We start from the raw sequence: 131,996 nt of genomic DNA, 5'->3' as shown, positions 1-131,996 counted from the left end.
CTTTTGAATTTCTCTCAACTGAGTTGTCATGATTAAAGTAGGGTTGCAACCTCTCATATTTATTTTGAAAATGGGAGAAATTTCCAAGATTTCAGTTCGATCGAGATTTCTGGTAAGGATTTGAGGGCCCCCTGAGCTTGAGGGCCCCGGGGCACTGCCCCGCCTAGCCCCTAGGTAGCTACGCCACTGGTCAGGATATTAACTGCGTCGTGATTAGTCGATAATTTATTGAACTATATCGATGAATGAAACGCTTTTAGATTTATGATTAAGAGAAGCGCACTCTGTATTTTGTTGGTACAGTAGAAAATAAGCTTGTTTTGAGGTCCAGCCACATCATTGATAATAAGGATGGACCCATACTATTACCAAAAGGAAAACGTCTCCGTGAAGAACAAGACAACAATACTCAGAAAGCCCATTAAATAATAATGTATATGCTATTGAATTATTTTAAAAATAATCCAAATTTCGTGCTCTTCGGAGCCATAGTTTTCGTAAAACAAGAAAAAACATCTCAATCGTTAATTCTAGCTAAAATTCACATCTCCGTGTCCTTTTTCATTATTGGTTTGAGTCAAAATGTATAAAAATTACCTATAAGTTTTTCCATTATGTAGCTAGGTTTATAATATTATATGAGATTCATATTCGGAATTAATAAAAAAAGTTAAGACAATATATAACTTCGTCTGTATCATACTAAGGCAGAGGTAGGGTAAAGTCCCACTAAAACAATTACATTGTATTACTATCACTTTATATCCATACTAGTGGACCCCATTGACGTTGTCCTGCATGATATTTCAAGCTATTAGGATATTAAAGTATGAAAGTACCGACTGCAGCGCCACCTGCCGGGCTGATTTGTGAATCTAAACCATTCCCAGATCCCCTTGAACACACACAAAAAAATTAATCAAAATCGGTCCAGTCGTTTGAGAGAAGTTCAGTGACATACACACTCACAGAAGAATTATATATATAAAGATAAATAAGCCTTCTTCATTTTAATTTGATTGGGTTTATAGGTGTACCTAATACAAATTTTAAACTCAAACTGTTTAATGATAGGTAGGTACACTCAAATCAATCAAATTCAAATGGACGTTTATTTACTAGGGCCATGCTAATGCGTACAGAGGATATAAAACAATGTTTTTGTCTGTTAGTTTGGCGAATATAGATTTAGATTAGATGGGTTAAACCTCTGGTATGTTTTAATTTATTTGGTAATTGTTTTGTGCTGCTGTTTTTACTAAGTTCAGCAGATACTTGTTTCACAGCATTCACCCCATTACAATTTCCTGGTATAGTTTACTACAAGTCCAGCATTGTTTAAATAGCACTATGTTGTGGTTAGATAGACGAATATTATACGACGAATCTCAGCAATAAGATGTTATTTTTTTTGTTTCAATATTAATATTAACACCAAAATCGTAACTAAACATATTTTATGCAAACAAAACATAGTTTTATGAATGACAAGTTCTTAATGTGATAAAATAACGTTGCCACTTTAATAACTCTGTTGTAAAATCGAACGGAAAACCACCTGATGTTAAGTGATACCGCCGCCCATGGACACTCTCAATGCCATAGGGCTCGCGAGTGCGTTGCCGGCTTTTTAAGAATTGGTACGCTCTTTTCTTGATGGACCCTAATTCGAATTGGTTAGGTTTTTTAGTGCAGGTTAATAGGTAAATGTGTAAAATGCACTCGCATAACTGCAACAGCTATTTCATATGAATATATTTTAAATTTATATTTGATATTACCTCTAAAATCGAAGTACCTACCACAAAAATTTTGGGGGATTTTAGGTATAGTTACGCGGCAAAATGTGCTAATGGTCCGAGAGCTGGGACCAATTTTTGGGTAGGTATTTGAGGCAAGCTGAAAGCTTGTCACATACCTCTCCTATTATATTCCAACACGGAATTGCAGACCTGGCTGGTGAGTAGCGGGGCTAAATTAACCCCTACATTTTTAAAAATATTAACTTTTTGCCCCAAAAATATATTTGAGGCAATACGCAATTTATATATGTTGCAGTGTAATACTTAATAAATACGAAAAACAATAAGCCAGACAATTTAATCGGGGCTGTAACATTACCAGACGCGTGCAAAAATTTTTTGCAAAAAATTATAATAAATGTTTTTGAGGCAGCTTGAAATTTTAATGGAGTGTTATAACTATAAAATAAAATTCCCAAAAAGACAGATCATTTCGGTAGGGCTTTCTACCTGCCAGGTGATCAAAAAAATAATGGATGGGTACGGGCCTGTACTACTATAGACAAGCTGTAGTGTGAGAGAGAGAGAGCGCATATTGACAGCTGTCTTCGTTCTTGCTTGCCGCGTTACTATTGGCTCTAGCGAGGCCACGCGACGCGACAATAACCCATGAGGTTTCTAGTTCGAATTTCGGAGTAAAAAAAATAATTAAAAAATAATACATTTTAAAATTTTCTTACATTAAATAAAATGTAAGAAAATATGAAACTTTTTAAATTTTAATCTAAATTTTCCTTGACCTCTGATTAATTTTTTATGCATATTTCACATGTTTTACAAATATTTATGATATTCTTAGTTAGGTTTATAATTTGTTCTTAAGTAATCAACGGCACACACATCAAATGATAATATTCCCTTCACTTTAAGAGCATTTATTTAACAATAATTATTTAACAATGCAAAATGAAGTGGGCTCAATCAATATAAGATTTCATTCAATTAAAATATTTTTTAAAACTTTATGACAAATCTTACTCTAGACCCAAAATACAGCCTTCTTCTTCTTCAAAATTATGTAATTCTAATAGGGTGATTTCATCATGATCATTATTATTGGGCAAATCTATTACATCATCTGCTAATTTATTGCCTTTACCTCTACGCTTAGCATTTTGATTCTTATCTTGAGTAAACTTATAATCGTCTTCTTTAAAAACAACAGGTGGAAAAGCTTCTTGTTCATGCGGTTTATTAGATTCCTTTCTGAAGAATTTCTCTGGTGGCTTATGAGTTGATAGTATCATTGGCCAAAGGAATAAAGTATAGAATCTTTTATTTAAAAGCTGCATAGATTCTTTAAATATACTATTTTGGCTAATATATTCCTTTAGATTTTGTACTGCATTACTTAGTTGGCTTTCCTTAACAGAATTCATTAGTTTTCTACAGCCTGTGATTGTTGCATAATTGGGTGGAAGAATAAAATGATTTGTACCTAATGTGTTACTACCCCAAATATCAGGACATTTATTAGTACTGGTGGGGTTGCTTACTTTCCTAGAATAAGATTTTTTCATTGTTCCATATATATTAAAATGATCATCTTCTAGTAGTTCAGGATATTCTTCACATATTGAGCTTTGTAAAAATTTTGTTTTATTTAACTTGGCTCGAAGCAAAATCAGTATTTGCTTTACAAGTTTAATGTTTGTACCACCTTGCTCTTCTGGTATTGTTTCACTTTCTTGATCACTATTATCAGTTGTTTCTTGATCATTGGCCTTTGGAATAGCCTTGTATTTTTCCTGTTCATCAAGTTTTATCTGCTCTTTAACGAGAAGACTAATAATTTCATCTTCAATCTTATCTTCTGGGGAATCCTCATTCACTACTTTATTTTTTTTATCATGTAATTCTAGTTCTAGTCGTTTTTTTAAATTATCAATTGCTTTATTTAAACTATCTGAACTACTTCCACGCTTTATTTCTCTTGATGCTCTCCTAGGGGCATTTACAATATTGACATTAGGATGTCGTGCCATCCACTTTTCTAGCACTAGATACCTAGACCGTACTATTTTTCTATTTTTATGTGGAAAATATTCAGCTATTTTACAGAAGTTTCGGGGAGAATCTTGATTTGCTGCTAATTGCATTAACTTTATGTCTTCTTCTACAGTCCATACTACTGAACTTCTTTTCTGGGATAACACTTCATAACGCACTCGGCACTGGACCACAGTTCGTCCTGGCAAGTACCATATCATCTTTTTAAAATCAGGACCATATTTTTCTATAAAAGTTAGAATTATAGCATCTTCTTCAGGAAGAAATCTTCCTTTTCTTTCTTGAGTAAGTCTTAAATACTTGTTGTATACTTGTACTTTTGTTCGGTTTTCCATTGATGCTGCTACTTTTGCCCATGGAATGCAATTTCCAATTTTAAAATAATCAGCTAACCTTTTTAAATATTCTTCTTCTTCTCGAGTCCACTTTCTTGTTACTTGAGATTTCAGTGTATTGCTCCGAAAAGAAATAAAACACTGAAATTGTGTACGACCACTATTTAATTCTTTTGCAATTGTGTCCCAACCCTGATAGTTGAATTTATGTGCTATACCTAGTAATCTTTTTGCTTCAGCTTCTGACCATACATTTTTATTTATATTTGGATGTAGAAACAGTTTCCACATTGCTCTATACTCATGAGGTTTGTGTCTTAAGTGAAGTAGACTAGCAACATAATTCCAATCATATTCCTCATCAATTGGTAGAGCTAAGTCTTTCAAGGACTTGTTCTTTAGTTCACCCATTTCAATTTTCAGTTTTGTTATTTGGCCTTTGAGAGATTTATTTGTTTTAGCTTTACGGCATAGGTCATTTAGCTTGGCCTTGATTTCTTCCTTTTTTACTTTTTCTGAAACTGAATGCATTATTTTCATAAAGAAATCTTTGTTGCTAAGTGTCCAGCCAATCCCAAGTTGTACAGTTGAATAATCCAAAATATGAGCCTGTTTTCTGAGGAAACTTTCTTTGTTTTCTGGAGGCGAAAAGCCATTCCTATCTTTGAAATAAGGTTTACCACAAGTTATATGGCGGAAAGATCTAACAGGAAGTTTTTCCTTTGTAACCATATTTTGTACTGCTTGTAACCGCTGACGGCATTCACGTAGACGGTTGTGAAGTTTTATTTCCAGGATTTGGAGTTTTTGATCATATAATTTATTTAAAGCAATTGTAGTGTCGATTTCAGACGTTTCGTCAAGTAGACTGTCGGATATGGACACCTTAGTATTAAAAGAGTACTGCGATGTGTCTCTACTGGGACCGGCATCGTCATCCGCTAAGGCCTCATTCAATTTCCGTAAATCTTCAAGCTCTGCCTCTTCATCGGATTCAATGTCTAAGTCCGTATCACTCATTCTTGCCAACAAAATTGAATATATATAATCTAGGTAAAATTAATTAGGAGCTAAAGTTATTAATATATTTATAAATTACATTACGCATTAATTAATGTATTATGTTGATGTATTATTTATATTTTACAAGGTAGTAATTAAAAATATGTACGTCTACGGTCTTAGGTCTATGACATAAACTTAAAAGACATATGTTTGAAGTTTGATTTTTTTTTTTTAAATATTGGCCCGCACGGTTTGTGCATTGTGGCCCAGGGTCAAAAACAGGGAAACGGGTAAAAACATAAAATTATCGTCTGGGAAAGGAATTTAGGAATAGAAAATAATGAATCTATAAAATAAAAGATCAATTCTTATAAATCTACATAAAAAAGGAGTGTAAGAAAACATATTTACATATATTTACGTTCATATTGTCTAAATTTTTATATTATTACTTAAGATAAAAGCTGCTAAAAGTTTATATACATGTGGGTCCAATGTTGAAAGTAAACATGATATGGATGAAGGGAAAGGAATTGGAAGGGAAATGAGACCTTCGAGAAGAGCCGACTGGTCGCGTCGAGGACAAACAAATATGATGTGATTTAAATCACCTACATCATATCCGCAATCGCACGTAGGGCTCTCATTAATATTTAACTTAGTAAGATGATCTGGGGTGCAGACGTGTCCCAGTCGCATACAAGACAGTACTGTTGTAACTTTTTTACCGAATCTCAGTCTCCAAAACCAGGGCTTACTGGGTATAGAAGGTTGAATAGTACGATAATGGCGACCTTTTGAACTATCTTGAGCCCAGGATTCAGTCCAGGAATTCCTGAGATAAATCCCTGAAAGAGACATCAAGTCATGCGCATAGTTTCTAAAAATGTCTACATCTCCACTCTGCACCGCCTCATTGGCTAAACGATCGGCTTTCTCGTTTCCAGATATTCCACAGTGACCAAGAACCCATGCAAACGATACGGAATAGTTTTCTTTTATACATTTTAATAGCAGGCTTCTAATTCGGAAATGACAGGGAATTGATAATGTGATCCAAATGGGAACCGGGCTAAGGCATTCAAAGAACTCAGTGAATCTGTAAAAATTACAGTTTTTTGAAGTTTTAGTAGAAGGATGTATTCTATGGCTTTAACAAGGCCAATACATTCGCCAGTGAACACGGAGGATTCAGGAGGGAGTTTAGTTTTTTGAACAATATTGTAATTAGAGTGCAGTACACCAACACCTACACAGCTATCTTTGGAATGCTTAGATGCATCTGTAAATATTCGATGCCACTGTGGCCACTTGGTGTTAACAATATAGTTAAATGTTAACTTTTGGTTTTGCTCAATTTTCACAAGACCTGTGCTAGTATGTATATCAGGAGAGATTACAAGGGAATCATAACTATATTTGAACAATGGATTAGAAGTCGCTTGGTGAGTAGGAGCCTCAAAATAAGTAAATCTTCTGTAACTTTCAACCAAACATGGTGGGCGTTTGTTTTTCCAATAACTACAATTGGGGATTAAAGATGCCAGGCAAGTCAGTTTAGGTGTTAGGATATGGTTACTGAATTGGATACAACGGAATAGGAATTTATCAGACAGAAATTGCCGTCGTAAGCTTAATGGAGGCTCTACACACTCGACTCTCATACAGTTGATTGGACTTGACTTCATAGCTCCTAGGACGATTCTCATTGCTTTAGCCTGAATACTATCCATTTTTTTTAAACCAGAAATATTTCCTGGTTCCAACAGAAAAGTACCGTAATCCATTACACTTCTGATTATGGCGTTGTAAATCAGTTTTAAGGAGTGTGAATGCGCTCGCCACCAGATACCCGATAAGCATCTAAGAATATTCAAATTACGTTCACATCTTGCAGTTACATATACACAATGGGGTACACCGGTAAGCTTGGAATCTAGAACTACTCCTAAGAATTTGACGTCATTAGTCGAGGGAATCAAAACACTATTGAACTTTACATGGACCGGGGGAGGCCTACGCATTCTGGAAAACAACACAACCCTACTCTTGGATACAGATAAGTCTAAACCATTCAAATTAAGCCATGATTTTAAAAATGAAAGGGAAGATGTTAGAGCTTGGCAATTATTTTCAATCGATTTTCCCGATCTGTTTATAAGAAGATCGTCTGCATATTGTAATACGTTTGCTGATGCCTGCAATGATGTTTCTAAATCATATGTGTAGATGTTGTAGAGCAAAGGACTGAGCACAGAACCCTGTGGTAATCCTTTCCACACAGTCCGGGATAGTTTGACATCTTCGATATATAAATCTTTCTCTGACCATATTGATAATAAAGTTTGACAGAATCGGTGGACATCTAAGCAAAGCCATTTTCCCCTAAGAACCGATATAAGAACATTGTCATGAGCTGAGCTTATATCTAAGAAAGTAGCTACTATCGACTCGTTGTTAGAAAAACCTAATCTTATGTCCGTAGTGAATATACCTAAGCTATCCATTGTGCTTCTACTTTTCCTAAAACCGAATTGTGACGTTGCTAATAAATTTTTACTCTCTAAAAACCATTCTAAACGGATTTTAACTAGGTGTTCTGCTGTTTTCATTAAAACAGAAGAAAGGACAATAGGTCTGTAAGAAGAAGGATCATCGGCTGGTTTATTGTCTTTTAAAATAGGGATAATAGATTGAGTGATCCAAGACTTGGGAATGCACCCAGAAATCATAATAGAATTTATAATATTTAAGTACAGCATCAGCACACGGTCCGAAAGGTGTTTCAAAAAAGAATATGGAATCCAATCTTCTCCTGGAGTAGAATCTTTTACGTTATTGAGTACACCTTTAAGTTCGATCAAAGAGAATGGAGCGTTTAATCCAGTTTGGTCATCGGTAATGTAAGCAGGAATAGATAATGGAGGAAATGCCTTTTCCGGTACAGAAGGGGGTGCAAGATGGTCCATGAACTGATCAGCTAGGGTTAGCGGTAATTTAGAAGAGGGAGAATTATTATATGCAGATCTAAATCTACGAATATTACGCCAGACCGCTGACGTCTAGGCTAATGGAGGCACAAAATGATTGCCAACCATCATATCTCTTTTTCTTAAACAATTTTTTAGCACTACGGGCAGATTCTAAATATAACTCGAAATTTTCTTCTGACATCTCCTCACAGTAATTTTTTTCAGCCTGTTTTCTTGTTTTTATTGCAGCTGTACATTCATGATCCCACCAGGGAGGCGAAGGAATTTGCGATCGGAACTTAGTTTTAGTGCAAAAAGATTCATCGGCAGCTTCAATCAAAACCTGAGAAAGAATTTCGGCAGAGATCTGATCACCTTCTTGAGAATAAATACTAGTTTTCCGCTCTACTCGTTGGTTGAATAATTCCCAATCAGCGTTGTTTAATCTGTATTTAAAACGAGGAGAGCGAGTGGTTTTGGTAGGTTTGTGTAAAGGAAAAGTAATTACAAGTGGAAAGTGGTCACTACCATACGAAGATGCAAGAGGGTGCCAGTCCAAAGTTGAAGCTAAATCAGGTGAACATAAAGATAGATCAGGCGCACTTGCACCTTCACTTGACAGATACAATGAAATCTATAATATCTAATAATTGATCTCCATAATAGTTGGAAGAAGTGCTTCCCCAGGATTGATGTTGGCAATTAAAATCACCTAGGACTAAGAATGGCCTTGGAAGGATGGAAAACAGTTGATTAAGATGAGAAAAAATATTTACATTAGGACGAGAAAAATAAATAGACACTATACAAATTTTATTTACAATAGCAGCAATGACTGATAAGTCATCTCCGAATGAGGGAAGTGAAAATAAGGAATAGGGGAGATTATTTTTAATGACTATGGCAACACCGCCATAGCCGTCAGGTCTGTCCTGTCGGAGAATAACATAACCTGGAATTCGAAAAGTCAATTCCGGGCGAAGCCATGTTTCCGACAGAGTTGAGACAAATGGTTCAAATTTATTATGCAAATGGATTAAATCATTTTTATTGCAGATAGCGCTTCTGCAATTCCACTGGATTATTTGTTCGCGTTCGTGACGCATAAGAGGATTTTAATTGAGTTAAGGAAGCAATCATTTGGCGGCGTTGTTCGGTTACGTTGTTGTCAGAGTTAGAATTGGATTTAATTTCACACTTGTAACAGCGGGGCCGAGAGTTACAATTAGACTTAGTATGACCAAATCGGCAACAAGAATAGCACTGAATAGTGGGGTATGCGTAAAGTTCCACGGGCAGGGCATTGTAGCAGACAAATACATGTTTAGGAAGGGTTTGCCGTTTGACCATCGAAAGTTATTACAATAGTCTGTGATAGCTTCCACTCAGGGGGGCTGCTGTTACGTACTTTATAATTAAGTCGTCTAATTTTTATAATTCCTCCGCTGCCTACAGGCAGAGAGATGTTGTCTAATATCTCTTCGGGAGACCATTCCGCGGGAACGCCTCGCACCAGGCCCATTCGGGTCACATTAAATGAGGGAATAAAAGCTTTGTAATTATTTCTTGCCAGGCAAGGGTTATTAATAAATTCGTTTGCACATTTTTGGTCAGAGAATGATAGGGAAATTCTGTTTCTGCCTATCCTTTTGATGCTACCATTAATTATGTTTTTAAAAGAATTTTTCTTGAGGAAATAACCAAATTGGACGGGGTGAAGGGAGGGGATGTCCGTATCTGTAGAAACTTTTTGCGCATGAACTACGAATGGCCCTATGTCATAGGCCTCATAAGACGTTCGGCCTGTAGGATTTTTTATGGACTGAGAAACGTCTGATGGAGGTGATGGGTGCTGTTGGGTATTAACAGTTGCAGTATCTACACGGTCTACTTTGTTCTGAAAACTATCTAGAGCATTAGCGTTCTTAAGCCCAGTACATATTGAGGGAATTTCAATTTCCGGTATTTGGCACGAGCAATCAGTGTCCTTTTGTTTGTTCCGACGCGTCGGATAGAATCTTTTTTTCCTTTTGTTGCAGTGTTTGCAAATTTTACCTACTCGCATTCTTTTTCGGTCATTCCGTTGATCCACATCTGTATCTACACTGGACTCGTCCAGTTTAGAAAATCTATTTTCTATTACAATATTACAAGCTACCTCGGGGGGCGAGCCCCCGGATACCGGATGACAACTGATCTTTTATACAAGTTAAATTAAATTTAAAAATTTCACAAGAAAAAACACTCCCGCCACGACCAACGTTTCCCGCGCTTTTTTTCAGTTTGATTATTTGATAATAATTATAGTTTCGTTTTTTTAATAGCTCTGGCACGATTTGTGCATTAGCCAGCGTCAAGTATAGGATTTTTTATAATTCGTGCTTGTCTTTAGAAATTCGACCATGTCCTCCATGTACGGTTTAGGCACTCGCCCGGTACCGCACAACCCTCCCAAAGGCCGAGAACAAATATTTTTAATTAATAAATAATTTTTAAAAATATTAAATTAAATTAAAACTTGCCCTCGAACCGGGAATCGAACCCAGTACCCCTCACCTAGCTGCCACTTAATAAGTCCGCTTGGCTATGAGGCCCCCATAGTTTCACTTTCATATTATATCATCTTATATAAACAAAAGTACTGTGTGGTTACCATTTGATCTGCAGTCTGCACCCACAGACTAGGAAGATTGTGAGCCGAAAAACCACACGAACCGCGCTGAAGGTAACGATGGGATATTATGTTGGTTTGTTATTTTCTCCTGATGCGGAAAATTAAGATCAAACAAGTAGTTTTTGATGTGAAACATCTAAAGCCGCACGTAAAACCGATTTCTGTCACGCTGCTGATGGTATCTATACAGTCTATATGCAGTAGTGTGTACGGTGTGTGTATTTCGAAGTCACGATTTGAAATAAATTCGTAAATTTTTGTATTTAATGAATATAAATGTTTATTCAATAAATAGTCATCGTTATCTGGAAAAAAAATCTTAAGATTTTATTTTATCAGTATGACATATTTAGTTCCTATCACAATCTATTCTTTTCTGCATATTACTTTTACAAAATAATGTCGATGTTTCACATCTGCCAGGCGTCCTGTGACGGCTCAATTTTTTTTAATCTGCGGTAGTATAGATAGATATTAGCTCCATCCACAGAGCACTTGTGTATATCATCAAAGTTTTATTGATATAAACAAATTCGAATATTTAAATTGTGTTAAAAACTTAAAAGTAAAAGCACAATTTACCCTAAAATATAGTAAGAAATATGAGAATTATACTACTATATAATTAAACTTTCTGATGAAATGGGAGAACCTGGTGTAATACGAAAATTAGATGAAGATGTAGTAAATCGCATAGCAGCGGGAGAAATAGTACAAAGGCCAGCCAATGCTTTAAAAGAATTAATAGAAAATAGGTAAGAATAGTTTTTTCAACAGCTCAGAGAATGTTGACAATTATAACCACTATATTATTTCAGCTTAGATGCAAAAGCTACCAACATTGTTATAACAGTTAAAGCAGGAGGGCTAAAATACTTACAGGTAACTAAATTATAGTAGTACTAAGAAAGATTTACTTGTTTCTATAAAATCCTGCCTGTCTGGCTGTGGAATGAGAATAACTATACCTGTTAAAAATATTAATGAATATTTTTACTATTAAGCTCTAGTTATGTCCATTGTTAAGTTTTACTTTTTATCTAAAGCTATGTGCTTAACCTGATATTAAAAAAAATATAATCACATTGTTTATTATTATAGATACAAGATAATGGCACTGGTATAAGATTTGAGGATCTAAATATTGTTTGTGAAAGATTCACAACATCAAAACTACGGGAATATGAAGATCTGCAAGTTATTGAAACATATGGGTTCCGAGGTGAGGCGTTGGCTAGTATAAGTCATATAGCGCATCTCACTATTCTTACTAAAACTGATGGCAGTAAATGTGCTTATAAGTAAGTTTAAAAAAACTAAATGACATATTTTATATAAAATAGGTTTTTAAAATAAAATAAAAATATTTTCTTCATACTTAAAGTAAATACAGTACATATTATTCTACCTTAAATATTAAATTATATTACATATATATATAAATAGCCTAAAAGAGCAGCTATTCATTTCTATAATCTGCACTTTCTAGTGTTAAATAATTGGGCATGACATAAGTTAATTTAAAGAATGAAAACTGCCATGTAATAGTTTTTTTTTAATATAGCAAAATATACAATATACATTAAAAATATGTTACAAAAATTTAAATAATAAGGTTATATTTTGCGCCATTTAAGACTGTATAAGAGACAGTGGATTGTAATATATTACCGTACCTGTTGCTGACTTTGGTGTGTATGATGCATTTCTCATTAAAAACTAATAACACTAATAACTGAGATTAATGACACCCTTTATAGCTAACCCTATAATAGATTTTTATCGAAAATACCAATGAAGTTTTTAAATTTTAGGGCATCATATGAAGATGGAAAACTCAAAGGACTTCCAAAACCATGTGCAGGCAATAATGGTACACAAATAACTGTTGAAGATCTGTTCTACAATGTGTTAGCGAGAAAGCGTGCTTTGCGAAGCCCTAATGAAGAATACACACATATAATGGAGGTTGTGGGAGGCTATGCTATTCATAACAGCCATGTTGGGTTCACCTTGAAGAAATTTGGTGAAAATATAGATATAAAGACACCAATCAATTCTTCTGCTGTTGAGAATGTTAGAATTGTAAGTACTCCCGGCATGAATTGTTAGTTATACAAAAGTCGTTCCTTCATATTTTTATTGCTGTTTTACTTTTATGTAAATTTATACATACGGACTTCACCGCGGAAACATTCGGGGAGGCTTCCTAGAACCTCAAAACGTCAACAGATATCTGTTAAAAACTCGATTTCCGAAAATTTTCAATTTTCTTAGCGAGAAGTTAAAAAGAAGAATAATAAAAATATGAAAAAATAATAATAATAAAACATAAAATTTTATTTATTTCCTTTTTTAATTCGCCCAGGCCTGCGATTCTGTAACTCACTTTTCGAACTCACACAGCGGTTTTCGCATCGGCGATCGCTCTCAAATCAGTCCTGAAGCAGTCATTTTATGATTTGGTATTCTGATAAACAATAAACTACAAGCTCTCACCTTTTCAGAATGCCAAATCATAAAATGACTGCTTCAGGACTGATTTGAGAGCGACCGCCGATGCGAAAACCGCTGTGTGAGTTCGAAAAGTGAGTTATAGAATCGCAGGGCAGCAAAGCGGGCGAAAACGGCTAGTGTACTATCTATATAAGGAATATAGGGAAATGTTAGGCATGCAAAGGTCTGGGTACAAACTCTGGCACTTTTTCATTGGTTGTAATGGTTAAGAAAAGGGTGAATAATATTGTGGCCTACTTACTTGTAAAACTAATAATTAAAAAAACACGCAGAAATCTCTCAGTGTCATACCAATCGGTCATGTATCAGTGTTTTAAAGAAGAACATATAATAGTTCTTCTTTTATTAAAGTGAATGTTATATTATACTAGTAGACCGGCCAAGCGTTGCTGTGGCTAAGGTTTTTGTTATATTACATAGTAGTAAACTATTCAAGGGAAACGGTAGGAGAACTTATGTGAAAGGTTGATGACAGCTTATGTGAAACGTTGATAATTTTAACACAGCGCCATCTGTTAGAATTGTATCAAATAATAAACAAATATTTTGCAATAAATTAAAATTGCGACTATAATTTGAGATTTAAACTACCCTATCTTTTAAGTTGGATCAAACTACACACGGTGTGCAAATTTGATTGATATCGGTTCGGTAGTTTAGGAGTCCATTGAGGACAAACATTGTGACACGAGATTTATATATTAAGATAATACTGACTGTTATGGTGCAAATTGTTGCAAAAACACAGACAATATTGCATTTTTATAGCATTTATTACTATACACACCCTATTTTCCAGATACATGGCAATTCAATAGCCCGGGAGCTTTTAGAAATAGAATTAAAAGATGAAACCCTAAAGATGTCCGTTCATGGATTCATCACAAACGTCAATTATTCAAATAAAAAAGGCAGCTTACTTCTATTCATCAATCATCGACTGGTGGACTGTGTATGTATGTACATGTATTTGGAAGATTTTATACCTTGGTGATTTAACACATTCCAATTAAGTTTAATTTAGCATATACAAATGAAAATGGTATTTATTTGGTTGTTCTTTGAAAATTAATAACACCATCACAGAGTCTAATCAAAAGTTTCTTACTCAATCTTATGCAAAAAATTTATAAACAATGTCACACACATATATATGACAGCTCACCAGACTTTATATATTTTAGTAGATATTATATAATATTCATATGTAATACCACAAGAGCTTCAAAATTATCGGGTATTTCCCGATAGGTTCGTTGCAAACAATTAATATAGTTGTCATGACGACTAAGTCGTCATGACGACTATATTTGTTTGCAACGAACCTTGAGAGAAATACCAGATAATTTTGAAGCTCGAGTGGTATTCGGGGGATTATTTTTCCGACCCAAATGTCGGCCGATAGAATTGCACCATGAGACGAAATGTACAGTTAACAAATAAGAATTTCATAATGAATAAAACAACTACTTAATACTTTTCTTGAAGCAACGACCAGAGAAAATTTTCACAAAAAATTGTCAGTATAATACCATGTAGGTTGTACCACGTGACGTCGAATGGTGCAATTCTATTGGCCGACATTTGGGTCGGAAAAATAATCTAATTTAATATGCTAATGCGTATTGTTCCCACGAGAATGTAAGTGCGTGCTCCTATTTCACCATGCCTTCTGCTGATCGAGGACAAGTATTTGCTTTTTTTTAATTTATGTTATTATTATTAATTACTTAATATGTCATGTGGAACATGGTGTAATGGTTGCAGCTCAAACGTTGTGTAAAAAAAATGGCGATTAAAAAGACTGGCGGAGAGTTTATTGCCAGTTCTTCCGTTCTACGCCCTTGATTTGAGAACTGGCACTAAATGTAAAATTAGAAGCATTAATATGTATTTCTTTACTGACGAGTCATAAGTGTACATTATGTTACCTATATAATCAAATGATATTTTTAATAATATAACTTAAATGCTTTATACAGTATTTTTATTATGGTATTTTTATTTCAGCAATACGAAAAGCATTAGATGCCGTATACTCAACATATTTACCGAAAAATGCACATTCCTTCGTCTACCTCAGTATTGAATTAGGTAAGAGCAACATTTTTATAAGAAGGGAGGGGCTCTTTGACTTCCCTATAATATATATTCGGTTCAAAGATACTTTATTTCTCAAAGAATTACATTCACTTGGCGAGAAAATTTAGAGTAAGTTAGTTATATACATCGTGTTATGAAATGATTTGAAAATATACTATATAAAATAAAAATATTAGTTTCTAACATATGTACAATATTTGTTACAAAAGTGCAGGTAGGTCGCATCGATGTCACAACAGGCATTATGTGACAATGAATAGTAATAATTTCTAAGACGCTCTTTCGCAGACATAAGTAAATGCTAGAGCCTTTTTGATGTTTTGTAAATAAATAAATTATTCCATTAATTCATATTAAACTTTTACGATTGTTACAGACACAGATATAGAATATGATTATTTTTGTTATTTTATAGGTATGTTGTTAATTATATGTACTTTTAAAAGTTTTTTAAATTTGTAAAAAGGTTTTATTTCTTTTAATCTGGGTGGCAATGTATTAAATATTTGTGCGCCTTGATACATAATATTAAGTTTTCCGTAATTAGTCCTTGGTTGTATTAAACATAATGTATCAATATTTCTTAATGAATATTTTGTATATGATTTTTGTGTAAAGGATAGATTTATATGAATTAATTTGTTAATAATTTTGTATATTAAAATTGAGGTATTATATATTATTCCTGCTTTTTTTTAATTTTGATAGTCTGTGCATAATTACGTCGTTTTGTACGTTTGACGTTCATTTGTTTGAATATGAAAAAGAAGATTAGATAAACTAGTGTAATATAGGGCAAATTCAAGTTAGCTTAAACGATTTTCTACCTCTTGTATATTTCATTTTTAATGCAGTCCATAAAATCTTTGAAAAATTCTTATCTGTCACTTCGTCCATTTTATTTTTTCTTTTTTTTTTTTCTTTTTTTTATGGCTTTTATTTGTGCCAACTGGGCACAAGGTACTTCGCCAGTGTCGTGTAGATGGAGAAGGCACGATGGAGATTGATCGGTGAAAATAATAATTAAGTTAATTTTGAATATGCACCTAAACAAAAACAAAATAGTTGCAATTCGATTGTTAGTTTTAAGACGGCACAGACAACACAAATATGAGTGAGTAATAATAACATTATTAAATACTGTTTCCTCTTTATAATAATTTTTATATATATATATTACACTTTAATTTTATTGATTTCTATATATTTACATAAAAATCTACAATATGGACTAAACACAAACATTAACAAACATTTAACACTTAAAGGACGGGGGACTTTACGGGGAAGAACGTCATAGAGAGGATAGGTTAGTTTGGGACAATTAAATAGAATGTGAGATACAGTGCCTTCATCCAAGCCACACTCACAGATAGAGTGATCCCTTATCCGGAGCTTGGCTAGATGAACAGGAGTGCAAGCATGACCAAGACGAAGACGTGAGATTGTGGATGTAATCCAGCGATTTACATTCCGATAATGACAAAACCAGGGTTGTCTTGGTATGTTTGGTTGGATGGAAGCATAAAACTTACCCCTAACCGATTTGGAGTCATTCCAAAATGTCTTCCAGGTTCTGTCCAGATATGTCTTTGCAAGAGTACAAAGATCCTGTGCTGAATTTTCAAAATGATCTAGAGAACCTGACTCAACAGCTGATTTGGCACATGAATCAGCAGTCTCGTTTCCAGGGATACCTGAGTGGCTAGGAATCCAAACTAGTATGATAGACAATCCTTTTTGATTACAAGAGAGCAGAGTCTCCCTGATTTTTAGAATAATGGGAAAACGTGATTTGCTGCGAAATAGGTTTTCTTTAATGGACTTTAAACAACTAAAAGAGTCTGTCAAAATAGCTGTCTGTTGTATGTTATGGGAGTGTGCAAACAGGATTGCTTCCAATAGAGCAGTGGCCTCTCCTGTGAACACTGAAGATTCGGGAGGACATTTAAATTTCAGGATAATTCTATACCGAGGAACCCAACAGGCAGCACCAACACAGCCGTCTGGAGACAGCTTTGATGCGTCAGTGTAAATAAGATGATTTGGCCAATTTTGATTAATATAGCTTTGTAATTTGATGTTGGTATCTGGGGCTCCTTTGATCAGACCAAGGTCTGTGATGATGGGAGGTTTGTATACCAGGGCTTTATAAGAAGTAGAATACAGGGGATTTATTGGAAAAGATATCAGGGGGTTAGGGAGGCTGGTGAACTTTAGATAACTATCTAGCAGATAGGAAGAGGAGTTGCGGGTACAAGGAGAATGTGATAGTTGGGATAATCGATGCCAAAGAGGGTGGGATGATAGCTGTAACATCTTGCTAACAAAGCGGTCACATAAATACTGCCGGCGGATGTGTAGAGGAGGATCAACACACTCAACCTGCAAAGCATTAGTGGGGGAGGATTTCATTGCACCTAGAATGATTCTAAGGCACCTATATTGAATTTTGTTTAGTTTCTCAGCAGCTGATTTGTTAAAGGGATCCAGAACAAACATACAGTAATCCATATGACTACGTACTAAGGCATTAAACAATAACTTTAAATAATAGGGATGAGCGCCCCACCAAACTCCCGCTACTGCTCTTAGTACGTTAATACCTTTTTCGCATTTTTTGATAATGTGTTCAGAATGGGCAATTCCGTTCAGCCGGTTGTCTAAATAAATACCTAAAAATTATAATAAATACCTAAACACCACTGCCTGAGATTTGCCCACTGACAGGGACAAGCCGTGGTCAGACAACCACTGGCCTAGATAATACAAAGCAGAATTGATACGACAGGATACTTCCCCTATACTGCCTGAGCTGTGATAGAGGACAATATCATCAGCATATTGTAAAATATTGCAAAAACTGGTAACAGACAGTTCGAGGTCATGGGTATAAATGCTATAGAGCAGAGGGCTGAGAACTGAGCCTTGAGGGAGACCTTTCCAGACTAGTCTAGGGGGAAGAGAGGTATTCTGATGCTTTATCAAAATAGATCTGCTAAATAGCAGATTACATATGAGATGTACCATCCTCGAAGAAACACTCAGCTTAAGCAGTTTCTGCCTGAGCGCTGGAAGTAGGACACTGTCATATGCAGAAGCAATATCAAGAAACACACCCACAAGGTACTCTCCTTTTGTAAAGGCTAGGCGAATGTCTGTTGTCAGTATACTGAGGCTGTCTGTGGTACTCATACCCTTCCGGAACCCAAATTGGGATGAGGGGAGAATATTTCTACTTTCCATTAACCATTCCAGTCGGTTTTTAAGAAGGTGTTCCGTTACTTTAGCTAAAGTAGATGACAAAGCTATGGGACGATAAGAATTTGAATCTGAAGGGTTTTTTCCAGGTTTGAGAATGGGAATGACTATTTGAGATGTCCAAGATGTCGGTATAATACCAGTTTCAAAACTTTTGTTGATTATTTTTAGATAGTAAAGTTTAGCTTTGTCATTTAGTCTAGTCAGGAAGGAATATGGAACGCCATCTTCCCCTGGAGTTGAATCTTTGAGACCATTAAGAGCGATTTGAAGCTCAGAGAAAGAAAAGGGAGCATCCATTTCATTGTTAGCCAGAGCTGGCGTAGAACTTAAAAATGAGTCCACATAGGGAGCGAAAGGTGGAGCCAGTTTATCTGCAAAGTTGTTAAGCCAGTCAGAAGGGTTATTTGAAGAAGGATTAACATGGTTCAGGGAACGACGGAATCTCCTCACATTAGACCACACAATAGAGGATGGAGAACGAGGGCTAAGGGATTCGCAAAATTGTATCCAACTACATCTTTTCTTCCTGGATACCAACCTTTTAATTTTAGCATCAAGCTTCTGGTAATTAATAAAGTTCTCCTGTGTCATACTGGCTGAGTAGGATTTCTCTGCAGCCATTCTCTTATCAAACAAATCGCTGCATTCATCATCCCACCAGGGAGAGGAAAGCAGCTGATTTTTAGGAGAGTGCTTTTTGGGGATCTGGGAATCGGCCGAAGATAAGAGAGAATTTAAAAAAAGATCATAGCAAGACAAGACATTTTCTTCGCATTCCAAATCAGGCAGAGTGTCTACCATGCAATCAACGGATTGGGCATAATCTTTCCAGTTTGCTTTTTTGAGTTTATATTTTAAAAGGGGGTTGTGGTAAGAGGGGGGTAAGGATTTGTTATTTAATGAAATAATTACAGGAAAATGATCACTGCCATAGGTGAACTCAAGGGCGTTCCAAGTTAGTTGCGAGGCTAGGTTAGGGGAACAGAGGGTGAGATCCACTGCAGATTTGGGATTCTGATTAGGGTATACCCTGCGAGTTGGAGAGCCATCATTGAGGATGCAGAGATTGACATCGTCGAGTAAGTCAATCAGCAGTGGAGCAAACCTATCACTAGCATGGCACCCCCACATAGTGTGATGGGTGTTAAAGTCACCCATGGCTATGATAGGGCTGGGAAGGGATGATAAAATTGATTGTATCTCAGGAAGAAGAGAAGGAGAAGGGTGAGGAATATACAAAGATACAAAAGAAATGTCTAAGGTACGAACAGCAACAGCATTAATCTGATCGCTGTGGGTAGGAAGAGGAATTTGGGAGAATGGGAGGGAATGCCGTACAAAGACAGCACTGCCCGCATACCCATCATTCCTGTCATCCCGCAGACAGGAAAAGCCAGGCACCCGAAATCGGGAACCAGGTCTCAGCCATGTCTCCGAGATGGCAACAATCGTGGGTTTATGGAGGTTTATGAGGGAAATTAATTCATGTTTTTTTGAACGTAAGCTTTTACTATTCCATTGAATTAGGGTTATTGGGTCCGTTTTGTAGTAATTTAAAAAGTTGGGATAAGTTTTTGGCAACGTTGGGCGGTAGGGGGATTTCACTACATGGAGCGACAATACTTAGAAGAAATTCAGAAATAAATTCTAACATTTGGCCCTGAGAAGGAAGGGTGTCAACATTATTGTTGAGAGCACAACCATTTGGGAGGGATGAGGAGCACTCACCAACAATAGTCTGGTGAGCTGTTCTATCGTACCCCTTTGCTAGAGGAGCTTGGGGACGAGGGGAGCGATAAATTGTTTGGCGATAGGAAGCATTGGTAGGAGTTTGGGCTTTTTGAGTAGATTTTAGAGAATAGGCAGGAGGGGTAAACATTTCTTTTGTTATCTCAGCATATGAACGTCGGACAGGAGGAAACTTAATTGCTGCTTCAACGTATGAGATGTTGTCCTGGGACATCACCATTTTTATGGATTGCTGTCGAGTAAATTCTGGACAGCCCTTGTCAGAAGCAAAATGTTTGCCTGAGCAATGTAAACATGTGGATGTTTCTAAGGTGACTTCACACGTATCACCTGTATGGGGCTGAGCACACCTGTAACATCTGGGCTTAGATCGGCAGATAGATTTGATATGTCCAAAACGGCAGCAGTTCAGGCACTGTATGGTTGGGAGTTGGTAGGTTTCGACAGGGAGGGAAGTGTGGTAGGAGTAAACCTTGGCAGGGAGCATTTGCCCCCTGAAGGTAAGGACGACAGATTGGGTAGGCACCCAGGTGGTGACACCCTCATTTACTGTTTTTCGGTTCAGTCGCCTTGATTTTAATACTTCACCACATCCAGGAGGAAGCTCTAATGAAATTACGAGTTCGTCCATTGACCAGTCCACCGGTACACCTCTGACCAACCCCATTCTGGTAATGTTATAAGTGGGGATAATAGCTTTAAACTTGCACATACTAAGAACCGGGTTGACCAGAAAGTTGTTGGCAGCTTCAGCAGAAGAGAACTCAACGGTGATTTTATTACGGCCTACATTTTTTACACCATCGTGTATGATAGAACTAATTTTGTGCTTATGCATAAACTGGCCGAAAGTAATAGCACGTAAAGAGGCTCCGGAAGATGGGTCTTCTACTTCACGGGAGACTTGGACAATGAACGGACCTTTATCTTCATTAGAGTAAGACCTAGGTCCATCGGAGAAGGAGGGGTGGACATAAAGGTGTTGTATAGACGGGTTCGCCTGAGCGGGATCCGTAATAGTTTTTTTAAAGGATGGTTCATTTCTCTCCTCTCCTTGTCGTTTGCGAGACGTAGAAGAGGTTCCCGGGTCAGGAGGCTCGGGGTCAGGATCTAGATCCATTTTACTAAAACTGCAGCAACTATATTAATTTAAATTTTATACTTTACCAGCACCAATAGGGTTAGTTTTATCTAAATAGCACAATAACAACTATTTCAGCTTAGGAAAATCACAGAAACACCGAGAAAAACACGGAAATCTCACTAACACGTGCGTCAACCAAAGCTAACGCGAGCGACCATCCTCGTCCATTTTAATGTCATGGGTAATGTGTTGGCGCCAATGCAATTTTATTTTATTTATATATATATGTATATCTAACGTCGAAAATATATGCTTAAAGTTATCAGAGGTCACCACTAACATAGAAAGACATTAAATTAATTGTTTATTGTAAAATACACAATTAATTTAATGTCTTTTACCCCTTATGTTTCATATATGCCAAATAAGACAATGTGATCTTTCAGACCCTCGTACTGTAGATGTGAACGTGCATCCAACAAAGCATGAAGTTCAGTTCCTGTATGAGGAACAAGTTGTTGAAAGGATTAAATGTTGTGTGGAGAGTAAACTTATCAGCTGCAACTCTTCACGGGTGATGTATACGCAGGTATACGTTTTCTCTCTTTTACTTCAGAAACGTAATCTTAATATATATAAATTACGTGTCACGTTATTTGTCTGCTATGGACTCCTAAACTACCGAACCGATATCAATCAAATTTGCACACCGTGTGTAGTTTGATCCAACTTAAAAGATAGGATAGCTTACATCTCAATTTATACCCGTAATATTATTTTATTGCAAATATTTGTTTATTATTTAAATACAATTCTAACAGATGGCGCTGTGTTGAAAGTACCAACGTTTCACATAAGCTACAATTTAATGGCATAACCACCAAAAAAGCATGGTGGTCCCCATGACTGGTGTTCTCCTACCGTTTCCCTTGAATAGTTTGCTACTATGTAATATAACAAAAACCTTAGCCACAGCAACGCTTGGCCGGTCTGCTAGTCTCTTATGTATATACACAAATACGATATAATATTATAAGTTCTTTAAACTTTCGTTAGTCCACAATAAATCTTCCCTTAGAAGAAATAGGGTCAAATCAAAGCTAAAACGCTGGTTCTACCTTTAGGCATACCATGTGCCCAAACTAAATTGAACAATAATTTAAAATTCCAGGCACGACTTCCAGGCGCAACTGCTGTTGAAGAAATCGTTAAGAAAACAACGGATGGCGCTAAAGTGTATGCGAAAGATTTGGTTCGGGTTAATTCAGACACTCAAAAAATCGATAAGTTTTTTCAGATCGCCGTCAAAAATGATGATTGTCAAAATGAAATTAAAAATATTCACAAAGAAATGGAATCTGACGTAGAAACACGTGAAAACGACAAAGAGAGAACAGATATACGAAATGAAACAGAAGTTATTATTCCGGAAGAGAACTCAGAATTGGACATTGAAAATTCACCAAAGGTCGAAAGAAGTAGATGGAAAGATATAAATATAAATCAGGCAAATCTAAGTTACATAGATCCAAAGGAATCGTTCAAAACGAGACAGTTCAAGTATGAGAGGGTAGAAACGAAATTGACGAGTGTAAAACAATTGAGGGTAGTCGTAGAAGATAGAGTTAGTAGGAATTTGAGAGAAATTTTGGCAAATTTAATCTTTATAGCCTGCATTGATTGTCACAAGTCGCTGATTCAACATTCCACGAAGTTGTATTTGTGTGACACAACTAGGATTTCGTAAGTTGAATAATTTTAATTTTTAAAGAAAGTCGGTTTTGTTCGAACAATTATATATCGATAAAGGCTGAAACGATTTTCATGGTTTTTGATTTGTTGTATTTGTCTCGGTCTCCGTCTGGAATAGCAGAATTAATAGTTAAATATATAACAACTTTTTTTTTTTGTTATTATCTTAATAATGAATACTTTATGTATTTTTTATCTTTTCTTTAAATTGAAAACTACTAACGTCTCACATTTTATATTTGTTTATAATTAAATTTTTAGTAATAGTTTTATTATTATTTTTGTTTAATATGTACAATAATAATGGGTGTAGCTGTGACTCCAAGGTTATAGGCCCACTGAAAATCAGTGTTGATGTTATCCTAAAAATGAGTTTAGCCTATTTTTGTGTTGCCAAATAATAATTGCGTTTTAGCCTTTCTAAAATTATGAAACAAATTTTTTTTCAGTGAAGAGCTATTTTACGAAACGATATTGTACGATTTTCAAAACTTTGGACTTATCAAGATGTCGAACCCACTGCCCTTAGAAGAATTATTTGTTTTGGGACTCAACACCAACGAGAAAGAATGCAAAGATGAAGGTATTTTTAACCACCATTATGATTTAGTTTGACTTCGATTCCTGGAAAAACAATACTTGTTTCCACACAGAATTACTTATGAATTAAATAATGAATAATAGTTAAGTGCAGTACTTTACTGTTAAAATTATATTCAAACCGTTGAAACAATTAGATCTCTTAAGATACGAGTTCCAACGTTTAGTGTCTATTTTAAGAAGACAATAAACAAAAATTCATCAAAATTGCTCAAGCCGTCTTGGCGTAAAACCGTGATTAGTATTTAGAGTTATTCTAGACTCCCTGAGAGATGTTTAAATACGATTTTTAATATGTTCATATATGTTTGAGGTGATATCAGGGCAATGGCGAAAGAAATGACAAAGCATCTACTGAGCAAAAAAGCGATGCTGTTAGAGTATTTCTCATTCGAATTAAATGATGAAGGAGAATTGTTGGCTTTACCTTTACTTCTTGGTAAGTTGTAAGCCTTTGTAGCAAGAATATAAAAAATCTGTCCAAAAACAGTAGTTTTTACGATCGCTCTTTTATACAAAACAAAAATTAATTGCGAGAATATAAAACCACTGAATATACATGTACAGACTAATATTATAGATAAGTACTTAATAAAATACTATTTATTTCTTATTCTAATCCGGTAACATATAAATAAATATAAAATACACAATATATTTCGATCGAAATCAAACTCCCAAGTACATATTATTTCGCAGCTTGCAACGTCATTGTCGATTCGACTGATCTGTAACTTCTTTGTGCCATGTGACCAACGTACGAAAATCAATATTTTTAATTGTAGTTGTTTTAATAAATTAGTGATTATATTATTTTACTTAATAAAGCCATGTTTTATTTGTCTCTTAATACTCTATTCGAAATAGTTAAATAGCCCATTATTTAATGTCATTAAATATATCAAAATAAGTTTGTGTCGTCGTTGTTGACCTGGATAGTGATAAATTCATCAATTTAGTTTTTTTTTAATCTTTTTATAATGTTTATTGCACAAAAAACCATAATAACATTTCATCAATTGACGGGTTAGCATGAAATAAGGAAATTGTGCGTTTAACTTACTCGTGTATGTAATCACAATAATACATTATTTACTTTTACTTAACCCGTTTGTCATTAAAAAATTCATACGAAATTTAAGTGAAATAATTTTGGTCTATTGCAGATGGCCACACACCTTTCATGGGCGCACTACCAATATACCTCGTACGACTAGTCACCGAAGTCAACTGGGATTCTGAAAAAGAATGTTTCGACACACTTAGCAGACAAACAGCAATATTTTATTCCCAGCCGAACCCCGACGATAATGAAAACGTGTTGAAAACGGAGTTTTGGAAACAGGAACATATAATTTTCCCAGCGATAAGGAGGTATTTCCTCCCACCGACTAGCTTTGTTGATTCCGGTGCGATATTACAAATAGCCAGTTTAAGTGATTTGTATAAAGTGTTTGAGAGATGTTGAGCTGAGAAAATAAATGTTTTAAATTTATCTTTTGTTTTTTATTTCATAAACTATAATGAGAGAGTTAATTAATCAAGTTGCATTATTAAGATGAAAAAACACAAGATTATTATTATTAATACGACTTTAACAATATTTGATGTACATACTTCTTTATGTTATACACTGGGATTGAATTCATTAGATAAAATCTCCTTGTAAATGTCGCTGAAGCGTTTCAATTTAAAAAAAAAAGTTCACAGACCAGGCTGTAGGGGACCATTTATATTAACTATGATTCAACACTAAGTATAGTCATACACAGTCAAATAGGCTAATGGGGCATTTCACGTAAAGCAGATAGCGGAAAAATGGTGAGGTCGTAGAATTTGTTTAAATTCGGGTTAATCATACCTCTAGTTGGTATGAACGCTAATACGTAAATATTTTATGAATTTAAAAATAATGCTTCTGGAAATTCCGATATGTTTGGAGTCGATTTTCTAATAGGAATAAAATATAAAAAATATAACGCTTTGCAATTCGTACCTATAGAACTTTCTTTTCTCTTTTTGATTAGAACAGAAATTTTGAAAAATAGAAAACTTAGAACTCTAAAAACCGGAATTAAAAACTTCAAATGAGTTTTTTAAAAACTTCGACCAATTTTTTTATTCCAAAAAATATAACTCAAAGTATACTAGAAGTTTCATAGTGGGATGGTTACTAGTTAGGAAGATAAGTAAATTAATGTACATGCATGTCGCACGTTACATACTATTTTATGGCAGCTGTATCATTTTGTGTCAGCGTGTTCAAGCTCCGGCGACCCTGGAACACATGTAGTATGTGTGATGTGTCTGTACCTACCACCAAAATGTGAAACTAATGGTAAATAGTGGAAATATTATAAAAATACAAGTATAAAATGCAATGTTTAATTAAGTAAAGAACTTTGTGATTGTAACCTAAAAAAGGAGCGCAAATAACCTTAGTCTCTGCTTTCTCATATAGTTGTTTGGAAACGCAGCCGGTAATTCCTGGTCTCGTCTGGTCAGCCATCTTGTTTTCATCCATTCCCAACACAAATTTCGTCAGGTACATTAAAGGATGAAGCCGTTGGTATAACAACAGTGTAAAAGTATTCTAGACACGCTTCAATATGAGACTAAAGACGAATAAATCGTCGTTTAATTCATGTTATACAATTCACATTTATACTAATAGGAATATTAAAACACAATAGAAAAACAAACATTTATTAATCAGGTATCAACAACGTAGTTAGGATGTACAACTAATAACGGATCATCTTCGACCTCCTGTTCAGATCTTTGAGTCGTTTTCAGGCCAGTGGTTGACAGAGGGATTATCACTTGGTCCTGGAACAAATAATATTTATTAATATATTTGTTACAATGAGTATGTAGTGACCATAAATTTGCAGGAAAATGTTTAGGACGACACATAATGCTAAAGTGTAAAAAATAATATTTATTTATTTCCGTTAGAATACTCTGTATGAGTACCTCAACTGCGGAAGTTGTATTGTTAAATTAGAATAGTGTTAAAAAAATAAGAGAATGGAATGCTGTTGTTCAGGTAAGAATATTAGGCCGGGAGATAGTGACACAAAATAGTGGGTCATTTGTACGAGTATGGCGGTTATTCAGGGGTTATTACGCAATGAAAAAAAGAAAAATGATGGTCACAGCGCTGGTACCGGCGGCATAGCCGCGTGGGCGTTAGTCAAACTCGTCGGATTAGTGACAAACGATTTGTTCCACAAAAATTCTAGTATTTTCCGATAGTCCATAAAAAAAATAAGAGGCGGCAGTGTCATGCCATACTTTTCCGTTATGACTTACAGCCCGCCATGCCGACGCGAATGCGTTAATTAATTAACTCAATTTTTTTAAATTAAATGTAATTATATTTATTTTGAATTTATTATATAATAACAACAATGAAATGGCCATCATCGAAATGTCGAGATAAATCATATAATGAAATCGCCTTTATATACATTAAAATAGCATTTATCTGAATTACTCACATGGTACATAAGCCGGTCGATAACCTTTTCGACCAGCGCCTTTTTGTCAACGAGTTCATCTTCAGTCTCGATCTGCCCTTTCCCGACTAACTGCTCCAAATACCAGCTCACCACTGCGCTCTTGTGCACGCCAGCGCTTTCTTCGCCTGAAATTGACAAATATTTTTATAGATACTTAAAATAACTTAAGATATTATAAATAACATGCTCGAGATATTATATAGACAACAAAGAAACTTCTCGACTTTTCTCTAAAAGCCTACAGCACAGACAGTAATGGGATATATTTTATAAGCAATCTTTTTTGAAGTGAAAACTTCTTTAGCGGCGTTGTACCCTTTTTTTGGAATGGGTAAAAATGTTAAACTCGCGTCAGGACACGTGACCTGATCGAAAATTCGTAATGTTTGTGTACGATAGCGCAATAAATAAATATTGTATTCTACCACATAAATGATAGTACATACTTTTATACTGATAATTAAAGCAATTCGTGCAAAATTATTCCCTAACCATTCCAAAATATCAAAAATGCACAACGTTAATATTCAAGTTTTCACTTCTACCGGCACTATCGGAGTGCAACCCGTAGTTTTTTTTTAAATAAAGAATTAAGCACAGTAACAATGACCTTAAAAAATAATGAAAGCGGCCTTAAAAAAATCTATTTGTATTTTGTAATTAAAAAAAAATTAAATAAATATTTATTATTATTCTCTAACATAAAGTATAACATAAATTAATTTTGTGTCACGGTTTGTTAATTTTGTGTCACGGTGCGCGCGCATCGAAAAATTTCACTCTCATCAATTTTTCATAACGCGCCTAAAGGTATAACTTCAAAAAAGCTAAAATGATTAAATGTCTTTATGTAATTATGCTAATAAAGAAGGTTTAGTAAAATTCACCCAAGACTTCCTGCATTGTATTAAAAAAAAAAAAAAAAAAAATAAGTTTATATAAAAAATTTATATGTTGGCATTAAAATCCATGGTTGTAACTAGAGTGGTTTACGAGTAAATAGAAAATTAGGTTATGTAATGTTTACCTCTATTTTCAGCTTCGCCTTCCTCCTTCCTCATGAAAACAACGATCATGTTACTCAATGACTTGTATTCCTCGAATGACAAAGTTAGTTTTTTCTTCGGCGCCGAGTCGCCGTTCACCGTCTCACTCGCTGAAATTGTCAATAAATTAAATAGAAATATAATTTATTCATTTAATAAAAATATAAAATAATATAAGTGACGACAGTTTATATATGTCGCAGCCTCCTAACTAAACAGCGACGTTTACCTAGCGGCTTGAAAGATATTCAGCCAGTTGATTAAACATAGGCAAATGACTTGAATCGTTGACGACGAAATCTATTGTTGCAACCTATCAAAACTACAAGTTAGTTAAACATTTCATTTGTTAAAATGCACCACTTTTAATAGTTTATTAAGCTATTGCATAGATTTTATCGCGGGCTTTGAGCGCGGCGACCGAATCAAGAAATTCCGTTACAAAAAAAACCTTACGCGTTAGAGTGGGATAGAACGCATACTGCGTATTCCCATCTCTCTGACGAGATCGGTGACGTAGCGTGAGCGCGGCCGGTGCAGCCGGTACGCGTAAGAGTGAGATAGACTATATATGTGTTTTAGTCTGAGTCTGGTTGAGTGGTAGATTGAAATAATTTCAAAGAAAAACAAATATGCAGTATTTGTTAATAAAAAATAAATAAATAATTATAACTGCATAAGTTGATGAAAAATGCTATGCAATAGCTTTACCGCGGCAGTCCCCGATTGCCACACGTTTTTTTTTGTTTTTTTTATATCCGTTACAGAAGTTTTATTAAAATGAATTGTACTCGCGTAAAGAAAAAAAAAATATTTAACGAGACGCGAGATTTTTTGTTTCTTTCTTGATTGAATTAGACAATAAATAAGCAATAAAAGTAACCTGTTGTGGCAGGAGTATCATTGTCCACGTCCATACTGGGCTCATACTGCGGGTCCTCTTCATCTAAATGTATGTCTGGCTGCTCCACACGTATTATTGACTTGTTTAGCAATCTGAAAACGATTTAATTTTTAAAGTTATACTTCTTTAGGCGCGTTATGAAAAATTGATGAGACTGAAATTTTACGATGCGCGCGCACCGTGACACAAAATTAACAGAATGAAGTTGCCCACGATGCTACGGCATTGGACATAATTTAAAAACAACAATCAAATAATAATAGAATTTATGTTACGCTTAATGTAAGAGAATAATAATAAATATTTAATTTTTCAAATGTAAACTGAACTTTATTGACTATAATGACTCCTTTTCCAGTCTTTGATTATTTAATTGTAATTAATTATTTGCATGCAATCAAAAACTATTTTTAATAATGCCAAAGAAGTATAACATCTTACGCGCGTACATAAGTACACGCACCCTTTTTTTCATATAAATTTGTATTAAGACTTAACTATTATATACACTTAAAGAAAAATATCAATATTTTTTAGTAAATATGTACATAATATCACATGATAAGTTTATATGGCCACAATTAGCAAGATCACATAATATATATTGTATGTGTCGGTACATCAAAGGAATGATTTCCCATGATGGCATGCGCGTCCACACAATCGCCGATTACTCAGTACGTAGTTGTCTCGGGTACAGTATAGACATATTTTTGGCGATATATAAATAATGGTTGCGTGGTTTGAAACTTCATATAGAAAAATTGCTTTGTTAGCTCTTGAAACTAGATTTAAGTTTGATTGATGATCTAGAATAACTTAACTGCACCAAGTATTTGGCACTAGTTTAAATTGAAAGAGGCTCAACGCTAATTTGTCCTGTGAAATCTTTAATTACAGCGAGAAACCCCCCTTAAGCGTCGAAATCACTCGGCTCACCCACTAATATTACTTTTTCTTATTGTATAGGCTAGATTGTAATTCATGTAAAGTCGCACTCTTTTTTGTGAACTTCATAATTAAAAAAAAAACACTGTATTTGTATGAATTGGCAATTATGTTGTAATCATAAACGCTATTGGTAACATATTTAATGAATTTCTAAGCTAACACTAGAGCAATTTTTGCTTCTGATCCGACCTGTGTTGTAGCGTTCTTACAATATATGTTTTTGTATGACTTACAATTTTACATTTTTATTATTAACACATCCATCCAATGTACAGAAATCACGTTGTACGAGTATTCTCGTAAAACCGTTTTTTTTTTAACAATTCATAAACTTGGAACAAAAATTCAATAGTTTAATTTTATATCAACACAATTGCAACAGGGGCAAATGTACGCAAAACAAATTAAACAAAAAAAAATCATTGACAAATCATTTTAAATTTCATTCACACTACAGAAATATAACGTCTAAGAGAAATCTCCGCGTTATAGGGGAGAATTACCCAGTTATATAGGGGACGCGTTATAGGGGGAATATAAACGATTTTAAAACAAATGGTGACTTTCACCAGTATAACACGCGAAATAGAACTAATTTGAGTGTACGACCAACCAGGCTCCAAAAGATAAACCACTCCTTATATGGAAATTGTTTTTACAACAAACTCCCAAGCGAAATAAGAGTATTATCATAAATAAATTCAAGTTAAACGGAAATTAATCAATAAAGCTTTTTATAAATTTGAGGAATACTTAAATGATCCTAATCCTTGGGATTGATTTGCTCCAGTTCAAACAATTTGTATGACAATACTTGGCGATTAAAAAGAGTGGCGGAAAGTTTCTTGCCAGTTATTCTTACCCGCTCTTGACTTGCGACTGGTAGTAAATGTAAATTTACAATTAATTTAACTTGACAATTCATAGGTGTACTTGTTTACCTACATGAATAAAGATGTTTTGAGTGACTTACTGTACAAGTTTTTATGAAATCCTTACCTATAAGCCTCGTGTACGTGATGAGTGCCAACTTGTCCGCTGCAGTGCATCTTAGCCAGAGCCTCGGCTAAACGAATCATTGACTCCAGCTGCCGAACTGTGATTCGCCAGGAACCAGCCCCGCCGTCACGCGACCGGAGTACTGTGTAGTACTCCACGAGGATTTTGCCAGCTTCCTGAAGATGAAATGTTTATAATTAAATCTAGGTCTTTGCCTCTGGTATCGTGATGTTTTTTTTAATAATGCTGTAAGTTGTAGCTTCAGAACATTTTTCAGATGCTTTTTTTATTGCCATAACTATAGTCGTATTTTTAATTAGGCGAAGTCAACTGACGTTTACGGTGTTGTCAGTTTTTAATGAAATAAAAATAGTGTTGTGACAAAGTAAAAACCCCTGAATTAATGATCGGTGATGGCACTAGTCGACTCGCCGCGCTTTGTAATAAGACGTCAAAAAACTGATTGTAGTTACATAGTACTAGTACCTAACTTATATCGGAGCACTTTTATGCAATTTTGAAATAGAAATAATATTCTTTTATTGTTTGAAATGATTGACTATTCACACTCATTGTTCATTCATCTGATTGAACAAGAACTGAACGCATCACTATTACTTTAAATGTGGCAACATTATTTTACAAAGTGACATTAGCTACTGACAGTTGGCTTCGTCTAATTAAAAACACGACTACAATCTACATATAAATAAAGGGTGCGTGTACTTATGTACGCGCGTAAGAAGTTATACTTCTTTGGCATTATTAATAATACATACGGATTGTTAACCTCAATTGTATTGAAGCACTTAGGAAGGTTGATGAGCACAGTTTTTTCACAAATATTTTCTAATATTAATTAGTATTGATTTAAATATTCAATTTAAATCACTTCTGAATTTTGATTATAATTCAGACGCACATATAAAATTCGCATTTGTATAGGTAATGAAAACACGTGTTTTAAATGTAGAAACTCAAAGCATGTGGATAAATATTATAAATATAAATACACAGTGAACAGAGGCGGCGTGCGTGCCAACATGCGGCACTAACTTCATTCTGTTAATTTTGTGTCACGGTGCGCGCGGATCGTAAAATTTCACTCTCAACAATCTTTCATAACGCGCCTAAAGAAGTATTAATAAAAGATACTACTACAGAAATATCTTACCTCGGTAATCATAGGTTTGAAGGATCTCGCGAAAGCTATGTATCGCAGTAAATCTTCTCTGGAGTAGACACAATCATATGTTTCTTCTTTGTTACAGTGAAGATCGACAATACGCCTTGCTATCGCGTAGTCTACCTGAAATTTTAAGTATTTTTGTAGTTTCATAATATACAATTTTTATATTGTAAATAATCCATTGGATTATTTTAGTCTTTCATCCTTCTCCTATATATATATCGCGGTATTTCCGCCCTTATAATTAATTAATAATATTTTATAGTAGTGTGAAATTTATAATAATTAGTCAAGCCCATAATTAATTTTGCGTACCTTTTTTTTTGTAAATTCCTAGCTTTGGAATTGTCCAAAACACGGTTTTATGGGAATACCCCTACAACGCGGTCCGGGTCTTCCGCGTTATAGGGGGGATTAATGTATTTTGAAAATTCCGATTCACCTTTATGAACTAATTGCAGAAATGGCTAAAGCGTTATAATCAGATCGAGATCTCTTTCAGGACTTTTTTACATTTGTGTTAATTTTTATTATACGAAGAACTTACCATTTCGCTGGTCTCATCAATAAGTATAAAGAAGAGGTCAAATCGGGACATAATAGGTGCGCTGAGGGCGACATTTTGTTGCAAGCTCTTAGCCCGGTCGTATCGTCCTCCAATAGGGTTGGCAGCCGCCAGAATTGACGTACGGGCGTTTAGGGTTGCCCGTACACCTGCCTGTAATTAAGGTAAAATAAGTTAAAATAATAAAACATACTGTTGGCCTAGTGGCTTTATTGTGCGACTCTCATCCGTTAGGGGAGCGTTCAAGTATTTGGGAGGGGGGGGGGTCCTTTTGTAAAACGTTACGATGCGGGGCAGGGATTGAATTACGCGTTATTGTTAATATTATCTTCTACTTACACCACATAATAGTAACTAAAGAGTCTCTAGGTGGTCACGAAACGTTTTACTAGACTTGGATACAGTACTGTACTTGGGTACTGAAAAACGTTACGGCGAGTTCATGGGGGGGGGGTCCAAAAATCTCCAAAAATTGCGTTACGTAATACTTGAACGCTCCCTAGGTCGTAGAATCGAAATCCTTAAATGAAATCAATGAACTTTCTATGTCCGCATTTAACATATCGTACGGTGCAAGAAAACATCGTGAGGAAACCGGCCTTACACACGAAGTCGACGGCGTGTGTCAGGCATAGAAAGAAGACTGATCATCTACTTGGCTATTAAAAAAACAGATGATCACGAAACAGATACAGAAATCTGAAGCCCAGAGCTAAAAAGGTTGCAGCATCACAGGTTTTCTTTATAATAAATACTTTATACTCGTAATTGAGAAGAGGCGTACACAGATTAACTTTAAGCTTGGCTTGTTGCAAATCTATCTAATTAATATTACATCTGATTTGGTTGAATGCGAATTTATAAACCTATTTTTAAAAAAGGTGTGATAGGCATACAAAGATGATTGTTTAAATTCAGATATAAGTAACTAATTATTAAGTTGTAATATTCTTAGGGAAAGTTTTAGGTTAAGTTAGTAAAAGAAAATAAAGTTTAATCAAAATCAGTTTACGACATGGTTTAAAACAACATACCGGTTATATTGACCACAATTAAAGGTCCCGGCTGAATTCTATTGTATTAGGTTCTTAATAACAACGTCATCAGCTGTTACGGCTATCGGTTTTTACGACCAAATATGAGTAGTCCCTTCGATGTCGTTATAACAGATTTTGACTGTACTTATTTTCATTAAACTTTTTTCTCTTACTAACCTAACCTAACTTTAAACATTCCCTAAGAATATTCCATGTAAAAGATTCTTGGTCATTGACGGGTATTTGAAATTAATAGTAATATATTTAAATGACTTTTGTATAATATTATTATTCAGGAGCATAGTACGGCAAGTAAATTAATTAAAAAAAAAAAAATCTTTATGGTGTTTCTTTTTTTTTATTATTCCATATTAGAGTTGCCTGGAAGAAATCGCTTGTTAGCGATAAGGCCGCCCGTTACCTAATAACTTTTGTAACCTATTTCCTTTTTTTTTTATATGTATAAAAATGTGTATTATGGCAATGAAGTATAAATAAATAAATAATGTGGGTAGATATAGCAGTATGCAGAAAAAAACCGTCCTGGTGGAATGTTAAACTGATATTTGATTTTACCTTAGCAATAGAGATGGTCTGCTGTTCCATGGCTTCGTGGATGGCGACCTGGTCTCCAGGGTCCATCTTGTCGAACTCGTCAATGCAGCACACGCCGTTATCCGCTAACATCAGTGCCCCGGCTTCGATTACGAAGTCAAATGATTCTTCATCCTGTAGTGTTTATACTTTAATTGTAACTAACAGTATGCAGGTCATAAAACCCTAACTAACATACAAAAAAAACGTTAGTTTGCAAGTGCCAAAGAAATCTTTTGTTATAATATTGTTTTGTTTATTTTTACCTTATATAAACTTATTAAGTATAATATTAATTATTTTAATAATGTTTTACTATAAAATACTTGTGTGAGATAAGACTATTAGCAGTATATTTTGAAAAAATCGGTCAGGAAAATTCTAAGTTTCATCAAAGCTAAAACTAATAATAATAATAATATTGACAATTCATTTTGTTAATTTAACTTTTGAAGTGAAACTTCTTAGGCGCATGAGGGTAAATTTTTTACGGAAACGTCACGAAGATGTGCAGCGGTTTGTCGAAGAAAAGGGAGAGAGCGATTGAGACCGATTGAGAGAGAGTGAGAAGGGTGAACCGATAGAAATTCTATTTTTAAAATTAAAATTTCATAAAGAGAATTTATGAAAAATTTGTATTTTATGATTTATTGTAATCTCAAATGACGAATTGTAAATTAAAATGCCACGTGTTTTTACTATAGAGAATTAAATTAAAACATTAAATTTATTATTTGTATTAATTTTCGACACTTAATATTTTAATGACAATTAAATTCAATAAATTCCTAACATATCTTCCTTTTTCCTCCCTCTATGTCTCGGAAATCTAAAGTTATAGATTTGTATAAATATGAACAAGAGTTAAAAATTAATTTGCCAAAAATTTTCACTTCTGACATGTGTACTTTGTTACGCACTTTTTTTAATAAGAGTCAGATACCTTGACGACAGCAGCAGTAAGACCAGCAGCCGATGAAGCCTTTCCACTTGTATAGACAGCCCTAGGTGCGATCTCGCTCACTTGCTTTAATAACTGAGACTTGGCAGTACTTGGATCGCCTACTATGCACACGTTTATATCGCCTCGGAGGGTAGTTCCTATAATTTTATTAATATTTCAAACTACCCTATTGTTCCTAAAATTCCTACAGTACTCCCAAATTAATAATGCGCATACAGATCTTCGCCAGTAGTCCTTCGGCCTACGGGCCGTCGGCGGCGGTCACCGTGAGTGTGGCGTGAATTGTTTTGGATTGTGCACACACACACACACACACACAATGTGTTTAATGCTTTGTCAAACTCATGGTAATTGATACTGAGTTTCCCTCGAATAACTCATCCATGGTACTTCCACACTCATCTGAATTGGTAATACAATATAAAATACCTTCTATTGTAGTTTTAGCAACACCACCAAACAGCATCAGTAAGACACCTCGCTTAACTTCACTATTGCCGTGAATACTCGGGAATAGACTTGCAATTAAATTGTTGTATAGATTACGATCTCTTGACATCTCATACACCTGTAATGTGACATAATTATATTAATAAAAAAAAAACTTTTACATAACCAGACTTTAATGCTTGCATTATAGAAACAGCAATAACCTAAAAAGTATTAAGACCTCCAGTTTTTTTGTCATGTGTGTTAACTACTTACTACGGAGGTATGTGGTAAGATTAATCAACGTAGGGATGGCATATTACATACCTTATCCCACTCCTTATCTGTCATCTGTTTCCTCATATCTTCAGTGGTCAGATCATCAGCAGCTAGATCAGCAGTTCCAAACCTACGAGCAGTAGCTTGTACACTGCATGCGAGAAATGCAGTCCTGAAACAATGTCAGACACACTATATTAATATGGAATAATTTATTAAATATTAATATAAAGTGAAAACCTTACTTGTAGTGTAATTCACGAACTCCCAACGCCTGCAATCCTTTAATACCTTCCATCTGCCCTTCATTTGCCAACTTGGTCCGAGTAGTCAGTTCCGCTTTAGCACCAGGCATTGACAAAGAACCAACATCGGGAACAACAATGAGTGTGCCCGTAAAATCATATCTGTCACCAGCCTAAAATGGTTAAATAAAAATAAAACACATCAGGGTTATTTTAAAACCATTGTTTATGTTTAAAAAAATAAGCAAATAGTACTTGTTACATACATTTCTCTCCTATACATTCCACTTTTGAATTTAGGAAAAGTGAAATATTTTTGTTACCTGTACTGATTCTACAGCTTCTGCTCTGAGAATAACTTCAAGTGAACGAGGAATACATCCTCGAGGTAACTCTGCTTGTGTTTCTTGTATTCTAATTTTTTGAAAGTCTACAAATACTGATTTATCTGCATCCAACATGAATCGTCGACGATTTGCACACACTGGATTACGACATATTGTTGGTATTGTATACTAAAAGATAAAATATTATAATTATTCCATTTACAAGTACTTCATAATTTACATACTTTGAACTTAAAATTTTTAAGCAAAATAGGAAAGTAGTGGTTTTGTACCTTGAACTGTTGTTCAACATTTTTAATAACAGTCTGGCAATCCAAGCATACAAAAGTACCCATAACCAATTCTGGGTGAACAGGGTGAGTTCTCACAATTTGCCCCGATATTCTTATGAGAGTTCCTATTTTAGTTGTAGTCAACTCCCTTACCCTATGCCGTGTTGGAACATCAACAAATGACACATAGCATTCTTTATGTTGCAATTCCTTCTTAATACCAGTTTCTGCTAAACTTAAAACATAATTCAAAATCGCCTGATTTAAAAAGGGATAAATTCTGTAATACTCCTCAATAATTGTAGTGGCAAGGTTCTGGTTATACTTTTCAACATCATCAAAGCTTACTTCTAATGTGCTTAGTTCAGGTTTAAGAAGCTCTTTAGCTTGTTTTTCATATTTTAATTCATTGTCTTCTTTAAAACTGAAACAAAAAACAATTTTTTAAAATAATGTTATTTAAGAAAACATAACCCATAATATTTAAAAGCTTGAATTTCTATGGTCTGCTGGGATTAGTGTGTTAAATATTACTTACTCCTCCAAAAAATCTTGAAACAATTTTTGGCAACGAACTCCAACTTCGTCTTTAACTTGACTCTGTGTTGCATATGTATCGGCTACATCCATGCTGATTTTTGTGAGTAATTAATAGTAGAAGTTAGAAATCACCGATTATTATACAAACCCACCGTGGGTTTGTATAATAAAGACACTTTAAAGTTATTAATTTATTTAGTATAAACTAAGAATAGTTTCAACGAAGATCTGTGTTGTTTTAAAAGAAAAAAGTAAACAACGCCAGACTCTTCCTGCCGAAGTTTACAAGTTGCGGTTAGTACTTAACAGTTTGACAATTAGAGTTTTGGCGGGAAAACTTTGTTTCACAGACTTGCAAAACAGGTAACAGTCTATAGTGGGGGCCTCAATCCTCATAGCCTAGCGGTCTTATTAAGTGGCAGCTAGGTGAGGGGTACCGGGTTAGATTCCCGGTTTGAGGGCATGTTTTAATTTAATTTAAATTTGTTCTCGGCCTCTGGGAGGGTTGTGCGGTACCGGGCGAGTGCCTAAACCGTACATGGAGGACATGGTCGAATTTCTGAGGCAAAAAGCACGAATTATAAAAATCTTATACTTGACGCTGGCTAATGCACAAGCCGTGCCAGAGCCATAAAAAACAGTCTATATGTGAAAATTATAGCAACCAATACATAGGTAATAGGTAATTAAGGTACAAATAAATTCTTCCAAGTATTACAATTTAAATAGAGTAAAATAATTTCTTTTGAAAATTGTTGCTTATGGTAGAAAGATTAAACAAGCACTCACGTGACGAGGTATTAAATCTTATTAAACTAAAAACTTAGGACACAAATCATAAAATAACTTTATACAACATCGTCGTCATCTAAGAACAAGATCTTAAGCAAAATGTATTGGATTTTGACATATCCTGAAAGTGTGAAGTATGTATATACTGATTACTGGCATACAAGAAGTTGCCTTAGCAACAATCTCGTTTTAAGAAATAAAATAGTTTGATTAAAAATGTCTTATACAAAAGCTATGTATTTCTGTAATATTAATAAAACCTTTAATCCTGATCTATCTTTCGTATCGACTTATTAAAACTTTACATGGTAGCAGAGCGTTTAGTAAAAGGAATAAAAAAAAAAAAGGGAAAAAGCGAAATAAAAAATGTCGATCGCAAGAATAGATCCTCTAACAAAAGAAAACTATGATACATGGGTAATACAGGCTGAAGCAGTCCTAGTACGAAACAAATTATGGAAATACATTGAAAGTCCTTTAAGTAAGGATCCAAGTGCAGCTGAAACAGAAGGTGACAGACAAGCCAGATCGGAACTAATTCTTATGATTTCTCCCTCTGAGCTTAACCAAATTAAAAAATACCTATCTGCAAAAGCCGTTTGGAGTAAACTACAAGACATTTACGCTAGCAAAGGACCTGCCCGTAAAGCTTTTTTACTGAAACAACTAATCCTTAATAAATTAGATGGACATGAGATACAAAGTCATCTAAACAAATTTATGGATATAGTTAACAAACTGGCAGACATGGACATAATTATCAATGAAGACCTTTTAACAATATTAATGCTATACAGCCTCTCGAAAGAATACGAGAACTTCAGAGTCGCTATTGAATCACGAGATGTTCTTCCTAAGCCTGAAGAGCTTAAAATTAAAATAATCGAAGAATATGAAGCTCGCCATAATCACAATAAAACCAATGACGACGAACCTGAATCCTCTATTCAAGAAGAAGCTTTATATGCATCGTGTAAAGTTTGTAAACGAAGAGGTAATATCTTTAAACACAAACACCATAAAATTTGTTCAAACTGCTGGAAGGAAAATAAAGGTAAACACGCTAAGAAATTTGATTCTTCTCATAAAAATAATTACATAATGCAGTGCCTTTTTACAAATAATAAGAAACTTAAAAACAACATATGGGTTTTAGACAGTGGTTGCACGTCTCATATGACTTATCAACGAGACTTATTTAAAACAATAGATAGTACATCCAGAAAACTTAACTTTGCGACGGACGAGTACACTGCAGAGATAAAAGGTAAAGGAATAGTTTCCTTTATAACTAAAAATGGCAACAGTAAGGCAATAACGCGCTTACAAGACACCTTATACGTACCGAACCTTTGCACCAACTTACTGTCCGTAAGTAAGATGACAGATGCTGGTTGTTCTGTGCTATTTACTAACAATAAAGCAACTGTAAATAACCCTAAAAATGGAATAAAACTAACAGCATATAAACAAAAAGACGGTCTTTACTATGTGAAACCAGATCAACATGAAAGGAACTATTTGGTCACTAATGATAAGGTCACAAGTTCTCCTCCGAAGGAATCAACGACTTTATCAAGTATTAATGACTGGCATAGAAAACTGGGTCACATGAACGTAAAAGATCTGAAATATGCGCGTAGACATGAAAACTTAATTGGCTTAAATTTTGATGCATCGGAAGATTTGAATGACTGTGAAGTATGCATACAAGCAAAACTCCATCGTGAACCTGCTCCACATAATAAAACAACTCAAAGAACAACAGAATGTTTACAAATCATTCACAGCGATGTGTGTGGACCTATTCAGACGCCCACCATACGCGAAAATAAATACTTTGTTACTTTTATAGATGACTACAGTCGATACTGTAGAGTTTATCTAATGAAAAATAAGAGCGAAGTACTTGAAAAATTCAAAGAGTTCAAAGAGTTAGCGGAAACACACACAGGTAACAAAATTAAGTTTTTACAATCTGACAACGGCACTGAATATGTTAATAAGCAGTTTGACACGTACTTAAAACAGTGTGGTATTCAAAGACGTCTTACCGCACCTTATACTCCACACCAAAATGGAGTTGCTGAACGTAAAAACCGTACCCTATTAGAAAAAGCAAGAGCATTGATGATAGATGCAAATGCACCATTGAAACTTTGGAGCGAGGCAGTGGCTACTTCTAATTATTTGGCAAATAGAAACATAAACAATGCCATTCAAAATCGAACACCATTCGAACGATGGGTTGGTAGAAAGCCCTGTGTAAATCATCTACAGGTAAATTAGCTTGGAGAAATTTTTGCGTTTGTAGTAGTGTATGGTCAGCAAATAAAAAAAAAAACAACATTTTATTTTTAGTTTTTATTTTTTTAAAGGTAATATACGTTTGTGGCTGGAGCACACCAAATGCGTACACGTCTACGCATACGCACTACGTACTAATACGGACGTGAAAATGTGTATCCACTGCATTGTAATCTATGGAACTGTATGAGGCAGATAAGCCAGTTCCAAATATTACAAGCAGTGAATGCCGGTTTTCACTTCAGTGAAGACGTGTATGAATTAGGTGTTCTCCGGCCATAAATGTTTTATTCTAATAATTCATCAACCCCAGGCATATCACAATCATCCCCATCCTCGCTTTCATCAGATGAATTATTTAAATTAATTATGATTCGTTCTGATATTGTGTCTAAAGCTGCGTCTCTACCCTGATATTTGTTTTCCTCCTCAATAGCATGCAGACAAACTTTTCTCCATTCCTCTACAGTTATGGCGTTCATTTTTTCTTCAGCTAATGACATTATAACCTTCATATTCATTGCGACATTCTTTTTTGCGACATATGTTTTCACTATCCCCCATATATTTTCTATAGGATTAAACTCCGGATGGTATGGTGGTAAACGCAGCACAGTATGACCGTGCTGTCGTAATATTTCGTCTATCTTGTACTCTACAAATCTCGCCTTGTTTTGCAGAATCAGTTCATATAATTGAGGCTTAAGCAACGTGGATGAATGCTCAATGTTTCGCAATGTCAGCCAGTCAATCATTTGCTGTTTTCTAGAATTACTATTCGGTGCAGGATTTTGTATTGAGTTATGATATGGTGCGTTGTCAACAACAACAACACTATTTGGTTGTAAGTTGGGTATTAATTGAGTTTGAATCCACCTTGAATAGTTGTCATAGTTCATATTGTCGTGGTAATCTCCACTTTTTTGGTTGGCTTTAAACATAAGCAATGCATTTGGTATAAAGCCATCCATACCACCGGCATGAACAATGATTAAGCGGTTGCCTTTCGATATATGTTGCTTCAAACCTGAAGTGCTTCCATCTGACCAAGATTTCGAGAGGGTATGTGATGTATGTATATATGTTTCGTCGGTGTAAACAATTGGTCGGCGTTGTTCACGATATTCAGCAATTTTCATCAAATAATTAATTCGCAAGTATCTAATTTCGTGTTTTTCCATAAGAAGTTTCCGGTTATCTTCTGTTTGCTTCCAATTAAAACCTAATGACATGACGTGTTTTCGTAACGTGCTGACACAACCTTTATAATCGATATCTTCTTTTAATTTTGCGTGCAAAGTTTTCAAAGTGGGAATTTCTTTATTTGTGATGTGGAAGTCATGAATTGTTCTTCTGATAACTTGCTGATCAAAGTTATCGATTACTATTGTAGGTTTACGATTCGGTTTCTTTTTAGGAGATTTAAATGTTACTTCCTGATCTGAAGGTCGACATTTGCTTTCTGATACTACCTTTCTGACGGATGCTATTGAAATTCCCGTTGATTTAGCAACTAATTGAGTGGGAGTCATAATACTGCTCGGGTTGTTATTACACTCATTTTCGAAATATTTGTACAAACAGTACAAAACTTCTTTAGTTTGAGAAGTCAAAGGCTTGCCTCGACCATGTTTTAACACTGGAGCCATTTTTAATTAACAATATAAAGTTGCAACACTTACACACAAATTAAACACTTCAACAAATATTATAACAATAATAACAAACAATAACAACAATCAACAAATACAAAATTTAACAATTAACGTAATAATTATAATTTTTGAATGAAATGTGTGCTTTATGTTCTAACAGTACCAAGCGACTGACGCCGGACTGCACGTGGCACCTGCGGACAGCGTAAACTGGTTTATTCTGGTTTTGTGCGTGTTTCCACTTTCCACTATCAAGTGACGATTTTTTGCTTTAGATTGAAATATCTCGGAAACGGTGCGTCCTAGGCCAAAAATAAATTTTGACCCCCCCGTAGACCCCCCGGAGTTTTAAAAACCTAGATGAAAGGAAAAAAAAATATATATCGGTCTCTCCTCTTTGAAGTTTCACTTCTATCGTGTGTGAATCGCGCACACACCTTTTTTTTATAAAGTCAAAACCTTTTTTTTTAAATAAAAACTTGTTTTTATTGATAACAAAAATCAGAGTGTTGCTAGGGATAAGTATAATATTAAATAGTAATGTTAGGATATCGAAACATTTTTGTATAGGCCAGAACGATATAGTGGAAACGCGCTCTAAGATCTGAGTAATATACACACCACTACATATGCAAAAATTTCTCGAGACTAATTTCACTGTATATATATTTGGTAGTAAGACTTTTGTTTTGAAAAAGGGATCTAATGGTCACAAATTTGCACCTAAAGCAATTCCAGGGATGTTTGTGGGATACTCTGAAACGTCAAAAGCTTTCAGAATCTACATTCCTTCGAAAAACAAAATCATTACTTCGAAAGATATTCGAGTTATGAAATGCATGTACTACGAAGAAAACAAGTACGGAATTTCAACACTATTTAATGAAATTGAGTCTACAGCAAAACCTCAACAATTGTCTTCACAACAAACACTACAAAAGAAACTTACTATGACGCTTGATGACATTGATAAATATGACAACAATGTTGACACGAAAAATGATAACAATACAATTTTGGAACAAAATATTCAGAAACCAACAAATATTGAAAGTGACTACGACTCACTTTCTGGTTCTTCTAATATTGAAGACCCTGTTAAAAACGGTGTCGGAGAAGCAGTAAACAGTAATGACAATGTAGAAAACGCCTCCGTTCAAATAAGGTCACTAAGAAGTAGATCAAATATCACAGCTCCTAGGCGTTATGATGATTTTATCTTAGCCGCAGCGGAAGAAATTGAAAATATTCACAAACCTACTGAACCTTCGACCTTTAAAGAAGCGATGGATTCTACTGATAAAGAAAAATGGCAAAACGCTATGCTGAGTGAAATTACTTCACTAAATGACAACCAAACTTGGGAACTGGGTAATCTACCTAAAGGACGAAAAGCCCTGCCTTGTAAATGGGTATATAAAATTAAAATGAATCCTGATGGTTCCATTGAAAGGTACAAAGCCAGACTTGTAATTAAGGGTTACTCCCAAATACCTGGTGTCGATTATGATAAGACGTTTAGCCCAGTAGTTCGTCTGACCACAGTACGAACTTTACTTGCAATTGCTGCTAAAGAAAATTTAAAATTATTGCAGTTCGATGTCTCAACTGCTTTCCTATATGGTGAAGTAAAGGAAGAGATTTATATGAAACAGCCTGAAGGCTATTCCGATAACACGAAACGAGTTTGCAAGTTGAAACGCAGCTTATATGGACTCAAGCAAGCTCCACGTTGTTGGAATTCATGTATTGCTGAGTTTTTACAAAAATCAGGATTCATGCAGAGTGAAGCGGATCCTTGTTTATATATTAGAAATAAAGAACAAACGAAACTTTTCATTGGTCTTTACGTAGACGATGGACTTGTAGCATATAACACAAGCACAGCGGGTGATGAATTCATTAAGCAATTGCAAACCAGATTTAAAATAACAATAAAACCTGCTTCATATTTTCTTGGATTAGAAATAGACATATGCAAAGACAAGACCATTACATTATGTCAGAAGGCTTACACAAGAAAAGTTTTAGAAAAATATGCAATGTCAAATTGTAAATCAGCACCAACACCAATAATAAAAGAAACTGAGACGGAAGAGGAAGTTAATATCAATATAAACTTTCCGTATAGACAAGCAGTAGGTGCTTTGGCATATTTATCTGTAGGCACGAGACCTGATATATCATATGCTGTAGGTGTCGCTTCAAGAAAGCTTGATTCACCTACCAAAAAGGATATTATGTTTGTAAAACGCATTTTCCGTTATTTGAAAGGCACGCAACAAAACGGTTTAACTTATACACGAAGATCTCCCGGTCATTTAATTTGTTATAGTGACGCAGATCATGGTGGAGATCCAGCAAGTGGGAAATCAACTTCCGGAATGATTTGCTTATTTTCTGGAGCTGCAATTAGCTGGAGAAGTCAGAAACAAGCAACTGTCTCCATCTCATCTACTGAAGCAGAGCTAATAGCAGCTAGTGAATCAGCACAAGAAATTTTGTGGCTAAATTGCCTACTTCGCCAACTTACAGAAACTGAAAGTCCAGTATTGAAGTTAGACAATGAATCAACTGTAAAGCTCGCGCTAAATCCACGCTATGAGTACCATAAGCGTACTAAGCACATTAAACTTAAACATTTCTTCATTAGAGAATGTGTAAGCAATGGAGACTTTACAGTAGAACATGTTTCCACAGAGATACAGTTAGCCGATATGCTAACGAAACCATTGTATGGCCCTAGATTAAAAGAACTTTGCTTACAATTGGGTTTAAAGAATTTATATACATATATTCTCTAAAAACTTAAGAGGGTGTGAAGTATGTATATACTGATTACTGGCATACAAGAAGTTGCCTTAGCAACAATCTCGTTTTAAGAAATAAAATAGTTTGATTAAAAATGTCTTATACAAAAGCTATGTATTTCTGTAATATTAATAAAACCTTTAATCCTGATCTATCTTTCGTATCGACTTATTAAAACTTTACAGAAAGGTTAAAAAGGATGTTATGCATAATATATCAATAAGGATAATATTACTTTATTAGTTTCCCGTAAGCCAGTCACAAATTGTTATTTTATCCTATGGAATAAAATAACAATTCAAATATATCGCCTGCCTATACCCGCTGAGTCCTTTGCCTATCATCATCATATCATCATCATCTATACCGGCTGCTCAATGTCTGTACTTCACATTTTAAGTTTATCTGTACTTAATCTGTGGTGTTTATTAATTGTTGTTTCATGGTTCCAGGCCATAAACTCCAAAAAAAAAAAAAAGTTGTCGCATGGTTGTATTTTGTAAGTTGTTTAGTGTTTACAATTTACAAATGACCAAATATAGAATTGTTGAAAGTGCACTGTTATTTCTTTGATAAACAAATGGCTGAAAATAGACTAGGGTTTCTGTACAAAGCTGCTGCCGTACTGACGCAAACGGAAAATAAAAGTTATGATATCCTCCGAAGCCACTACTTGTAAGTTTTCACTGAAACTAAATACACTTCATCAGGGTTTAAAATAATGTAAACAATTATTTTTTAGGATGAGATGTCCTGAATTAAGATCATCAAAACAAATTTCTAGTGGTCGTTTAAGTAAAGAAAGGTGTTCATATTGCTGTTTGTCATGGAAAAAAGATGCAAAATTAAGGGTACAAATGATGTGCTTTACTTTATAATTTAATAAGGCAGCAGTGTTTTTTAATAATTATTTTTTCAGGTAAATCCTATGAAATTGTCTAGAAGGCAGAAAAAAAGACTGAAGTCTAAAAAGAACAGTACTCTATATAATTCTAAGCAAGTGGTATGTTTAATAATCGGATCTATTAATTGGAATTGGTGTTAGGTTTTTTTTTCTAAATATAAAAATATTAATTATCAAAGTAACTGGTCATATAATTAGTGCAGATATGTTAGTTTATTTGCTTTTTTTACAGGAAAGAATATGTTCTTTGTGTGGCCATATGTCTGTAGTACATGTCCTCAAATTAAATGATAAAATAGAAACTGATACTTCTATTGTGGTAAAAGACCAAATAATAAAGAAACAATTGAAAAAGAAGGACCCAAAACTGAGACCTTTAAATGTTTATACTAACATTAGAGAAGTGTTTTCAATAAAAAATGAAAACAATAAGATTACACCAGAGATAGTTCCAGTAAAAATTAGAAACAATAAAAAGAAAAAAGACAGATTTGCTGGTTTGTGTCAAAAAGCTGTTATGGATGCTACTAAAAGAAAAAATGAAGATGAAAAAAAGAATACATTAAATTTATTTTTAAAACCATCATCATCATAAAATAAACTTATAAACTTTTGAACATAACATTATTTTTGACCTTATTGCTTACTAATCACTATAAGATGAATGTCCATAACATTAGTGTTTGTATGGCCAGTAATAATGTGAAGTTCACCCTTCCTGAACTTTTTATAAAAATTGTATGAATCATTATTAGTCAAATATGTTTTAACATCAAGATTTTCTTTTTTTGCATCAGTTACTAAATTGGTATAACCGATTGCCCCAGCTGCATCTGTAGGGCCGTCTATACCATCAGTACCAGCACTTAAAAAATATACTTCATGGTCTGACAAACAATGCTTATTTTCATGTAACAATAATGATAATTCTAATGGTAATTGTTGATTTCTTCCTCCTTTCCCACTCCCTGTAACTTCTACAGTTGTCTCTCCACCCAGAATAAGACAAATATCTCCTTTGAAGTCAACTGTATTTAAGACATTTATGTTATCTAGTATAACTGGCAAATCAAGCTTGCTAACATCTGACTTTAGTGTTTCAAAATCAATGTTTCCATTGAGATAATCACAAAACTGCTTAAGTAGTTTGTAATATTGCTTAGCTAGATCTTTAACATTCCCTGTAATTGTATATGATAATGCTACAGGTAAATAATGTAATTTGTTTGCTTGAGAAACTGCAGCATCTATGCTAAATTTATTTGAGCCTATTATATAATTATGTACATTTTTATGAGGAAATGGTCTATTATGTGCTTTATCTTCTAGTGCACTTAAGATAGATGAAGGAAGGTCTTCAAATAAGTGATATTTCTTGATAATATTAATGGCAGCTGTTGGAGAATCCTTATTTTCTACTGTGGGCCCACAGGCTATGAGATCTAAGGGATCACCAACAATATCAGACAAAATTAATGTAACAACCTCAGCTGGTTGTGCTTTTAAAGCCAATTGTCCACCTTTTAAATCTGATGTCGCTTTTCTCACTACATTTAATTCTTTAATGTCTGCACCACAATTTGCCAGTTTCTTAATTAATGTGGTTTTCTGTTCTAAAGTTATTGGGGCTTTTGGCAATGGCAATAAAGCTGATCCACCACCAGAAATCAGGACTATTACAAAGTCATTTATACACATGTTGGAAAGTAAAGATTTTACTTTTATGCTAGTGCTTTCAGCATCCTCATCAGGCAAGTTGTCTTTAGCTCCCTCTATATATTTTAGGTTACTTTTAAACTCTAATTTGTTTAAACTGCCTTTAGGTAAACTTATAATACCATCTCTAATTTTAGAATTAAACATGCTTTCTACCTCAATTGCCATATTTTTCACAGCTTTTCCAGTACCAATTACATAAACGCTTTTGTCCTTTAAATTAAAATTATTTCCAAAAACATTTAATTGTTCTGTAATTGGGTCATATTTTAAATATTTTTTGATAAGAATTTCTGGTAAAACAGCTGTATAGCTAGTTTTATATATTTTTATTAAATTATCGAATGTATATTTTACCATTATTATTGTTGTGATGAAGGCACTTTTGTTTGAACAAGGAAGCAGTGTTTTTGCTTTACTGTTTTAAAATTACACGGAGATAAAAAAATCTAAATTCGACTAATCACTTGGTACCATAAATAAAAAATAACTAAGTATATTTAAAAACTTATGCAACTCGGCAAGATTTTTAGGGCGTCAGTGTTTTCATATCTACTTTATCTTATCTGATAAATTGACATTGAACCATGTAACTGGTAGGTCAATTAAATAAAACGTATGATTATGATTGGTTTTGCTACTTTTATTTTTCTTTAGTAAATTCCAACAAAATGTACAAGTCGTCGGAAATATCTGCGAACCTGGCTTAATGACGTCATACAAACTGGAGAGATAGCAAAAAAATTGAAGATGTAAAAATAAAAAATATTTTATTTGTGTACTTATTTTTATTGATACTCGTACCTACTTGAAATTTACAAATACTTATTATTTACAGTATTTAAAATTCAAATTATTTACAAATTTACAGAGAAACAATAAACACTAAAATGCGATTAAAGAATAATACACGTGCGTCGGCGATTGCGTTGGCAACGGTACTGGATACTGGATAGGCGAAAACGGGGCGGGGTGCGGGGAAGCGCATTCCAGCGAGGTTCGCCGATATTTCCGACGTGTAGTATAAGTCCTTTTCATGAAAGAAGTCCCCCAGACGCGGCGCTGCAATCGCATGACGTAATGTTGCCATTTATGAGTAAAAAATTTACCTACTTTATTTACATTTAGCAGATGTATAGGTCTACCAGAATCTGATGGCAAAAAAAAAGTTTAAAAATTAGCGATTTTCATATGGCAATAAAAGAAAAATTTCATCTGTCAACTGAAATTTCGAGGAATTGTTTTTGGTTTGGCTTTAAATTTCCTTTAAAAAGTGATGAAAATGTCGAAGAAACCTCTTCGATCGCAAGCAAGACATATTTTTTTCAATGTTTATCAAAGAATACTTGGTCAACAAGATGCAGAACATACACAATCATCGATATTGAGCCATGTGCAAGCGTTGACTGGTTAGTAGGAATGACACGTCTTGATACTTTGGTTTATGGGATTTTTCGTGTGAATTATATTATGTACTTATACTAAAGTTTGGTTTATTTCAGGGGTTTCTTATTCTACAAATAAACTTGGATAGTTTTGATTTAGAATTGATCAAAAACAAGATAAATGAGTTTTACACTGTTTCTCTCTCTCAAATAGGGATCGATGAATGGCGAAAATCTTGTGAACATGTAATAAAAATTGAAAATCAGTTCATAGAACAAGATCGGTTAATTGAGATGCAGGAGGAAAGGTTTATCATAAAAACTGAGTTGAAGACTTTTTTATGGATGTGCAGTATTTGGAACCATTTTCAAGTTCTTAATTAATAAACTCATGAACAGAGTAATTGGAGTTTTCATATAAATTTCAAACCCCACATTCGCCACATTTTCAAAAATTACACGGGTCAACACGAATTTTGAGTCTGCGTTCTGTACCTCTGATTTTGATTACTTATGCCTAACTAATTGAAGAAAAAATATTTTTATCTATTAAAGTTTGCTTTTGTAGTTACTACAACGAAATTTATTTTTTACGAAAGAGCTCTATTTACATTGTATTGTATATACATTGTGTAAAGGTACAAAAGCAAACTTTATTTATTATAAATAGAGTTTCTGCTTCTTTTTCGATGTATACAATCAGAAAATATTCACTAAATAACAGACTCAAAAAAAAATATTTTTTTTGTTGACTTGTGTTATCCTTGTTCATTGGATAAATTTTTATATTTGCATGTATCACACACAGAATCAGCCGCTTTAAGGAAAAAAAGTATCAAAACGTTTTACTCCAATTTCCCCAGTATTGCTAGCGTCAATTTCTTTTTTCCCTTTTTGCCATCAGATCCTGGTAGACCTATAATTTATCAAATAATACTATTTGTATACTTCGATGAAACAATATTTCTGTTATGTAAAAAGTATATTTTTATTTACTTATTTTAGCGGTGTTCTACCTACTTACAGGGAAAAGATGAGAAAATAGGATAAAGAAAAACAATACAATTTTTTATTCAGAGTTTTAATGCATAATTGTTGGGTTAAAATTTTTTTGAAATACACGCCGCTATTATACCTTCGTTTATAATTCTTGTTACAGTTTTCTCTGACACACCTGCAATTAAATTATGAACATTTAAAAATAATAGTAACTTTAAGTTATAATGCTTATGTAATATGTAGTATATGTTTTAATTTCAGTTACCTAGTTTCATCACGTTATGTATTTGTTCAATTTTGTCGCAAAAACGAATTTATATCATAAAAGTCCCATCAATACAGCAAAAAAAAAATTAAATGGCAACTCTAAAAAGTACCTGTTATGGCGGCAACTCTCTTCCGAACATTGTTTAGTGGTATTAAAACACCTTGATTCTTATGTTCCGCTTCACAGAACTCTTTCACCTTTAATATAATTTCTCGAACCGAACTTTTTACAACTTTTGGCATTGTAATCAATCTTCAAAATGCACTAAGCTAGTTAAAAATTCACAAAAATCTACCACAACAAACGAACTTGATAACATCGACTAATGACAAAATTGCCGACCTGTCAAATTTAGTTCCAAAAATCACCGCGGGACTTCTTTCATGAAAAGCACTATACCTATGTATATAGCCGAAATTCTAACGGACATAGACATAGACATACAACAAAAAAACGATTTATCACGACGTTTAATAGCCTTTATGAAGTATAATGAGTATCGTGGGATCATCTGTTATTCTGTTCCCTGTGTGGAACTTGTTTTTCAATTGCTCGCAAGTCGCAACATTGCAAGTGACGAGAAGAATCGCCCATACCTAGTGTTGATTTTCGAAATACATATAAAACTTAGACCGTATTAAAAGTTAAGACAAAACATTAGTCTCTCCTTTATTGTATCTACGGTTAACACACCATTATGGTCAATGCAATTGTAATTTGTAATCTGTGATGTATTTTTTAAACATGTTTTAACAAGTCGCCGCAAAATTTAAATCATTAAAAGAGAATGAAACGGTAAATACCGTAGGGCGTCATCGCGTAATATTTTGTCTTTATACGGTTTAATAATATTATGGACATACCTATATGTTTTTCCCAGTATTTTATGAATAAGCAAAATGTTAGATCGTTTCAAAATATATTTAATATTAATTTATTTAAATCGGCCGAAAGTGAAGAATATATTCAGAACGTCCTTCAAGATTCGGTAAGTGAAATATCTCAAGGATTGCGTGATGTATTAAATACCTTGAGAATCAATATTTTGAAGTACTGTCAACAAGATTTTAAAGAAGTTTTTGAACCGCCAGGACAAACGAAGATATTGTGTCCTGTTGATAAAGGATATATTTTTAATGGTTGCTCGTCAGGATTGTTTAAAATTATACCGAAAGCGCTCTTTGGAAATAACCATAATTTAAAAATATTTCAAAAGTGTTTGAAAACCATAGTTTACAGTATGAGGAAACAACATTTAATTTTCACAATGCTTATAAAAAAATGGAACTATAATGTGGGACTATGGACTTCTTTCGAATTGAATATTGCGCAGAATATTCTGATATCCGTGTTAGTGTGGGTATTCAAAAATATTTTATCGGCAATTATTTGTCTTAATTTTTATGTAACAACCTGTAAAATAGACGCGGACGAGAATAAACTACATTATTTTTGGAAATATCAATGGCAAAGTTTTTACGATAAAGAAATAAATAAATTGCTAGTTCGACGTGCTATAAGAAAATATGAGCCTTACTGTCTAGGCAAAAAAGTTAAAAAAAGATTAAAATCTCAACAATGTCTGGCAATTAAAAACATCAGACGGGATATACCGAAACTACACTTGATCTTAAAGCCAAATAACGAAGTTAGACCAATCGTTCGATACAAAAATGGGATATTGAGTATTTCGGAAAAATATAAAATCAAAGAAAAATTGTTGTTCCTGAAATTTTTAAGTGGTCAGGGAGGACGAAAATTAGAAACTCAGTTTGTAACATTACATTCAGATTGGTTGAAACGAAATAAACCAAAATTATATTTCATTAAAGCTGATTTACGCAATGCTTTTGGATCTATCAATAAGTCGTTACTCAAAAAAATCATTTCGGAGAAGATGGAAGATTTTAAGAAAGAAAATTCTTACTATTTTAAAAAATTCAGTGTGCAATACAAAGAATTGTTGGCTGAACTCCAAAAGCCCATATATGTTCGAGCTGGTTCCACAATTTTTACTTGGCAATCTGGATTAGTCCAAGGCTACGTATATTCACCTGCTTTATCTGAATTGTATTATTCATACTTAGATAAATTATATTTTTCCGAACATCTTGAACAAAGTGAAAATCAACTAAAACTTTTCACTAGAATTGTCGACGATTATCTCTATATTACCGATTGTTTAGATGACGCTTATGCGTTCATAAATGCGCTGTCAAATTACAAAAATGTTAACTACGACAAGACTGCAGTTAATTTTGAATACCCAGGTATAAACTATAGTGATGTTATACAATTCGTGGGATACACATATAATACGCAAAATTTAATTGTTAACAGAGCGCGTAATATTTATGCTGGTCATATGTGTTATAAAATAACATTCTCCCAATCGATCAGCAATATAAATACCTTTTTAGAGAGCAGAATTGGCCAGACTGGTATCCCAATAAATTCTCTTCTATTTAATTTAAATAACATCGACGAGGAGATACTATGGCGTAATATTTTCGTCACATTTTGTATATCCGCGAATAAATTTTGTACAATACTTTCGATATTGTGTGAGGACATGTTAGACTATTTACCAATTTATAAAAGGCAAGTTAGTGTGAAGCTTTCCAACTCTATAATAAAAGTATTGTCTCGAAATAAACCCAACGATTATATGTTCATGTACTGCATAAATCATTTTCGTTATTTGTCGTATAAAGCCTTATTGCTATGTGCTAAAAAAACACCCAAATGCTGTAACCTTGTGAGCCATATAAACGTGGAATTATCGAAGTGTAATTGTCTATTCGGTAAATGGCGGGACCATGCATCTAGAATAAGTAGAAATGGCGATTCACAGAAACCGGCTATACAAATTATATGCAGAAGAACAGATTTGAGAAGAATTACGAAGACATTTGAAGATCTGCCAACAGGTTTTGAGTGCTATAAGAATATGTATGAGGTGTGAAATTAAACAACTATTATAAAAATGTTTTTATTTGTAAATGGACGGAATACATATGTTTTTAATACTAAATAAGGCTTTTCTGGATGGAATTAATTACACTTAATAATAATAATATAAACTAATGGTAAGATTCTACATTATTACAGGAGACCACTGTAGGTCAAAATACAATATGTTTCTGACATACAGCCTTGCGATTCTGTAACTCACTTTTCGAACTCACACAGCGGTTTTTGCAGTTGTGAAAACCGCTGTGAGAGTTCGAAAAGTGAGTTACAGAATCGCGAGGCAGGAGTGTTAGCTGAATAATAAATCTTACCGCAGGTCTACAAAACATAAATATAGAGTTTTCGAGTCCCCAAATATGAGGATTAGAAAAGTAATTAAAAAAAAACTGTCATGTCAGTTAATAGTGATGAGATGCAGTAAACCAATCACAATTGATATATATATTAATGCTAGAAGCACATTCTAATCCTTGGAACTATATTGGCCAGGCATACCTTCAAGTCTTAATATCTAAATGTTACTGTCGAGATTCATAGATAACATTAAAATGATTTAATAATATGCTATTTAAAGACTTCAAGTAATAACTTAGACCGTTTTAAGAGAACATCTATTAATTGTTTATACATACAGTATAAACTACTATAATAACTATAATGTCAATTAGGGAATGTTTTGATTTTAAAATAAGTCTATAGCTAATCGTCAATACATATAAGGTAGACATCTAACAAAATTGTACGAAATGGTAATACCGGTCACAATAACTTATAAAAAAGTAATATTAACAGTAGTGTCGATTCTAATGTATATAAACTAACAAATTACTTCTAATATTCCTTCGAGTTAAGACAGCAGGACTAAAATTATTGTATGATCATTGACAAACATTTCCAAAATAGGTTCACTATGTTTCACAGAACAATTTAATTAGATTCAATAATTGCTTCGTAAATTGTAATGTTATTTGTAATCTTAATAAAGCGTGGATTTATAAAGTTTTTGTCAGTCACGTGACACAAAACGGTCACAGATTAGTCGAATCGATGACGTGCCATGCCTGTTAATAATATATCTTAGCCTGTCTAATATTAATACTGTCTTGGAATTTAATTTCGTCGGATGGTTTTTAATGGAAATTTATGTGTATTTGTAAAATTTAAGAATGTAAAAATCTTGATGTTTCTTTACGTGTTTACTGGCATGGAACGTCATATTGACTGGTGAGATACCATCTTATCTATAGAAGCGTTTCAGCGGGTTATTATTATCACGAACATTTAATTTGAATTTTTAAATATAAATCAGAATAAAAAAAATATCAAATAGCTTATCCCCTAAGATGTCATAATCATCTAAATATAGCCACAAAGAGCAACATTAACGAAAGTAAATGACCCAAAATACCGTTTCTATAGGCGTGGGAGAGGAAATCCGGGTCCGATGCTATGTAGTAGGAGGCTTGCGGCGCGTCACATGACACAATACGTGCGGCGCGCGGTAACGAAGTACCGGCGATCATTTCAGCCGAACGTTTGTTGTGTTGAAGGGGCTTTAGACGGACCGCCGCGTCGCTAAAGATCAGGTCAGCGTATGGCGGCTTCGAATAGAACATGCTGAAGCTGAAAATTAATCCATAAATTATATTAAAATCCTCCTTCCTCGGTACTATTTAACATAAAGGAATTTTTCATTATTACTTCGTCAATATTCAGTATATATGTACACAGTAGATGTTATTGTTTTAATAAATAATTTCATTAGGGGATTAATGTCAAAAAGGATTTAAATTACTATTTAAGTCCTTTGTTAAAACATAAATTTTGCCAGATATATAAAAATAATTCTATGTAAAACGACTTTTGTAAGAAATAGAGGCTATTTATATATTATACTATTGTCTATATAACGCCAAATAGTATATATATGTAAATATATTTATATAGTATTTGGCTTTATATATAATAATTTATATTTGAAAAGGAATGTATTCTCGTTACATATTTTTTAGCTGTAAAGTGCGTAACAGGTATTTTTCTAATTTATTTACATTTCATAATATATTTGTTAGTATATTTTTAAAAGCATTACTATTATTATTTTTAATTTACAGAAACGCAATTACTTTTTTACTAAAAAGACAGTACTGTATACATTTACGAACGGAAAAGTTTAATAGCAATTTAGACGTCATAAGAGCAGTTAATAAAACATAGTATCACCTGAAATCATCATTGACAGTAGCTCCATACAGTTGCAGGGCGTACAGCATGAGATTGGAGAATGTGTCCAACTCGGTGTGGTTCGCTCGTCCCATCATCACCGAACCCGGGACTTTGCCCAGATTGCAATGTTTATATTCGTGAATTTTTGCTCGGGTACCTGTACATATGTTTTGGTTACATAAGAATTAATAAGTCATAAAATCGAGCTATTGTAATAAATAGGCCGTTCATAAATTACGATCGCATACAAGGGGAGGGGAGGGGTCTGGCTGAGTGTTACAAGATGTGACAAGGGGGTCGGGGGATATACGGCATCGTGACGTTCGCCGTTTATCATTTTTAGAATGTCCTTGGACTTCTGAATAATATAATTATTATTTATTATTTATATGTTCGTTATGAAAGATATTTTTATTTTAAATTAAATTTTATTATAATAAAAAAATCTGATTTTAGTGTGACGTATTTTATGAACGGCCCCAAAATAGTAATAACAATAACGTTTATTTTCCTATTCAGAATTTTATATTTTACAGGCTTAAATACTGGAGGTATTGCCCACCTTTGTGAGAGGCTTGTGCCTATATAGTATATATATATATATATATATATATTGGCAAAGACCAGTCAGGTCACCTGCAGCCTTTCATCGAGGGTAGAAAAAGTTCAGCATGTACAAGTGTAACGATACATTGAATGAAATATTAAGAAGCGCTTCGTGGGCGTATTTGGAACTAAACGAACATGGATTCGTGAAAATTCATAAATAGTTATCGTATTGACGTGAAACTTAACGTAAAGATCAGAGCCTCAGATAGTTTTGGTTTATGTTAACTTATAATATTTCCAATTACCGTTATTTTATTTAGTACTACTGATTAAGGCTTTGATCTAGTGTAGGTTCCTGCTCTTATTTTAAAAATTACTATTTTTCATACTATGTGTAATGTTGGGTTAATATTATATTAGTTCCCGTATTAGGGATAGTTCAAGTATTACGTTACGTTTTACGAAAGGGACCCCCTTTCGTAAAACGATACTTATTAATTTTTAATAATCTCCAAAAATCTCGTGATGTAATACGTAAATACTTGAACGCTCCATTAGACAATTTTGGGGTTTTCAATAAAGTAATAAATCTTTAAACTTATAGGGCTAATCTCCTTATCTTCCAACTTGAAAAATAATTATTTCGACGAGAATCGAATTCATGACGCTATTAACGACTAAGCCACGGTTCAAACATACCATCTGGACACATGAGCTGCAAATCATCTCCCAGTAGGTCACGCGCCCACCACTCCCGACGTCGCCCACCCGTGACCTCAGCAGGTGCCGTGTGCCTTACAAAGGCTACATCTCCACCCCCCTCTACCATGCAACGCAGGGCACCCACGTGACCGAAGTACTCCTCGCTTGCGTCGCGTCTGCAGCGACTGAAAGTAATTGGTAGGAGGTATTTCATAGATTTTTTATTGAACCCGTTTTTCAGTTAATAAGTAATAAGTAAAAAAAGCTTTACTGCCGAAAAGAATCTCATTCCATTTTTATTTATTGCTAGAAGCGCAGTTTCTATAGTCTATGGAAAATATTTTAGTTAAGGGTCTGTGGATAGATAACTGTAACGTTGCACTTGTGTTAGCAGAAGAGCTAAATTACCTTTTTATGTTGACAACTCTTGTTACATGATTATAGTTAGTTCGAAGGTAATCAGTATACTTTATATGAAAAATTATAATAAAAAAATATTGTTTGTTATAATTCCGGCTTTTTCACCACAGACTTACTTAAATGCAGTTGCATACACTACTTTATTTAATCTCATGGCTATAGGTACATTAAATAAAAAGCAATATAAATGAAACAAAAGTCTGTTATTGGTCTATTGGCCCGGAAATAGCGCGTTGCGCGCGCAGCGCGTGCACCACAGATAATATTCACTTAAATTGAATTGAAACCTCCTTGGTCGGGACACATTGTACTTTAATAATTAAAACTGTTTAACTGTTTTAAAGCATTGTTTTGTTAGGGGAATAATGCTATAATTTAATTTTTTAATTTTCTTAAAGACGTATGTAAATAAAATATGCCAATAAAAGTCAGTATTTCATTTCATAGAGATTATATAAAAAATATTGAATTACCGATATGACGCTCCATGGCATAGATGGCACAGGTTGTCATGAGGCACAGTGCCCGAGTCCACATATTCACTGCTGAGTGCGCCCGGTGTGCATGACTTACTGAAGTATTGCGCCGCTGCGTGTGCTCCGTCACAGCCGTACGGTCTGAAAGAAAAAGTTTTACACTTAAAGAAAAAACTTTTTTTACCGGATTAAAGTTATGTATTATTATAAATTTACAATTATTTAACATAATTTTAAATTTATCCGACGTTTCGCGTGCTTTACAGCGTGCGTGGTCACGGTGACGGTTTATAATAATACATAACTTTAATCCGGTAAAAAAAGTTTTTTCTTTAAATGTGTAAAGGTTATGTCAATCAAAGACAATATTAAAGTTTTACACGTTTGAAAAAGATCACTGAAATAACAAAAAATTCACACAACTAAAACTTATTAATTTTCCTGACAAACATTAAATGATTTACGACCGGAAGGCATTTGGCTCGATTTCCGGTTCCGGCTGATCTACATAAAACTTATAATAAAAAATACATGTTTACTTAAAATCACTTATATAATTACCTAATCCACCCATTCGATATTAGATAGGCCAAAGGATAAATCCATCCAGCTGCCGTACCGATACCCGTGTGACAGGTGTTCTTGCCTCTCAAATAAGTTAAATCTGTGTCTGGATCTTGCTCTTTGCCGACAGCTACTGCGTAATACCAGCTGTCTCCGCTCGGGTAGACCTGGATTTAGTGTTGGGTAGTTAGAAAGAATAACAGTACTTATAAAAAATATTAATAAGGAGTACGAAATAAATAAAGACATTTATTTTTTAAGTGTATCTCAAATAGTAAGTACAGTATTAAAGTGTTCTCCAAATTTCAGTTTCATGTTCATTTTATATAAATCATTGGATCTTTATTTATTTACACTTCTTTGCACACATAAAAATTCGGCACTATAGCCGGCTGAATGTAATGGGCGGCATCACAAGCAATCTCACACAGAAAATCTTATATATAAAATTCTCGTGTCACAATGTTAGTTACCATACTCCTCCGAAACGGCTTGATCGATTTTTATCAAATTTTATATGCATATTCAGTAGGTCTGAGAATCGGCTACTATCTATCTTTCAACCCCCTAAGTGATAAGGGGTGTCGACCCCAAAAAAATATTTATTCCTTAGATTTTTTTTGTTGTTTTATGATACAGCATACAAAAATAGATACAACCCCTAATTTTCACACCTCTACGATCAAGCCCTATTTTTTTATTACATAGATAGTTGTTTTTATTGAACTAAAAAAAATGTTTCCTAGAAATAATATTCATAGGGTATATTATTATTGTATACTAGCTGGCCTGGCGAACATCGTACCGCCTTACAGTCGATTCTTTATTTTTTTAAATACTTATTCTGCTATTCGGGACACCGGTCTAGCTAGTAAGATAAAAAAAAGAAAGTTGATAATACAACAAATACATTATGTCAAAAAATAAAAATTTACCTTCCCGGAACCCCTCCACTAACACTTGAACTTTATGATATGAATTAAATAAAATTAAAGTTCAAATTGCCTTTAAATATTATTACGAATATTTTGTATGGGAATATAGAAAAGTGTTGTTTTTAGACTTTTTCACTCAATTTCTTTAATTTTTCTAAGTCGTAAGAACCATCCTCGTACTTCAAGGAATATTATAAAAAAAGAATCAGACAAATCGGTCAAGCCGTTTTCATGTTATGTCGTGACAACGGAAAACGGGTTTCATTTTTATATATATAGATAATAATATACAGTCAGCTAGTAAACCTATAAAAAATTTCTGACATGTTTATTTACTATATTGTAATCGACTTTTAAGCACTGTCAAAGAAGTTATATACGTATATATAGTTATACAGGATAACCATTAGTCTTGATGTTAATTCTTCTATTCAGTCTTCTGTGAAAGATTCTTCTTTATACACATTATTATCATGTTTCAAAATTTTCCAGTCAAATATCAACAGTTTCGAGTTATTTCAAAATATTTTACATAATTTTTGAAGTGAATTGAAACTCTTACCTCTTGCATAAACGGCACCAGTCGATATTTGTAAGCGGCGTGCAACATATCGGCGGCGTCAAAGACCGCCATGTCAGCTGTTCCGTCGGCGATTGCCCGCTCGCAGTGCCGGGAACTATGCCCTCGCCAACATATAAGCGTCGGAGATAGGAAGGCGGCTTTTAACGCTATCTGTGGGATATGATCTTCAGTGAATACATATTTACATGATTTCTGAAATTACCGATTGTACCATGAATTTGATAATATTTAAAAGGTTAAATTTTGTATGAAAGTTCTTCGTATTGTGCGATTTTTCGCTCAAATATTTAACACGGCCGTAATTAAGAAAAAGCGTGTGGCACTCGGGGACTGCCGCGGTATAGCTATTGCACAGCATTTTTATCAACTTATGCAATTATAATTAATTATTTATTTATTTCATATTTATGCACTATTATTTTCTTTGATATTAATTCAATCTACCACTCTACCAGACTCAGACTAACACGCCTATATAGTCTGTCTCACTCTAACGCGTATAGGCTGCACCGGCCGCGCTTAAGCTACATCGCCGATCTCGTCAGAGAGATGTGAATACGCAGTGCGTTCTGTCGTTCTTTAGTATATTACGTCATCGTGTGTCAGGTTATTTTCGTTACGGAATTTCTTGATTCTTGGCACTCAAAGCCCGAGATAAAATCTATGCAATAGCTTAATAAAAAACATTTATTTTATGAAAGAAGACATCCATAAAAAGGATATACAAACACAAATACTTTAATCAACTACAGCTCACGAACTCAGCTATAAGTTGCTGTAACCAATAGGTACCGATTTTCTATGGGCGGTGGGCCCATATAATCTTTGGAGTTTCTTGATAATTTTTAATACTATGTTTAACCATGGGAGCAGTACAGCGTTGCCCTAGAAGTTAAAGCGTGCGCTTTTCATCACTAGAAACCATGGTATATCTGTTTATGTGCGCATTTAACACACTCGTACGGTGAAGGAAACCAGCCCAAAAGTCGACGGCGTGGGTCGGTCACAGAAGATTACCAACTTGCCCATTAAAAAAATTATCACGAAAAAGATACAGAAATCTGAGGCCCAGACCTAAAAAGTTGTAGCACCATTGTTTTTTTACAGTAGTAAAAAAAAGTATTGAATTATATCTGTATGTATCTGCATCCTTTGGTATTTTTTGAAGTTGAAAGAAAATTTTTAATATGCAAATAATTATTTAAATCTATTTTTTAAATGGTGGATTTGTAAGATTTATTTATGTACTCCATATTTCTGGACTAAACAATAGAACCTTACCCTCATTTTAATACATTTGTCGTATTCAGCATCACTGGTAACACAAAGCGTGGCGCGTTTAACGGGACAGTCTCTTATACCAATAACGGCCTTCTCCGCCTGATCACCTACATATTTGTTATTTAAAATATGGTGAGCCGCTTGCTCCTCTTCATCCAATATTCGGAAGCTAATTGTGGAGTCCTAAGAAAAGGAATAAATGTATTAAGACTTTTACAATTTCGGAAATTAAATAACGAAAAAATTAAATAAGTAAAGAACAAAAATGTCTACCTTAATTTTATATATTATTATTAACTTCAATAAATTTAAAGAAATTTAGAATAATATTGTCTTTAGTATAACTTACTTGCAAAAGGAGGTCTGTAGTGCCTTCAGATTGAAACAGTTTAAATGGCAATTCAATGGGTTGACCGAAGTTGTCAACCCTCGGTTTGTATGGAGACATCGTAGTACTGAAATAGAATACAAAAAACTACAAGGGTTATTTTAAGGCGAGTCTAAGCTAGAACTTTTTTGAGCAATATTTTTTTTTTAATTCTGTGCTTTATTCTTTCAGTCTAATTCATAAACATAATTGCTCCTTTATTTTGATTAAATAATACTCATTAGGCATAAAAAAACAATGAAATGTTCCTCTAATAAACTACCTCTATATAAATGACAGTAAAATAATTGTAATCTAGCCTTATATCTAGAATATTCAAAGACAATAGAACATTAGACATCTGACACATACAACATTTTAGTATCTTATTAACGTTCGATTTTTAAATATATGTATTACATTAATTTAATCAGAGGGGTAATTTTATAGTAATTATTGTGGCTTGGTTATGGCACATTTATGAATAACTACTTAATACTAATTGTGGTTTAGTATCAACTCCAGCGTAAATATATTCTATGGTTATTTTATCTTTAGTATTTAAAACATTAATATTTATATCTTATTTTAAAAATAATATTAATGAAACCGTACCTTCCTTCGTCATTCCGGTCATTACGATCAAATTGATTTCGTCTAAACCCATCATACCGGTTTTGTTCTGTAGTAGACGACAGCCAGTTTCCAAAGGCGTCCTGTTTTCATAAACGTATAAGTTCATTTATTACATTAAAACTATGTAACTAGGAAATTAGATAATGTTAATAAAAATGGCGACTAAATAATGTTATAAGTTTTATTTAATAAATAAGATTTTAAGAACTTATTGAAGTTTTTTTAAGACTATTACAAATTTTAAATTCGACACATTAATTTCTTTTTTGTAAATACAGAGCAAGCTTTATTTTAAATTAAGTAATTAAAAATAAAAAAAATCACCTGTTGGTATGCATCTGTCCGGTTTGACATCTTATTCATTGTATTTGGTTCACCATAAAGCTCAACAATCTTCATTATCAGTTTTTGGTATCTGTAATGAAAAAATTTTTAATCATATAGAAAAAAGTTTTTTTTTCATAGTATAACAGAATTTCTTTAAATAATTGCTTGTTTATACTAAATTGGTGTGCCTTCAAACTATTCTCTAGTATTAGCATTACACTGAAATTAAAAAGAAATTTGTGGGACTCAAGAGAAACCCTAAATTCAGTTATTTTAGAAAATGTATGTATGTGAATATATTAAACATAAAAATACACAAGGAACAAGTATTACCTAAAGTTCTGAAGAAAAAATCAGTCTTTAAAACCATTCAACTTGTATAAATATAGTTTACCAACATCATATAAAATTTAATATGGCAATGAAATTGTGCCGTAGCTAGTACAAGATATAACTAACTTGCTTCTCAGGGCTGGGGTGGCAACACTGGAAGTGAGCACAGCATCAGCTGGTACTCGGCCCCAGTTACACCTTTCCCAGTTAGTGACTGGAGCACGAGAACCATCGCGACATATCAACTCGAAGTCGGCCTCTGTCACTCCACCTGCAAGCCAAGTTAATTTAATATATTTTATAGAAGGTTCTCGAAATAATAAAAAAAAATATTTAAATGATGCCCGTATCTAACATTTGTCTTTCAAGAGATAAACCAAATATAAATGTTTGTTCTTTTTTCTAATGTGTTCTGCGGTTAAGAATGTTTTTCAAATATTATTATTTAATCGTTGGGCGGGGAAAGCACCAGCTCATCTAATAACTATAGCAATACAGAGAGGAAATGCTGCAAATTTAGGGTACACTGCCACTGGGACCAAAATTTTAAATTTGTTTTAATTTTCTATTTAACAATATTTAATTGTTATTACTATGTAGTTTAAGAATATTGTAAATACTTTATATTTGTATGTTGGAGTAAAGAATATATATATAAAGAATTTTTTTTCCCAAAAATCCCTAATCACCTTTTTTTACCAGACAATAAAATATTTAAAAGAACAGATTAAGAAGTCATAATATACACCATAGAGGTACAGCTATTAACCTAAAGATCAATTAAATGCATGCACGTACAAAGTAACTAGAAAATACACATTTATAGAAATTGGAGAATTATGGATCTATCAATATTGATTTATTATATTTTAATATTAATAAATTATTTATTTACTACAGATTATATTTCAAAATAATTATAATCGTTACCATCAATGCATTACCTAATATTTTATGTGAGAGTAAGGCATGTTGTATTGTACTGTCCCTCACAAAGGCAATTTCCCCTGTTCCATTATTGACAAGGCATCTAAGTGCTCCCTCATACCCTGCATACGGGTCGGCCAGGGTACAACGCACTCCAGCTCCACCTGTGCATAGTTTACATAACCTGCAAATAGTAACATTCAGAGTATAGTACTTACAACTCATACATTTATAATTATTATATGTAGTATGATATATGTATAGATTTCTCAACATATCTGGACTAGATACTATTTCAGCATCCTTTTTGATCATAAACATCATTAACCTTCAAGCGGGCGCGCGGTCATTAGTAACGGGAGCGGGCGCGCGTAACCGAAAAGACCTATGGGATGAATAAGAAAAAGCAAGCACTTATTACTCAATATTTATTTATTTATTTGTACTCATATATATTATCATTGTCTTTAAAGTCTGATTTGTCAAAAAAAGTTATTAAAAGTATGAAAAAGAAACAAATATTTCAAGTACTATCGGAAAGGTCATTTTCTCGAATGTCAATCATCATCTCATCAATTACAACTTTCTCTCTCACTGAATATGGCAATAGACAGTTTTGTGGAAACTTATCTAAAATTTCTCATATTCGCGCAGCTTTGTCGAGAGTACGACGAGCTTGTCGCGTAGTAGCATCATCAAACCGCTATGAATACAGTAGAAATTATATTCTTTTCACTGACATAGCAGTAGGAAAAATAAGTAATAATATAAAATCTTCTAAATTGACGTGTGATGTCTTCAAGGATCCCACTACAACAATTCGATAAGTGCTCGAATTTCCACCGCATCTGTTGGTTTGCAGTCACGTATTCTGCTATACGATGGTGCTTTTTTTTCGTTGGTATATGTAAGAACTTTTTCAATAATAATCTCTGAAATGAATAAACTCCAGGCTTGCGTAAATGTTGTCACTCCGACACGATTCCTACAAGGGCCCGCATCTTCTGCGAGAATATTTTGTACTTGACTGTTATTGTTAGATTTTTGCTTCTTCGTTACTTTATCGCGCCTTGTAAAATAGCTACTTATTTCTGTAATTGGCAAATCATCCTCTTCTGAGTCCGAGTGGTTTGATTCCTCAGCAGATCGAGGTTCCTCTGCAACGATGTGGTCGGAAGTTTCAGAGCCTTGGTCGCCGAGCTCTGATTCACTTTCTTCTTCGTCTTCTCTTAGTAATTCCTCGAGTATTGCACTTTGAGGTAACCGTCTGAATCATTTTATATAAAAAAATCCAAGCTTAATTCGATATTATTGAATGATGGCCAAAAAACTACTACGAGCGTGAACGAGGGTATGTGTCGATGAGCGTCGCGCGTAACCTTTTCGACGACAGGCGCGTGTAGTCTATTCGACGACTGCACTGGGACGAAAACAATTGCGATCTGTGGAGTGGGGGGAGCGTCCCGAGTAACGGTTTATTCTTTATTTTACTCCCAATGACATAGCGACAGGCTACTATAAATGAGAAATAAACGTGATGGGTTATAATAATAATATGAACGAAAATGTACTTAGCGCGGTCGATTCGACTACGCGCGCCCGCTTGAAGGTTAATGCATTGTAATAATGCATTTACTTAAGATTTTGGAATAAGTAAATCACTTACTGATCAGGATTATCTCCAATTGGATTATACAAATCCTTCAAAGAATTTGGTGCACATGAATCACTGAAGTATTGCACCGCTGACTTAACATGGTTATTACAGTCAGTTATCTTGAGGCCACCTTCTTTGATAAGCTGAAATGTATGTATTTTTTGTAACTAATCAGAAATGAGCTTTACAAAGTTAATGCTTTTGACAATATATATTACACAAATCACCGAACCACAAAGTTTGCAAAAGTTTCTTACCACATGTATTGGCATGACCCATCCAGCAAGTGACCCAACACCTGGGAAGCAGGCCTTTACCCCCCGTAGTCCATACAAACCACCACTAGGTTGCACTTGGGGCAAACTGCCTTTCCTTACAACAGCCACTGCGTATTGATAGGGTTCTCCACCACCATAAACCTAAAATAAATTTTTTTTTGTGAATATTGTAAAGCATTTTTAACTATGATTGAAAAAACATGTGGCTATGCAAAGAAGATAATAATACTATAAAAATAGCTTAATCCGTTAATGTATTTACTGTGAAAACATCAATAAATACCTCTTGGAGTAATGGTACAAGTGAGTGATATCTTCCAGCAACATATACTTCACCAGCATCAAGAGCTAGTAATGATGCATCTCCTTGATCAACCCATGTCATACATTCTTCTGCATCAAATGCCTAGAAAGCATAATATGTTTTTATTACATTAGAAAACTACAAATTTAAAGTCTTATTCACTTTGTATCAAAAGAAACAATACTAGAATTTGACAAATATCAAAGAATACTATTAGTTCAATCAATATCAAGTTGCAAATCAAATAATGGTCAATTATTTTAACAAATATATAAGAATTCAAAATCAGTCAAAATTAAATTCCAAGCAAATTTCAAAACTTATAGTCTTACCCGTTTACATTCTATTTCAATGAAATCCTTTCCAAAAAGTCCTTTATCCTGAAGCACAGTTTTGGATAGTTTTTCACATTTTTTCTGTTCCGGTATAGAAGTAGTGCACCAGGTTACTTTGTCTTTTCCTTCAATTTTTGGTTCTCCGTGGATACCATTAGCTACACTCTCGCTACCGTAATAGCTTCCTTGAACGGTAACTGAAAAAAATTAAAATTTTAAGTTAACAAAAATAAAAACATGAAATGTAGTAGCATTACGCTGGAAGTTTGAATGTTTTTGAGAAAGAAACTTGCGTTACCTAGCGAGCAAAATAATAAAACTATTTCCAGCATATTTCTTTTCCTCAAATTATCATGTTTTTAATTATATAAATAAAACTATTTAATTCATTGGACACACCCGAAAACGATCCGCTTAACTGAAATCAACAACACAGATCAAGTAGACTGTAGAAGTAAGCAGCAACTACAGCCAGTGTTGCCAACTCGGATTTTGAAAATTACGTAGGTCAGATTAAACAATTACGTAGATTTAGCAAAAATTGTATAGGAAAAGTTCGTAGATCTACGTACTTTTTTTTATGAGTGAAATGAAGAGGGTAGGGTTGGTAAAACTGAATAAAAAGAGTGTTATTTTTTTGAAATGGAAATAAAAAAAAATATATTCATTATTATTTTCTGGTAAATTAAATTTGTACATGTTTTTATTAAAAAGTTTAATATGATCTTGCGTTGGCCCAGGATTACTTTTCAGATCACTTTTTGTAAAATGTAACCCTGTGAGGGTTTCAGTAGACTGAGGTCCGTTTCTGATGTTAGTTTTCATCAAGTTTATTAAAGAAAAACGTCGTTCAACATTTGCGCTACTATGAGGTAATGTTAATAACTTTTGTGTAAATTGGGCTAGGAGGGGAAACTGCTGAGTTGCATCTCATTTTTTTTATTTTGGCAATATGACGCCAAAAGTCATCTGCTTTGAATATCTGATCCTCTTGAAATGGTAGATTTGTGTTTCTTAAAGTTCTCCATTCCCGGTCTGATTGTTTTTAACTTTTTTTTTTCGAAAGTAATAGATATTATGCCTATTCAGCCTAATGAATTTGGATATTGTGCAAAATTTTCAATTTGATTAAAAATACGTAGATTCTGTGACTGAAGTTCGTAGGTTTTCAGAAAAGGCCTAAAATACGTAGATCTACGTAAAAAGACGTAGAGTTGGCAACGCTGACTACAGCCTACAGGCCACAGGGCACAGTCTATACCTATGGAGTATGGTGTATACTGTACACTGTACGGACCAAAGTCCAAATCATTAGTAATATCTCCGGGCCCAGATTTATTGATGATCATGTCATAGAAATACAACGACGAAATTTAAAACAGGTTTAAAATTTGAAAGAACCATATTAAAGCCTTGTTTTGTGATGATTTTTTTAATTCTAGTTTACAGATTAAATTTTCTATGCTGTGGTTTTTACAGATTAAATTTTCTATGTCTGTGGTTCTACACACTTGACACTGGTGTCTGGTCCACACTAATTATCTTGTCCTTGTTTTCGAGAAAAATATTGTGTGAAAATTTAAAAACAAAGTCAACTTGTAAGTTATAATAAATTTTTATTATATTTTTAATTAATTTGATGTTAAATAGATTTGAATTGATCCTAGTTTCTTTTAATGTTGAATGTCATGATTGTAATTTTCAGGAACCTTTACAAATCACATTAAAATATGGTTGTATTTACATGTGGCCATTGCGGAGAATCTGTGCAGAAACCTAAAGTTGAAAAGCATTATCTTACAAAATGTAGAAATAGAAATCCAAATTTATCTTGTATGGATTGTTTTAAAGATTTTCTGTAAGTATTTTTGAAGAATTTGTATTTGTTGAGGCTGTGGGGTTATTCTGGGTCATTCAAAGAAAAAACATTGAAACTTGTAACTGTTATGCATTTGTGATACTCCTAAGATGTACACAACATACAACACAAAATTGCCATAAAATTTACAATAGTCAACATAAAATTCCCATAATATTTGGTAATAGATTTTTTTTTTAAATATTTTAATTTTACAGTGGTAATGATTATGAGTCTCACATTAAGTGTATTACTGAAGAACAACGTTATTCAGCTAAAGGATTTCAAGCTAAAGAAAAAAAGGGAGAGAAGAAGCAAAATGCTTGGGTTGAAATGTTGCAGTCTGTACTAGATGAACAGAAAACGGCATCTAAAAATGTCTTAAGAATCATTGAAACAATCAGTAAACATAATAACACACCTAGGAAGAAGCCAAAATTCATCAACTTTGTTAAAAATGTTTGTGGTAACAAAACAAATCCTAAAGACATTGATGCAGCATGGGATCTGATTTCAGTAAAACTTACAGCTCTATCTATTGCTAACCAAGAGAATAGAAATCAAAATAAGGATGAAAAATCAAGTTCAGATACAAAAGAAACTAATTCTGAAATAAATGGTACAACAAATCATAATGATATAAGTCCATCACAGGAAAACACTAATAATCATGAAGAACCTGTGGAACCAGTTAATGGTCAGCCCAAAGAAGAAATTAAACTATCGAAGAAGCAGAAAAAAGAAGAGAAAAAACGCAGAAAATATGAAGCTGAATTATTGAGTGCTGAAACACCATCTACTGAAGTTATAGAAGAAGTTGAATCTAAGAAAAAAGGTAAGAAAGGTAAAAATAAAGAAAATATAAATGATGATGATATTACAAACGAGGCTAAAAACAAGAAAAAACGTAAACGCCAAGACACAATACCAACAATTGAAGTGGTGGAAAACGGTGTTGTTAACAAGGAGAGTCAGAAGAAATTAAAGACAGATGAAGAGGAAGACGAAAGCATTTGTTTACATGATCAGAATGTAGCCAAAAGTGAAGAAGTTGAAGAGAAAAAAGACAAATTTAACTGGCATGATGTCATTATGTCGGTGTTAAAAAAGAAAGACAATGAAATGCAATTCAAACGTCTTCAAAAGAAGGTGCTTGGAGAATATTCCGAATTCTTTGGATGTGAGGTTGATGATAGAATTGCTGATAAATTCATTAAGAAATTAAAGAGTGCTCCAAACGTAAGAGTTGACAAAAATAGAGTTACGTTGATTGAGGAGTAAAAATTATTGTAAATATTTCCTCTGCCAAAGTTGACATAATAGGGTAATATATGGATTGGGTCAATTTAATATCCCAAATATAATATCCTCTTATTGATAGGATATACACTGCCACAACTTTAATCTCTGATATATTATCTTGGATTCAAATGGTTTCAGGATTATGCACCAGGAACTTTTCATCTGAAAGTCCACTTTTTTCCTATAGCTCCTATAAATGAATGATCTATTCATTAAATATATATATAGTGTTCATAATTACAGATCCTAAAAACCATGAATGTACTATGAATTTTTTTCTTACAAATGCCTATGTAAAACATTGAATTAAATTAAAATTAAATATAAATGAGTTCTTTTACTATACATTAATTAATTATTGAAATATGGATATTTCTTTACAACCTATTGATAATTGTATATAAAATGCTTTAATGCCATTTTATTTTAAACCACACCACACACTTAAGAAGATAAATAAAAAAGTACTATAAACTAGAACTACTGTGTGGCCTCTGTGATAGATTCATATCGAATGCATATACTTTTAATATACCTACTGGTATATTTTTGAAGTGAAACTTCTTTAGGTGTATGAGGGTAAATTTTAGAAGAAAAGGGAGAGCGATTGAGACCGATTGAGAGAGAGTGAGAAGGGTGAATTACCTTATAGAAATTCTATTTTTAAAATTAAAATTTCGTAAAGAGAATTTATAAAATATTAGTATTTTATATTTTATGCATAATAGTTTATTGAAATCTCAAATGACGAATTCACAGCTAGGTGAGGGGTACCGGGTTCGATTCTCGGTTCGAGGGCAAGTTTTGATTTAATTTAAATTTGTTCTCGGCCTTTGGGAGGGTTGTGCGGTACCGGCGAGTGCCTAAACCGTACATGGAGGACATGATCGAATTTCTAAGGCAAAAAGCACGAATGATAAAAATCTCATACTTGACGCTGGCTAATGCACAAACCAACGGCGGATCCAGGGGGGGGGGGGGTCATGGGGGTCATGACCCCCCCCTGAGCAGGACTTAGATGGACCACTAATTGAACATAATGATTTTATATGTAAATTTGTCGCCATACAGATTATATGTTACTACATACCTTCAATATTTAATTCATTTTTATATAATATAACAACTTTGTATGATGGCAAACGTTTGGGAATGAACGCATCGAAAATTTGAATTTTCCGCGCCATACTTGCGCGCGCTTTTCGCTATGAAACGTCTAGCTAGACCTTACCTCAATCGGAATCGGAACGACTAAACTTCAACATATCATAACATAGTCTTATTTTAAATTGTGACATCAATATGTATCCTAATAGGAAAATTGGATACACTACCCTGTCAGCGAAGCGACAGCAGAAAGGTCTTTCTCTACGTTGCGCAGAATTAAATCGTGGCTAAGATCTTCAATGGTTGAAGATCGCCTAACCGGACTGGCACTTCTCCACGTTAATGAAAACGTACCCGTTGACGTAAATGACGTAATAACGCGTTTCCGGAAAACACGTTAAAGAAAAATTGATTTAGTTATTAAAATATATGTATTTTGTTTGATGGAATCCCTTGTCGTACCATCTCTTCACTTTTGCGAAGTTTAGCGTAATACCCCTCGACATACCTCTAGCTGTTATGACAAATCATTCACCACGGTTATGTCATATAAATAAGCTGCCTCATTCCGTACGTGATAGTCAGGCCGAGCTAAGCTCGCCCAAACAGCCCGAGCTGAGCTGTAAAGGCCCTAAAGGCCAACACCGAGATTCCACTTCAAAAAAAAAATGTGATAGTGTTTCTCTGGATGTCTTCAAGAGAAGATGGTAATATGTACGTGTATATAGGTTGGTCCAACTAATGACGTCAATAATTTTTTTTTAGATTCCTCACACCTGGGGGTATACGAAAATACCCCATGTATGTTCCGCGATTTTTTGTCGTTTTCGAGTTATACATTTTTTTGTGTTTTTTCAATATTTTCTACCAGCGAGGTTTCAAAAATTCATATCTTTCTTTGTTGTAGGTATTTTGCAGTTTTTTTCTGTTAAATGATTCCAGAAAAAAATCCCAGCTTCTTAAAATTAAAGTTTAATTAACCATAAGAATAATAAAAGTCGAAAAAAAAAACATTTTTAATGCTTCAATGATTTATAGCCTATCCACCAAAAAAAATCCACCGATTACAACAAAAAAGACCAATTAAGTACCATTTTTTTCTATAATTTTGGTAGCTTAGAACCCTGTGGAGTTTTTAAACTTAGCCAGAAGCTATGGAAACTTCTTTTTGTATTTTTAAATTGAAGTCGAATGTTTGGGCAAATCCAGCTAAAAACTAAACTTCTAACTTTAAAACTATTTTTGAGTAGCTTTAACTAATTTTAGGAAGCTGATATTTTTTTTATTTAAACAACATTTAAGACAATAATTTCATAGAAAAAAAGATGCAAAATACCTACAACAAAAAAAGATAGGAATTTTTGAAACCTCGCTGGCAGAAAACAATTCAAAAAACACAAAAAAAATTATAACTCGAAAACTACAAAAAATCGCGGAACATACATGGGGTATTTTCGTATGCCCCCTGGGGGCATGTGAGGAATCTAAAAAAAAAATATTGACGTCACTAGTTGGACCAACCTGTATGTACACAATATTATGTGTTAAGTTTTTCAAGTGTAGGTACAATAAAGAATAAATATTTTTAAGTGCAATACTTACGTAGGTACATTAATAAAATACCTACTTTTTACTTGTATCTATTGTTATCAAAATTAAATTATAAGTTCTTTACTTGACCATGACTATGTGACCCCCCCCCTGGCACAAAAGCTGGATCCGCCCTTGGCACAAACCGTGCCAGAGCCATAAAAAAGAAAAAAAAAAATGGTTCAGATCCCAAAAAACAATATGATACACAAGATTATTTTAGCTTATTTTAAAAATTATATATGGGTTATCAGAGAGATCTGTCTTTACATAGATTACATTTAGTAAAAACCTACGATTTTAGATAATATTTTTTTACCTGAATCCTTAATTGATATTTTCATTAGCTGCTTAACACCATATACCTACATAAGTACAGATTACGAATTGGAATTTTAGGCCGGGAGATAGTGACACAAAATAGTGGGTTATTTGTATTTGGCAAAAGAAAAAAAAAATCTGATTTCCGGCGGTACGGCGGCCATTTGGACCCATCTGAAAAGTATGGCATAGTGATTTTCGCACGACGATGATTAACTGTGCAAAAATTAGCCTGGTACAAATAGTTGATTTTTTTTTATTTAATCAACGCATTCGCGTCGGTATGGCGGGCTGTAAGTCACACTGGAGACGTATGGCATGACACTGCCGCCTCTTATTTTTTATGAACTATCGGAAAATACTAGAATTTTTGTGGAACAAATCGTTTGAAAGTCGTAATTAATACGAGTTCGACTAACGCCCACGCCGCCGGTACCAGCGCTATGACCATCATTTTTCTTCTTTTCATTTCATAATAAGACCCCTGAAGAACCGCCATAATGGTACAAATGACCCACTATTTTGTGTCTCTATCTCCCGGCCTATTTATAACAAATCACATACATTTCGATAACAAATTTAAAATCCTGCTCGTAAAACCTGAAATGCTATATATTTGTTTGTTTTAAATATTGAAATATAAACATGTGAAAATATAATGCTTGGCCGGGATTTGTCTCGCCAGTATCTATGTGTTTATCAAATCATTATTGAACAAAATCAAATATTGTTTGTGTATCGTTAATTATACAGCAATGAAGTAAGGTTGGTCTTTCGAGTATCTGTTAATCATAGTCTTCAAGAATAACAATCGTTGACATTTACGGGATAGGTCACCTACAAAGAAAACCATTATCGGCCGGTGGGTCATTTATCATTTTTATACCCTAAGTAAAATTAATGATGTGCTTTCAGAAATCTTAATAATACAGAATTGTCCGAAAAAACTATATATATTGACGCTATATGTTGGTACACTGTCGTACACGATCACAAAAAGTTGCATCTGTTGAAGAAGATATTCTGGGAAGGGAAGAATTCAATCGAAGATTCCACATTCTTGAGACTGAAATATATCCCATATCTTTATAATTTTACAGCATTCTCAGTGTATTTTATAGACGGACATTTATTTTTGCTACAAAGATGTTGTTTATGTGTCAGCTAATGACGTCATACACGTCACTTTACGGCTAAAACAGCAAACATTGTAGCTTTATCGTTGGAAAAATAATTGGGTATTAGCGTACTGCGTATATAAAACTACAAAGTATCTCCTTTTGTATCTTGGATTTTATGACGAATCATTTTTAGGTAAAAATAAGGACAAAACTCCTTCATTCGTTATTTATTATCTATTCTATTTTATATTATTCAATTAACCAATTAAGAAAAGCAAACCTGTCGGGCGGCGCTACATTTCTACGTAATTCGTAAAAGGTTAGCACTCATCGTAGAACACGTAGATTAGTTTTTCTTGCGTGTGCACTATATTATAGGTGTATATACATTATACAACGTAGAAAAAACGTTATAGCGTTTTTTTGTATAGTGCGCGACTAGCAATGAACAAGAGCTGTCGGCGATATCAAAAAATTTTGTGCATTGTTCAAAATTTGTTTTTGCAACGTCTCTTGAAAAAAATATAAATGGGAACTATCCGTTGTATTTTAACTACATACAATATGCTGTTTGTTGTAAAAACGAATAAATATTATTTTGACCAAACGTCTCAACAGATTTAATTCAAATTTTGAAAATCCTTAAAGATCGTTAAGCTCTTGAGCGTTGTCATGGCAACGGGATTAGCGCGGGTCGGGAAAATAAGTATATATTGCAATTTCTTTTAACTAACAAAAGTAGTATTTACCAAGTGACAGATGCATTTATAAATCAATTGTCACAATAGGTTTTCTATTATATATGTTAGAGAAAGCGTTAAAACCATAGTGCTTAGTATTGGGTAAAAAGGTAAGGCACTTAAATCTCAACGGCTTAAGCTCTCACGTAGATTCAACGATCCTCCTTATCTTTCAACGTCAACATCTCGTATGCTTAATCCGATTACACGTTTAAGTGAACGGATTACCTACCTACTTGTAGTATCAATGTGTGTACCTATACAAATTGGTAGTCTTTTTCTGCGTCAATCTATCTGGCGTCATCGTCTTTGTTTGTGCGTAATGTTATATGGAATATAAAACCGAAGAGAAATCAAATCCGATAACAATTAAAAATCGAGTAGCAAACAATGTTATCTATAGATCTATCTATACGTAATAAGATAAAGGCGATACCAAAATTGTTCTTTATTATATTAAAATTAAAACATAAAATAAGAACCTACAGCGATAAAACATAAATTTAAATTGCTTTTAAATTTTCTCTTAAATATAACTATATAAATTATGTTGTAAAAACTGTAAAAATGATCGACAGAATGTGACTAGAATGGTTGATTGCAAGGCATATCTGGAATATATTTAGAACACATTGTACATTTATGAATGGGTTAAAAGTATTTTAGCTACCAAGTGATATCGTATTGTCATAGCTAATTGCAGGTAATGACTTTGTTAGGTAAACATAAAATGATGCAAAATCCAGACAATGCACCATATTACAATTAAAATTTCTGTGAGTATTACTGCGAATAATTTGTTAACTGCGTAATTGTAAAATTTGTAAATAAGTTTGATTTAAATTGTTTTACTTACGAATAACTCCTAAAATCCTTCCTAAAAATTATTTCAGCAATATTTCCTTAACTATATATTACACACACTATTTAATTATGATTTTTTGCGATTTCAACACGTTCGATTCGTAATTGATCTTAAGTTTAATCGAAGTATGGTCTCATTTACCAGGACTAATTTCATTTCTTTAATATAATATGGAGGCGTTAATGTTAATATCTTGATATTACAGACAGAAGATAAATGGTTTATAAAAATAGCTTAGGGACGCTGCAATAAAATCCAACCCCGAGTTGTAGTAATAAGTAATATTCCTGGCACATAATTTGCCGTCTGAGCTTGATGTAAATCGACGTTATGACAGTCTAGCTGTTTCGTAAAAAAATCGGTTCATTTGCACAGCTGTTTTTAAATAAATTTATCGAGTAAGCATTTAAGTTAAAAAATAAATAAATCAGTGGCGCTACAACCTCTTTAGGTCTTGGCCTCAGATTTCTGAATCTGTTTCATGATCATTTTTAAATCTAATAGGCGAGTAGGTGATCAGCCTCCAGTGCCTGACACACGCCGTCGACATTTTGGGTCTAAGACATGTCGTTTTCCTTCACCGTTCGAGCAAATGTTAAATGCGCACATATAAAGAAAGTCCATTGGTGCACAGCCGGGGATCGAACCAACGCCTCAGGTATGAGAGGCGCACGCTGAACCCACTTTTTTTTTTTTTTTTTTAACGTCAGGAAATGCTTTTACGCATATCCCTGCTGAATTTTACTCCAGCAGGGATTATGTGGGACTCAGACATAATATTTACACACCTACCCACTAAAACCTGACGGATGCCTTCGGCTCGCCAAAGGGCGGAGGCAGGTAACAGCTGTGCCCTATCCTTACCCCCGCCAAACGCGAATGCCACAATATCAACGTGACTCCTCCCACGAACAAATCATCAGCATCTTAACTTAGGGCAGACGTGCGAAAGCACGGCGTCGCTGCTCCAGTCGTCGTTTTCTTACCGGCGGAGCATCAGAATTGTTTTCGCGCTGACGCTCCGCATTCTCTTTCTCAGTCATGACAGCCTCACAAAAAGCCTTGAAGGCATTCCATGGGCCGTCATTGTCAGCTTCCACCATTCTTTGGATAATTAGTGGAAGCGACAGATTGCCAACGATGCTATCAGCAAGGACCGAGCGAAAGCCGTCCCAAGCCGGACACTCCTCAACAGTGTGCCTCACCGTATCCTCTCTACAGTCACAATGATGACAAGCAGGTGTCGCCTCTCTCCCAACGATTCGATGCAGGTAACTCCCAAAGCATCCATGCCCAGAGAGAACCTGAACGAGCCGATAGGAAAGCGATCCCCACCGTCGGTCCACCCAGTGTTTCAAGAAGGGACGAATAAGATCAACGGTTTGTAAACCAAACCGACATTCACTTAACTCATCCCTCCATTCTAGCAAAATTAGACGGCGATACTCCTCCTTCCAGACCTTGACTACCTCCAGAGGTGGGTCAAAACCACCACTCCTGGCTTCACGCTGAAGCCACTAGGCCAACATTTAAGTTAGTTTTTTTAATAATTTTACTATAATTAAACGAAAAATTATAACTGTAATTTTTTTATTATTATTTAATTAACACACTGGCAGCTTTTAATAAGCTGATGCGCGTGTATTATGGGATTTGGAGGAACTTATCCAGTCTATTTTTAAAGGTGTTTACAGATGGTGCACTGATCACACTTTCCGGAAGCCTATTCCAGTCGGCCACTACACGGTTTGGGAGAAAGTTCTTTAGGGAATTTGTGTTGTGTTGAGTGGTCTTAAGTTTTAAAGAACTACCCCTCAAATGCGTATTTTCACTTAAAATGAAGAGCTTCTCAATTCCTGGAACATTATAGTGGCCAGTGAGCATTTTATAGGTTTCAATGAGATTTCCTCGTAATCTTCTACTTCCTAAATCAGTAAGGTCAAGTGCTTTCAGACGCTCATTATAAGATTTCTTCCTGAATGACCTGATCATTTTCGTGGCTTTTCTTTGAACCCTTTCAAGCAAACTAATATCCTTTATGAAATAAGGATCCCAAATGCTGTAGGCATACTCTAATAGTGGTCTAATGTAACATTTATATATCTTTAAGAGTGTTCTTGGTGACAGGCATTTTTGTTTATGAATTTTGGACGCTCTGGCTCTCATGGCCTCAGTTCAAACTTGGTAGTAAAATTATTGTGAAGTAAAACAAGAACTATTTATACAAGTACCGGTGACAGAGATCGTGCTTTGATGCATCGCAATACAGCGAAACAAAATGCTGCCAGCATGAAAATTTGTATTATTTTAGTTTTATAGTAACTATTGTTTTTATTTACAACTTATATTACGTATTACTCTTGTCTGATATTAATGTAATTTTTCGTGTAATTATGGCATTATAAGCCTGAAATTTGAAGTACGGTTCTCGTATACAAAAGACAGCACGAGACACGAACGAGGTGAGTTCATCTAAAGAGTTTTATCGTTATATATTTTGGATGAATTTTAGATGAAGCACTATGAATAAGTGGTCCTGTCGAGCAGATGTGGCCCTTGTGTTATTATAATGGAGACATGCTTACATTCGACGAATTGAATTTATGATGACGTCACATCTTGACGATACAGGTTTAGCTTTGGTTTCAGTTTGCGTAAACTATAATTACGTATTATATATGTAGATATATAAAGTTATCTTTATCTTGTTATTTATTAACACAAAATGGATCAATTCCTTTACCTTTAGCAAAAGACAGACATATGCCTAAGTGATGGCATACTTAGAGTGCCACTTAGTTGACACCCGAATATCCCGGGTTCGATTTCCGGTGAAATAATAGTTTCAAATTGTAAGGCCAGAAAGCTGATTATCTACGTAATCGAAAACTGAAATAACGACGAAAGTCCAACTTAAACTAAATTTAAAAAATTACGACAATTCATTGAAGAATATCTTTGTTCAACTCAAAGTCCAATAGGTATTCAATTTATAGCCCGCAAAGACCACAAAAAATTCATCACGAATTTTTCGAACTCCGTCATTAAAACAACTTCGCACCCTTCAAAGTAAATAAAAAGTTTTGTAAATAGCTCTTTTAATGCCGTTCCGAATAGGCGGTATTTAAGGGCTATTCACACCGGCTAAGTATGCCTTAGGCTACGGCCTCACTTAGGTGGCACGCTTTGTCTAACAGCCAGTATAATAATGTGTTTATCCTTCACTGCGACATTGTGGCAGCTGAAGTCTTGTAAATTGTAATTTATAAATTATGGAATGTCGTATAAACTATGAGAAACTATATATTTATATCTACATAAAATAATGCTTCTAAATTTACATATATTTCTACCGCCATTTCTTAAATCACTGTCATTCGAGATGTACTGGCAATAAGCGTTAGTCTTAAATAGCCAAGATTTTTTTAGAAAATGCTCATTTCATCATACTCCTTATCACACGTTAAATCAGTTAACAATTGTAATTAAATAAAAAGAAGAAAAAAAAAATCTCGTCTGGTCCAATTTAACTTTAATAATATTTCAGTTGTTTAGAATTGAAATTTTTTGAAAAAAGGATTCGCGTATATCATTTTAAAGTTGGACAGGGCGAAAAATACAAGATCCCCTCTTCCATTGATAAAGTCGTAATAAAGATAATTAAAGGAATTTTCATTACTGAAGTAACGCTCAGTATATTGGCAATGAATTTAAAACGACTTTTCAGCGAGAAAAGTTAATGTAATGAATAGTAATGGAGACCGGCAATAAGGCAATGTGTGCAGATTGACTTAATATTTACGAAAATTAAGGAAAACTAAACAATAACGACGGAAAATGTATCAATTTCTAACCGCGAAAGTTGTTACGTTGTTTAGAAGTTTAATAATTTTAGATTACTAGCTGATCCGGCAAACGTCGTTTTGCCATGTATATCATTTATAATAAAAAATAGGGCTTGATCGTAGAGGGGTGAAAATTAGGGGCTGTATGTATTGTTTAATGTTGATCATAAAAAATAAAAAAATATAAAATGTTTTTTTTTTTGTGGTGGACTACCCTTAACATTTAGGGGGATGAAAAATATATGTTGTCCGATTCTCAGACATACCCAATATGTACACAAAATTTCATGAGAATCGGTCAAGCCGTTTCGGAGGAGTTTAACTACAAACACCGCGACACGAGAATTTTATATATTAGATTAACACCCAATTGCATGTTAAATAGTTATCTCTTAACAACTATCGAACTTGACGATTTTTGTAGGAGATTAATAAGTATTTGCTTCTCTCTTTAATTTGTTTACCCACAAGCGAACTTAGAACCTCAAATCTATAGACAATTAATGTGGAGTAGATTTTGTCAGAAAAATGGAACGTTCAATCCACCAAAATATTTCTGTAGACAAAAAATTATGATATGTTCGGTAAGTCGCGAGACTTTGAAAAATAAAATAAAATAAAATAAAATAAAATAAAATAAAATAAAATAAAATAAAATAAAATAAAATAAAATAAAATAAAATAAAATAAAATAAAATAAAATAAAATAAAATAAAATAAAATAAAATAAATATTGCCATTGTTCATGTATGACGGTCTTTATGCAAAATTGTTGATAATCAACGATGTTCAATGTTCATACAGCATACATTATTATAATTGAGTTGTTTTACATGATGCCCAAGAGAAATTAAATCATATTACACAGTCTTGTTTAACATAGATTTGCGTAATTTTGTTCTATGAAGTTGATTCTTTCATCAATGTTTTCTAATTTAATTCCTTTGTTTATTCAAAAGAGAGACAACATTTTAGCTTTTAGGGGCACAAATTATTATTATTTACGTAATATTTGACACTATTGATAAAACAAAAATAGTATTTTCTGTAGCCCTGGATCCTAAATATATTAATTTTTAATCAATACCAACATAAAAAACAGTTTATCTTTGGTCTATAATGCAGGTTTTACAAACTAATTGTTGGAATTTAAAAAAAACATTGTGTTAACCTTAATTTATTAATTAACCTTAAGAAGGTTGCTAAATAGTTATTTAGAGGCACGACCGAATTACTTGGGTAAATATGTATTTCACATATACAAATAAAATAACTAACCAAAATTTAAAAGGAAACTAAAAAAATCGGTAAAGCAAAACTATTAAACATATTTTGACAATTTATAACATATATCTACTTAATAACAAAATACGTATCTATGAAAGAATTTCACTGTAGCTAATGAACGCGCAGTCATTTGTTTTCGCAAATCTTTTGTTTAGATTGCAATAAGGAATCATTTTAATCATCTGTATTATAATACAGGATCTTTCTAGTCTTGGATTTGGAGCGTTTCACTTCTCTCTCACCCACCACAGCATGTTTATATACCTCTTTTGTTTTATCCAAACGAATAATCAGTTATTATACTAAATCCTCATTTAGTATTTACGTGCTTGAAAATGTTATAAGCAGTACATTATAATCTCTCGACCCTCTAACGAGAGGCTACTTATGTTCGCTGTCGGATTTTGGTCGACATTTTCACCAAGTTTCTGAGTTACGGCTTTGTGTCATTACTTTAGCCTTAGAGTATCTTGAATCTTCGATCTTAATCTTGAAGGTTTAATTATTGTTACTGGTGAATTACCTAAATTAAATTTCTGTTGATAGAACTATTAATAGAAATAAGTTTGAGAAATATTCGTATGCCTTGAAAATCTTTGTCTGAAACTGAACGTCGTAAAAATATTTGATATTATATTTTAGCTTCTTTGGGTGTGCTAAAAAGCATGAAGGGTATAGAAGTTTTTGATAAAGTAAATATGTAATTAACTGTTAAAAAAAAGAGTATAATTTTGTAAACAGTTAGTATTAAAAGTGTGTAAGAGTAGAGTAGTTATATTATTTGGGTATTAAGATAAATTAACTTTAATATAGGCAAATAATAATTGGTTATAAGATACTTAACGAGTTCAATATATAATACAAAATACCAGTGCTCATTGAAATAAGTTGAAACTTTTTCTTTGGCCGGATGACGACAAAATTTTCATAGAAAAATAGTACATTTAGCAAGTTTTTGCTAGATAGAGATCTTGGGATATATGTTAGAGAATCTTGTGTTCTTATAGTAGGTATATTGAGTATGAACTTTAGAGCTACGATTTCTCCTAAATTTTATATAAGCTAAAAACCTAAAAAAAGAGCATTATATGAGCGACCGATGCGTTCCACGTTTTCAACAGAGATTCATATTACGTGTTCCAATTATTCTCTTCGTTGTATAATTAAAAAAAAAAAACTTCTATCTAAGCAAAATAACAACTTCCATCTATTAAAAGTTTTAATGAAATACGTTTAAAAATAGGTATCAAAATGTTACTGTTATTAAGTTGTAATAATATTCTACTTGACTAATTTTATTCAATTAAAAAAGATTTCGATTTATTAATCAAAATATGGAGAGAAGAAAATAATAGCGGTTTAAATTATGTGAATATAATTCTTAATTCTAACCCTATAAATTTTGCCCTTTACAATATCAAACTTATCCGACGTTAAATCATATTTTCCTGAGTTGAAACATAAAACTTAAACTTCACTTTCATTACGAACTTCTTAATTAAAAGGTAACACGGAGAACCACTTATTAACATCCTGCCCAATCACATTTTGTTCTATTAAAACTTTTAAGGGTCCCTTAATAATTAGAAAGGACAATTGTTTTCATTAAAAGTAATTTATAATCAGGGAATGAATTTAAAATGAATTCTTTTAATCGTCAACGGTATGTTCTAGGCTCGCGTTTCAAAACGTTTCCATGTTACAATCTTTGATTGATTAATAAAATGTTTACGAAATATGGCACATTGAAATTGATTTATGCTTTTATGCCATGCGAACTGCATTATTTATTTCTGTATTACTATAAACCAGTGGCGCTAAAATCTTTTAGACCTCAGATTTCTGTATCGGTTTTGTGATGAATAAGTAAGTAAGTAGGTGATTATTTTTCAGCCTTGCGATCCTGTAACTCACTTTTCGAACTCACACAACGGTTTTCTTAATCCTATCAGTCGTGAAGCAGTCATTTTATGATTTGGAATTCTGATAAGGAGGGAGCTGGTAGTTTAGGCTATGTTCAGATGGCAAAAACTTGTGAACACTAGACATTGTGGTATTTTCATACAACTGTTCACATGAGCGCGCGTCAACGCGCGTTAACGCGGGTCAACACGGCGCTCAGAGAAAAAGTCTCTAGACGCAGGTGATCGCGCGTTGACGCGCGCTTTGATATTAATGTAATGTCCGTTTGCTGTTCAGATGAGCGCGCGCTTTCATCGCGATCGCATGTAATTTTGTTAATTTTCGTAATTATATTTTGTTCCCGCATTTAAAATGAGTGAAATTGAAGATATTGACATCGACTTACTAATCGATGAAGTAGAAAAAAGGCCAGCAAGTTGGAATATAGCAAATTTGTATAAAAAATATAATTTAATTTGTACTTTTTTCAAAATTGGATGAACCCAGTGTGTACGTTTTCTTTTTCTATATTTTTCTTTATAATATAACCACAAAATAATAGCCTCTTCCACGTCCATTGTCTACGTTCTACCGAACTAGACTGACGAGCACTCTCGCAACGCGCGTTAGCGCTCATCATCTGAACGCTCTTCAAATTTGATCGCGCGTTGACGCGCGTTAACGCGCGTTGCATGTGAACATAGCCTTATTGTTTATCAGAATGCCAAATCGTAAAATGACTGATTTGAGCGCGACCGCTGCTGTGAAAACCGCTGTGTGAGTTCGAAAAGTGAGTTTCAGAATCTCAAGGCTGTACTTTTGACATGCCGGTGACTTCTTTTCGGTTTAAGGCATGCCGGTTTTCCTTCACCGTACGAGCGAGCGTTGAATTCGCTCAGAGAAAGTCCACAGTCCATTTAATCCAGTTTATATAGTGTTTATTTTACACAAAACCAAATATATAATTAATGTAACTTCAAATTCAGACTAACTTATAAAACAAGATTCAAACGTTTTTTATCATTTATATTATACATGAAGATGAACACTTAGATTTTTATACCTTTATAAAAACAAGTAGTAAGGGTCCCCGCACATGGGCCACCGGCCACAACCACAAAACGCCGCCACTGGCATATTTCCTGTAATTTTCATACATTTTATATGGACTCGCCGCACACGGACTGCTTCACGACTGATTTGAGAGAGACCGCCGATGCGAAAATCGCTGTGTGAGTTCGTGAAGTGAGTTACAGAATCGCAGGGCAGGTCGTGGTGAGGGGATATTTAATGTCTTTCTGTGTATCCAATAACTACGGTTTCGTCTTCTACGACGACGTCTTTTTATCAAAAGTAGCGCAATTAAACCTTCTTCGTCAGAGTCCATTATGATACTGCAGGCAAGGGTTAAAAAAAGTAGCAGCCACCGACCGCAAGTGTCGACCACCGGCCACAAGTGGCTGTCGCGCGCTTCAGCTACCTTTGTAGCCGCTTCTAGCTTCTCGTGGCGGCGTTTGTGGCTGTGGCGTGTGGCCCGTGTGCGGCGACAGTATGAAGATATTTTATGAAAACATTATTGTAAAATACTCATTAAAATATACAAATAATAATTACCGCGATAGGTGTCGTTTCCAACAGTCGGTGAATTTATTCATTAAAAAATAAACCATATATTTTCATAAAACACTGCCAACAGCAGCGCTCCATTTCAATTTAAAATAATTTAATTAAAGCGAAAAATGTAGACAGTGTAAGTACTTTCTCTGGACTAGTGCTTTGGGGATATCTAATCCTTTTAAAACCTTTGTGTGAAAAGCCGGTTTGTGGTTCGTTTGTTATCCTTTTTATAGAGAACAAAGTTTTCAGAACGGTTCGAATGGATTTTCAATATTGTGTAATAATATAACTAAGGCCTAGTTCCTTAAAAAAGGAATTCACTAAAACATGGTTATTTAAGTGATAGTCATTTTAAAAAGGTTTAAATTGTGATAGATATAAATTTAGTATTGGAATGATGATGAATTGTTATCATATTTATATATCCTTTTACAGATAACATAAAATTTTCCTTTCGTTCGTTTCCGTTTCGTAATCATTTGTTTTTTGTAAACGACTAGTAGATGATCAGTCTTCTGTGCCTGACGCACGCTGTAAAATTTTTGGGACGATGTTTTCCTTCACCTTACGTGCAAGTGTTAAATTCATACCTAGCCAGAAAGTACAATGGAAATAAAAACTTGGAATGTAATATACAGTAAAGAACAATGATATGAATTATAATAATGAATTTAAATTAACTAAATCGTATTACCTTAAATAAGAGTAGCCATTATCGTTAATTTACTTAAACAAAATAACTCGATTTTCTAAAAGGCCTTTGTTCAGCATACCCATCGCCCGTCTGCCTAACTGCTATTAACTTTGAACACTTAATTTTTTTTTATCATTGACAAAAATCAAATTTTCGTAATTTTTTTTAAGTTGACAGCTGTCAACAGTAAATAATCATTCGGTAATTATGCGTATCTGCGCATGTGACCGACTGCTTCTTTCATTTTAAACGAATAATTAATTTAGATATTGTCTCTTCAATAAAATTTTACCAGTCTTCTAACTATCGTTCTAATTATCTAATTACATCATAACATAAATTCATACTGGATATCATACCAATTAATGTTACCAAAACCAAATTTTAAATATTAACGTGCTTGTTAGCGAATTCGTTCCTTCAGGCATTCTCCAAACTTGAAACGAGGAACAAGCCTACAGCAACATGTTTTGTATTAGCTATATTCATTAATTACGCTATGAGTACGATGAATATTGTTAATAAATATACTAAAGAAAACTTTCCAGGAAAATGTAGAATAATAATTAGGTTTAAAACTTGCTATTATATACTCATTTTCAAATACATAAACATTGTTCGACTACTAACTTACTCCAATATAATAAATTTGACGCAAAGCTTCCAAAGTGTAATCGGTTTCCTAAGTTATGAATGTAACTAATGCTGGCTGGCCATGCTTCGTGCTCGTGAACGGGTGCTACTTGTGGTGACTGACCTTCGATTCTGTAACTCACTTTTCGAACTCACACAGTGGTTTTCGCATCGGCGGTCGCTCTCTAATCAGTCGTGAAGCAGTCATTTTATGATTTGGCATTCTGAAAAGGTGGGAGCTTGTATTTTTTTGTTTAAAACCGCTCTGTGAGTTCGAAAAGTGAGTTACAGAATCGCAGGGCTGCTGGTCGTGCTTGAAGTCGTGTATGTATTGTTAATATTTGTAAATTCAATTAGTCAATTTATACGTTTTAATCTTGTCATGCGCGTTTGTTTTTTTTTCTTAGTATAATGTAAGTGCGTCTACTTTGTTTTAGTGAAGTGGTGAAATAGAAACATTTTCTTGTAAACAAATTCCGGTAATTACACGAGTGGCGGAGAATTTCTTGTCAGTTCTTCTCGCCAGCTCTTTTTTAATATTGGCTGAATAGCCAATTTAGATTTTTTAGATTTTAATTAGTTCACCATAGATTGCAATCAAATTTTAAAAGTCAAACTTAAAAAATTAGGATTATTAATTCGACGTGTAATTTTAATGAGCCCTTATCTTGTAGATACTACATTTCGCACCTGAGTTACGCCATTCCATAATTATAGATTTTAATCTATTATTAGAGATTCAGTCCAGACTCTGGATATTATTCGATTATTATTACATTATAAACATAATTATGATAAAGACATTTAATTGGATAATGGGAGTTTCATTTGGGCCGCGATTGTGGCTTTCGAATGGTGAGGATATAATGAAAATCTCTCAAGAAATTTTTAAATTTCCTTACAATTTTCTTAACAAAACAATTTGTCATCTGAAAAATCCAAGTTTTATTGGTAGAAAGAGCTAAGAAACAATTTCGCTTGAATGAACTTTCAATAAGTTTGATTGAAATAAAAAACAGAAAGCAATTTCCAAAGAGTGTACCGTTTTATAAAAAATACATTGTTAGGGTTAACTGAAGACCAAATGGACTGAAAAGCGGAAGATTTTTAAAAGTTAAGCAAAAAGTTGGTAAAGTTTCGGGAAATTCCAGCAGCCTCGGGGAAAAGGGAAAATATGAGTTCTTGTGGTACGTCGCTACGTTTGTGATTTATACACGACTTTCCTTGTTGCTAAGATTATTATTAAAAATGTTATATAAAGACGTTCAGGAAACATAATCAGAGCTTCAGGCGTTTATTCAAGTATTATATGAAAATATCCTAAATACAAATAATGCAGATTTACTATAATAAATATTAATCTCGAAAGCATATAATAATTAACTAGAAGGGGACAGAAAGCGGCACACAGAGAGCCGTTATGCTACCTTTAATGTGTTGTGTGTGAGTGTGATGAAGCAAAAGGGATGCGAGTCCACAAAGTACGGACCTTTTACTGCCAGGAGTCTATTACTACTCGGGAGTAACCGTAACCAATCAGGGCTTCACGGGCGTATGCATAATCCCTTCTGTTCGTAAGGAGTAAAGCATTATAAATATGTGAGTCCTAGACTTCTGTGAATCAGGATAAAAGTGGGCCCTAATTGGCCCTTTTAATTAATCAATAAAAGAATAGCCCCTTCAGAAAAAAATTGAATTAAAATAAAAAGTCCTCTTGCAAACGATAATGTTAATAAAACGAAATTGTCCATATTATGTAAGTGAAAGATTGCTTGTACAATATTTATTTATTTACACCATATAAACTCTAAGTTTTAATAATAGGTACAGTGTAAACTCTTTATAACGAATTTCAAGGGACCGAACAAATTTAACCAATTACAATAATTTATATTTTTATTACTATCAATAGGTAAATTATTCTAAACACATAGAATACATAACGCTTTTCTTTTACAGGCCATCGTGACAGTTTCAAAGTTTGTTTACGACTGATACTGAATACACCATAGCTTAGGTGACGATGGTGCGTTTAGTAACTAAGACCAAAATTTCCTACAGGCAATGTAATCTGATAATAATGGCACACGTGTTAATGCAATTAACAATAACAAAGGTGAGACGGCTCTTAATGACCTGAGGTATCTATCTTAGAAATTTCGGCACCTCAAAAATATTTACATGTATGTTGTTGATGTCTAAATATGAAAATATTTATTCGTAATAGAGAATTGTTGTTGCGTTATAAAGAGTGAATTAATGGTATGGATTTTGTGTCAAACCAAAGAAATATAACGAATTTTTACATTATAGAGACTTTTTCGTTATAAAAACATGACACTGTATTATTAAAAGTTTTACAGTTAGAAGAAACATTGATTCAATAATTTGTCATACAAACAAAAACTCTTGCAATATTAAAACACAACCTGTCCATTTGTTATTACTATCTGCTTATTTCGGGACATGTTAAAATACAATTTCACTTGTATGTGGTTTAGTGTGATTTGTTTTTGGTCGAACAATATTCTCTCACCGCAAATTTTCGTTTACTTGCGGTCTAGTAAACAACGAACGAACAGATATTATAATAGAAAAGTGCTTGTTTCAAAAAAGTTATAATCCAAGTGCCCTTGTCTTTTTAAATTTAAAATCATGCCTTATTATTTGAAAAACATAGATTTAATTACAAAAAAGATATAATTAAAATATGGGTAATTTAGAGTACCTGTTAAACTAGCTTTTATGTACTTAGTCATTGGCTGCCTAGGCTTAAATTATTAAAGATACACACGTTAAGTCGTAAGTATTATATAAACCTTTTTGTAAAAAAACCGTAAGTATACCTAATATGAAAAATTGTGCGTGTACTATGTGTACACACGTAAGAAGTGAAACTTCTTTATGATCTTATTTTTCGAAAAATGATCTACTATATGCAACTTTAAAGAAATTCGTTAAATTAGATAAAGTTTAACAAAAGGCTTTTATTATCGTAGACATGAATACAAATATTTCATTTTACCTTATTACTACGAAGATTATTATAGAATTTCATTAATTGTAATAGAATTATTACAATCATTGTTATCGTTATTATATATTTTTGTTATTAATGGCTTCGAATCTCTTCGGATCAACCGTGGTACGGACAAGAAAAAGATGGCGCGTAACCGAAAAATGTGACGGTAAATTTTTTTCCAACGCCGATAAAGAAGTTTGACATCAAAAAGCAACATCGCGCGTAACCGAAAAACGTGATGATTTGCTAAAAAATTTCTCCCATACGTCGATAAAGAAGTTTCATTCCAACCCCGATAAAGAAGTTTCACTTCAAAAAAAACTCATAGTAAAATATCAAGCCTTCGTGTTTTGATAAATATAACAATTGGGCAGGGAGCTTTACACGCGTACAAAAGTGTCACAATTGAAAAATGAAGGCTGCTTTGGTTACGTAAACCGATACAAAGTGACCCTTGAAAATTAGAATTTATGGATTTTATTCATAACCCGACATATTTCAAATATACAGATAAACGGCAAAACCCTGCGGGTTATACATTAAGGGAATTTGTCAACCTTTGATAACGGCGTTCGCTAATGGAAGACCTGACCTAATCTTTTATAATTCTGAATTCCTGATGTTACACAGTATATATTTCGTAGCCCAATCGTAGAATTGATCAATATAATGAAAAGTCAAAGATTGGCGAGGTATAGCCAATATACGTTTTATTTATTTTTTTATTAATTTAAAGTGTAGATGTCAAACAATAATCATGATACTACCACTACTACAAACTTTATTACTTAAATAATAAAAACATCTTACATCTCCGAGTCTTCCCAATCCTATCACAAATATATCCAATTCTGGTGCAGAACAGAACAGATATTGAAAGGTGTACACTCGTTTTTATGGAATAGAAAATTGTTGTAATTCCTTACAATTCATTCACTAAGATCTTAATAGTTAACAGCAAAAATATTAGTTTAATGTAAAATCTATAATTACGTCGTTTTCTGTTCATGACTTCAGACTTTTCACGACCACATTAAAATCAACAATAAACTCTTAACTATGACTTCACCTGCGTATAAATCGTTTTTATTACCGATTTTAATATTAATTTGTTGCAATGTCTCTTAAATTTATTGTAATTAAAAATGCCATCCCTAGTTCAAACATAGTCTCTTGAGAAAACGTCCATTCAGTGGAACGTTAAGCGTCGCGGATTAAACCAGCTGCCTTGCGATTCTGTAACTCACTTTTCGAACTCTCACAGCTGCTGACTGCTTTACGACTGATTTGAGCGCGACCGCCGCGTCGCTGCGAAAACCGCTGAGAGAGTTCGAAAAGTGAGTTACAGAATCGCAAGGCTGACCTTAGATAACCCAAGTTTCTTAAAATGCGTAATGTTCGTGTAATACGTGCCCATTGCAAAGTGATTCACTAAAAGAGCCAAGCACTTATTCAAAATCGATGTTCAAAGGAGTGATAATGGGGAAATTAGAAAATTGAAGGCAATTTCCACGACGGAGACATAAATCTAATATATTGAATCTGTTCGCATTTACAACCGTGTGTGCCATTCAATTTATTTTCGTGAAGAAGTCTAATTCTGTCAGTCGTTCCATCTTAACCATTTTTTTCTCCTTAACTGTTTATTGCCTTGCATTCAGTTAGAAAATAACTGTGATTCCGACGTTACACTGAAATTGGTAACTTAATTTGGAAATACCAATACAAAAGTCTTAAGTAAAGTAATTAATATTAACGAATAAAATGAGGGGTTTTAATTATCATTTTAATTATAAATGAGGGATCTAATTATAATACTGAATTACAGCAGTTGTATATTAAATTATAAGATAAACAAAATTTCAGTAACGGTTTCGTGTGTACACTAATACAGAAATTTGCTGACCCCGCTGTGTTACGTTAAGGATTTTAAACACAAGTCACATTCCACTGTACACTTATAATAATTAATATATTGAGGGATCAATGAAAATTTTGTGATATAGTAATAAATACCGATTTTTCTCAAAAAAAAAAATTCATCATGTTATAACATAGCTATTTTTAGCACAGTAATTAATGTTTTGAGGGCCAACTTCGAATATCACTTGTGAAAAAAATATACTCGTTGAGAACTTCGTGCAAGAAAGTCATTATGCGAACAACTTTATTTTTAGACATTGTTGAAATATTACAAACTCTTTTTGTGAATATTTTTTTTATTGGTGACCAGTTACACGTAGTTTAAACATAGATACTTTTTTTTATGAAATGTATTTTATTGAGCTACTATGTGAGCTATGCAATGAGGTACTAATATAAGGATTATAAGATGTCCAAAGTAGAAAGAGAAATTGCCAAGCAAGTTCTCGACTGGAATGCCCAAGTATACTTCATTGCCAGGCCTTTGTTGCCAGCCACACTTTGCAGAGGCGAAGGAAGCTGGAATGATCTGGAGCGAAGTTAAACGAGCTGCTCAAGACGGATTTCTGACTGATCTCTTTCTTGCTTCAACAGGCTGGTTGTATATCCAATGTAGGGATGCCCAATTAGTTTGCGATTTCAAAAGGTAGGATATTAATTGAATTCGTTATGAACTGCGTATTTATTAAATACTACATACATTGAATGATGTTTTGTATTAAAAAAAATATTTAGTTCGTATTTAGGTTAAGTCATATCCATGTAGTTTAAAAAAAATTAAATTATTATTAGTAGGTATGTAACAGTACAACGGCTGTCTAAGAAACGATATCGTAATGTGTGAAATATTGACATTTCATTAAGGTAAACAGAATATCGTTATAAATAAAAATTTTACGTCCCATACGTAATAATTGAAACAAATTAGTCCGTCAACTTTACACCATTGCGATTTCATTCACAACTAATACCGACAGCCACAAGTGGCAATATAGCGCATTGCCATCGGCTTGCTAGTGCGGTGAGATTAAGAAATTCCGTTTAAAAAGGTTACCATGAAAAATGCACTAAAAAGTATTATTTAACAATATTTTTTATTTTTATTGATTTGTCTTCTATTATCAAAAATTTAACGATAATTAATTGTTTTCGTATTTTTTTTTGTATCCCATCCAGTCTTATAGACAGGATTAAACACTGTAAAGTTCAAAACGTCTTTATGACTTTAAGAGTAAAAACTGCCAATAACAACTGTCCTATGCATTTCTACCACGTACTCTGGACTGGAATTTAATAAAAGTGATTGTCACTATACTAATGTTAGTTGTGTGTAAATGTATGTTGTGTGTAAATTAATGTTATATTTTAATATTTAATAAGTGCAAATACAGTAACAATTTTATATATTATAAATAAAGCTATTTTTTACAGAATTAAACACTGTAAACTAGTGACACTGAAATGTTCAAAATGTCTTTATGACTGTAAGAGTAAAAACTATCAATAACAACTGTCCTTTGCATTTCTACCGCGTACTCTGGACTGGAATTTAATAAAAGTGATTGTCACTATAGTAATGTTAATTGTGTGTAAATTAATGTAATATTTTAATAAATGCAAATACAGTAAAGAATTTAAATCTTATAAACTATTTTTTACAGACGGGCGTCATTTATTAGCGCTAAGTCTCGACTCTGAGTTTTACACTAAAACTGTAGTCAAAAGATTGAACATTACTTTAATGTTACCTTTTTACTTTTAGTTGCATAATTTTATAAATCGACTGATAAGCAATTTGTCTAATATAAATCAAAATATTACCCATAAAGCACTTCACTAATAGGTTGTTCAAAACGATTCCGAGAATACGGGGCAGATAAAATCAAAGGGGTCATAGAAGGGGCTGGGCTGGTGTAATGCTATGGCCCCGCAATGCAGACAATAGTGCAACTGTGTGGTGCAAGTTACTGGATAATTGACTGCATTTAGCTACAGCGTCTCTAAATTCTTTTAGAATAGTTAAAATATTATTCAACCTTAAATATTGTTTTTGGTTATCTAAAATAATGATAGCACAAGTATTATCATTATCAAAATTAATTTGATATTATATGAGCTTGCCACGCGGCTATCGATCAAAAGTTTGTGTGTTCGAATTCGACCTAATATCTAATATGTCGAAGGAAAATATCATGTAGAAACCATCACATCTATGGCCCAAAATAATTGGTTATTTAAACACCAATTAGAATTTTAAGAGAGATTTAACATGTCTTTATTATTAACTAATAGTAAATATAGTTTAGAAAATTATGAGCTTTTACGTTTTATTAAACCTGTGATGCGTTATAATCGCTCTAGCTTAATTCTTAGTCGCCAATCGAACGTTACTTTGATTACAGTTTGCCGTGAACGTATACTAGTAATTACTTTCTATAAAATTACATAATATTTGGTGCAACATACGTGTTTCTTCAAAATGTACAGAGAGATAAGGCCTGATACTCGGGACTATTTAGGTAGATTTGTAAGAATTATTAATAGCTAGTGAAATAAAAATATTTTATGAATACCAAATTTATACAAACCTATACTTTTACAATGTAAAACAAAACGATTTCAGTTTCTAAGGTAATATTGTAAGGTACTTTGAATGGCTGATAAAAAGATACACAATCTCATGGATACCATCTGTTTTAAGTGACAAATTATATAAATAAGCCTATGAGTTTCATCATTTGCATACTATAAAATTTGCCATTCCTCTGAATGATTCTTCAATGATTTCCGGAATCCATTCCTTAAATTTTAGCCATTTTATTTACAAGAATAATTTGATCTTAGTTTATTCATTTGTTTCTTATACGAGTAGATGTTATAAATACTGGGAATTAACTTGAATTCACGTCAGAAAATGTTAAGGCTATAATCACTGTTTATTATATCGGTAAAGGGTGGGTGGTTTTATCAGATAACTTGACTTAGCGACCCTTGTCACTTCAATCGAGACAATATAAAGATCCCTTTCGCATTATCTCAAATAGGACAATTGACGTGTTTGTATATTATAATACTAGGATATTTCAAGACGCAACAATGTCCCCAAAAATCTCATGGTAATCACGACCTTTTAGAGACCAGCAGCATTAAATAATACGAAGAATAGGATATTTCACATTACATTAATATAGGAAAATAACATCTACTTTGTTGTGTTGTGTAACTATTAGTAGTCGGTGCAAAGAGAGGTTTATAAATGTTTCTGTATACATACATTTTAATGTTGAAATAGAAATAAAGATTCTATAACCATAAACAGCATTGGTATTACCAAAAAGGACATAGTGGATGGTGTCAGCACCTTATTAAAATTAAACATAGGAAAGCTGATGTTATGTGCTTTTCCCTACTCTGATACTCTGTCAGAGGTTGAAAATAATCATATTTTTAAATTGAATAATACTATTCACATGTTGACATGTCGTCATAGTGACAAATTATTATATTTTGACACTAATAAGTTTGTTAGTGGTTCTAAGTTAACTCAGAGAACTTTATCTCTGTCTTTTGAATGTAGACGGTTGATTGCTATGTTAATAGCATACAATATTAACAAGGTTATAGCTAATATAACAAATTCTAGGATTAGTGACGAGACTGTGTTGCCTAGTTACACTAACAACACAGTGATTGATAATATATCTTTATGTTGTACGAAGGAGGGTCCACCTATAATACCAACATACTTGGAGGCCAATACCAGTCAGATAGAGTATACTCTTCCTGCTGGAACACATACCTTAGGTTATTCTACAACTGTAGAGGTCACTCCGGATAGTACTTTAAACTAGGCTGTAAGACAACAGAAGTTAACCGTTTAAATAATCAATTATTATTTGTGGATAATAAAAAGGTATCTTCTGGCAATTTAACATGTTTTAATAAACCAAAAGGAAAGCAACATACTTTAAGATTATTTCATCAGAATATTCAAGGTTGCTCTTCCAAATTACTGGAAATAGAAATGTTTTTAGAAAAAACCAAGTTCGATATTATTTGTTTAACTGAACATTGGTTAAATGATCATCAGATAATGTCTATTAATTATGAAAATTATTGTGTAGTTAGCTATTTCAGCCGGAAGTGTATGATACACGGTGGATCATTAATATAAATCAAAAATTCTGTTTAATCTAAAGAAAGGAAAGACATTATCAGATTGTCAGTTGAACATTCTATAGAATTGTCCTGTGTCGAGCTCGATAAGCATGTTGTAGTATGTGTTTACAGACCTCCGGGCTATCAGAATCTATCTGTATTTGATTCTGTAATGGAAGATGTGTTAAAAAAACTTAGTACTAGTAGTAAATCAATCATCATAAGTGGTGATTTTAATATTAATTTATTAGAAACAAACTCAAATAGTATCAGATTAATAAGTCTTTTTAAATCATTTAATCTGTCTAATGTTTTTATGGAACCAACTAGAGTGACAGCTTCTTCTGCCACTTGTATAGATAATATTTTTTGTAATTGTGATTACTTACATAAAGAAATTGTTAATAAATTGCCTTCTGATCACAGTGGACAAACAATAATGTTTTGTGCCTACATACCTGTACAAAAAATTCAAATAAGGTATAGGCCAATTACATGTAAAAATTTAGAGAAATTAAATAATACCTTGACCAGTAAATTGTGTGTTCAAAATTTTAATAATATTTGGGACCCTAATGAGTTCTATGCGGAGTTTTTTACCTTGTTAAAATCGCAATTTAATGACATTGTTCCACAAAAGACAAAAAGTATTTACACCAAGTTCTTATTTAGTGATTGGGCGACTCCAGGTATTCGTAAGAGCAGGGATAAACTTTTTGAACTGTATGGCCTAAGGCAACATGTAAAAAATACAAACTTTCATCAGCATGTTGCGAAATATTCAAAAACTTTTAAAAGTGTGTGCAAAATTGCTAAAGCACTGTATATTAGTAATAAAATAAAATCAGCGGATGACAAAATAAAAACTACCTGGCAAATAATAAATAATGAAACTGGTAGAAAAAAACAGCGTAATACTGAATTTAACTTAGAGACTGCACATGGCCCAATAAACTCAAATGCAGAAATAGCTCAGGAATTTGAAAACTTTTTTATCAATATTCCCTTTAAAACTACCGAAGCTTTAAGTTCATCATCCGCACTTTCTTTTGCGTTACTTACGAAGAATGTAAGGGCATGCCCTACAGAGTTTCGATTTCAATATACAAACCCCCAGGCTGTTATGAAAGCTTTTAAAGATCTTAAAATTAAATCTACAGAAGATCTTTGGGGATTGTCTGTAAAAGTCTGTAGTTCTATCATCGAAACTATTGCGCCTTATTTAGCTTTCATATTTAACACCAGCATAGACCAAGGAGTCTTTCCGGATCTCATGAAACACAGTAAAGTAGTTCCGTTGTTCAAATCCGGTGATAGTAAAGAACCCAATAATTATAGACCTGTGTCAATTCTGCCAGCTCTCAGTAAGGTGTTTGAAAAGTTAATGCTCAATCAAATGTTATGTCACTTTAATAAAAACTCCATCTTTCATGAACAACAGTACGGTTTCACCAAAGGGCGTTGTACAACTGACGCCGGTGTCTCCCTAATCAAGAACATTTTTAACGCTTGGGAGGAAGCACAAGATGCCATTGGAATCTTTTGCGACCTTTCGAAGGCGTTCGATTGCGTAAACCATGAGACTCTTCTGCTGAAACTTAATCACTACGGGATTAAGAACAAAGCTCTGGACTTACTAAGATCTTACTTGAAAAACAGACAGGTTAAAGTTCAGGTTAACGGCATAAACTCGTTAGGGTCTGAAATTACAATGGGCGTTCCTCAAGGTTCAATATTGGGTCCATTCCTCTTTTTAGTATACATAAATGATTTACCCCAATTAGTTCAGAATAAACCGAAGATGGTGTTATTTGCAGATGACACATCATTGATTTTTAAAGTAGATCGACGGTCACAAAATCGTGACGACGTGAATAACTCTATTCTTCGGGTCCAAAATTGGTTTACGGTAAACAATTTGGCACTGAATGATAAAAAAACTAAATGTATTAGATTTACGTTGCCAAATGTTAAAAGTAAGGAATGTGACATAATGTTGAATGAAGGAAAACTGGAATTTATTAATCAAACGGTTTTCCTAGGCATCACGCTAGACGAGAAGTTACAATGGGGACCTCATATCACATCTCTTGCGGGGCGGCTGAGCTCAGCCGTTTATGCGGTTAGAAAGATAAGATATTTAACCAATGTAGAAACTGCGCGTTTGGTCTATTTTAGCTACTTTCACAGCATAATGTCTTACGGCATTTTACTGTGGGGTCGGGCTGCTGACATAGAATCCATTTTTATTTTGCAAAAGAGAGCGGTCAGAGCCATTTATAATCTACGTCGTTGCGAATCTCTCAGGGAACTATTTAAAAAGATTAATATTATGACAGTACCTTGCCAATTCATTTATGAAAATATTATGTATGTAAGAAAGAATCTACATCTTTTTAGTAAAATAAATGAAAGACATAATTTTAGTACTAGAAATAAAGATAAAATAGCTCAAACATCTTTCAGATTAGCCAAAGTTCAAAATTCATTTATGGGGTACTGTGTGAAATGTTACAATAAAATACCTTGTGACATTTTAAAACTAAATGAACGAAAATTTAAATGTTTTATTAAAAGTACACTTTGTAAACAAGCATATTACAAATTAGATGATTATATTCAAGATAAGAATGCTTGGAAACATGCTGGTCCTGCTCCATAGGACAATCCTATGATTGGCTTTATAGCCTGGACAAAATCAAATTGGTTGCTGATTTTTTGCTTTAACATATTTTTGTTATTATTATTATTATTATTTTTTTAATTTATATAATGCTACAAATGTAATTTTTTTTTTGTATCTCACACACTGTTTTGTTGTGTTTTTTTAATATTTTTATTACTCTTTAATGTTAATATTCTACGGTTTCGATATTTGTAAATATGTGAGGAACATGTATACTAACTTTTTTAGTATAGTAGTTTATTCTAAGAGTACATTGTCTTCACATATAATTATTTAACAAATGTAACAAAATATTGTAAACCTATTTTAAAAGAGTAAGTGTGGAGTTTCTTGCCCATTCTTCTCCACACGAAACTACCTTTTGGAAGGGGCAACTAGAATCATCTTTATATATTTTTTTTTTGACGTTCAAAAGTGCCATTTTAGATGGTCTAATTGAAATAAACGATTTGACTTTGAAACATATAAGTTTTTAATATTGAATTACCTTCATGCAAAACTCATACATTTTTGTAGTACATAGTATAATGTCATATTTGATAAAGTTTATATTTACTTACTACGGAGTTATGTAGGTTGTCATAATAATGATTAAATATCACTCTACGTTCATTGCTGTCAATACTGTAAAACGATTGTAGACATGTTCGTAGATATAATGCCATAACTTATGTAAACATCTATAGAGATTAATAAATAATTCAAGCTGTTCAACATAAGTCGGTTATATACTTGTAAGTACATTAATATCCTACTCGTGGTTCGAACGTATGCTTAGCGAAGGTGTTTAGCACAAACGGATATTACACGTCACGAGCGTAACTATACAGGGTGTGTAACAATATAAAGGGCTGTGATAAACCGGAACAATGGTTTATTTAAAATAAAAATTACGCCACGCTAATTTGATTAGATTCAAAAATAGAGTAATTTCGATATGTCAGAATGGTGTTTGACGTAGGGGAATCACAACTTAAGCTACGGTTTCCTAGAAAAGCGGTGCCGTTATCTAACGGCCGTAATGTAACGTTGGGTGACGTCACCCATACTTTGTCTATAAATAACATCGGAGTAGGTTTTCTAGAGAACGTTGAGTGTTGAGTAATAGCGGTGCTGTCATTTGCATGACGGCCGTCATTTCGGTGATAAACAGTAGTTCAACGTTTTTCGCGTGTAGCGGTGCACATATTTAATTAACACAATGACTGGGACGATCGAAAATGTTGAACAATTAATTAATATTGTTAAAAATCATGGAGCTTTGTACAATATCAAATCTAAAAAGTATAGACAAGCTCAGATGAAGCAAAATTTGTGTAACGAAATTGGAATAACACTTCAAAAATACGGTTGCACTACTTTCTAGGAAACCACAGCTTGGTCACCGTAAAGACGGTCGTTATTAACAACCATAAAATGACGGCCGTTAGTTAACGGCACTGCTTTTCTAGGAAACCGTAGCTTAACGCGTTGTCTTGTTTCTGCTGACCATGACGTCTTGTGCAATCTTTAGATGATTAACTGATTCCTTGGTGAAATGATACGGAAGTAATATGTTGTTTTAAACAAAATATCAGTAGGTACTATGGAACACTCTGTATGTTTTTGTTACCCTTGTTTTCAAATCAACGTCTTCAAGTTTCTGAGTGGTAGGTATATTCTCTGGAATCTCGGAACCGACTACAAATATGATTTTTCTAGTAAGTAGTAGTATGCTACATTATTCTTAATAGTGACATAATATGAGATATAATTATTGTTTGTAATTTCTCGATTTCAAACGAAGGTAAACATTTTACTGTTTTTTTTACTTTTTGCCTGTGTTTTTTTCTTACTAGTTTGTTATTTCTGTTCTATATTAATTGATGTGTATGTTTGTAATAATTGTAATGCCTGTTGTTTTAGAAAATATAAATGAATAAATGTTAGGTAAATTTAAAGGATTTTAGGTTATTGATCGATTTTTGTCGTTTGTGGTCTTTCTGTACTAGATAATGAGGCGATTCAATAGTCCAACCTGCAGGCATCAGAAGAATTTACAGAAAGGCTCAAGACTAATCTATTAATGATTAGTCTTGCCTTCTAAATCCGTTCTTAGATTTCTGTATCCGTTTCGTGATATAATATTTTTTTAAAGTAAAGAAGGCATTCAGCCTTAAGTTCACGCTGATCTTAAGTTCAGAAAGGGAAGTAATAAAATCGGCAAACATGTTAGTGACGTCTGCCAGTTACGTACGGATATTGCATGTTTGAGATGCTTTTACATGTTAACACGTTCACTGCGGCAAGTAAAATAATATTTTTTCATCAGGTGCGGCGGCGGGCCAAAATGCGCCCCCAATTATATTTCCGCCGGTGCGTGGCAGGTCTTTCTAGACCCAACAACACTAGGATAGATTAAATTGCTATAACTTTGTGGAAACATAATGTATACATTTTTTTTTTATATTGTTAGAATGACCTTGAACCCAACTTCCTTAGGTTTGATTCGCCCCGGGATCTGGCAAACAGGAAATGAGAAATAAAGCAGGAAAAGCGGCAGGCCGATATCGACCTGAACCGCACTAGAATATATTTTTAGTAGTGATGGGACAGAGAAATATCGAAAATAAAACAGAATTATCGTAAACTAAACTCAAACTCAAACTCAAAATATCTTTATTCAAGTGGGTAACCAAGTACACTTTTGAATCGTCAAGTTAAATTAATCGTAAATTTACATTTACTACTAAAGGAACTGAAAAATGTATTTATTTACTTATGTATGCCGCCTGTCTTGGAAACAGAAATACGTTTTATTTTTCTTAGTGGAAAATATTTCTTCACTGCTGTCTATCACTGTCAATAACTGCAAGGCTAATTACTCTATTTTCCAAAATTTGTATTTTTCTTGTATTGCTTGCCATCGTTGATAATATCGAACGCTATGTTAGATCAGTTAGATAGCACAACACTAACTGGTCGGGCGCACGCTCTGTGCGGTATCAGGTCGCCAGCTGCCTGTTGGGAGGGCGGGCTGAAATAGGCCCACTGCCGCACACAGCGGATGCAAAGCAGCGTCAGTGCGTGGTAGGTCGATAAAAGCCTGCCGTTATGTTTTGATGGGGAAAACCTACAATTTTGACCGCAAGATGAAATATATATTTGTCCCTGTCGAATTTTTACAAACACCTGAGATAATCGTTACGCACCAGCGAGAGGGACATAGATTTCTTCGTCCGCACCAGCGGAAATACCGCGGCAGGCTGATATCGGCCTGTTACGCAGTGAACGTGTTAAAGGCATCTCAAGCAGCTTACAAGCTTTAATATGTTTAAGTAAAATGAAAATTGCCATAGTCACTTCAATACGAATTGGATTGAAGATTTAAATATGAGTATATCTAACTTTCGTAATTATTTTTCAGCAACATACTAAGTATTACTTATAAGTCACAAGGAATAAAGTTTATTCCCTTATTATTTAAAATTAATTTATATTTTTTCGAAACTCAACAAAATAAATAACTTTCCAGTGATTTTATTTCTTAATTGAAGTTCAAAGCTACCGAAAAGAAATTCCAAATCATATTTAAATTTGTCCTATATTCAAGATAACGCCTTATTTAACTGTAAGGAAGTTTCATAGAGTTCATTTTATATTGGTTTTGTAATAAATGGCCCAACAAACCAAACTCATTTGGAATGCAACATAAAAAAGATCTTCAGCTTCGATTCAATCACATATAATCCTCGGCAGAGCTTTCCAATTCCGAAGTTATACCGTTCAACTTTTCATTGAAATTTCATTTCTTTCTAAATATTGAAAAGCGATCCCTTAGGATTTTATGTATTCGAGACGAATTAATCCATATGATTCCTTTATAATCATTTTGTTGTATAATATGTTGTGAGGATCCCGTTACTATACATGTGAATAGGTTCCCTTCAATATGTTATAGAAGATTCTAAGTCTGTCAAACCAAATTGAAATTTTATAATTTTTTTCGTCAACTAAGTTATCCCAGCCTAAACAAAATTCGATCATCCCAGGTTTTATACCTCTTTTATATAGTATTATTCACAAACTTGTCAATGTTTTATTAGTAATATTTAAATATTTATAAATATTGCTATTAAATACTTTTATTAAGGTATGAATCTGTAATACTGGAAAATTATTCTTAAAGATCTAAGTTCTATGTTTCTTATGAAATAGATTTAACATTAACATATTTACCTGTATAAACGAGTATATTGAATCGATAAATATTTTACTATGCTTCACAAGACATACAGCATTATCAGGGCGCGAACCCGATCCCATTTATCAGTTTTTGTACCACACTATCCTAAGGTTGCTCGATTCTACATCGCATCGAATATTGAGAGAACTACATCGAACCTGCATACAAAAACGTTGAGGCGTCCTTGGAGTTTTTAAGTCGTTAAAAATATCTTCCTATTCCGCAACTTATTTGCCGTAGCTAGTTGAAAGGAATAAGCGATACCGGAGCGAAACGCAAATTTATATAAAACTAGCGACCCGCCCGGCTTCGCCCGGATGCAATGCTGATACTAAATTCAAAGTGCTATAGAGTATAGGGAGAACCGCGATTTTTAAATTTGTTATATCTTCAAAAATATTCATATGTAATACCACAAGAGCTTTCCAAGGTTCCCTGCAAACAAATATCTACGACGACTATATTAATTGTTTGCAACGAACCTATCGGGAAATACCCGATAATTTTGAAGCTCGAGTGGTATTCGGGGGATTATTTTTCCGACCCAAATGTCGGCCAATAGAATTGCACCATGAGACGAAATGTACAGTTAACAAATAAGAATTTCATAATGAATAAAACAACTACTTAATACTTTTCTTGAAGCAACGACCAGAGAAAATTTTCACAAAAAATTTTCAGTATAATACCATGTAGGTTGTACCACGTGACGTCGAATGGTGCAATTCTATTGGCCGAAATTAGGGTCGGAAAAATAATCATTTAAATCATATGCTGTAAAGGGCCATATAGATCTATATTAAATCAACAATGTATTTAAGGTATTTAATTGGATAAGGATTAATGCTGTATCACATTAGAAACCTCAAAAATAACAGTATTTCTCCATCCATATTTAATGGATGTTATTATACATATAAACCTTCCTCTTCAATCACTCTATCTATATATAAAAAAACCGCATCAAAATCCGTTGCGTAGTTTTAAAGATTTAAGCATACATAGGGACAGAGAAAGCGACTTTGTTTTATACTATGTAGTGAAGACATGATACTGCCTTTATAACAGGAAAGCAAAGGTAATATATGCCATAGCAAATCTGGTCGGCGTAGAGCAAAGGCGAAGATGTTATAAAATATAATGCAAAATTCATCTCATGAGAGTCAAAGCTGCTGTTTAAGAGGGTTCGTGGACGGCGCCATAAACAATTCATGAGGAGTTGTTAGCACTTATATAGGATTGGGCAGCTTATTCTCTGAGCTTTAGAGCGCCGGAAGTTCCACCTAGCGCTTACGTTAGTTATTTCTAGGTATTAGGTGGTAATAAAAGCTTGTGTTTTAGCGTTTACTTTTTGGGATTATGGATTTAAATTGTTTTAATATTATTGGAGTAACATCATTTTAATCTAGTAAGACATTTATTTCCATTACAATATTTTTGTGCGTTAAGTTAACGCAAACATTTTGAGGGCTGGATATAGAATTTATTATAGATATTTTTTCCATGTGTTTGAACATTCGTATTCATACGTCATATTTAAATAAAGCCTAATAAATAGTAATAAAATCGGAGTAGTAATTATTCCTCTCAGAATTTAAAGTAAAACAAGTATAACGTTAATCTTGTTTTTATCGTAGTTTTTAACATTTTCTAGTTCCAACACTTGGCGTTAAGAAATATTTCATGTCTGATGCAGCTCTTAAGAATAACAGGGATGGATTTAGTAAAGAGCAAATTTTTTATGTAAATTCATGTCAAATCTATTTACATAAGTAATAGCTAAAATGGTAAATATTAGTTAATGTGTATACTGTATAGTAAGTTAGATATTCAGGGTAGATATGACATATTAGTCACGTCAGTGTTGGCCTAGTGGCTTCAGCATGCGACTCTCATCCATAATTTATATAATATGTAATGGTTTTTTAAATAATGTTTATGTATAGTTCTAAATAAAACCTTATATCAACAACAGTTGCCATGTCATAAATGTAGTTATAAAAAATAGTTGATATAGGCTTGAGCTGTAATAATTGTGTATCCGTTTCCAGTGGAAGTCTTCCCCGGGACACACAACCTAAAATATATAAAAAGAGCGTCCTCCTTTTTTATAGGCCGGCAACGCACCCGTAGTCCAGTCATTATAGTAAGTTCACCTCGGAATTCGAGATACCCAGCTGTAAGTCTGTAAATACATAGTTGTATATTGACACCCTAAAAGTTGTCTCAAAACCTACATATGGTAGGGTAAGCAACTATTAAATTTCAAGGTCAAAGGTCACAAAAATCGATTTTTTTGCGCTTTTTTTGGAAATATCTCATTTCCTATGGGTTTTTTGCTATTTGTATGTATTATCAATATTGTAAAATAATTCTCTACAAATTTTGTTTAAAAACATTGATTATACGGTGAACCGTTTTCGAGATAGAGGGCGGAGAGCGCGCGGTCACCGCATCACTTCGGGTCAACCGGTGCCTCCGGTCGAAAACGCGCCATATATAGTTGATGAACTATCGATAAATCAATGATTAAAATATTTGTAAATTTTTATTAACTATTATATTATATTTTATCATTTTTTTCCTAACTTATCCACTTTTTATTCAATATTAATTTATTTAACAACACTTACCTGCCCTTTATGTCATTGCAGAATTGTTAATGAAAATATAGGAATTATATTTGAATTTGAACCTAATTAATATTAATATAATATAACTTCTTACATGATGAAAAAAAAACAAATAAATTATGAATTAATCTTTTTATTAAAAAATATCATTGAATACATTTATTTTTATTGAAAGTAAAGAAATGGAATAAAGGGTACAAAAACTACAATTTATAATTTTAATCATCTTCTTCCTCTTCATCGTCGTCTTCTGGCTGCTGGTAAATTTCAAACTGGTCTTCATTATCGTCTTCAACGACATTTGTCTCAAGTTCTTCCATGATTTCGGGGTCAAAGGTTCCATCTTCGTTAATGTCGCTCTGATATGGTAGAGCATTGAGACAAGCTTGCCCATTACATTGGTCACAAGCTTAACAGCATTGCAAGCCCGCTTTCCTGCATCCGCATCGCGAACCACAACCACTCTTGCAGTTGCAGATAATTGTATTTAGCAAATCTTCTGGAGCAGGTGGTAAAATTGTCATGATAGGCTCCAGAAAATCGTTTCGCATTGCCCAACCCCACAACTGGGGTTTCAAATCATGTCCTAACCAAGTTTGAACTTGATAATATACACGGTTGAAATGTTGATGAGCAGCTGCACTTGTTGGTGGAATATTTGAAAGCTGTACAGGTTTATTAAGTTTAGTAGAGTTGACGTAATGCATATAACGAAGATGATCGAGACTTTTCACAGATTTCGGAGCATTATAGACTGCCAATAAGGTTTGAGTTCCACTCTCTAATAATCTCTGGGCCGAACAATTTTCTTCCTCAAATGCTGCAGCTAGTTCATCCAAATTTGTCAGTTTCTCAAAAAATTTTAAAATGATTTTTTTCCCTTTTTAAAAAGCGCAGAAGTTGTGTCACAGCCACTTAATGCGTGCAGAAATAAAATATGTTTTTTAGAATTATCAAAACTTTTAGTCGAGTATATCTCCGTTTTTACATTATTGAATAGATATAGATTTATAATCATTGATTTATCGATAGTTCATCAACTATATATGGTGCGTTTTCGACCGGAGGCACCGGTTGACCTGAAGTGATGCTGTGACCGCGCGCTCTCCGCCCTCTATCTCGAAAACGGTTCACCGTATTAAAAAAAATTTAAACAAAATTTGTAGAGAATTTTGTATTCTACAATATTGATCATACATACAAATAGCAAAAAACCCATAGGAAATGAGATATTTCCAAAAAAAGCGCAAAAAACCGATTTTTGTGACCTTTGACCTTGAAATTTAATAGTTGCTTACACCCTACCATATGTAGGTTTTGAGACAACTTTTAGGGTGTCAATATACAACTATTTACAGACTTACAGCTGGGTATCTCGAATTCCGAGATTCTTACCTAATTTAAGCTTAAATGACTGGACTACCGGGTGTGTACACAGTACCTGTCTTTTATAGCTGTTGCGTAATCTTGTCTGCCTACTATAAAGAAGGTTAATAAATTATGGAATTATATTTTGTCATTAAAAAGCTTTGGCAAACTTAGTGCAAACTTCAAATACGCCCCTGTACAGTTACATATTGCAGTTAGCAAAGTTAGAGAAAGCCATTTGCATAAACTATTGTTACACCAGCATTGGTTGAAAATTAAGTCGTTAAGAACCTCGTCAATGCCAGATGCAGGATAATTAGTTATATTTAGTGCTGCAGATAATTATCGTATTAGGCAGCTTTATAGGTCACATTAGGGTCACATGGCCTTTCGTCGGTAAAAACTGTGCGTAAGCGATGAGAAAGTGACAAAATGGTAGTACGTTTCGTTTGATTGTGATTAGTTATTGGATTGCCGCGTGTGTCATTTTCAATGGGAGGCAATCGAGCCCTTTGAATAAAATGAAAACCGCCTTTTCACACCTGTAACGCCTTTCAAGGAATATTTTTTTTCTCTTTTGCTATAGGTTCTTGAGTCGTACTGGTTCAGAAATAACAATGAGGTTGCGCTACCAAAAGGTAAAAGTAGTACAAGTCAACCTATATAATGTTGGTTAAATTAATTATTTATTTTATCTATATATACGACATTTTCCCGAAGATATAGGAAGAGACCGCAGATCTCCACTTGCTACAGCCCTAACATTCCTCTCTCGCTTCATCGCTTTTAACTTGTCCCTTCCATCCATCTTCGTTGTATTTTTGCTTTAGTTAAACACTACATACATTTATTAAGTTGGAAGTCATCAGACAATACATATATCATATTAAAAATAATTTTTAGGATAATAATTGGTTCATATAGACCAGAGTTCCCCAAACTTTTTTGTGTCGTAGACCCCTTGCCATGTTTTTCCGTGTTGGGTAGACCCCCTACTTACCTGATATTGATTTCCTGTAAATTTATAACTGTAGTGAAGTTTATTGTTAAAAACTTAAAGTAAAAACACATGTTAATTTATACATTTATTAATTGAATTTAAATTAAAACTACTCAAAATAAAATTTTGTATCTGTTTGTTTGTAATGTATATGTTTTGATATTATAAGATAGTATGATGTAAGTCAATAGGTACTATCAGTGTATGTGTTGAGATCCACTATCGTGGACCCCCATTTTCATATCATGAACCCCCAAAAAAATTTTTCGCTGACGTAGACCCCTTGCAGGTTGTCATAGACCCCTAGGGGTCGATATAGACCACTTTGGGAATCACTGATATAGACTCTGGTATTTATTTGAAACAAATTAACACCAGAGAATTTCTAAAATGAAACAAAATCCTTCTACAAAAGATTAAAGTACTTAGCGCTGATACTGAACTGGCCATAAAGTACAGTACGCAATCGTATATATAATGGTCCATGGTGATATTTATTATGAAAAATCAAGTCCAAATAATTTTTCCACTTAATATAAAGTAAACACAAGTATTTTAAGATTATTTTAATAACGATATTATATAAGTTTGACTGATCGATTATAAAACGTCTATTTATAAGAACGCAAATCTCTAGTCTAACTAAAATTAACAATTGTAACCTGAAAAGTTCAATCTTAGCATAGTTGTAACAATAGAATATTGATACTGATTTAATCTAATTCTGTTTGTGCAAAGTTACCCACACAAGAATATGTGTTGCAGATAAACAAGTTAATAGGAAATTCCTGAGCCTTGCGAACTTAGTATTACAACTTTGTTAAGCTCGGCTTTAGAAGCTAGAAACTATAAGCCATGTCAATTGGAAATAAATTACAATCCAAAGATAAAATTACCCTCGCATGAATCATCGGAACTTAAAAACTATATTAAATAATTTAATAAATTAAAATTATTAATAGTTGCCATGCTGTGTCAGTATTATTTTTTTATTTATTTACTCTTAATACTGAAGTCAAACATGCATTTTCTTCCAATAAGCGAAATTAACTTAGAATTAATTGGCACTATGTGTTAGGCACACGGCAGAGGGATGATCTATTTCCAGCGTATAAAAAAAATTAATGGTTAATTTTGAAGAAATGCTTAATTTCTGCTTTGTAAAAAGTACTTAAAACAAATTACAATCAGCTATTTTTAATAACTGATTAACGTGACGGTATTGGAATTTTCAGTACGGCTTGTAGGTAAGAATTTAAATATTACCTACGAAAATTACGAAGCATAACAGTAGGAAATTAATGCCAATCCATTGAACTGATTGTATATTGGAAGATTAATTCTGACGCTTATAATGTTCACAAATTGTCATAACAAAGGATGTATCCGTAACACATAGATCCTACATGATTCGATAAACCCTTTTTGGCATTTTCACCCTTTCTTTCATTAAAATATGGCCTAGTTATGCGTGAACTTTAATAAAACGAAATATGAAGGCTGTAGCTTATCTCGACCTAATCTTTCGTGGCATATTTATTCAGCCGGTCAAAATGGAGTGACAATATGTCGCTTTACGTGACAGGGTTTTTAGATTCGTCCTTCGAATTCAAAGGTAATATAAAAGTGATTGCTAAAGGTGGCCTATGTCGAAATATGATTTTACGGGTTTTGTGCAAATAGTTAAGCGAAATATTGTTGAAGAGGGTAGGAGTTGCTTTTATATAAGAAAAACAGTATTTAATTTTAAATTATATTTGAAATTAATACTCATACCTACCTAAGGAGGTATTCTGGCCGAGGCTGTTGACATGAGTCAGTGGCTAGCTAGCTACAGTCAATTATTCTGGGTAAAGATGTGAGAGAGAAGTACCTAAATTTGGGGTGCGGGGGGAGGGGGAGGGGGGGGGGAGGGGTGTAGTAATCACCCCCCACAAATTTTGGGCTTAGGAAACCAAAAAAAAAAAAAATTTTTTTTTTTTTTTTTACAGTACTTAATCTGAAAATGATCGCAAGAAATCAGTGTCTAGTATATATGTAAAGCCAAGTTTTAAAAAATGATAATAAAATAACGCACATTCACGTAAAAAGTAACACAGGTTATTTTAAAAAAAATATTAATATACTAACCTAAGATGTCCACTATTTTTAGACGCCATTCGCACACGAAATTCGAAAATGATCGCAAAAAATCAGTGTCTGTACTAGACATATATTACAGACAGTATATAAAGCCAAGTTTTAAAAAAATGCTAATAAAATAACGCACATTCACGCAAAAATAAAAAACCTAAAAAGTAACGGCTTTTTAACTTATAATTTGCACTTGATCACTGTGAACACACACTGTTCTGGCAAAATCCAAATTCGAAATGGCCGATTGCGTTTATACTTTAAACAATGAATAGTAGAGAATAGAGATGTGAAAAATAATCTATTCTGTGAAAGTGAAAAAATCGATTATTTTAGTATTCGATTTTAATCCGATTTTAAATCCGATTTTGTTTTCGATTTTGAGTTTCAGTTGAACAGTTATTTAAAAAAAATATTAATATACTAACCGTATTTAGATTGGTTAGGTTATATTTATATAACCTAACCAATCTAAATAATATTTATTTTTGTGGACAGCTCCGATCTAAATAGTAATTGTTTATTCAAGCCTCGGCTTCTCAGCGTCCTGGTCGCCTTCGGCGACCAAATATTCATATACTAACTCTAACCTAACCAATCTAAATAATATTTGTTTTTGTGGACAGCTCCGATCTAAATAGTAATTGTTTATTCAAGCCTCGACTTCTCGGCGTCCTGGTCGCCTTCGGCGACCAAATATTCATATACTAACTCTAACCTAACCAATCTAAATAATATTTGTTTTTGTGGACAGCTCCGATCTAAATAGTAATTGTTTATTCAAGCCTCGACTTCTCGGCGTCCTGGTCGCCTTCGGCGACCAAATATTCATATACTAACTCTAACCTAACCAATCTAAATAATATTTGTTTTTGTGGACAGCTCCGGCGCTACGGGAAATGCAGCCCCTCCACCCTTGCGTACCAAAGCACAGGCATTTTATTCAAGCCTCCGCAACCTCGGCTTTTTGGTCGCCTCTGGCGACCAGCCTCAGCCGCTACAGCTTTCATAATGCCTGTGCTTTGTTACAGCGGGTGGGGGCTGCTCTTCCTCCGCGCCTCCGATTATTTATATACACTCTAGGGGTAAGACAGACAAGACCACGTGGATAGTGGGGTGCTCTGATTCGGTTTTGGGTACTATTTGAATAATTTAACAGTTATTTAAAAAAAATATTAATATACGGTTAGTATATTAATATTTATATAACCTAACCAATCTAAATAATATTTATTTTTGTGGACAGCTCCGATCTAAATAGTAATTGTTTATTCAAGCCTCGGCTTCTCAGCGTCCTGGTCGCCTTCGGCGACCAAATATTCATATACTAACTCTAACCTAACCAATCTAAATAATATTTGTTTTTGTGGACAGCTCCGATCTAAATAGTAATTGTTTATTCAAGCCTCGACTTCTCGGCGTCCTGGTCGCCTTCGGCGACCAAATATTCATATACTAACTCTAACCTAACCAATCTAAATAATATTTGTTTTTGTGGACAGCTCCGGCGCTACGGGAAATGCAGCCCCTCCACCCTTGCGTACCAAAGCACAGGCATTTTATTCAAGCCTCCGCAACCTCGGCTTTTTGGTCGCCTCTGGCGACCAGCCTCAGCCGCTACAGCTTTCATAATGCCTGTGCTTTGTTACAGCGGGTGGGGGCTGCTCTTCCTCCGCGCCTCCGATTATTTATATACACTCTAGGGGTAAGACAGACAAGACCACGTGGATAGTGGGGTGCTCTGATTCGGTTTTGGGTACTATTTGAATAATTTAATAATTTTCGGAACCATACATTAATTAAAACATGAAGTTAATGTAATGTATGTACATTTGACAAGTAATGCTTAAATTAGGTTCAACTATAAAATTAACAAATGAGGAAATAATCGATTCGATTAGGTTCAACTTTAAAAATAACAAATGAGAAAATAATCGATCCAATTAATTTACCGAAAATGTCACATCACTTATAACCAATAGAAAACGACAATGACACATCACTCATAACCAATAGAAATCGAGAATGTCACATCTCTTATAACCAATAGAAAAGTAGTTAGATAATGGCGGATTGTTTATAATTTCAATACAATTGACAAAAGTTAAAAAAATTTTTTTAAAATACTTTGACGCTTATCCTAAAGCTAAAATCACTTGGAGGTGTTCCAATCAAGGGTCCCCGAGACTCCTGCATAATCAGTATCATCAAATTCCAACGCATGGATATCAACCCCAACCCTTATTCTGAATTGATTTAGAATGTGAAGAAAGGTTAGCGTGAAGAAAAGTCAAGATTTGATCTCTAACCACACATTTTTATATACGTATTACGATTAAGTTACTAACATAATACAGATTTTAAGAAATAAGATGCATTTGAACGTTTTAAGTAATCAAAGATTCGAAATAAAATAACAATACTACATTTCAATATTCTATTATAACGTACTCTAAGCGTAAAAATAGGATTTTATCATTTTTCTAATATTGTTAAGTATACAGTACCTACCTTGTATATACTACCTTTTCGACAATTATCTCGGTAATAAAACTATATTAGATTTAAAAAAATATATAAATCTTCAGTTTTTTTAAATTATTAAATATATAATAGTAACATTAATATATTAACCAAAGTCAATACAAGTCTAGTAAAAGCCTAAATTACATTTTAAAACTTTGCAACTATCTTCACAACTGATCATTTCTAGTATCCATTTTAATCAATTAAAGAACATGTAATACCAAACGATGGCGCGTTCTGTTTGATTGTGAATGGTCATTAGCATCTTTTTACGTTACGTTTCTAGAGTAGATCACGACGTAATGACATTCCATATGTCCAATGACTATCCAGCAGCTGATGACTTAATTCTTGTAAGGTCTGTCATCCTGGTTATAGCACATAAACAGCTTAAAAGGGAGACTATTAAATAAGTATTTAAGATTTAGTTTCAAAGCTTCGTACGGTTATAGGTTTCATCAATTCCTACGCTCCCCCTAAGGTAATGCACCGACCACATACCCTTTAGTTTTTGACAGACAATTCATCAATGAATGGTTGGCTCTTATGGATATGAATAAGGTAAAAACTACAGTCTATTGGACCAACTAATACCCCCAGGTTTTAATACGCATCGGTAAAGGTCTAAAGTTATTATACAGAGGAACCACACTATTTAATTATTTTATTAAACGATTAAGAAAAAAATGAAAAGTATCGTATCAGGGTGTGGATATTAAATATCACAATAATCTAAAGAAATAAAAATATCGTAAATATAAAGTTTACGATATTTTTATTTGTCCTTAAGAATAAAATTCACTTTCTGAAGATACATTTCTGAAAGACTACCTTAAGCTAGCTTAACGTTATATGAAAGTTTTTGAAGTTATACTTCTTAAGGCGCGTTATGAAAAATTGATGAGAGTGAAATTTTACGATTGCGCGCGCACCGTGACACAAAGTTGTCAGTGTGATTATAGCGTGCGCGAGCGAGATGGGAATAAGACAATCTACAAGTAAAAAGAAATAGAATATGCGTGAAGTTCGAAGATCGCAAATTTTGAATGACCAAAATGATTAATGACATTTGTCATTTACCTTTTAAACAAATAAAGGAGTTTTAATTATTTTTTCAAAGAAATTTAGCAATGTTTTTTCACAAAGACCTATTGTTACTTAGTTAAAAGGTTATGAAACATACCAAGTTATTAAATTGAATTAATAATAAAAATAAAATAATAAATAATAATAATAATTTTTATTAATATTAATTAATAATTGAATAATATACTACATATTAAATATTATCAAATTGTTTACGTTAAATATTAATTATTAATTAATTATATTTAAAAAAAATAAAGAAAGCCAAAGAAGTATAACTTCTTACGCGCGCACATAAGTACACGCAACCTTTTTTTTAAACAGAAGGCAAACAGACAGGAGGCTTATCTGACGTTAAGAGTGAGTTTACCGCCCATGGACACTCTCAACGCCAGAGGGCTCGTAAGTGCATTGCCGGTCATTTAGGAATTGGTACGCTCTTGTCTTATCAAATTTTGGTCATTAGTTCTTAGAACGCTAAAAATGGAAGCTACAAGACAAACATTGAAATTTATAGACGGTGACCTTTCAGAAAACAAACATTCCTTTTAGGGTTTGATAGCTAATATAAACAAAATGGTGCGGCCAGTTGGCTAGTAGGCAAGTAGATTTGTCATTCGTCGCTATCTGACGTACCATCGCCTTGTGGCCGGGGAAATTTTCGTATATCTTTGAAAAGGCACGAAGATTGATGTTTTGGGTGATTGTAAGATAAATATTGGAGAAATTTATTTGAATATTTTGTGAGTTTCGTCATATTCGGGACGTTTATAGAAATGTTATAGGATTTGTTTGCTACATATATATTTAGCTAATAACAAAAAATTATATTATAATATTGTTTAACTATCATGTCTACTAAAGATGTATAAGTTTAAATACATTTTAATGTTGCGTATGTTACAGTAGCATATAAAAAGAGTAGCAATATAAAGTTAACAGCAGCACAGCAAACGTTTTCAAAGCACTTTCCCTGTTCATTATCATTACTCATGATTAGTTTCCTTAAGGTATCTTATATTAAGAAACAATAAACGCAAAAGTATAAAAATACTCTACTCCATACATCGCTTAATGTTGCAGAAAATTGCTTTCAATTATAGCTGGCTCCATTGAATGTCGCTGGATTGTCGGTTGAAGATTATAGAAAAACCTCCTTTTATTTGATAATCTTCGTAGATAGATGAAACTTTATGATAGGATAGAAAAAGAAGATAACGTTACAAGAGGATAACGTTAGAATTATGAAGATGTAAAAGCGGATGACGAAAAAAAAGTCTTGATAATTTTGAATAAATTTCCTTTTAAAATATTTATTCTTGTTTCCATGGCTTAGTAGACAAAGACTTATAGATTTATTTAGCCTGTATAACTTCAGCTTTTAATCTAAGATAACATTTATAATAATTTTTTAAAAAGTGTTTTAAAGTGATTTAATAGAATAATAGGAATTATTCTATTAAAACACCTGATTGAACCAATTGTTTTATTTCTATATGCGTAATAATAGTAAGGGTGAGTTTAGCGGAATAAATTACATTTAACATCTTTTTAGGTGGCTACACGTCGATAAGCCCTGTTAAGACGTGATACCTGTGACAGCATTGAGTCAAGCAGACGGGAGATGGGGTCTGGGCAGACGAAAGATATCGAGCACTGTCAGCAGGGTGATCAAGCACAAAAAAACATACTGCGGTGCAGAAGGTCCCAGAAAATGGTGCAACTGTAGGGTGAAAGGAAAGAAACTAAATGGAATGTGAATCTAAAGAATCGCATAGAAGGCAGGCAATCGGGCTACCACCCGGCGCCATGTTGAGTCCAGGTCACATAGTGTGAAATTTGCTACTGGCCACTAAGACTAAGTACCGGAAAATAAGAATAGAAACCTGGAATGTAAGGGACATGCTTTAGCCCGGAAAAAAGGAGATCGTAGATAAGAAGCAAAAAGAAAACTGCATAGATACTCTTGGCCTGACAGAAACACATACGATCCTCTCATTACTGGATTCTATTCGACTCCCAATGGTCACAGTTACCAAAACAAACATACTGAAGTCAGAAATCTGATGCACCATAACAAAACTTAAGAATAGCAAGGCACGAGTTAGAGATGAAGTAAGTGCAGAAGAACCAAAACACATTGGAGAACAAGGTATACGTGTTTTACATAGTATTTGCAACCAGATGCGTACAGGAATATGGGTAGAAGAGTCCCGATACACAAAAAGGGTGCTACGAACTTATATGAGAATTACAGAACCGTAGCACTTATATCTCATGCCAGCGGCTTAAAACGTAAGAGGTTCAAAGGAACAAATCGCTAACATAAGTCAAATAATCGAAAAGAACCGAGACTTAAACACACCAGTACTTATGTGCTTCACTGATCACTCAAAAGCATTTGAGTGCGTAAATTGGTTATGTACATACTAAATTAGAATAAAATAATAGTGAGTTGAAATTATATTCACACTGTCAGTGTAGTTTAGCCTCCGGCTGTGATCTTAGGTCATACATACATTTATACATAGTGAGTAGCAATAACATCGATGTTTACCTTTTATCTCACCTACAATTTAATAAAACAGCAACTATAGAGTAAAATCATCCTTTGAAAGAAACATTACCGTATTTAAGAGAGATAGCAGTATTGGACTAGTCCTTTCAGGGTGCGACTCTCTTCCCTAAAGTTGTAGGTTCGATCCCTGCCTGTGCAGCAATAGTCTTTCGGTCTATGTGCGCATTCAACACTCGCTTGTGCGGTGAAGGAAAATAACGTGAGGAAACCGGCATGCTTTAGATCCAAAAAGTCGATGGCGTGTGTCAGGCACAGAAGGCTGACAGAAATATGCCCATACCCTAGATGGTTGAAGAGAAACTGTTTTTTTACCGTATTTAAACTCGTTTAATGATCACTGTTTAATATTATTAGGTGTTGGATAGACTATGTTTTCTATGTAGTCACTAGACGTATAGTTTATTAACTTTAAATGCATAATATTTAAGTGACACCTTTTACGGGTTCGGCAGGTATAGCCCCTGCGATAAAGTCATCCCCTAAATGCGAACGAAGTTATTCCGGCCGCTAAGGATATATACGACTTCTTTACCGGGGCCGGCGAGTCAGTGGTAAGACTGCTCAAGGGGTCCCTTTAGGATGGAGGAACCTCCTTCCTCCACTATATCAATCACCGACCCTCCAAATGCATTAGAAACAGAAGCATTGAACAACGGATCATTATATTTTATTAACTACGTAATAATAAAGAAAGTTTATAATAATCAGTAAGTGTTCACGAATATGCTCGTTTATTCCAAAATCTAACGAAATTAAATCTAAAAAGAGATAATGAAACATATTATAGTTATTTTAGTGCCGATATGAAGATTTATATCGCCGCTTTTTTAAAACATACATTTATAATCATTGAAATGTCACGAGAAGTAACAATTTTAATTCACAAATTACATATAGTTACTAAACCACATACCTTCAAACGCAGAGGCCAAATTCTTTCCCCGATTACGTCATCCGAACCGAAAACGTCACGATAAATGTGTGCCATTTGTATCCATCCACTACACTAATCGTTGCCTCTTTCATATGTCTCAGAGAGGATGGATGTTAAAATAAGCCCGTCTTACATTAGGTTTATTTTTGTATCTTGTATGTGGTATAGGTAATATTTGACTTTTTAAGCCGTACGTCTGTACGAATGTATGGAGAAAGGTTGACGTCCTTTCTCCATACATTCAAAGAATGGACACCTGCATTCCCATCCTAACGTATAAATAATTTTTTATTTTTTATTTTTATATACATGTGTCTTTACTAAGACATCATGGCACATTACAATCTAGCCTAACTTAAGACTAATAAGTAATTTAAATCTAACCTAATTTACTAATGAGGATTTTTTCATAAGAAAGTGTCCAATAACACTACTTACAGTCTCTATTAAAGGGAAGACACTCTGTTCTTGTGTTCTATTTTTTTTTCTTTCACTCACTGTGTATTTAGTACTGACGTGCACTAACACTAATTCACTAGTTCAAATGGTTTTGTCCTTTTAAGTCTTCTCACTAGGCCAGTGGTGTCAAGGAGTTGAATAGCCTCGACATTCACGTGATGGTGGAGCCTTTGTTCGTGGGCTCCAGCAGTCTTTTTTATTATTGTGGCGACGTCCTCTATATATCCTAACGTATAAATAATAAACGTGGATTAATAATTCTAAAATAAAATCTAAACTAGAAAGATTTAAAAAATCGGTGAAAAGAATAATGCGAAATTCTTAATTTAAATAAGTCAATAGCGAGCAGATATAACAAAAATTTAAAAATGTCGGATGCAATACGCCTGAATATAAAACGAAAATTAAAAATAGTCTTAGACAAGCACTGCACGATATTGAGACAAATCTATTAATATTATAAAACTCATATTCCAGTTAAAATCACACTAATAAACAATTTTATGATCCTCTTAGAATAGACTGAAGTGCATATCCTCTTTATTTGCAATTGTTCCTTATTTCGTAAAAATATTATACATATATGATACTCTCTTATTATACGAATATATTAGGATGTAGATTCAATAAATCCAACTTACACGTATCTTTGAAAGTTCTAGAGTATGATCTCCATATTGCATACATTTTGTATTCAACATATTCCTTTGAAATAAAGTTAAATCGACCATTTTGCATTCAAGTTAAGCGGTAAGATGTTCTAAATTTAAATTAATGTTTGACTACTAATATGTGATTTATAAAATGTTAAAATGGAACATATTCTTGTAAAGTAGTTTATACGAGACATTGTTATTTTATATTACTTTAAATTATCGAATTTATTTATATTTCAAACATTTTCGTACTTATACACCATAGTGAATATTCTAAGAGATAGGAATTTTAATTCTAGAAATAGTACTACAAAAAGTTACACCATGTTACACTATAATATAAGCCGTAATTAAAGTTTTAGTCAACGTTTTATAATAATGCTACAAGAGTCAGATGGGTAACATGTATCAAAACTGTAATGCTTCACATGATGCTGATTTAGGATGTTATTTGGAAATTGTGAGAATGCCCTCTGGCATTGAGAGTGTCCATGGGCGGCTGTATCAGCTGAGTCTCCTGGCACCCCGTTCTACAAAAAAAGACTGTGCGAACTATCATTCCGTATGTCTAAATCCAATTCCTTTTTTGTAATATGACCGTCAAAATTAGTTAAATCCCGACTCTGATGGATCCGAAATCCTTTTAGGTAGAACCGTCAATAGCACAATTAAAGTAATTGTCGTTGCTTTACGATTCAGTGAGGCTTATATCTATTTTAAATTGGTCAAGAAAAGTTTTTCAATATATAAAGCAAATCTCACTTAAGCATATTTGTAGATAATTAAAAACTTTTAGGGTTGAATATTTGTTTTACAACTTTTCGAACAGTTACCCTAAATCGCGTTTAATGCGAAAATGTTGGGTTTAATACATAAATGAAACCTCAACGTTATTTTCATTTATCTCACGTAGTCGGATGGCATTTCTTAATCAACTTGCATTGGAATGCAAAGCAGCAGCAGTAATAAGTATTAAATCCTTTAATTACTAATATTATTAACACGAAATTAGATGCTTAAAGCGCCTTCCTTGAAATTCCTTCTAAAGCACTTATATTGCAAATAAGCAGCTAATACATAACCCAACGCGGGGATTACAGTGAGTACAATTTGATGATATTAGATTTTCCAGTGTTCTTGAATTATGTAGTGCCTATATGTCTACCGAGAGCAGTGTTGGCCTAGTGGTTTCAGCGTGTGATTCTCATCCCTGAGGTCGTAGGTTCGATCCCCGGATGTGCACCAATGCACTTTCTTTCTATGTGCGCATTTAACATTCGCTCGAACGGTGAAGGAAAACTTGTGAGGAAACCGACATGTCTTAGACCCAAAAAGTCGACGGCGTGTGTCAGGCACTGGAGGCTGATCACCTACTTGCCTATTAGATTGAAAAGTTATCGTGAAATAGATTCAGAAATCTGAGGCCCAGACCTAAAGAGGTTGTAGCGCCGTGGATTTTTTATTTTTATTTTTTCTGTCTACCGTATATCCGTGAAGTTAATTATGGGAAATAATATGTTACCTAAACATTGCTGTTAATTTATATGTATTTTTTTAAAACATCGGTTAAATGCATTTTAAACGTTGCAACAGAAGTTCAGTTGTATGTTTATAATTTATGAAATACAAATCAATGTTGCAAAATTAATAAAAAGCGTGGGTTGGGAGTTGAATGCCTGAGTAAATTGAGTTAACTTTATAAATCTATCTCTCCACCATAAATATTAGGCATATGTAGGTATAAGATGATCAAATATGGCACTAAAATAGTACGCAGGTTTTCGCCGGTCAGCGAACTCCAACTCGTCCATAAACATCATGAGGATATATTCAGGGTAGTCGTAGTCTGGGCTTGGCGACCGCCGGCGGCCACAAGACCAAGCATAAGTTACAGGCCCTCTGAGGGGAAAAGGCACTTCTCTTCTGTTTACCATCTCGCCAGAAATCCTATATAAAAAAATATGTTTAATTTCTATATTTACCTGTACGGTATAAGAAGAAAAAATTTAAAATTACATTAAAAACCAAACAATTAATACAAAAATAAGGCTTCCAAATTAGCACTAAATTGTAGGCCGAAGGGAAATTAAATTTAGATAGGACGGTAAAGTGTCGAAGGAGATTAGAAGATAATAATAATTCATTAAGATTAACTTGATCCTTGAAGTTGAAATGGGTTTTGATTTTTGAATTATTTAAAGGTTACTCGTATTTTCGAGAACGTTTGATTTAAGACTAGCTTTAATTCATTGTGATGAAAAAATTATTTATTTAGTTTCATTTATATTTTTCTTCACGGGCAAGATGATCAACCTTCTGTATTAGATACATTCCGGCCATTGGGTCTAGAAATGCCGGTTTCCTCACAATTTTCTTCTTCATCTTACGAGCCAGTGTACAAAGTAAATACAATCGATTGGCGCATAACTGTTTAATACTACCAGACGTTCAGCAGACTTAGCGGTGACTATGACTCTCTATGGATTTTGACTCTGAATCTTAGAGTTGATGATTGCACCACACTGCTTATTTTATTTAACAAAAATCTGAGCCGCGGTAATAGAACGAAATAGTCATGTAATCATTTTTGAAGCGAAATAATACTATCTATAAAGTCTAGTGGAAATGGCCTTTTGTAAAAATTCCTCGGTCGTCGTATTGATTTAAATTTTCCTTTATCCAAGTATATCCTTATCGTTGGATATGATGTGGCGAGTTGAAACTTTGTTGTAAAAGATTCTTGCGTAGAGATAATGTCAGTTCATTTAAGTTTGTTCGTTGCCTGTTAACTTAGAGAGTGTACCAAGAGTACTATAAAATGTATATCGTAAAAATAGTGAGGCTTTTTGTACACGAAAACTATACATTATTTCTAATCTGAACACTGGCACTGCCATCTCTAGATCTGAAATTCAGCTTCTTTGTCTGTTCCGTGATCATTTATTTTTCTTAATAGGTAAGTTGGTGATCGGCCTTTTGTGCCTGACACATTGATTGATTTTTGGGTGTGAGGCATGCCGGTTTCCTCACGATGTTTCTTTACAGTAAGAGTGAGTAGTTAATGCTCACATAGAAAGAAAAATCCATTGGTGCACAGCCGTGATTCAAACATCCGATCTCATGGTAGAGCGGCGCGCTAGGCCGACATTGCTCTGTGACAAACACCTATCAAATATATTTTTCCAAAGAATATAGACACGTAAATGAATAAAACGATTTGTAACAGAAATCAACTATCCTAAAAACTATTAAATACAAATAAAATTCCCTTTATATGTAGTTTTATACTAGTGAATTAGTCAATTAGTATAAATTCAAAAACTATAAACGAAGCTATGCCATTTTTAATCCTATGCAAATAGATAAAAATAACAAACAATTGACTATCAAATACGTTTCTTTTTCCTTCTACTCTTTTCAGAGTGATAAAAGACCTATGTCGTTGCCCCGGAACATTTGCCCTTTTTGGTGTTATCCAATTATGTTCATGAAAACCATATCAGGCACGAACAAGACATCCTTTAATATGTAAATAATAATATGCATTTAAACTTAAATTGACTGCTAAACTGATTATAATAAATATTTTACTATATCAATAAAAGTAGGTTTATAGTACGTATAATACGGACCGGATATAAAACCTGGACTTTATGGTTGTTTTGAATAGTCTATATTTTACGACAAAAATAACGTCTCTTTTGTAGGACTTTCTTTATTATAAACTTTCGTGAATTCATCAAATAATTAGAGGTCGTGAAGGCTTTAATGTGGATTTTACGTAAGATTAAAAACTAATTTTGATTAATTATTCTAATACATTATCTTCGTTTTAAGCTGCTGTTTTACTACGTTATTTTTTATACCTAATTTAAATTATACTTTTTATGTATTTATTTAAGGTCATCTTATTATACCTAGGTAGCACTGAAAATGTTTAGAAATCAAAAACAGCTAAATGTACCAAGTTGCCAATACTTTTATTGTTTACTAGCTGGCCTGGCGAACATCGTACCGCCTAACAGTCGATTCTTTATCTGTTTTAAATACTTATTCTGCTATTCGGGACACCGGTCTAGTTAGAAAGTCCAAAAAAAGTTGATAATACAACAAATACATTATGTCAAAAAATAAAAATTCTTCAAATCAAACCTTCCCGGAACCCCTCCACTAACATTTGAACTTTATGGTATGGTATTAAAGTTCAAATTGCCTTTAAATATTATTACGAATATTTTGTATGGGAATATAGAAAAATGTTGTTTTTAGACATTTTCACTCAATTTTTTTAATTTTTCTCTCCGTAAGAACCATCCTCGTACTTCAGGGAATATTATAAAAAAAGAATCAGACAAATCGGTCAAGCCGTTTTCATGTTATGTCGTGACAACGGAAAACGGGTTTCATTTTTATATATAGGTATAGATTATATATTATACATATATACATTACTTCAATCCGGTAAAAAAGTGTTTTCTTTAAATGTACCTACCTATATATTTAACACAGAATTTCGAATATTAGATAATTTACTTGTATTACTTGTCTTTCATTCGGAGTCCCAACTAATGTTCATTCTATGTTCAAAATATTAAATTGTATTGTTCTCTTCTAATCAAGATTTATTTCCTAACATTAAAACGAAATGGGCTGTGCGGAAAACTGTTTCAGAATACAGCGAAGTGAGCTATTTTACAATTTGTGGGAAAAACAAGAAGAAAAATTAAGCTAGCTATATTTCCCGAAAACCTCTTGACACATAAGTAAACATAAATATGTACAAAAGAGGTTTTTTTTTCTTAAATAATACCATTATTATATATTATTGATTCAAGTAAAATCATTTTATATAAAAAATAAACGCATAACATGGAACGTATGTAAAAAATATCACCAATTTACCTCTAATGTTATCACGTACCGAATAACTCAAGAATGTGTAAAAATATAAATACAAAGTCAGAACGTTATTTATGTTACTGTTAAGGCACTTCATACGAGTTTTTACATATTATTCTGATTATTTATATAGAAAAAACACACAAATAATGTACATACTTAATAATATAATTAAAAAAAATTAGTGGCGCTACAACCTTTTTAGGTCTTGGCCTCAATAATATAATAACATAGGAATAAAATTCCATTGTTCTTATAAAACCAGCAATACGCAGTCGCAACTCAAAATTTTCACTTGTATTTTTCACCTACGATGGTGAATTTTTTACGCCTCGATGCGCCAGCTAACTCGCTTGAGGGACTCAACCGTATCACTGCTGAGGCGCGTGCTGAGGAGCCAGCATGCTGGCGGTAACAGCGGGATGGCTGGATATGGGTGGCATTACAATGGACTGCATGTGCCTACATGGTAAAAAAGTTGGTTTTGTTGTAATTTCATAATTAATTTTAATTATTGGTTATACCGTAAAGTCCCACTAATATTATATTTAGGACAATATTGTAACTAACATAATAATAACTAATGACTTATGATTGTCAGCTTAAAGAAAAAAATTATAATAATAATTATTTTTAGCAGAGTGGCCATTTTATAAATTTAATATTACTTAGTGCGTATACGCAACGATGCAAAGTGAGTTTTGGATGGACAATGGATGTCTACTGTCGACTATCTTACGCAATTGATATTAAAAGTGGTGTAGTTTTCTCTGTGAGGCTGTGGGCCAGAAAGGTCTGTCTCTGTTTCATAATTTATTATCTTAGTATCTAACACAGTTATTGTTATACAGAAGTAAATAGCACATATTATACAGTTATTCTTGCAAAGTTGATGTGAAAAGACATCATTCGCGTGATAAATTGTGTGTCTCTCTCACGCAAGTTATATTGGAAAACTTACTACAAAGCAATGTTACACAACTTTCACTAATTGAGCTTTTGCGGGTGAGAATAAATTTACACTTTCATACATAAGTTAAATTTATAGACACAAACCCCAGAGATCCAAAGAGAAAATTGATTTCAAAATAACTTTATTTATTTCTAAAACATTATCTGTAACGTTGTACCCTGTTTGATCCCTGTGACAGTGTACCTTTAACGTTGGCAGCGTTTCCTAGCTGTATTGCTATCCAATTCGTTGAGTGAGGAAAGCACCAGCTCTGGGGTCACCGGTGCTATCTACCAGATACCAACAAAAGTTTTGACGTGACAACGTCTTATAATTCGATGGAGCAGGCTGCACGCACGAAAAAACATGACTCATGCGGCGTTACCTCTGAGGCGTTACCTTTGAGGCGTTCCATTTAAGGCTTGAAGTGCAAGCGAGAGGACTCGTTCCGCGCTCTCGCTTGCACACAAAAATTGACATAATTGTATTTATGCGTACAAATAAATGTAACTTGAGCAATTCAATTGTCATTTCCATTTACTTCCTTCTCTATATCCATACAAAATATCTATCTAACAAATAAAATTAAAATTTTCTTTTGAAGAATGCAACCATTCCATCAGTATTTTCTTATGACGTTGTCACGTTCAACTATCGTCAGTAAACCGACTTTACAGACAACCGATATTTTTTAATTAGCGCCTGTGCACTTGAAGGGCAAAGATTTGGTACGTAGATTTTGTGGCTTTACACACACATATAGAGCCAACGGAGTCGCTTCATTATATCCCAATAATATAAAAACATTGTCATTATTTTAAAATTCAATTTCAGTCTTAAACTGGTTTAAACTGGTTTTTAAACTGGTTTGTAACGTCTCCAGAGGCTAATTAACAAATCTTGGGCTTACCACTCCCAATTGCCATAATGGTTGCTTGTCCATTGGACAGTTAAAAGTTAAAACATTTGTCCGCAGATTTAAGTAATTTTTACGCACAATTTAGACGGCTCATTGGTCTAGTGGTTAGTACCCCTGACTGCGAATCCATGGGTCCCGGGTTCGATCCCCGGCTGTGACAAACATCGATGTGATGAGCATTTGGTGTTGTGCTTAGGTCTTGGGTGTTTAAATATGTATTTATATGTCTATCTATCTATAATATGTATGTATATCCGTTGCCTAGTACCCATAACACAAGCTTCACCAGCTTAGCATGGAACTAGGTGTGTAGGTGGTGTGAATTGTCCAATTATAAAAAAAAAACAATACATTGGACTTGTAGAAACATAATTATACCGGGTACTGTATTAAACAGGCGCAGATGCGGTTTGTACCATATTTTTTTTAACAATCTACAATAATTTAAAATAAAAAACTTCTCCATATTTATTTAAAATGAATGACCATTAAATTTAGTACACCAAAATAATACTAACAGCAGTGATTTCTAAAATTCGTCGGTTTTAATCCTTAAATATGCGCCACAATCTGCTTTGACGGTGTAAATTATACTCGAAATATGCAAATAAACCAAGTGCACTGTACAGCAGTATTATTCTCATACATCAATATTATTTTTTACCAAGTTAATACCTTCGCTCGTGAGCTATTTTCAAACAAAGACCTGGATTGCTTAGCAACGCGTACACGACAAAGATAGTATTATTATTACCTATACCTATTTTGAAGTAGGTGCACGATATTATATGATATATAAACATAGTTGTCACACGTATCACGTCTTTAAATTATTAGTGTATCTTTTGATTACAGATAAGATTCAGACTTACCGCGAACAATGACTCCAAGTACGTCCCAATACATTTTTGACCTACCTACCTAGCTAGGTCTGACCTAGGGTAAATATGGCTCTAACTCTAACTTCACCATTAGAGCTAAGGCCATATTTCCCAAACTCATATAACATAGTCCATAGTCAATAAACTTTATTGTTCGTAATAAATTCCTGATTTTGTTACGTGAATAAGTACCTGATAAAATACTAAAGCGCTCCGAATTAAGCGTGAAGCGGAGGAGTAAAATGAAAGTATTATGTATTTTTGACAAATTAGTAACAGATTTTGCTTTGCTTGCGGGTATGTGAGATTTTGAAGGTAATATATTAGCTAGATATTAACGCAAACGTTAATATCTGTGATTGTCCATTGCATTTAAAATGGCTTTTGACGTGATAACGTCTTTAAAATCGTTTTAGTCGGGTGACATGTTCAGAAACTTGTGTAACACCAAAACCTCACGAGCGCGATCGCAGGTATAACAAGAGAGAGACGGACCGATCTCCCGTCTCATCTCGAGCGCTGCCAGTCATTCCGTGAAACTTGTCACGCGGAATCCTCACGAGCGGAGGCTGGCATAGCGTTCGAGTGAGTGGACCGATCTTCCGTCTCTCTCACTCTAGCGCCATACAAACGAATGGAGATTTGTTATCTTCATTAATTCCTTACTTCCCAAAAACTTATATCACCAATAAGACGTTATAACGTAAACATCTCGATCGTAAACCTACTTTACAAACAACCAATATTTAAAACGAATTTTTAAATCTTTGCGCTGTATCTTGTATTTACGTTGTACATAGTCTGTGATTTCAACTCATAACGAAATAGTTTCTTATTTACAATATGTCTCTTGTTCTCACTATAATGTATGTGTACATAGTTACTGTATGGGCCTGGATCCGGAAGCTATATTCAGGATGAAGGAGCATCCCTCGGTAAAATACTATGCGCTGGTGCGGCTGTTGCGTGTCAGTAGAATAAAAAAAGGGTGCGTGTACTTATGTACGCGCGTAAGAAGTTATACTTCTTTGGCATTATTAAAAATAGTTTTTGATTGCATGCAAATAATTAATTACAATTAAATAATTAAAGACTGGAAAAGGAGTCATTATAGTCAATAAAGTTCAGTTTACATTTGAAAAATTAAATAAATAAATATTTATTATTATTCTCTTACATTAAGTGTAACCTAAATTCTATTATTATTCGAATGTTGTTTTTAAATTATGTCCAATGCCGTAGCATCTTCCGTGGGCAACTTCATTCTGTTAATTTTGTGTCACGGTGCGCGCGCATCGTAAAATTTCTCTCTCATCAATTTTTCATAACGCGCCTAAAGAAGTATAACTTGAAAAAGGGAATAATAATCGATTAGGCTAAGACTAGCAGTTACCATCAACGGTGGTGTGTACCACTCCAAGCAATGGATCCTTTAATAACGGTAAAGAAAATGTAGTACGGTATGCGGTCTATAGTTAGTTCGCGCGCGACAGCTGTTAAAATTTAACTCATCCTTGCGCTATTACGCCGGAACCCCACCTACCATTTCCGGTTCGTGTGTCAAAGTCAAAACCGACAATTGTCACCCTTCTTTGACTGACACCGATATAGCGCAAACAAATATGAATAACTAAATTTGAATTAAATGTAACTTTAATTTCGACCACCTTAGCGTGTAAATAAATTAAGTGGTAGTAATATTGCAAGGGAATAAAGCACTCTAACAAGACAATGTAGCAATTACTGAGAGACGGTTATAGAGGCAGGCATTTTGCAATAAGGCTAAAACGCCGCGGTTAAGTGGTCGAAGACCGGAGATTGGCGAGTTACAGTGATACAGTACATAGAAATTTTGAAATTTAATCTAGATTTTATCCTAATACGAAACGTTTCTTACTATACGGATCTTTATTGGGAAAACCTTTTTTACTATACAGATTTTTATTAGGAATTTAGTAAGAAATGAAAACCTTTTAATGAATTATTGTTAGTGACAACATTTTATAATGGTAGCACAACTTACCAAATACTATAGTATAGTATATACTATAGAGTCTCTGGTAAGTAATATGTGAGTAATTAAATAGTATCTTCGGTCTAAAGTGATGTACGTAAAAGAAAATCCACGACATTGTCTTGGTCTCACTGTTTTCTGTAAGCTGTGCAAGTTCTGGGCAAAAATATGTCAGAATATGTCGTTGCGTGTTAGAGAAGTACTCAACCGAAATGTGATTGAACAAAATATGCACATATGTGTTTTAATTATTTACTTCGTTCTTTTTTTGGAAGACATCGCTCCAAAGTGCCGTCTATTGCCCTCCTTATTATTTAGTTATTATAAATTGTATTGATTTTTATAACGAAGTGTTATGTAAATAAATAAATAACTATCAGCATATCACACTTACAAATACTATACAATACATTTTTTCCAGAGAACGGACACCGATTCTCTATAATTATTACATAGAGGAATAGCCAATCCAGCGAGCAGCAGAAGTCAAAGACCTAGGGGATCATTTTAACGTAGAATAAAATTTTCGAGATAACAATTTTTTTTTTTAAAGTTTATAGGAATTTAGGGTTAATTACCTAGGATCCTTAGGATCTTTAAATATCATATATATTTATATATATAATGCGATATATAATATAAATATATAATAGCGATAATGGCATTTATAATATACTTGTTAGGAGCCATTTGAAGTAAATCTATGATTCGGGCCCCAGAAGAAAAAAAAATCTCTTTAATGGAGCGCGTTTAGAATAAATCCAACTTTGTTTGTCTTGGGTATGGTAGTATACAACGAGTAAGAGATAAGGAGGGACCTTACTATCACATTATATTTTTTAATGTCCTTAGAGGTAGAATATATTATAACGCGGAAATGTTGGAAAGCAATTACTTGCAGTGCCTCGAGCACGTACAAATTTACTCAGGGAAGCACCATTTTTGTCTTGCGCACCCAGAATATTATTGCATGTGAGAAGGATTATATTTAGTTGCACACTGGCTGAATTCACATGAATGAAATTATTTTTAATTAGTTATAAAAAGGTTTAGGTTTTATATTTGTTTGTTTTGTTTATATGTATAACGTTCTTAGTTAAATTTTTATATGAATAAGTGTTTTATTGTATTATTATTAAGTTCTAAAAATAGAGAGGAAATAAATAATTTTTTTTGTAAATTTTTTCAGCTTCATTTATAATTTTTTATTTTCGTAAACTATGTCTCTATAGTAGTGACGTTGGTTAGCCGTGGAAGAGGTAGAAAAAAGTGTTTGAATTTTATATTTTTCATATGTCCAAATAAGGAATTTAGTCCGTCGCTTGTTCATAGTAAAAATAAAAAATGAGGGTTTTCAGCAAAAATCTTTCAACATGAGTGGAAAATCGTGTAAGTGGAAACGTAATGATAATAATTTCCGACATATCTAAAAATAAAGGGACGGATTTTTAATCTTGTGCTAAAAATATAACAGACATGTATAATCAAATTATAATAAGAAGTATAAAGTTAGTAAAAGTAATAAAACGTTTATAACAGAGGTAAAAATAAGTGTCTATTAAATAAATAATATACAACATACAAAATAAAATATTGAATTGTATTACACCATGGAGATCATAAGCAATATGTCTATAGTCTAATTAGATATTACGAATCTATCTATTCCATGTATCTCTGAAACCTAAAATCAACAAAACCTCTAAATAAATTCAAAGCCCTCGTTAAACGAATCTTAATCAATAAAGCTTTTTATAAATTTGAGGACTACTTAAATGATCCTAATCCTTGGGATTGATTTGCTCCAGTTCAATTGTATGACAATACTTGGCGATTTAAAGAGTGGCGGAAAGTTTCTTGCCAGTTCTTCCTACCTACGCCCTTGACTTGCGAACTGGTAGTAAATGTAAATTTACAATTAATTTAACTTTTTTCTGACATTACATGAATAAAGATATTTTGAGTTTGAGTTTGACCAAATAAAACCAAAGTTCTTTTGATTGGAAAAATCACTAATCTTATCTCATTTTTTAACGATCTTATTACGGATTGAATTAAATTGTCACAAAGTGATTCATTTGTAACTTTAATTCCAATAAAAGAGATGTTCATTTGTCTTCTAAATTCGTTGACTTTTAACTTTGTATGTGGTACGTAACTAATCGGTAATATTATTTTGTAGTAATCAATAATTGTATCTAATAGTTACGTTTACTAGGAATTGTAGCTATCGTCTCTTGATTTTTGAGCAAATTATTGCGAGTTATTAATTATGTGAGTATACGAAGTAAGATGTTACGAAACTAGTTCCCAAACTTAGTATTTATGTAAGCCTCCAAGACTCTAGACGACTTGAAATTTCTCTAGTGGAGTTTCGACTATTCGGATATTATGCACAAGATGGAGTCACTGAAATTGCGCTCTATGTTCCACATATCCACTTCGTTACTCGGTAGGGTTGCCAGTTACAATATTTAGACTTGGCACCGCACAAGCACAAAAAACACGTACATATACCTAATACAATATTTGCGAGTATAAAATTATTAATTAATATGGTTTAAAATTATGGGCCGTAGTCTGAGGACGTATTTGTACCTACAAAACGGTGCATCCACTAACGACTATATCAGATTCATTAATATAAGAAGTATAAGAAAATTTTAGGAATACTCTACTGTGTCCAGGGACTTTTTCTATCTCTCAAATTTTTCCAAAAAACAAGATACATTACATTAATTCCAATAAACTAGTTCACGAATAGTGTCTTACGCGTCTCGGTAAATACGCCTAATATTTTATTACCGATGTAGCCGATATATCATGGGCGAGTCGGGGCGCAATTCCTCGCGAGACCCGCTCTTTCACTTTTGTTTGCCGCCTTTATATATTTATTATTTTTTTCGCAGAACGGTTGCAGGCACGGTATGTGCTTTATTAACATGTCCTGTAGGCTGTTACGGTCTACAGTCATCTGAATTTGTTGCTCCAGGTCGTGCCTGGACGATGCGAATATAGGGCAATGTAGAAGCACATTTTCTATTATATTTATGTAGTAATGTTATTTATCTTATTTTTTATAAGTAGTAACCCTACTGTAACGGCCGTTTTCGCTTAAATGAGACGCTACACGTTTGCGTGGTTTCACCATTTTGAAGATAAAGCTTACACTTAGCGGCTTAATTTATTACTACGAAATTAGCCCATACAATTTGTTAATGGGACACAGGAGACCCTTATTACATGAACGCATATTACATACCTTTTAGAGACTTTGTTAAAACTCCAAAACTGTAATTATTCTGATTGTTACTAATAAATGTATTGACTTTCTGAATGTCACCGAGCAAAACATTATTTTAGTATTTTATTGTAGTAGCACTAGCGTCGTCATATCAGTGCGTCTTATGGTAGGGGAGCCCAAGAGGGGATTTCGGGATTTACTAAAGCGCGGCAGATTAATATATAGGGGGATACCTTGTACCCGGTTAAGTACCTCCACAAAATATGAGGCCCATATATAAAGCCGCACGTGAAGGAGACAGGATCAGTTTAGTAAAAAAAAATTGACCATCAGAAATTCCCGAGCGCGTCAGATTAAGGTAGGGTGAGTTAATTACATCCTAAAAAGTGTATATTCCACTAATCTGACAATTTGAGAGTGACGGAAAAAAAGGGAGGGCAACAAAGTTGTAAAAAAAAAACGTCATCTCGACATTCTCGAGCGTAGCTAATTTTTTTTTTATTTTGAAGGAAATAATTCAAGAATAATGAAAAATATATAATCTGACGATTTCCGCAAGCCGAAATAACAAAAATTCGTCGATAAAGTTAAATGCGTGCAGCTGCGTGATGCCTACATTTCCTTAAACCGATCGGAATCTACTAAACGGCGTTCTAAATATTTCCCTCAAAATTACATTTCCTGTGAATTTGAACCGATTCGGACCGATAGATTTTGAGAAATTTTGAAAAATCTTAAAAAAATAAGAAATATTTTTTTTAAAGTGGTTTCTTTATCGATCAACTTCAAAAACTAATCCGCCTTTGAGCTTAAAAAACCACGTCGATCGCCACCAAGCTGGTCAAAAGCGGTTGATTCGTTCGAGAGATATCGTACACGAAAGAAACCCGAAAAAGTGTTTTTTCGGGATTATTCCGAAATTTGTGGTTCGATCAATTAAAATTGCAAAATTATTTATGAGGATGATAAAACTGCGTCGAATGCCGCCAACCGCGTGAAAATTGCTTGATCCATTCAAAAGTTATTGCGGTTTGAAAATTCCAAAAATAGTGTTCTATGAAACTTCTATCAGACTTTCGAGCTGGGAGAGCTCAAATGCATAGAAATGTTATTTCTTTGAACTCAGCGAGCTCAAAATATCAATTTTAAGCGCCCAGGAATGGAATTAGCGGGAAGTTGCAGGGATGGCCCTTTAGGTGAACCGTTTTTCTATTTTTTTTTTGGCAGATCAGGCGAATCCCTCTAGATAATCGTCAGATTATGAGACAGTACGTTTAGAACATAAAGATGAACCACATATATCTTAATCTGACGCGCTTGAGTATTTCAAAATTGCGATTTTTTTTTGCAAATTAAGAAAATGGCTGTGGGCTTGCGTCCCAACGAAATCGTCAGATTAGTGAATGAGACCTTTTTTTTGGTGCACTTAACACTCCCTTAGAAAATCTGACGAGCTCGATATTTTTTTTTTTTTAATTTTCAACCCTTAAATACAACCACCCGCATCATGCAAACGATCAGATTAACATACGTACATTATTAAAAATACGTAGGGCATAGATGCTATCAATATCTGACGCGCTCGAGGATGTCCATGCAACAATTTTTTTTTACATATTTAACTATCTATAGCCGCTTCCCCCACCGATGAAAAGGAATTTATCATATAACATTTTTTTCTTCTTTTTATCTAAGCTTTGCATCCCAATAGGTCTCTACGACGCTCGAGTAAATCCCCATTTAGCATCGTGGGCTCCCCTACCATTACGAATGGTGCTACCTATGATTACGTTTGAAGATTTTTAATTACTTTTTTGTAACAAAATTTAAAGCGCGCGACAATTTGGCACGGACACTGCCAGTTAAACAAATTACAATTAACGGTTGGGTTAAAAAGAAAATACAGTTCATTTATTCTACATTGATTTAAAGTTTTGACGGAAAATCACGGAATTATCACTGATACAATTTTTAATACGTATTATAATTTAGTACCTTAGATACTGTATTTAATTACAGGAATTGAATGAATTATGAATTATGAATGTTAAAATTAATCTATAATATAAAAATGAATCGCAAAATGTGTTGGTAAACGCAAAACTTAACAACGCCAACAACAATTTGGCCAACTCTTTTTTTATAATATTCCTTGAGGTACGAGGATGGTTCTTAAGGAGAGAAAAATTAAAAAAAAATTGAGTGAAAAAGTCTAAAAACAACACTTTTCTATATTCCATACAAAATATTCGTAATAATACTTAAAAAGCATTTAAAAAGTCAATTTGAACAGTTCAAGTGTTGGTGGAGGGGTTCCGGGAAGGTAAATTTTTATTTTTTGACATAATGTATTTGT

At 33.6% G+C, this 131,996-nt stretch overlaps 8 protein-coding genes and 1 long non-coding RNA gene across 11 annotated transcripts; 5 read left to right on the top strand and 4 right to left on the bottom strand.

The window, feature by feature from the left end:
• Nucleotides 1–2,661: 2,661 nt before the first annotated feature.
• On the bottom strand, nucleotides 2,662–5,303 carry LOC125054524 (snRNA-activating protein complex subunit 4). Its single transcript, XM_047656482.1, has one exon. The coding sequence runs from the start codon at nucleotides 5,165–5,167 to the stop codon at nucleotides 2,777–2,779; it is 2,391 nt and encodes a 796-aa protein (XP_047512438.1). The 5' UTR covers nucleotides 5,168–5,303; the 3' UTR covers nucleotides 2,662–2,776.
• Nucleotides 5,304–11,247: 5,944 nt separating this feature from the next.
• On the top strand, nucleotides 11,248–25,362 carry LOC125054364 (DNA mismatch repair protein Mlh1). 3 transcript variants are annotated; one of them, XR_007117703.1, is made up of 11 exons: nucleotides 11,250–11,553; nucleotides 11,617–11,680; nucleotides 11,900–12,099; nucleotides 12,613–12,883; nucleotides 14,115–14,271; nucleotides 15,326–15,409; nucleotides 21,962–22,104; nucleotides 22,687–23,258; nucleotides 23,717–23,850; nucleotides 24,191–24,306; nucleotides 25,034–25,107. XR_007117703.1 is itself a non-coding variant. In XM_047656207.1 (11 exons), the coding sequence occupies exons 1-11, from the start codon at nucleotides 11,441–11,443 to the stop codon at nucleotides 25,333–25,335; spliced, it is 2,166 nt and encodes a 721-aa protein (XP_047512163.1). In that variant the 5' UTR covers nucleotides 11,253–11,440; the 3' UTR covers nucleotides 25,336–25,362. The 3 variants fall into 3 exon arrangements, 2 of the variants coding, with proteins under 2 accessions (XP_047512164.1, XP_047512163.1); XM_047656207.1 differs by having other exon boundaries at nucleotides 11,253–11,553; nucleotides 24,181–24,306; nucleotides 25,034–25,362; XM_047656208.1 differs by lacking the exon at nucleotides 24,191–24,306 and having other exon boundaries at nucleotides 11,248–11,553; nucleotides 25,034–25,362.
• A 1,197-nt stretch (nucleotides 25,363–26,559) lies between these two features.
• LOC125054362 (DNA replication licensing factor Mcm6) lies at nucleotides 26,560–37,888 on the bottom strand. The gene is made up of 15 exons (XM_047656206.1): nucleotides 37,751–37,888; nucleotides 37,213–37,636; nucleotides 36,917–37,108; nucleotides 36,594–36,766; nucleotides 36,397–36,520; nucleotides 36,070–36,208; nucleotides 35,620–35,777; nucleotides 34,659–34,811; nucleotides 33,028–33,198; nucleotides 32,466–32,600; nucleotides 31,292–31,467; nucleotides 29,321–29,433; nucleotides 28,419–28,547; nucleotides 27,371–27,516; nucleotides 26,560–26,696 (listed from the first exon to the last, which is right to left on the bottom strand). The coding sequence occupies exons 1-15, from the start codon at nucleotides 37,840–37,842 to the stop codon at nucleotides 26,580–26,582; spliced, it is 2,442 nt and encodes an 813-aa protein (XP_047512162.1). The 5' UTR covers nucleotides 37,843–37,888; the 3' UTR covers nucleotides 26,560–26,579.
• A 7,883-nt stretch (nucleotides 37,889–45,771) lies between these two features.
• Nucleotides 45,772–46,995, top strand: LOC125054514. The gene is made up of 4 exons (XM_047656463.1): nucleotides 45,772–45,992; nucleotides 46,060–46,168; nucleotides 46,237–46,320; nucleotides 46,454–46,995. The coding sequence occupies exons 1-4, from the start codon at nucleotides 45,898–45,900 to the stop codon at nucleotides 46,814–46,816; spliced, it is 651 nt and encodes a 216-aa protein (XP_047512419.1). The 5' UTR covers nucleotides 45,772–45,897; the 3' UTR covers nucleotides 46,817–46,995.
• On the bottom strand, nucleotides 46,858–48,595 carry LOC125054513 (glycerate kinase). Its single transcript, XM_047656462.1, has one exon. It carries the CDS (start codon nucleotides 48,295–48,297, stop codon nucleotides 46,858–46,860), a length of 1,440 nt encoding a protein of 479 aa, XP_047512418.1. The 5' UTR covers nucleotides 48,298–48,595.
• Nucleotides 48,596–49,119: 524 nt separating this feature from the next.
• On the top strand, nucleotides 49,120–49,726 carry LOC125054700. The gene is made up of 2 exons (XR_007117740.1): nucleotides 49,120–49,346; nucleotides 49,537–49,726. It is a non-coding gene; the product is annotated as an uncharacterized LOC125054700 (long non-coding RNA).
• Nucleotides 49,727–51,336: 1,610 nt separating this feature from the next.
• Nucleotides 51,337–53,786, top strand: LOC125054308. The gene has a single exon (XM_047656108.1). It carries the CDS (start codon nucleotides 51,443–51,445, stop codon nucleotides 53,552–53,554), a length of 2,112 nt encoding a protein of 703 aa, XP_047512064.1. The 5' UTR covers nucleotides 51,337–51,442; the 3' UTR covers nucleotides 53,555–53,786.
• A 776-nt stretch (nucleotides 53,787–54,562) lies between these two features.
• On the bottom strand, nucleotides 54,563–66,902 carry LOC125054307 (melanotransferrin). Its single transcript, XM_047656106.1, has 17 exons — nucleotides 66,761–66,902; nucleotides 66,460–66,659; nucleotides 66,107–66,229; nucleotides 65,803–65,964; nucleotides 65,555–65,688; nucleotides 63,906–64,072; nucleotides 63,088–63,232; nucleotides 62,626–62,716; nucleotides 62,281–62,381; nucleotides 61,648–61,753; nucleotides 61,299–61,481; nucleotides 59,997–60,167; nucleotides 58,497–58,666; nucleotides 57,933–58,076; nucleotides 57,037–57,224; nucleotides 55,786–55,945; nucleotides 54,563–55,185 (listed from the first exon to the last, which is right to left on the bottom strand). The coding sequence occupies exons 1-17, from the start codon at nucleotides 66,792–66,794 to the stop codon at nucleotides 54,915–54,917; spliced, it is 2,550 nt and encodes an 849-aa protein (XP_047512062.1). The 5' UTR covers nucleotides 66,795–66,902; the 3' UTR covers nucleotides 54,563–54,914.
• Nucleotides 66,903–67,928: 1,026 nt separating this feature from the next.
• LOC125054306 (cell growth-regulating nucleolar protein) lies at nucleotides 67,929–69,950 on the top strand. Its single transcript, XM_047656105.1, has 3 exons — nucleotides 67,929–68,060; nucleotides 68,168–68,320; nucleotides 68,539–69,950. The coding sequence occupies exons 2-3, from the start codon at nucleotides 68,193–68,195 to the stop codon at nucleotides 69,599–69,601; spliced, it is 1,191 nt and encodes a 396-aa protein (XP_047512061.1). The 5' UTR covers nucleotides 67,929–68,060; nucleotides 68,168–68,192; the 3' UTR covers nucleotides 69,602–69,950.
• The last annotated feature ends 62,046 nt before the right edge of the window (nucleotides 69,951–131,996 follow it).

Source organism: Pieris napi, chromosome 12 (assembly GCF_905475465.1).
Source record: "Pieris napi chromosome 12, ilPieNapi1.2, whole genome shotgun sequence".
Classification (NCBI taxonomy): domain Eukaryota; kingdom Metazoa; phylum Arthropoda; class Insecta; order Lepidoptera; family Pieridae; genus Pieris; species Pieris napi.
Note: the sequence above shows the minus strand (reverse complement) of the source record. Positions and strands in the feature narration are given on the sequence as shown.

Bases quoted from the DNA above. Each gene is read 5' to 3' on its own strand.
- LOC125054362 (XM_047656206.1), bottom strand. From the start codon at position 37,842: ATGGATGTAGCCGATACATATGCAACACAGAGTCAAGTTAAAGACGAA. The intron at 36,209-36,396 runs GTATGTAATATG...GTCACATTACAG, and splicing joins CAGATAAGGAGTGGGATAAG to GTGTATGAGATGTCAAGAGA. The intron at 26,697-27,370 runs GTGAGTAATTCA...TATTTGTTCCAG, and splicing joins TCGACCGGCTTATGTACCAT to GACCAAGTGATAATCCCTCT.
- LOC125054307 (XM_047656106.1), bottom strand. From the start codon at position 66,794: ATGCTGGAAATAGTTTTATTATTTTGCTCGCTAG. The intron at 58,667-59,996 runs GTAAGAGTTTCA...CACTAAATCCAG, and splicing joins TGGTGCCGTTTATGCAAGAG to GTCTACCCGAGCGGAGACAG. The intron at 55,186-55,785 runs GTGATACTATGT...ATTAATTTTCAG, and splicing joins ACTGTCAATGATGATTTCAG to CTTCAGCATGTTCTATTCGA.
- LOC125054524 (XM_047656482.1), bottom strand. From the start codon at position 5,167: ATGAGTGATACGGACTTAGACATTGAATCCGATGAAGAGGCAGAGCTT.
- LOC125054308 (XM_047656108.1), top strand. From the start codon at position 51,443: ATGGACATACCTATATGTTTTTCCCAGTATTTTATGAATAAGCAAAAT.
- LOC125054364 (XM_047656207.1), top strand. From the start codon at position 11,441: ATGGGAGAACCTGGTGTAATACGAAAATTAGATGAAGATGTAGTAAAT. The intron at 12,100-12,612 runs GTAAGTTTAAAA...TTTAAATTTTAG, and splicing joins GGCAGTAAATGTGCTTATAA to GGCATCATATGAAGATGGAA. The intron at 22,105-22,686 runs GTATACGTTTTC...TTAAAATTCCAG, and splicing joins CACGGGTGATGTATACGCAG to GCACGACTTCCAGGCGCAAC.
- LOC125054514 (XM_047656463.1), top strand. From the start codon at position 45,898: ATGGCTGAAAATAGACTAGGGTTTCTGTACAAAGCTGCTGCCGTACTG. The intron at 45,993-46,059 runs GTAAGTTTTCAC...ATTATTTTTTAG, and splicing joins ATCCTCCGAAGCCACTACTT to GATGAGATGTCCTGAATTAA. The intron at 46,169-46,236 runs GTACAAATGATG...TTATTTTTTCAG, and splicing joins AAAAAGATGCAAAATTAAGG to GTAAATCCTATGAAATTGTC.
- LOC125054306 (XM_047656105.1), top strand. From the start codon at position 68,193: ATGGTTGTATTTACATGTGGCCATTGCGGAGAATCTGTGCAGAAACCT. The intron at 68,321-68,538 runs GTAAGTATTTTT...TTAATTTTACAG, and splicing joins GATTGTTTTAAAGATTTTCT to TGGTAATGATTATGAGTCTC.
- LOC125054513 (XM_047656462.1), bottom strand. From the start codon at position 48,297: ATGGTAAAATATACATTCGATAATTTAATAAAAATATATAAAACTAGC.